At 41.0% G+C, this 134,343-nt stretch overlaps 6 protein-coding genes across 11 annotated transcripts in view; 1 reads left to right on the top strand and 5 right to left on the bottom strand.

Annotated features, from left to right (window-relative positions):
• sntb2 (syntrophin beta 2) overlaps positions 1 to 8,694 on the bottom strand; it is a 30,979-nt gene extending 22,285 nt beyond the window's left edge. Inside the window, exon 1 of the mRNA XM_022768553.1 lies at positions 7,789 to 8,694. Within this exon, the coding sequence (XP_022624274.1) occupies positions 7,789 to 8,518 (730 nt within the window). The 5' untranslated portion in view covers positions 8,519 to 8,694. The remainder of the gene's footprint in view (positions 1 to 7,788) is intronic.
• A 5,657-nt stretch (positions 8,695 to 14,351) lies between these two features.
• Positions 14,352 to 49,533, bottom strand: spire2 (spire type actin nucleation factor 2). The gene is made up of 15 exons (XM_022768555.1): positions 49,236 to 49,533; positions 36,396 to 36,448; positions 34,720 to 35,118; positions 32,251 to 32,331; positions 31,973 to 32,137; positions 30,348 to 30,434; positions 28,616 to 28,733; positions 26,028 to 26,194; positions 23,980 to 24,202; positions 20,964 to 21,091; positions 19,621 to 19,755; positions 19,418 to 19,485; positions 18,996 to 19,023; positions 17,607 to 17,704; positions 14,352 to 14,760 (listed from the first exon to the last, which is right to left on the bottom strand). Exons 1-15 carry the CDS (start codon positions 49,531 to 49,533, stop codon positions 14,352 to 14,354), a joined length of 2,457 nt encoding a protein of 818 aa, XP_022624276.1.
• Positions 49,534 to 58,142: 8,609 nt separating this feature from the next.
• Positions 58,143 to 72,617, bottom strand: LOC111238852 (carbohydrate sulfotransferase 6-like). 2 transcript variants are annotated; one of them, XM_022768559.1, is made up of 2 exons: positions 72,534 to 72,617; positions 58,143 to 60,192 (listed from the first exon to the last, which is right to left on the bottom strand). In XM_022768559.1, the coding sequence occupies exon 2, from the start codon at positions 60,110 to 60,112 to the stop codon at positions 58,916 to 58,918; it is 1,197 nt and encodes a 398-aa protein (XP_022624280.1). In that variant the 5' UTR covers positions 60,113 to 60,192; positions 72,534 to 72,617; the 3' UTR covers positions 58,143 to 58,915. The 2 variants fall into 2 exon arrangements, with proteins under 2 accessions (XP_022624280.1, XP_022624281.1); XM_022768560.1 differs by having other exon boundaries at positions 58,143 to 60,189; positions 72,534 to 72,566.
• A 17,473-nt stretch (positions 72,618 to 90,090) lies between these two features.
• Positions 90,091 to 99,162, bottom strand: tmem231 (transmembrane protein 231). Of its 3 annotated transcripts, none has more exons than XM_022768538.1 (8): positions 98,742 to 99,162; positions 98,420 to 98,586; positions 98,154 to 98,282; positions 96,819 to 96,962; positions 96,153 to 96,234; positions 95,904 to 96,009; positions 91,684 to 91,872; positions 90,091 to 90,346 (listed from the first exon to the last, which is right to left on the bottom strand). In XM_022768538.1, the coding sequence occupies exons 1-7, from the start codon at positions 98,878 to 98,880 to the stop codon at positions 91,710 to 91,712; spliced, it is 930 nt and encodes a 309-aa protein (XP_022624259.1). In that variant the 5' UTR covers positions 98,881 to 99,162; the 3' UTR covers positions 90,091 to 90,346; positions 91,684 to 91,709. The 3 variants fall into 3 exon arrangements, with proteins under 3 accessions (XP_022624259.1, XP_022624260.1, XP_022624258.1); XM_022768539.1 differs by having other exon boundaries at positions 90,091 to 90,341; XM_022768537.1 differs by having other exon boundaries at positions 90,091 to 91,872.
• Positions 99,163 to 101,432: 2,270 nt separating this feature from the next.
• On the top strand, positions 101,433 to 110,398 carry LOC111238835 (gamma-aminobutyric acid receptor-associated protein-like 2). Its single transcript, XM_022768532.1, has 4 exons — positions 101,433 to 101,616; positions 102,908 to 102,963; positions 104,702 to 104,874; positions 109,949 to 110,398. The coding sequence occupies exons 1-4, from the start codon at positions 101,583 to 101,585 to the stop codon at positions 110,064 to 110,066; spliced, it is 381 nt and encodes a 126-aa protein (XP_022624253.1). The 5' UTR covers positions 101,433 to 101,582; the 3' UTR covers positions 110,067 to 110,398.
• A 6,058-nt stretch (positions 110,399 to 116,456) lies between these two features.
• On the bottom strand, positions 116,457 to 123,838 carry adat1 (adenosine deaminase, tRNA specific 1). 3 transcript variants are annotated; one of them, XM_022768549.1, is made up of 10 exons: positions 123,543 to 123,838; positions 123,056 to 123,124; positions 122,652 to 122,706; positions 122,371 to 122,501; positions 121,248 to 121,821; positions 119,083 to 119,228; positions 118,839 to 118,934; positions 117,676 to 117,775; positions 117,476 to 117,562; positions 116,457 to 116,816 (listed from the first exon to the last, which is right to left on the bottom strand). In XM_022768549.1, exons 1-10 carry the CDS (start codon positions 123,682 to 123,684, stop codon positions 116,684 to 116,686), a joined length of 1,533 nt encoding a protein of 510 aa, XP_022624270.1. In that variant the 5' UTR covers positions 123,685 to 123,838; the 3' UTR covers positions 116,457 to 116,683. The 3 variants fall into 3 exon arrangements, with proteins under 3 accessions (XP_022624270.1, XP_022624271.1, XP_022624272.1); XM_022768550.1 differs by lacking the exon at positions 118,839 to 118,934; XM_022768551.1 differs by lacking the exons at positions 117,676 to 117,775; positions 118,839 to 118,934.
• Between the last annotated feature and the right edge of the window lie 10,505 nt (positions 123,839 to 134,343).

The raw sequence follows: 134,343 nt of genomic DNA, 5'->3' as shown, positions 1-134,343 counted from the left end.
CAACATTGATCTGGATCTTTCAAAATGAGTCACCTTGCTCAAATAGAATGCATGGCAGTGTAATCACATACTATTGTGGACAAACTCTCTCTCTCTCTCACACAGATCATAACAAGAAAAAGTATTCCCTTGATCCCTCAAACACAGAGTCACACCTGCCCCCTCCTCTTTGTTGTCCTCTAACCTGGATCAGAGGAAAAACCTTTGGGAAATCATGCAGCTGAAGTGTAAACACAGGAGTGTTCTCATCTGCAACAACATGCTGTAATATTTATGGAATTACATAAATCAGTTTTCCAAAGGTCAGTGTATGGCCTCAAAGAGTATTTGAATATGTGTGCCAACTTTTTTACAAAGGATAAAGCAGATTATAAACAAAAATAATCACATTCATCATTCCCTGCAGTAGTGCCTGTTCAAGATTACAAACGTCATCCCATCATGTTGGCAGTGAGGACACACACTGAAACAAGGAAAGGAAGAAAAAGCTTGATGCTTTCTGCTGTGGTGGAGATTCACAAACCAAACCTGAGTCTTGTGAGTCAATTAAACAAATAAAGAGACAAAGCTTCCTATGTGACAGGATGCTGGGACTAAGGTCGACAGACAGACAGACCTTACACACACAGTCAACAGGCCAGTCACAGCTTAGAGGCTGTTTGAAGGGGACTGATGCAAAGGAGACAGAGCGCAGGAGAAACGGTGGAGAGGCCAGTGCACGTTGTATCAGCTAATCTATTTCTTCTGTTATTTTACAATTTAAGGCTGTAACTAACAGTTAGTTTTATCATTGATTAATCTCACTAGCTCAAATATCGCAATATACGATATTATCACACACAATATTTAATGTTTCAGTTGTTTATTTGTTTTAAATACTACATTATATTATTGTACTTTATGTTTGAGGTGTTTTTTATTTTATATAACTATATTATTGTATTTTACGTTTCAGGTTTTTTTTTTTTTTTTTTTACATATAATTATAATGTATTTTATGTTTTAGGTGGTCCAGTGGTTAGCAATGTCACGTCACAGCGAGAAGGTTCTGGCTTCAAACCTTTTAATTTTTTATTAGCTTTTTTTTTTTTAAATTGGGTTAGCTTAACATATAAAACATATTATTTAAGATGATTTTAATATTGTAGATTTCTATAAAACTTCTGAATTTCTATAAAACAAACAAACATATTTGAATTTGACAAAACATGAAATGAAGACTTGGATTTCACTAAAAATGTCCAAGTTGTTGCTTTTCTCATCTGAACTGTGGGTGTGTGACTATTAGCAGCTACACATACATTACAAATATACAAATATTACAAAAGTGCATTTTTTTGTTTCCTTTTTCAGACAGCATTAACTGACTTTAACATCAGCTGACCTCAAGGAACAATAATAACTTCTAGAGGCCTGTATTCTTATGAACCTATTTTATTCTAATATTTAAAAAGCCAGTTGTTTTGGCATCAGCCAAACTAATACGCACAGACCTAATTCATATTTAAGTTTATGTGACATTCCAGGGTTTTACTTATAATTCTCTTGACAAGTGGACACCAGAGACATTTCTGCAGATTAATATCAAAGGTAGTGAAGTTCATACTGAGGCAGAGCTGAGAAAGTGGCGTGCCCTATTTCAGGCTGTACAGACTCATGCTGCGTGGCAGATCTCACCCCGTGAGGACACCAACCAACACACTAAACGAACGGTCGGCTAGTTTTGGGGTTCGGAACAAAAGAAAAGAACTGTTCTTCGTCAGGCCTGTCCCCGTTTCATCAATAGCCTCTGTGTCTGGTATGTGCTGTTTTTATTCCTCCAATTACTCACACAAAGGGCTCATCCTACATCTCCTCCTCCTCTCCTGCGCCACTGACCAGCAGGCTAATCCAATAAGACACAAGGGACTGCTGCAGCAAACTTCAAATAATCATTTAGAAATATGGGATATTGTGTCTGTCAGTCAGCTGGCGAGGGGAGGGGGATTAAGCAGCAATGTGTCATGTCTAGGATATGTATGCCATGTGTTGATGGGGCAGTTTAAGAGGAGCTCATTCATTCAATCCTATGGCCTTGGAGAGGGAAACCACAAGCAACAGACCTGAACTCTGACAAGGTGACAGCGCACAATAATGGAAAATTTCAAAGAACATCTATTATAACAAAGGATTTAAAAAAATAAAACGGAAGAAGGCCGGTTACTGCACTTGAATCAAGGAAATGACACCTGATTCTTGAAAACTTTTAAAACAAGTCCATATGTGCACTTGGTTTGAAGAAATAATACTTTAATTTGGTCTCAGTAATAGACTACATGATGGACTAGTAATGAATTATTTGCAGACTACAACAATAATGGGAGAGAAGATCCCACTTGTTCCCTTTGCAGCTTGACTTGTTTGTTAAAAATCAAACACATTGCACTAAATTACATACAAAATATTGTGTGCTAGAGAAATTAGCTTGGAAGTGTTGGACTGTTAAAAAAAATAGAAAAAAAACAAACAACGTATACCGAACCGAAAACCGTGACCCCAAAACTGAGATACAAACCGAACCGTGGATTTTGTGAACTGTTCCACCCCTAATAAACATTATCATTGGTAACGTTATTTAGGATAACATTCACACACAATTGCTTCCTTTCACACAAACTACATTAGCATAGATTTGGAGTCGTGTTTCTGTCCAACTGATGAATACAATATTCACTCATTCACTCATCATTCGTTTCTAAAAAGGGGATATTGTAAGTTACAACTGGAAAGTGACAAGATGGGCTGGGGCTAGCTTTTTAGCATGCTAACTTCAGTAGAAGAAAAGACATGATAGAGACAAGTGTAACTGTCCACCTCTGGAGACAGCTGTTGGTGAGTAAAGGAATGAAGTTTGATGCTGAACTTGCAACGTTTCTTCTAGACTGGTAAGTAAACATCTGTTAATGCTAACATTAGCTAAGTAGCAATAGCAAAACTTACATTTAGCTCCTTTAAAAAAAAAGACAAAAAATAAACACCATGTTTACCAGCGGGACTCTAACCTGTGTCAGAGGTTTTTTGCCTGCTTTTACTGAAAATAATCTTGTTTTGGGGCAGAAAACCAAAACAATGAGCTGACAGATGCTATTACACAGTCACTTGATCCATTGTTAAAACGAACATATTGATTAGTGCAGCTGAAACATTTAGTTTATTTTCACAGATGTATCAGATATTCTGTCCTGTAAAAACCGAGCCCACAGGTCGTCTGTGCAGCAGGTTATTATGACCCATAGTTACATTTTGTTGCTAGGTGACATCTAGTGGTCGTAGTAATGATGACAGGAGCAAAGGGAAAAGTGTGGTGACGTAGTATAAAGAGAGACAAAGTCCACGTCAGGAGGAGGTTGTGGTGGATGGATGAATATGACACAGGAGAGCGATGTTCGATTCCCATGTGAAACTAGCTGTTTATATTGTAACCATGACAACAAAGACCATGTAATGTTAAGGAAGTACTTATTTTAACCCAAATCATGATCTTTCCCTAAACCTACCCAAGCCATGACCATTATTATAGTAACCATGGCGACAAAGGTAGGAAGGCAGCTGTCGGTACAGTCCATGTGTTTATTATGATAATCATGACAACTGGAAACAAGTTTAATAATCTAGTGCAAATGTTGATTGACAAGATTATCTCTCTTGGAAAAGCAGATTGAATCATACTAAAATAAGACAAAGTGACTTTGTAGAATTTTCCTTTGTGCTGAGAAAACAACACATGATTGAGACCGATAACTTGATTTGCAGTGTAAAATAGACAAATGATCTCAGGGCTCAGGCAGAAGTTTCATTCAAGTGCTTATGCTGGATATCTACAGCCATGTATAGAATGACTGGGCCAAAATTAGATTGCAAACCCATTCAGGCAATATGCTTCTAATAATCTAATGGTTTGGTCACAAGGCTCGTTAAGAAACAGAACTGTACACCTCTATTACATCCATCACAGTCTATGATGTGCTGCTTTACTCTCTCCTCCTTTATGCAGCACCAGCAATAAAACCGTGGCGCAGCACGAATCATGGAGCCGCAGAGGTGTTGACCTTTGCCCTAAATACACACATGCAAGCGGAGGTCAGGAATGTGGGGCGCCTAGGCTAATTGTGAGAATATCTGGGGGTTTATGTATTGTGTACACGGCACAGCAGTCTGGAAAATCAAGCCTCGTTCTCACTGACTGCCGTTTCTTTCTCAGAACAGTGGGAGCCAAGCAGAGACAGAGGGGAACTGGGGAGGAAGAGCCGGTCCACAAACAACACAGCTCACTGCCCGTCAAACTGACAAACAGTGACAAGCAGCTGATACATTCTTCCACACAGAGGCCGATGTCTGGACTGCGGCTGTGGCAGCAGGAGACGGCACATCCTCCTGTCTGTGTCTGAGGGCTGCTGGAGAAGATTTTTACACTGATGTCACTTGCAGTAGGCCAAACTCAACCAGGGGTTTTAAAATGATACAAGCACTTCCACTGTGTTTCAATCTGTTTCATTTGTCAACTTAAGAGATCTTCATCAACCAGCTGAAAAACCAGTAACTGAGTGTAACAACACAATATTTTGGATCATTTATTATTAGGGAAAACTGATGTTGATAGCATTTTTACACTGAGCCTCTGGGTTTCGGTTTGATTTAATCAGCACAGTGGATGACTTAAAAGAGTCTGTCACGTTCTACCTTGGTTTATTTTGGGAGGTACAAAACAGGCCTCATTTTGACTTGAGTGGAAATGTGTCACACATTGATTAGTTCCTACAATTTGTGCTCTTCAGTATTCGTCCGGCGTTCATTCCAAACCATTAAACACTGCATTTGGCTTGAAGTTTCCAGACCCCGAGGGCTCTGTGGCCTCTCTCCCCCCAATTCACTCTTTTTCCACTTTTCTAACCATTAAACAGTTCAACATTAGCGCAGTTAATATCGGAACTCTCCATGGAGCTCTGCTCAGCCCCATAATGAGCCACTAAGTATCTCCTGACTAACACATCTCTCTACTTACAGCATGCTACCGCCATCTACAACAGGTATGTTTTACTTTGTATGAGGCAGGTTCTTCCATCTGAAGTTTAGCAAGCTTTCAAGCTTTTTCCAGGCTTTTTGGCTGCACTGCACCTGACTGAGTGATGGAAGTTACACCAGTGATGAGCTGGCCAAGTGTTGGAGTTTCCCCAGTGGCCATAACTCTTTCAAAATGATCTGGTGCATTTTTGGCAAGTTTACAGGCAGTGTTGCCAACTTGGCGCCTTTGTCGCTAGATTTACCGACTTTTCAGGCCCCTTCAGTGACTTTTTTTTTTGTTTTAAAGAGCACCTAGCAACAAATCCAGCTAATTTATGGACAAACCTTAGCTACTTTCCATAAAAGGGAGTCTCCAGTATTGGCCCACAGTCGCAAGGTTGGACGTTCCCTCCACAGGCACACCTCTCTATTCCTTCCTCTATACCTCACTTTATCTCATTTACATGTAAATATAGCCAAAAATCACAGCTCAGTCTTTATCTTTAACTTATGTGTTTGGTGATGTTGTCAGGCGACATTGTGGTTATAAAACCGGGATTTTAGCAACAGCAGAGTAGCAGAACATGTAGTATTAATGGGCTGGGTTTCAGTCAGTTTCAAACTTGTCCCGTTGTTTGACAACAGAAACAGAAAAACAGGTCAACGAGAGCAGCTTTATTGTGAAAAAGCTGTATTTAAATACTGTATATGTGAGCACAGAGAGGAGAGAAGCAAACAGATCAAGAGCTAAAACCAGCTGACACTAAACTGAATGCAAATACAACACGATGACACCATGAACATGCTAGTTAGCGTCATCTAGTGACATTTAGCGACTCTTCCAGCAGGTTTTTAATAGCTTTCCATTGAAAGCGGTTCATTGACCACACACAGTCCAGCCATATACTACGTTATGACCTAATCTTGTTGATATGTGGATAGTTCTGTGGGATGCATGTCTGCACACCTAGAAACCTTCAGCAGACCTTGCGTGTGGAGCAATAGCCTATTTCCAATATCAGATGATACCAGCTGGTGTTTTGTAATTGAATAAATGCGGTTTATTGAACTGGAATGATCAATGTTGGCTAACTGGCTAATAGATCATAGCCACTATTCCAGATTATAGTTATGGATATGGCTTATTAATTTACATTAACTAACATCTGAATTTGTGTTTGTGGAGATAGGACGAATGTAAAATATTCAATCTGCTTTTAGCTCTGCTTTCATCTCCACCAACTCCAGCACTATCTGCCTCTGTAGCGGCTGAAGTCACTAGGGCTGCACAATATGCAAAAAAATCATATTGTGATTATTTTGGCAGATATTGTGATTGCGATTTCAGTTGGAATGGTCGTTTTTGCATTTTCATTTTCACTGAAAAAAAATATAAAAATGATGTTGATGTGATTGTTGGTCTTGTACCAGACAAACGTGTTCCTTTACGTCTGGAGAATATGATTTGCAGGCCGGGGCATCTCTGTAGCACCACAACACTCACGGTTCTAACAATGCACAACTATGTGGCACATTTTACCTTTATCAAAAAAATTGCAGCTCCTCCGATTTGGGACTTGGTCATATTGTGATTTTGATTATATTTCGATAAATTGTGCAGCTCTAATAGTCACTATCTGAGACTGTCTGCCATTTAGTGCTGTGCAGGCACAGGTGAGATAGTGTGGATTAATGAAACAGCTCCAAGTCTGAACCATACAGTAAATGTTCAGTAGACAAAAAAAAATCTATCAAACCAGGATAAATCTAAAAACGCTTCAAATGCAGTGAGTAAAAATGTATGACCCTAGCCTAACTTTTATCTTTTTACATACAGTAACTGACACAGTTCATGTATCATATGGTGTTTTGTTTCATATCCTTGTTCTGTATGTTCCATTGCAGTTGTGCTTTGATACACTTCTGCTTTAAAGTTTCTGATTTGATTAGATGTAATTGGTTATATTCTTCTCTAAAATGCTCGTAACTCCACAGATCATTTACATGTTTTCCTCTTTCTCTCTCCTGGTCAGTGTCACTGCAGTCACACGGAAACAAATCTCATCTTCTCATGTTAACAGTGGCCTCTTATCTTTAGCAACCCACAGTGATTCAAATACACAGAGTATCTAACAATGTATCTGACTCTTGACTGTGACCACAACTGTGGTTACTTTCCTGTTTACACTAATCAAAGGCTCTCTGTTCTGTTGATATCATTTAAGCCCCGCTCCTCCTCCTCCTCTGGCCATAGATCAACTAGCACTCTGTTTGTTTATGCCAGTGTGTCTGCAGTTGTATCATAATTGTTGTATTATTGTTACAGAAATAATTATTTGTGTGGTGAAAGTTACAACCCACAGAACATGTGTGGAGGATCTGCAAAGTTCACCAAACTTCCGTGGTGGTAGTGTGTATCCTGCTGTCCTTGATTCAAAAATAAAAGTGCTGTCCTGGTGAATAACAAGGTCATGCAGTCACATAGAATAAACCTAAAGCTATTCTTGTGTTTAATATACTGTGCCACTTAAACTGTGTAAACATGTGACATGGTTTAAAACTAATTTATGTTTTAGTCTCTGTATGAAAATCTACTGCAAATTCATTTTATGTTATAAGAAGCGCCACACCTCCTCTAACCAAAGTGACATCCATGTAAAACGGGCTAATGCACAGAGGTGTGCACCCACACCACAGGAGTCTAATCTCGGCCTTTGCAAATCCCCGCTCTCGCGTTGGCCAACTTACCCTCAAGCGTCACTTCTTTCCCTGCCTTCTTCAGCGCCTGGACCGCGAGGTCGTGTGTTGCTTCCCGGAGGTCGTTCCCGTTCACCGACAGGATCGCGTCGCCCACCCGGAGAGCCCGGCTCTGGTCGGCGGCGAGGCCCGGGAAGATCTTGGAGATGAGGATGGGCATCCGGTTCTCGCGCCCCCCCTTTATACTGATCCCCAGCCCGCCAGACTCCTGTTTGACAACTCGGACTTTCCGCACAGCTTCCGAGGAACCGTCTAGATTAACGGGGAAGTCACCCTGTCTCGACCCGAAGCTGGACCCAGGACTGCCGTAGCTCGAGCTGGGACTTCCAAAGTCTGAGTTTGTGCCGTTATTCGGGTACTTCCCAGGGCTGTTTAGACCATAGTTGACGTCGTATTGACCCCGGTTGACAACTCCGCGCCCCGGGCTGGAACTACGCCCCCGACCCCCGTGGTTCTGGCTCTGAAGTTGGTCTTGACCAGAGGACGGACCGCGGCCAGGGTTCCCCGGACTCGTTCCCGGGTCGTTTCCGTTCGACATGCCATTTCGCAGGCCCGCCGAAGAGTTGTTGTAGTCCCAGTGATTGCCCCCCTGTCCGGTTACCTCCGCTTCGGCCGTTAAAGTCAGCGTTTCGCGGGTGAGTTCTGCGGCCACACGGATCCAGCGGTCGCGGAGCAAAAGGTCCAGTTGACCGTTTTTGTCCGCTCTGGTCCAAACTGCCATTCCTGGACGGTTAGCCTGCTCAGAGGCGGGCCGCTCTCACACTAAACTCATCATCAACTTTTTCCTCTTTTCAGAGTGCGCACAAGCAGCGACTAGGCTACACCGGCCCACATCGACACACCCACTCACACTGACTGCAGGGAGAGGGGGAGAGAAAACAGCAGTCCTGAAAGGAGGGAAAGGAAAAAGAAAAGAACAACTGGCTGTGATGGGCCAGCCTGAGAGGGCTTGTTGTTGAGTTCAGACTCTAAAGCTGCCCGACTTCCACTGTAAAGTCAGCGAGAACACCACAAGAGAACAGCCCCTCAAATCTTTCAAAATAAAAGACATAAGAACACGAAATGTTATTCCTACCTTTTAATTGTTTTAATTTACATACTGATCGGTTGTTGGTCTTAATTATTTTATTTTTCTAAAGGTTTGACTTCATTTGTATCATTTATGTGTCGAACGTTTTATCTTTACACTATCACATAGTTTTTGTGGTTGCAACTTCCTTGATAACTTTTTTGTTTGAGTTTTGTGCAGCACATTGTGCTTCCATCTGGAATGAAATGTGCTGTATAAATAAATCTTTGCTTAGTTGAATCTGTTTTGGGACTGAATGAATGAATGAATGAATAATCGAGAAACGACCCAAACAAAAACATCTGCCAACATCTGGTGAAAAAAATCCTGGATACACTGATGTTCTTTGAGGCATTTAGATTGGTGGTTTGTGAAGGAAACCAATTAATGTCATTCTATGTAGAGGTGCTATGAGTGGGATTTAACTGTAATCAATGTAATTATCTGTTCTTTGTCTGCATGCTACATGGGCTCACGTTACAAAAAGTCAGAGAGTCAAAAGGCAGGGTTGAGATGCATCAGTCTCCCAGGTTTTCACAAAATAAAAATGATAAAATAGTACAGTCTGAGAAAAGATCAGTTAAGATTTTTGGTTTTCAGGGAGGGAATTCATGTGTTTCAGCTGCACAAAACACAGGCTGAGAGGAAAGAGCACAGATAAAGAACTGCTGTTATTAATTACATGTGTATATTGTATATTGTTATTGTATATAGTACTTCAACAGTATTTCATCTTTAGATTCTGTTTCTATTCTTATTTTATTTCTCCTTACATTTTCCCCTTGAACTGCTATTCCTGTGTGCTGCTGTGTCGAATTTGAATTTTCTTTATGAGGGATCAATAAAGGTACATCTTATCTTATCTTATCTTATCTTATCTTATTTTACCTTATCTTATCTTATCTTATCTTATTTTACCTTATGTTATCTTAGTTTATCTTACCTTACCTTACCTTATCTTAATGTCTAATAAAATAAGAGATTAACGAAACAACACCAAAATGCTGTATGAGCTATACCATACAATATCTTAGGCTTCAATTATGTGGATCCAAAAGAGAGCAACACAGAGTGATCACAAGTGGACCTTAAAGTCTACATAAGAAGCGTTAAAATGGTAATGAATACACGTTAACAAACGTTTGATAGGTTTATACTTTTATTTTGGAAGCAAAATCACCCAACTTCCGTTTTCATGCTCTCTAACTCAGGGTGGCTTCGTGCAGCCTGTCTGTCTGAAGAGTGAACTCAGAGCCGGATGACAGACAGTCAACAGCCAATAGACATGTAGACCTGTAGATTATTTATTCATGATGAAACAGGCGGGGCGTCCATTACAGATCCCCCGAGTGCATGGGGACAAAGCCTTCTTAAGTTCACTCACTGTGGTGGCTCTTATTATTGGACTGTGCTGCTGCCTACTGTTAACTTTGTTTTCATATTGTGGAGGATTTCAGTGTCACCACAACTGCTCTTTTGCATCACCCGTAATCTGAAGCTAATCAGTGACATCTTTAGAAAATAGTTTACTCTTCATTTATAAGTTGTCAAAATCAATTTATCAGGGTCACAGACCAATAATTAAATCATCAGAGGAAAAGTGAGACTGTTATGCTTTGTTTTCCTGTGATTACAAAATAAAGTAATATGAAACAAGAAAACATTAATGATGTCATCTGTGAACATTATTTTCCTGAGCTCATAAAATAATTTCCTTATGATCACAATGAAATTAATATTAAAATTATTTACCCATCTCCTCTGTGACCTAATGCTGACAAATAACTTCTTCAATTTACAGGTGGCTGGACAGTGTAACATAGTTCTTAATGCTGATACATTAGTGGGAAAGTTCTTGTATTTAATACGTTTTATTCAGATTTTTTTTTTTTTTTTGATGTGGCCTCATGTAGATGGTCACGTGGTCACCAGGTGTCATTCAGCAGTGAAATCTGGGGCACAGTAAAACACCATCCATCCATCCATCCATCCATCCATCCATCCATCCATCCATCTATCCATCCATCCATCCATCCATCCATCCATCACAGACTCAATCTCCAGTGGAGTCACAACATGGGTTCTCGCCTCATGTGCCTTTGTTCTTCACCACCAGCAGAGCTGAGGCAGAATCACATCCCTCAGCATTTCAAATGGTCAATTTAACCTTCATACATTTTCCATGAAAAGAGCTCAAGTGCTGCAACCTGCATGCTGGAGCAGCTCTTTCTACACACACACAGATAAAGTGCTGCGTGAGACTGGCAGCAATGAAACATCTACAGTATCAATATAAATCTATACAATGATCATACATATGAATCAACATCTCTCTAAAAGTTTCAACAAAACCTGAACATGAGAACCTTTATGAAGGTTGGATTTACTTCAGGGCTGCTGTGTTAGACTGCATCAGTTTTAGCTTGGTGGAGCCAATAAACTGGCCACTCTGTAATTATCTGAACATGACTTATGTCCTTCTTATGGCACAAAAATAAAGAAGAGAAACCCATCCTGTGTAAACTAACGTGTTCAGCTGAGTAATAGAAAACCTCATAATCCCAGATGTAAGAAACTAAATGAAAAGGGCTTTACAGCTCATTAAGTGAAGTTCAACATTTTGGAAAACATGCTTTTTTTTTGTTTTGTGGCAAATGAGAAGATGAACACCCCTCTCATGTCTGCATGTTAAATATGGAGGCAATCACCTTATCTTAGCATTAACACTGGGAGCAGGGGAAACAGCTAGCCTGGCTCTAGCCAAAGTTCAAAAAGACTCCTACTAATGAACACCACAACATAACCTCCTCATAAAACCCCATACTGTCTTTTTCATATTTCTGTTTGTGTATGGATTAAACAAATGAGAGACAAGGTGTTAATCTTTAAACCACGCAATGTATGGATTAAGATTATTTTAACCCAGAATTAGCAGATGAGTAGCTGTCTGAGGAGCGATCAACCATCAGTGATCTGGCTGTCAGACAACTGCATGGGTTTCTTTCAGGTCAGAAATTTCAGTCAGCTGTTTGCGATTTTAACAGCTGTTCCACGGTTTGATTCCCCCACATGGCTGCTGTCCTGTTATAAACTGTAGTTAGCTTGTTTTAATATCGTCATGGCAGGCAGGCACATCTAGCTACCCTCAGGTTGACAGCAAAAGAAACAACGAGATAGGATAAACTAGCCACCATAATGTAACTAAAGTAGTTACCAAAATAAAATAAAACAAATAAAAACAATATATTGTATTTTACATGTTGTGGTTAAAGCTTGAATGAAATTTTGCTTCTTCCAGGGCAGATGTTTGAACTCTGGAGGCAGCCATGTTTGCTCCTTCCTGTCTTTGTGTTGAGCTCAGTTGTAGATGCCTCCTGGTTCTCTTGACGTACAGGCACTAGAGAGGCGCTGACCCTCTCACCTTCCTCTGAGAAAAAAAAAAAACGTATTTCTGTAACTGGTGAATCCCACAGCAACAGTGAAATGCTCCACATTTTTAGCCGGAAGCCTCCACCTGCCTGAATGAGTATGGTTGTGTAATAAAGTCCTGAACCAGAAAGCTGGAATCTGAATGATTCAGGAGGTCTGGAAAGATGGAACGTGACTTAAATTTTAGATGGTTGGGGGCAGAGGCTCCAGGCAAACGACCTGTTGTCAGGGGACCAAGATTTAACACACAAGTGCGTCATACATTTTGAAAAATTGACATTCATAAATCTTGTCAAAGCAGATGTCTGTAACCTCATTTTTAAATGATATTCTCTTACTCAGGGATTTTTGATCACGAGTCTGTTCTGTGATAAAAGAAAATTAAAAAATCAGCCTGTTTATCTGTTATTACTTTTCCATATTTGAAAAAACTAGAATCACCTCCTCGTGGTCGTCTGCCTCCTCCACTCAGACGAGTTTCAGGTTACATCTCTGTTTATCCAGAGTCACAGAAAATATGAAGCATTTGTGTGAAATTTTGTCATAATTGCTGTGTGAAGTCTAAATGGTTAAAAGTGTTTCGTGAGGTCACGCTGACCTTAACCGTTGACCTTTGACCACCAAAATCTAATCAGTTCATTCTTGAATCTGAGTGAACATTTGTGCCAAATTTGAAGAAGTTGCATCAAGGCGTAACTGAGATATCATGTCTACGAGACCGGGACATGCTCCTCAAAACAATATGCCTCTGGCTCTGACCGTCTCCGGCGCGCAGGCATGAAAAAAAATCCTTTCATTGAAATAAACAACATTATGTTCCATTTATTAATGAAGTGCAGCTCTATGACCACTGAAGCCGTTATGTGGCACAGATGCAGCTGAACACAGGTGAACGCAGGTGAGGAGTAAAACCCATAGATGCAGCACTGGTCGTGTTTGTCAGTAGATTTTATTGCAGTTGAGGTTTACTTAGTGTTTACAAAACCAGAGCAGATTGCAAGCGTCCATGGGGAGTGAGAGAGACGGGAGTTTCATCTGCTCGCTTCACATCAGCATCATCGAGCTGTATCAGTTAAAGACGCAGCAGTCTGCAGCTTCACCCCATTACATTCACAGTGTCATCACTATCATACCTCATCCAGCTGGACCTGGGACTTCAAAAGCATGTTTAAAATGCAAAAGTTAAACAGCAGCCGCTCGTTACAAATCCTTTTTTGGATGATTAAAAATAAAAGTCATTATGCTGTGTGCGAGCTTATTGTTTTACAATTCTGTTTCTGTTCTGATTCTAAGTTACATTCATGACAAAAACAAGGCAACCACAAGAGCTAAAATGGTACGGTTACATGTTGACTAAATGCTGGGCAGCTTTTATCCCCATCAAACTCACCTCCACCTTCTCTCTCACAGTGTACACCCCCCCCCCCAACACCACCACCACCACCACCACCAGTACTTTCCTCATCTGCCCTCTCCCCCAAAATGCTTGCCTCCCAGCAGCCGTGAGCTTCAGGGAGTGAAGTCATGATGCTGTAGATAAGGCAGATACAGACACAACTGCTTCTTATTGAAACCCTATGAAGTGAATAGGGGGCTCTGTGCATGTGTGTGTGAGTGAGATGGTGAGACAGGGAAGATAATGTTGTTGGGGACTGGATGATGCGTGAGGTGGTTGTGGTTTACAGTCGCTAGATTCTCACTAAAAAGGGATCTATACAGCTCCAGAAAAATCTTCTTTAGTTTTATACAGTATATCATATCATAGCATAACCATTCAATAATGCATGTAATACTCCAACCCAGCAATACTTAAAGAACTCTGAAGGATCCTCACTGGATTATGTATTCTCATTTATTATTTTTTATTCATGTGAACCAATCAGATGGCTCTTTGAGGTCATTACTGCTTTGCATGTAACTACTAGAACCCCTTGAAGACCACTACTTTTTCTGTACATGTGTGTGTGTGTGCGTGCGTGTGTGTGCAGTGTGGTGCAGCAGCACAATTCATTAAGGAGTGTGTGTGTAGGCAGAAAGGCAGAAAGTGTCAATCTACTCATTGGTTCACATTGTTGATCACCTTGGTGAGGAGCTGCGGCGAAGAAGGTGTCACCGATGCGTGGAGTTGCTGCTGTTGATGATGGAAGTGGGGAGGGAGCTGGGGGTGACACTGTGACTGTGGGTAAGGTGGAGGGTGACGCTGACGGTGAGGTTGGGGAGGGCTTGGTTGCGAGCAAATGTCGAGGTGGGACTGACGTTGCAGCTGTGGTCTCTGAGCAGCGGCGGCAGCTTTGGCTTCCCTCTTGGGAGTGTTGTTGAGGATGTCCAGACTCCGGCGGCTGGAGGAAATGACATCGGCAACGAATTTGGTGCATTCAGCACAGACGTCTCGCAGTGTGCAGCCGTGAGCGTACAGGTGGGGGAACTCCTCCTCCACTGAGCGGCGGGACAAACTGCGCAGGGACCTGCAGAGATACAGGGAGGATCAGACAGGTTTATATTTCATATATTAAGAAGGGAAACCTCAAAGCAGAGATCTCAGTCAGCAGGCTCTGTCTGAGAAAATAGCCAGCGTGATGTCAGCAGAGTTAATGGGGCTTGGCCTTACAGACTAATCATTTTTCACTTAGGTGTGTAAAGTTTGAAAGACCCGTGTTGACCAGGCAGGGAAGATTTAATGGCTGCCTTTAAAAGAGAAACATTAGATGATTTCAAACAAGTTGATAACCAATAATGTTAACCTCTGAGGGAGCGTAGAACCAGAGTCCAACGCCAGGGAAGCTAACTTTATATATATATATACACAGATCGTGTGGCTCTCAGATCATGATTAGCACCAGCAGGAGATTTAGACTTTATTTAATTTTTTTCTTTATTGTTGTTATATACAGTGGCACTGCTGAGTCACCAGAAAAAAACAATAGAAATAACATGTTAAAAACAGCCGCTCTGTAATTTCTTCCTCATGTATTATTTTGTCCTGTTCACTGATTTAACTGTGTCACTTATAGGTTCATATCTTTACTGTGGCAGGACTTTAACATGGAATTCAAATGGATGAATATCGACTGAAGAGATGTACTGTGTCTCATCTCTCACAGTAAATCAGCAAATATAAAGCCAGACTTTCTAAGCTCATTTACAGTGAATGAAATATAAACCCAACACGATAAACTGTATAACAAACAAATCAACAGACATGTGATGGGGGAGTGGGACCAGCACGGCCACCAACAGGAAGATTAAGGCTGACTTCTCTGATTAAAATAACACTAACATTTGCTGTTATAAAACCTACTATTTCTGTCCTTATAGTGGCAGCTATTAATGACAGGTGTTAGCGGATCAGCATAACACCATGCTAGCACACTCCCTCTCTCTCCCCCCAACTCAGTGTCTAGCTCTCTCGCTCCATCTTTCTTTCCATCCATTTCTCACTCTCTCTTCCACGTCTGTCTTCACACAGGCACAAGGAGTGAGGATATTAATGACAGCTGGGTAATTATTACATAATGGCTGCTTAGAGGCCATGGCGCTACACTGATTATATAACACCAGTGCGGTAGGTGGGGGTGGGGTGGGGTGAGGGGGGGTGGACACTGGTGATTGGATTGAGTAGGCAATCTGCGATTGGTTGAGGTAAACACAGAGGCTCTTTCTGCTTAGGCTGGAGAAGGTTAGCAGTCAGTGGCTTGAGGGAGGGGCAGATTTAGACAGATTTAACCTGTTCTTAACCTGGGGGGGGGGGGGGGGGTATTTGTCCTTGACCTGAACAAGGGCAGTGATTAGTTGAAAGGTCAGGTCAACTTAATCTTGAGTGAACTTTGGAAATAACACACAAAGGTAAATGAGTTCATAAATAGCTTCCTCAGTGTCAGTAAATATTCACATATAGAATAAGTGACAGAGCCCTGATACAAGGCTGAAGGCTGCAATATTAATACAATCTTACCGTATTCAAATATTGCACAGATTATTGGTTATTATTTATTATTACTCATTTATTTACTTCATTTACTCATTTATTATTGATTTTGGTCACACTAGTGGTTCTAGGAATAACAATGTTGGTCTGTAAATCTACCACTCTGGTCCACACTGAAATCCCTCAGCAGCAGATTGTTCATGGTCCTAAAAGGATGAAGCCTTTTCCTCCTCCTTTGATTGTGAAATATCTTGACAGCTGTTGGATGGTTTGCCATGACGTTTAAAACACACATTCATGTTCCCACTCAGCCTGAACTATAATAACCTCGCTGATCCTCTGACTTTTTATCCAGCACCATCATCAGGTCAAAAATTTAATTTGTCCAAACTTTTGTCTGTGACTAAATATCTGCAAAACTACTGAATTCCCATCATCCTCAGCTGTACATTGTTGAGTGCTAATTTTTGAACATTACTCTTGCTACAAAATCTGCATGTTAGCATTGTCACTGTTAGCATGCTAACATTAGTCACAGCAGTGGATTGAGCTAAATGATTGGTATAGCCTTTACCAGTTTTACCAGTTTTAGGGCTAAAAATGTAAAGTCATGACGGTGGCACTGAAAGGAAGTTCACAGGAATCAAAAGATGTTTCCCTTTGGGTGCATGAATGTACAAATTTCAAGATAATTTGTCTAATCTCAGATTATGAGACATGATGTCTAAAGAAATTGAAATTTGAACAAAGGTGGCACCATTTTGGACGAATGGAGATTCCAAATGGAAACGGTGTATCCTCGGACGAGTACCAATGTGATTAATAAACCTCACAGCAATCTGACCGTTGGGTTGTAAGTCTTAGTCTACTTGTGACCACTCTCCACAGGATGCATTTGTCACAGGGTGTTTAAACACAAACATCTCAGATCGTTTAATTGAAACATTTCTTTAGGGGCTTTGGGATGTAAAATTACCCAAGTAATTCATGAGCGAAAGCATCAATTAGAAAAAAGTTAGAAAAAAAAAAAATTATTTTGTGCAAAAAAATTCATTTTTTCCACTTTCCAATTCTGTTTACTTGCAACCCCTCAGATTCATCATGTGCCTGTATGGGGCAGGGGGAGGGTTGGATGCGCGGACTGAGTGATAAAATGATCTTTAAACCGCTCTGACCACTAGGCAGAAATCGCTCATAATCTTATTGCTCTTAATTGTAAAACATATTTCTGTCCTTGCCTTTTACCCAGTATTATAAACACTTTGTTGGCTCAAGGGCTTTTGTGTACAAATATCTAATTCTGGGTCAGGTTTCATCATTTTCTAAACTATTCATCACAGGGTCTGACTGTCTTTCTGGTGGCCTTACAGACAAACGCAGACTCACTTATAGACTTGGCTTTTGTGTCCATGGCTCTTTGGAGTGCTGTGGAAACCCACAGTGTACACAGGAATATGGGCCATCTTCTTTGAGGGAATCTTCATCTGGAGCCACAACAAGAAGAAGACAGTGAGACAGAGATGAGAGCAGAATGCGGCAGTGTGTTGTGATGGGACACAGCGCACTTGAAGGCAAAACGCTTTCATATAAGTATTTATCGAGTCTCCAAGTACAACCAATAGCTTCAAACACACAAACACTAAGGACACAGCCACAAATTAACATATATTTCAATAAAGACAAACCACAATAATGTTAAACAGCACAAACGAGTCACGGCACTCCAACAAACAACCACACGACACACATCATTTAGAATCACAAAAAACAGAAAGTCCAAACAGCCTAAATGTCAAACCTACAGAGCACAGACCCACACATCCAACATGGCCAGGGACTGAGGCGACTAATTAAAACCAACAAAAGAACAACAGAAGAACTGATGTCAACAGAAATACCAGCCACTTCACTAGACTTGACAAACTGAAAACATATGTTAAAGTGGTGAAATATCCTGTTTAAATCAACTCTGTGTACTGCTTTACAAAACAATATATACAGTGTACAACAAACCTGAGTACAGCCCTGCTGAGTGTCACTAGAATATTAAGCAATCACACATCCTGTACATATAATAGCATTTTATTTGTTTTAAGCCAAAGCTCAAGAATGAAGCCAGTTAATCTGAAAAATGAATGTTTGACAAATCATTTTTATGTCTGCCTTTATTTTTCAATCCTGTGGCTTGATGATCCCACCTGCGGGATTGAAGTCAGGGGCCATGCGTGGCCTGGTCTTCACTTCTTTCTTATTTAAAAACTCCTCTGTGATTTTTTCGCAGTGTGTCCTGCCAACCTTTTTGAAACTGGGAGTTATCTTTTCGGTCAGTATTATATCTACACTTGCATTCATAGTGTAGTTTTTAAGTACACACTCCTACCCCCCCCTGTTTCACAGTCTGCACTTTGCAGTCACTGTGGTGGTCCTGAGCAGCTCAACATCAAACCTGCTAGACCGCATCTGATCCAAACTCATTTATTTTGGTTTCATCTGACCAAAGTATTCTGTATTCTGGGGCCTGTATTTTAAATATAGTCTAATCTATTCATTTTAATAATACATAAAGTCAATTACTTAAATTAACTAATACAACTAATACTTCACTTCAACTAAAAAATAATACAATTATTGTTAGACGACACAGTTTTGAATCATTTAACATTTTAGTGATTTAACATCTGGGTGTACTCAGTTTTGATGTGTAACGAAGCCAAATAATCACAGAATCAAACTGTGAGCTGAACTGAACACATGCACAGTTTTTTTTACTTTTACCTTTGCACTGCAGGAGACACAGACGGATCTGTAAAGGAAACACAAATTACTCAATGCAACTGTATTCCTGAATGTGAAATGGGTAGGAAGGGAGATGCTCGCTAGATTATATCATAAAAATATCATGACAGATCTTTTAATTTGGCTGTTGATCAGTATTAATTATAATTAAATTGGGTATGCCATTATCAAAGTTATTGAAATATGTCCTATGTGAATTTTAGGCTACCATAGCTTAAGTGTGTGGGCTGGAGACGTGTTACTGTTGGTGCAGTTTTTACTGTACTACTTAAAGAGCCAGAGTCATTTTGTTTTATTATAACTTGGGTTTTAGCATTCATTCCTATTGGTGGCATTGCTGAGAATTGGAAACGTGGTGAAATCATTAAAAATGAAGGTGAACAGAAAGTTTTCTGTGATACCTTTTACACAGTAAGCAGGTAGATGGCCACGAGAAGAGAGGGAACTTCACTCTGCAGCAGCAGCAAACCTGAGACAGACAGACAGACAGACAGACAGACAGACAGACACACACACACACACACACACACACACACACACACAGAGTTACTGAGTTTGTAAACATGACAGTGAGAAACAGAGGTGAGGGAAGTTCCTCCGTTACCTTGCCTCTCTTCAGGTTGTTGTAGAGCTCTTTGCTCTGAAGAAACTTCTCCATCTCTGCTTTGACAAGCACCCGGCGCACATTGATGACCTCATCCACTGTTAAGGCGAGACTCTCCACAGGGTGACTGAACTCCTCCTGACACATGTCATGTCACATAGATGTTAATATTACATTGTGGGATTTCCTACAAAAAGTAGTCCATATGTTATGAACACTACTTGATTTGTTATTTTATTGATAGAAAATAAAACAATATAACAATACATTTCTTATTACATACATACACATACCACCCAAAAACAAACAAACAAACAAAACCAAACACACGCACACACACACACACGCGCGCGCGCTCGCGCACACACACACACACACACACACACACACACACACACACACACACACACACACACACACACACACACACACACACACACACACACACTAATGAACAAATATAATAACTATAATAACTTTGCGAAGGCAAAATATTTAAGTGTCAAGAGATTCCTGATTTAATGTTGAGGAAACATACAACCAGATAACCAGATCCACACTAAAATATTATGTGTTCTTCCCTGCTATATATATATATATATATATATACACAGTATGTATTTACAAACACATACATATACACTATATATGTATGGTGGATTATATATTATATTTCTCAAACACCTCCAGACAACTGAAAAAGATTTTTTAAAACTCTGCTTCAATGTTCAGTCTGGACTTTGAAAATACTAATTACCAAAAACAGTCTCAGTGAAAGGAGTGTTAAGCAGACCTCGTGGTGAGACTGAGGTCACACTACTTGACAGACCAGTGGTTTTTGGGAAATGCAGCTGAGCTCCTTTATAAGAAAGTAAATAGAGTTGATATTCAAAGTTGATTTTTGATCTCGGAAACAGCAGCTGAGAAAACAATCACATATCATCAGATCTTCATCACAGATCCACAGATTTCCCCAGTTGATGAATTCGACATGTTCAAATTTTTTTTCTTGAGCGCTTTACGGAGCTTTTATACATTCTGAGGCAAAGTGACAAAGATCATGGGATATGATTGAAAGCTATAGAACTGTTTTTTTTTTTTTTTGAACTGCTGTTTCCACGGTCAAAAATCAACCTTGACCCTCAGTTCTTGAGTCAGTGTGGACAAGAAGCCGTTGAGAAATGGAAATTCTAACATCTAACAATTCCATGAAAAATTCCAAGCAAACTCAATTTCCAATGTTATTTAATTGAAAGCTTTTTCGTGAAGCTACCTTTTCGTGACCCCTGTGACTCCACAGGAAGCAAAGCACCACCTCTCATGCTGCTGTGGTTCTAACTCACCATCCACTGGTGCTCGTCTCCAGCTCTGGAGCCTGACGCCGTGTCTGACCCCTCTATGGTCTCGTCAACTGAACTCAGGGACAGGCGGGCCGGAGAGGATGGTACCCAGCCGGTGACTGGGAAGGAGGCTGGGATGTGGAAATGGATGAGAAGTGGAAGAGAGAGAGGAAATGATGCAAGTTTTTTCAGGGGGAACTAAATCGGACTGAATCGAATGAGGACAGCATCAGTAAGTGAATGAGAGAAAGCCACAAATCCCAGTCTAACAAGTCCATGAATTACACAGCAGCCTCTTTCATTTAGGCCCATCTCAGATCTCAGCCCATCAGAGTGTTTGTCTATCGACTCCAACACTGTCATGTATTATTCATCTCATTTCAGTGGAGTGATTCAGCCCGTGCTGCTACATCTGTAACTTAGATCACACTGAGAGGTCCGCCCAGTGGCTCAGGCAGGAGAGGGTTAAACCCCAACCACACAGAGCTCAAACTGGGTGCCTCTTTGATCCTTCAAATGGAGGGTGTCAATTTGTCTCTAATGGAAAGTAAACAGGCAGAGAGGAAGGCTGCAACAGGCCGGCAAACGTCATTGGTACATATCGTTTGTATCAGCTGCCGATGACAGCTGGGGCTTACGGGACTGCATCCTCACATTCACACAGTTCAGGCTGGAGAGTCTCCTGTTGGCAGAGTCATGCACTACACAACAAATGTCCGTGCAGCTATTATTCGGGTTTGCCTGCCGGCTGTGGCATGCAGCAGTGTGGATCTAGAGACTGAGAACGGATTGAATCAGGATCCTTTTTCAAACAATTACCTCTGAAAATGGACGACGATGCGGCTAATGCATGAACCATGGCCATCGAACATATCATCCTCCCTGTGGTTTACATGCACTACACAACTCAGACCCATTAGCTTCTACTCTCCTTCCCCCTCAGTTTGACTTTATCAGCACATCTTTATATTTGATTAGAATCCATCCCAACTTTCCTAATAGCTTCATAGCAGATGTAATCCCTGTCAACCCCCCCGTCAGCCAGGGCTGGGAGAGTTTCACCGTGGTGGACTGACACACAATTCAGCTCTTATTTCAGTGAGGGAACAGTAATTTAATGAGGTTACTGCTTGAGGGATAACCGAGGATAGATTGGAGGCAGTGAGGACACAAAGTCTCCACAACCACAGGATCATTATATGGCCTTCAAGGTTGAAACAAAACCCTTAAAAAATATTTTACTTCCAATTGAATAGAAGTTCTATAATTAGAAGGGGGGTTTGGAAAGGGCCTGTGTTTCATTTTTAGCAGTAGACGTAAGCAGTTGATGGGTTTTGTCATGACCCTCTAGTTACTACACTTCTGTTTTCCTTCCAGGCCTCGAGGCAGGAGAGCTGGAAACTTTAAAACGCTGTCCAGACTTTGGTATCGATGATCTGTGCGCCCTCAGTTTGTGGGGGCTTGGGCTTGATATCAGCTCATGGCCAAAAGATCAAAGTCTTCAGTTCATCAACACATAGATGAAGAGTGTGGAAACCACAGGCTGCACTGTAGTATAACTAGCACTGTGTCTCCCTCTGTGGGAACATCATTCAAACTGCAGCCGATGTGAATCTTCTGCCACAGAGTGAGCAGCTTTTCACTGCAAACTAACACTACAGCAGCTGATGTCATCAATTATCTTTCTCTCAGCCAAATAGGAAACCATTTCATAACCAATGAATTAATTAGACAGCAGATTGTTGAATGTCAGTGAACCCTGGTTGAGAAGCAATGTAAAAACACTCATGCCTAACTCTTGTCCAGCTGTTTGGCTTCATTGATTGTGAACACACCACAACCTGCTGCTCTCCAGCATTCTGCCCCACACTGACAAATCTCTAATTATTAATTACTTATTTCCAGTGTTTCAATGACATTAGGTGGAAGTTTAGGCCATGAGCCTAATATGACAACTGATATGTTTTTAGTGTCAGTAACGCTACCATGTGTTCATTTATAATCCAATTTATGTTATAATCTATTATATCATAAATCTATTTTCAATAGTCACCTCAACAACAGAGAGGAGACTAGAAACAACAGGAGCCCGTTTCAGACTGTGACTGTGTGTTAGATATAACCAACAGTCAGACTTCAGATAGACTGAGTCTGAATTCATCTGGTGCACGAAGCAGTTTAGTGCTTAACTATCTTAAGCCGGACTGTGGTACAATGAATTCTGGGTAAATTAAAGTTTTTTCAATATAAAAAGAACGGCTGACCAAGGAACCACATGTAAGCGCTCAGCTCTGTTTACCCCAGCAGAAAATATTTGCCTGTAGGAAGAATTCAACAGTTACAGGAGTGTATAAAGTGTGTAACAATAAAAAGAAAAATCTGATTTGGAAAAAATAAATGTCTGCAGTCTCTAAAAACTCTTTCCCTTCCCTTTGCTCTCTCCATAACAACGCACATTATGAGCCATGTTTTCCTGTTTTTTGTTGTTGGGTGCTGGTTAAAGCAGGTGTCTTTGATTGTGAAGATGTCTAATATTTTTGGCTTAAAATTAGTCAACACTACAGACCAGTCTGAAATATCTCGGTGAAACCGGTCCCAGGATTTGATTCAAACAACATTAACCACAACATGAACTCTGGTTTCTGGTGAGCAAGTTAAACTTTTCTTTAACTGCCGGATGTTTAAACACAAAAGACACAAACAGGATAAGCTTCATCATTTCTAGGATTTGATAGACATGTTTGCTTGATGAAACATCAGAAACATGAAACATCTCCATATTGTGCTTTAAATGTTTCTGAGCTGACTGTTGACAGCCTCGCTAAAATCACAGCTCTGTATTGTACCTAAATGAATCATTCATAGGTCTTCAGACATTCGGATTTGACACGGCAGGAAAAGCACAGGTAAGTCTAATGACGGTGATGATCTCTTCGTTACTGAAAAGCAAGCATTTTATAATGTTATTGGTGACACTTGTGTTTCATTCCACACACCCCGCCTACATTTACACACTGACCTCTGTGATAAGGAGGCGGCCCGCTGCTGGTCAGTGTCCGGGACCGCGGCCTCTCGCCCCTCAGCCTCACCGCGCCGTCCAGCTGCACCGACTCAGAGAGCGAAGGAAGCATCTCTCCACGGAGCAAGGCCAGGTCATGCTCCGAGAAGGAGCGATCCCTTTTCAGAGGCATGGGGGAGCTCTCTGCCCTCCTCAGCTCCCCGTTGTCTGGGGACTCCTCCTCCTGTGGTGGGATGGAGGTCGAAGAGACAGAGGAAGGGTTCAGGGTGGAGAAGGAAGAGGATTAGGAGGAGTTGGAGGTGGAGGAGAAAAAGAGAGAAGGTGAAGTGATGGACAGAAGGCAGCACACAAAATGTGTACATAAAGAAATGTCATCTGGCAAATGTATAGTGTGGACTAAGCTTGAAAGGTACAGTGGGTGAAGTCTGTCTTGAACTAACCTAACAAACTGAACCAGAATGAAACGGTTTTATGGAGCCAAGTCAGAGCTGATGTGAAAAATCAATCCAAGTCAATCCTATTTTTTTCATGACTTTAAAACACCTGAAGCATTCAACACAGTTCACATCAATTCACATTACAGAAAACATACAAGACAAAACTGGGATGTTTTTTTAAACGTATAGCAGCAGTGAGCTCAGACTCTGACGTAAGTGAAGATGAACCCAGAACTGAACTCCTCGGTTCTCTCAGTCTGTCGCTTTGCTCTGCTGTAATCATGACGTTGCGGCTTCAATTCCTATTTGGGTAATGTGATTTTTTTTGGAAATCAATGTACATAACTCAATAACCTTCAAATATCAAACAGGAGCCCTGATAAGTTGTTCATTTTATAGCAACAAAATTAAAAAACTGGCATTTTACTATTCTGGAAAAGTGTTGTATAATGTTTAAAATCAAAAAAGACAAGTGACACAAAAAAAAAAAAAAAAGATTTCTAGTCAGTTGGATTAAGTTATTTGGGTTGTACACAGTGTCTCTATATTGTGGAAATACTGTCTGTATGTCTGGTAAATAATATCAATAATGTGACAGGAGGCGTCTATTTCTTTCATTTCTATCAAAGTAAAATTTAAGGAGAGGTGAAAATATTTCTCACTGTGATGCTACAGCCATGGGTCATAACAGTTCATTGGCTTTATTTAAATTGGAGTGGATTTAAAAACATGTTAACTGGAATACTGTGCAGATACACAGATACACACACTGAAGAAGACAAATGCAGTTCGTGTTAAAATGTGATGAATTTGACAAATACAGAAAAGTGACTCGTGTTCAGTGGAGCTCAGCCTGAATCTGACACAACCAGAATCAGGCTCGTCTGCAGGGATAAGTTCCCATGGTAACTTAAGTCAGACTTACAAACAGAATTTCTTGAAAATAAGCCTGATTTAAAATTTTTCCGACTTGATTCCCTTTCCTGTTCAACTGACAGAGGGAAACATCTAAGCTCCATTATTCATTATACTCCAACTTAGACTCTCATCTGCTTTGAACTGGTTCATTCTGCAGTAGCTCTGACTCTGTGCTGCTGGACACAGGTTTCATCGTGGTCCACTGGCCATGGACACTTCTACTGGATGTAAAGAGCCTGCTGGTGACGGAGGAGGCTTAAACTCCTGTGAGAGACTCAGTGTTTCAGCAGATCTCCATATAATATGTAATTCAAAGGATGAACAAAGTAGAAGAGAAGAAGAGAAGATGAACAATACCCATGCCACCCTTTCTAACCTGAATACGGCTCATAGCACATAGAAAAAGTCTATAAATGTGAAACTGAGGTGAAAAAGAAACCAGAATGAACAGCAACAAGACAAGAAGAAGATTTCCCCAGATGTTGACAGAAGAGGATTCATTCAAACCATTGTTTCACTTTCTACCCTCTGTGCTATCCTGCAACTGCACAGAGGCATTTTAACCCACTTATGCTGGGAAATCAGTGCATGTGCTCCTGTGAAGAACACCAGCCAGCCCTCAGAGACAGCAACAATGATTCCTTTTATTTTCCCCTCCAAGACTTCAGTGTTGGAGCTCCTGCCTGGCCTCACCTCAGATATGTTCATCTCCTCCATCTCTGCCAGGGTCGGGGCCTTGAGCAGGATGCGAGGGCGGGACGGCGGCCGGGGCCCGGGCTCTGACATGGACAGGTCGATGCACGAAGTAGATTTGACGTTACAGGGACAGGTCTGAGCCAGGCAGGGGAGAGAGCCAAATGCTGAGGGGAGAGAAACCAAAACACTGTCAGGGAGGAAACACGCAAGATGCACTGAGATCAGAAGGCAGTGACTCAACATGTAAGATGTACTGTGTGCAGCATTTTAACATCACTGACTCAGAACTACACCCATTTTTAGACGTGGGTGTAATTGCTGTAAACCAACAAGAGGAGCTGCAGTTCCACTGTCGCTTTGCCACTGAATTTATTGTTATTGTGAGACACTGAGTCGTGTCAGGAGCAGAATGTTCTGTGTTGATTTGCAGCACAAATCGGACAGAAGCGAGTCCAGTACAAACAGAACAATGGAGGAGGTGATTCTGTGTAATGTGAAACAGGTTGTTCATAGTAAAAACCTGACAGAGAATTGTGAGCCCACTCTGCAGTTCCACTCACTCACTTCCACACAGTTCTTTAGCATCTTTCAGCTCATTGATTTGGTTTTATGCTCCACAAATCTGCAGTTTTGCGTCAGTCTCACCTCATTCATCAAGCTCGTTTCCAACAGCTCTGATGAACCCGGTGTACACTGGTGGCCAGAAACAGCTGCAAATAAACGCTGATGCACTTGTTTACTGGCATGTTAGGAGAATGCTGGAATGTGTAAACCAGCAATCGTTTGCTAGCATGTTCACCATAACCACGTCATTGTTGTGTTTTCAGCTTGTTCTGCTGCTGCAAAGTGGCAAAAATTACAATGACATAATGTACAGGCAAAGAAAAGAAAAGAAAAGAAAAGAAAAGAAAAGAAAACATATCTCCTTCAGTAAAAGTTGCCAAGGAGAGGGGCAGAGACAGTAAGGCCAGGAACACACTAGCTGCATGGCGTGTGCGTGGTGTGTGCGTGGCGTGTGCGTGGTGTGTGCGTGGCGTGTGCGTGGCGTGTGCGTGGCGTGTGCGTTGCGGCTGCCGTAAGTCTTGGGTTTCATTTTGGCGATGTTAACGGGTTAGAGCGGACACACTACATGCATGTCTCATGCCTCGCATCTGCCTTGCGTAATCTCACGCGTGAAATAGACAGAGAAAAGACTTGTTGATGTCATAGCGATATCACACCAGCAGCATTACATAAAACTGACTCCTTCCACTACAATTGTCTGTCTAGGCTGAACCTGAGTGTGATACAAACATAAAAAAATTATAGAAATATGTATATATATATCTATATATAGACTTTAGTGATGTTCTCTGTCAAAAACAAATAAGAAATTAATTTATAATGAAAACAAATCCAACATTTCAGTAACCTGCAAACTCTATTTACTGTGTGAACACAGCTCAGCGACATCAGCTGCCACACACATGCAACTCAGGCAGTGTGTTCCAGGCATAAGAAACAGATTTCATTGGATATGTGGTTTCGGATTTTAGAAACACTCACTTTGCTGATGTCACCAGTCTGTGATTGATTCAACTGTTCGACAATGGTTTCAACTACAAATTTAATTCACTGTGTAATTTTTGATTGTTTTTAACCACCCAGACTGTGAAACAGCTGTTGAGGATCCAGTGCCTGACTCATGGGACAGATCAGACGCTTCTTAGTTGAGAGCCAGTCCCTCTGACCATTAGGTCACTCTACTACACATGTTGCAGTGATAATGTTGCTTATAATTTATTTTCAGAGATGTGCTTCCTTGTTTGCATAAATCAACCACAGCAGTTTTAAACAGCAGATTGTTAAGTTCAGATTTCATCCTCTGGAAAATATGGCTCCTTCATCAGCAGCCTCCACGCTGACTTACTCTGACCTTGATCTGTAAATAGCAGGTCAATATTTATGAAATGCAACACCACCTCCACATATGCTGTAGCTCCACATGGAAAAAATACTCTTGTTACACACTACAGCTTACAAACCTGTATGCAGTACAAACTGACCCTCGCAGGCTACTGTACAGAGTGTACAGGGCAGAGCGTCAGCCCTGAAGTCATCGTTTAACTGAGTGTGTGGTCCGGTCACACTGACACTCATGCAGTGACTTTACATAGAGACACAGACAAATCCAAACATAAAGTATGATGACAAGAGCAGCTACCAGACCTTTTCTTTTACATCTTTTAATATCTCCACAATACTTCTCACCAGACACCATCCAACTGTTTTTTATGTTGACAAATGTTGACAAATATAATATACGACCATCTCATAAGAACTTCAGTGTCTGTCTGGTGGAAACAAAACAAGGTCTGCTTTTGATTCTGAGCACAGGTCAAGTGCAAAACAAATAAAGCTTTGTCATTTATAAATGCAGATCTATGTAATACATAAGAATTTCTTGTTATGGATTTTCTTGAGGACATCATTAAAATGAGCAAATTCATGATATTTTACATAAACTTGTGATTTGACCTTTGGTGAGGGGCTTTAATTTAGGATTATTGGGGTAAACAAAACAGTGGTGAATGATAGTCCCTTACGTCTGGAGCTGGGAAGGACCACCGGCCTGAGCTTCCTCTCCTGCTTGATCTCAGCCAGGACCTGGTCATGGAGGGACTGCTGCTGCGGGGGAGGAGGGGGGAGGCTGCGCTCTGTAGCCTAATGAGGAGAAATAATGAGAGGGTCCATACTTCTGAGAAATATAAAAGATATAAAAAAGAGATGACAAAAAAAATGTTCTCCCCTTGGTGCCATTGAGGACAAAATATGTACATACATGTATGGATGAAAAAGGTTTATACACATTGTATATAATACAACCATTCAAAAACTCTCCAGTGAAACTCAGAATAACATGTAGTTCTAGTAATAATGAGAGTTAAAACTCTAGTAATTCAGTTTGAGGGTTAGGGTTAAAGCCATGATATCATTGGTGAAAACCGCTGTTTGACAGATATACAAAATAAAAGCCCTGATAAACTGGTTTAACTCTGATAAAATACCTGTGAAGTAGATGTACAGGTACATCAGATCACAGGACAAAATAAAACGCTAGAGTTATTCTAGGTAAACAAACTGTTTTTACAAAATCTCTGGGTAGGTATTATATGTAATGTATTTGAAGAATCTCAAGCTCCAGAGTGAGCTCTGTGAGGCTGGGTTAGAGCACAAGGGAGGAGATCACTGGGTGTGTTCTCTACAGACCCCTTTGTTTGAAACCATGCTGCCATACCTATAAGTTGTTTGAAATAATTAGCCATTGTTTAAGGTTCCTATCGTTTATTTCGTTTTCCTTCAAGTTATGTTTACATACAATGAATTTGTATTTAACCGTGTATTTGTATCTTAACAGATTCAGAAATAGATGAAGCTGTTTGGTACCTACCTTTGAGGAAGCATATCATGTGTTGGAGTCATTTAGTATATTTTATTTGAGATAAGTGTAAGTAAGGCAAATTGTTTTAATTTAGTAGAGGAAGCATATCACTTTGTATCTTGTATGTAATTATGTTTTCTGTAAACAGGATAAACAGAATCCAGACAAAGTGATTTAAAGATTTCTTCCTTTAGTATTTGTTATGGTATGTCCTGCAATTCATTGACTTTGACTTTCCATCCATCCATCTGTCCATCCATCTGTTCATCCATCTGTTCATCCATCTGTTCATCCATCTATCCATCCATCCATCCCTTCCTTGCCTAACTCCTCACCCAATAAATGGTTAAATGGCTCTTGGATCCATGTGTTCTGATGTGCACACCAGCTAGAAGCTCTATGGTCCAGTTATTCTTATCGTGACTCATCAGGCAATAATATCCAAATATATATCAGGTCAGGTTTAGATTATATAGTCTCTGTACAGTCTTTGTTTCAGTATTATATGTATATGGAGCTAATATTAGTATGCATTGAGGGTAGCAGTATTGTAATGTATCAATTATCAATTAGAGTCAGTTCAAGAGAATGCAATTCCAAAATTGTGCATTTTTAAGGGAGATTTAAAATGGGTTAACAGAGCTGGCCAGCTAGTGATATATACACATGTATTAGCAATTGCTAAATACTGTGTATGAGGGAGATCTAATGTTAGCAATACAAAGAGTTAACTGTCACATTAACATCATTAAGCTACATTTATAGAGAACGCCACTTATTTATGCCTTAGTTTTTAAGCCTAGTTATTATATAGAGAATTCTTTACTGCGTTGCTATGATACACACTGGGTGGTTTTCAGCTGTAGTGAACCTCTATTCAAGCTAAAGCCACTCACCGGTTTAAGTGGAGGTCTTGATCTGATGAAGTCCAAAATCAGTTCATGGGCATTTCTCTTCACTCTGGTAGGAATGTCTCCATCCACCTGGGTAAGACAACAAACACAACACGAAGTGTAGCACTTTGTTAATCATACACACAGCTGCAGTGAGGGGCTTCATGTACTGTAAAGGCTCAGTCGTGCTCAACATTACAGACGGATGTATGGATACGGACGGGGCCTTCTGTCTTAACTTCATTTCATTTTGTTCGTGTTTGTGAACATTTTCTGGAACTGTGGAGGTATGGACAAAATGGAGCAGTACAACTGGAAATCATGGGGGCAGTGTAGCCAGTAGTTCAATCGAGACACGACCGAAGGACACGATGAAGAAATTTCAAAAATGGCAAAACTATTTGAGGAGAGGTTATGTAACGTGTTCAAAGGCCTGACAGACCGTCGCCATCTACACTGTTTCCTACTGTTTTTCCCTTTTTGTTGAAAATGTATAGGAACATTATATATATATATATATATATATATATGAACAAGCATGAACAGTGTAAATAGGTAAATAGTTTCACCAGAATAAGCAGATGTATAGACAAATATATAGTATATAACCAAAGGAGAAAAAAAAGAAGAAAAAAAATTCTAGTAAATCTAGAATTGGTGGATATATATTTTTAAATTTCTATGACCAAAGCAGGAAAGAATGATTTATTATTTGAAAACAAAACTTACTCTTTCTTAACAAGTACATTATTACGACCTCCTCCACTTTTGCCATGTTTGTTACTGTGTAAAACTCTGGGCTGCCCTCTAGTGATGGTATAGCTAAACATCCATGCCAAAGTAAATGATGCCTGTGTGGAGGAGTAAATAAAAAATGCAATAAAACCATACTAATGATAGCAACTGCAAAATAGTGTACCATTCTAATACAATACATGATAATATGAAATGATGCTCTTTGCAGAATATTAGAAATGTTGTATGTGACTGTATGAAATGATTTCAATGTAGAAGCACTGCATAACAATATTAATACCCAGTCACAGTGGCTCCACCCTCTGTGGAAATGAACTGCAACAGCTGCCAGAACAACAGACGGCAGAGAAGCCTTCATTAATATTTGTGTTGTGAGTCTGAATTATGTATCTGCCCCTGGACCAGGCCTCAGAGTGACTCTGCCACGTGTGTGCCTGCTAAACAACAGCTTCTTACTGTAACAGAGCCTGTAGAGTACATGGTGCAATGACGGTGGCTTTAAGGTCTTTAAATGACAAACTGGAGTCACAGTCTCACTCCTGTCTGTCCACATGCCCCATTACAACAAAGTCAGGCGATGATGATGATATGACATTTCTATCAGGGCTGAGATTTCAGAGAAGGAAAAGATTTCATGATATTTTCTTCCTCAAGACATGTGACGGTTTGACTCATTCCTCTGCAAGTGACATTTCAACGACTTGCAGCATCAACAAGTTCACTGACACTTTATACTCTGACTCTGACTCTGCTTATTTACAGCACAAACACTTCCTCTATCTCCATCACTTCATCTACATCTATCAATTTAAATGGCTCATCTTGTCTTAATGATTAGATTGATTTTTTAAAACTAGGGGCTCGTCTCTCACCATGACTTTACGTAGCTGGAACTTGCGCGCTCGTATGTCCTGCATCAGCATCTCAAAGGGGGTGAGGCTGAACTCTGTGGGCAGTGGGTTGAACGGCTGCTCCTGCACCTTCTTCAGCTTCACGCCCTGCCTGAGCTCCTTCATCAGCTGCACCCACAGACGCGCCTGCGATGGAAACAACAATACACATCTGCATGTGACAACACTAGTTACTCCAGCCACACGCACTGTTGCATTGTTCTCCCCGTCACACTGTGCTCTCGCTCGTTTCAACTCACCCAGTCTCTGTGTTTCAGTGCGTCTAGTTCAGCTGTAGACCTGTCTTCCAGAGCTTCATCTTTTGTGATCTTCTTCAGCATCTGTGCACCAACAGGCAAGAAATACATTTGCTATTTTTTTTTTTTTTTTTTTACAATAACAAGCTTATGCACTGACAACAGTAACACTACAAACACTGGTGCAAAACCCAAAGGGTTATTTTCAATAACTTTCAATAGACTGCAGTATTCTCATGTTAAAACCCTTTGTGTACAATTTTTATGTCAGTATTTCAAATTATTCTGATGGCATAAGTTTATGTTCATGTCTTGTCTATGTGTTTCTTTTATGACGGAGTATTAGAGCCACACTGAGGAAAAGAAATCTCATATTTTGAGAGAAAAGTCAAAATATAATGAGAAAAAAGTGTAATTTTAGGTATCATGATGTTTTAGAGGGGAAATATCAGAAGCTTTAAAATGAGGAACATGAAGCATCCTGTGAAGTTCTACTTTAGGTTTCACAAATAATGAACAACTTTATCTTTTCATCATCATCATCATCATCATCATCATCATCATCATCATCATCAGCATCATCATCATCATCAGCATCAGCATCAGGACATTGTGAAGAAACTGAGTCTATTCTATAGTTAGAGAGACAAACAGCAGCTGCCAGAAGCAGCTCAGGCTGACACTGACTGTCCTTTCACCTGTTTGATTGGTTGATGTAATATTCCTAAAAATTATGGGTTTTTTCTCTCTCGAAATTTTACATTTGTAATTCTCACAATATTACGACTTTATTCTCAGATTTCTTTTTTTTCCTCAATGTGGCCCTGATACTCAGTCGTATGCCTTCACCCCGTCTCCCAGAATCTGTCGTGTACATCGTGGCCTTAACCTGAATGGCTCAACACTGAACAAGACTATTTGGAGGTGAAAGAAATAAATAAAAGTGAGGGCGTCCTAATACATGTGGAAAACCACATGCACATACAACTACAGCAAGTATGATGAGTCCAGGTTCTTCATATTAAGTTTGGCTAACCTGTGGGTGTTAAAAGGAAAACTATAGTTTATTATGACTTGGGCTTTATTTTCACAGCTATGGCCATCTGTTCTGTCAGAACTGTCCGTGAGAACACTGTAATCACCGAAGTAATTGCTGAGATCTTGGGAGGTGGTGACATCACTGAAACATGTCCCATAGGCATCAGCCACGAGCGGTCAGATGATCAGTTTCTAAACATGCCAACAGGTTTACACAGATCAGCTACAACTTCATACAGAACTACAGACCAAAACTGAGAGCAAATGTGTCACTGTTAATAACCCTTTACTGCACGGACAAACTGTGGAGACTGGAGGTCAAAGGACTGTAGGTCAAACTTGAGTCTAGAGATCGGGCTGCAAACTGTGCTGGATATTTACGTCACACAGTTGTGTCCTGATTTTGCATTTACTTTTATTTTCATTTTCAAATGAATCAAAGTAAACTGGGGGTTTGTTTGTTGATAACCTGTCTGATCTGATATGTTTCTTTCTTTCTAGAGTTCAGCAATTAAAGCTATTAAAGAGCAATGGAGCATCCTGATTTTGTTTATGTCACATGCACATAAATGCACACCTATTGTGTGAGGCAAATGCAGTACACATTCCTGCTGACAGCTTCATGTGTACAATGCAGCAATGCACCAGTGAAGGCAGAGGAGAAGAAGAAGACTGATTTAAACAACGTGGACTTTAAAGAAGTCCAATAATCAGTTTTGTGGGTGTTTCAGAAGGAGGGGAATTCAACATGTTTGTCAGACACACAGTGAGTTTTGGTGATAAACACTGAATGAAAACAGAACTGTTTGTTTACAAGAAAATTCACCTTTAACTTGGCGAATACAAAATAATCACTACTGATGAAAGCAACAGCCAAAACTGTAGAAATAAGACCCAGGTTGTAATAAATGAGAAAAATCCTTCTTAACCTAAATGATAACTATATAACTGAATAACTGTGGAGCATTCATACATTTCAGTCACAGTATGAGTCTCCAGAGGTCTTTTTGAGTCTGGTAAAAGACAGTGACTGCCATCTGCATACACTCATGTAAGAAGAGCAGCTTCCTGCACAGTGTTTCTGTTCAACAGTGGTAAACCTCTGCAGGGGCACAAGAGAGGAAGATTTGAGTTTGAGTACTGGAGGGAAACTGTGGAGGTGCTTTCTTCAGTCATTTATCAGTCTCTGCTCTGTAGCATGTAAACAGGAATATCAATGTAGATGGATTGTAAAGACTTCAAATTCAGAGAGCGAGGTGCAGGCCACTGGAGGCAGCAGCAGTCAAGTATATACGTGAAAACCAGGCCCCGTGTGTATTTTCATGTATTCTTTCCCTGAATGTTATCAGTTAATTTTGCTACAAAATTCAGCTGGCATTCTTTTTTTCTTTCTTTGAAGGGTTGCGTTAACGCTGACACGACAGTCTCACATACCTCCTTAGCATCTCTGATCTTGATGAGGAAGGTCTGCAGCTCTAGAGTCTCTACAAACAGAGCTCTGCAGACGGCCTGGTAGTGCTCTGGAGCCAGGCTTGGGTTGGCCAGACGAGACGCACACATCGCCATCACCTGGTGGAACGTACACATCGGCCTTATCACTCCCTCCTGCTCCTCCTCTAGTTCCTCCTCCTCTTCCTGCCCGCTGTACCCCTCATCTGTTGCGCCATTGCCGGCAGTGCTGTCGCCCTCTCCGCTCTGCTCCCCCCCAGCCATGCGTTCGATGAGGCGCTCCAGCTGTGGACTGAGCTCCCGCTCCTCGCTGTCGTCCAGCCCCCAGTCCAGAGCTTGGTAGATGGCCACGCCCAGCGACTGGACCAGCTGAAGGGATGGATAAGGAGGAGAAGAAGAACAGCAAGACAGTTAGGTGTCCTTCAACAACAACATTCCCCACACTGAGTTCAAATCCAGCCTAAAAACAAACAATCCCCTCAGACAAAACATTAAGATCATGGAAAACACTGTTCATGTTGTATCTGACTCATCAACTCAGCTGATCCTGTGACTGTGTTGAAGACATTTAAGTGAAGGTGGCCAAACTTCAATGGGATTTTGTGTACATACAGTACAGCAAATTTTGGAGTGCTGGCAGAGGTCATCACCTCCCACCCTCAACAGTGAGTGAGAGATAACGAAGACAACGTGAAATTTACAATATACCAAGAGGAGGAAGATGATGGCAGAGACATCTCTAGAAAAGGTCAAGCATATTGTTCCAAAACTGTCACCTAGAAAAACTAGAATCACCTCCTCATGGTTACATCCCTGTTTATCCAGAGTCATATAAAATATGATCCATTTGTGTCAGATTGTGTCATAATTTATATGTTAAGTCTTGAATTATAGTTAAAAAGTGTTTTCTGAGGGCACTGTGACCTTGACCTTTGACCACCAAAGTCTAACACGTTCATCCTCAATTTGAAGAAATTCCCTTGAGGAGTTCTGGAGATATCGCATTCACAAGGCCAAAACTGTGTTTGTGTGGTCACCACACTCATGACCTTTGACCCCCAAAATCAAATTAGTTCATCCTTGAGTCCAAGGTTGTGTCTGAAATCGCTCACTCATTCACTCCTCCCTCCTCACGCTCCAGGGAGTTCTACGTAGAGGACTATATAGTGACCTCGTCTGTAAAATGGAAAAACACTTTGGGACACTCTGTTGTTCTTTCTTTCAGCGTGAGTGCAATGCATGATGGTCTTTATTGCTTGGTTAGTGACCATCGGTTGTACACTACTTTTCACAATGCCTTCAGGGATACTATGAGTCCACTATATAGGGTATAATAATACTCACTAAACATCCAGACAGCTCTACAAAATGGCGAACTCACTATATAGTGGACTCTGTAGGGAGTAGTGAGTGATTTCAGACACAGCCACTGTGAGTGTTTGAACCAAATTGAAGAAGTTCCATCGAGGCGATGCTGAGATATCGTGTCCACGAGAACGGGACAGACGGACAACCTGAAAACAATATGCCTCACGCTCTGGCTGCCAGCATGGAGGCATGGATCCTTATGTGGTAAGTAAAGGTCTGATGACAGCTGATACCTGAAGTCAATTCTTGTTTTCTGTCACCATTCAAACAGTGAAGTGTTTGTTTCTCTGTACCTGTCTGGCCTGACGCTCTGCAGAGGGTGGAGGAGGAGTCCCGTCAGCGTCATCTGAAGAGACAAAGACACAAAACTCATTTAGGACCTTTAATTTTACTTAAAGGGTATTTTTTTAGTTTTCCATCCAAATAATTTCTATGACACTTTCTAAATGACAATTCTTCTGAAACTAAATTTGTCCACTGCTAGACAGCACAGAAATCAACTTTTTTTGGGGGACATTTTGATAAAAAAAACAAACAAACAAACAAACAAACAAAAAAACATGCAGCCAAAGCCTGAACATAAACATTATAAAAATCAAACATAAAAAGATGACAAGCAGTCATATATCCTCTTCCCAGTTATGCCACAGGGTTTTTCATGTTATTATTAATTTTGATTAAATATGGGACTGACCAAAACTGAAATTGTTTTGAATGATTCATAACTTCCCAGCTTTTAAAGTGACAGGTTTTTGTTTTTTTCCATTAAACAGTTTATTTATCTTTGTGTAGAGAAGATGTTGTTGATATCGAGCTAGTCTCATCCATCTTTTGTCAGTCAAAGTTAACTTCTCCTGAATCTGCAAAGGCAGTTATAGCCTTGTTAATATTTCTTGAAGAACTGGTTCTTTTTTTTCTGTAAATATGTTTCATATGAATGTGTTCATTTTGGCAGATCCCAACAGCAGAGAGATGAAACAGGTGCTAACTAAGGTTACTGCTCCTCCGATGGAACATAAAGCTCTCAGCACTCTCTGTGGGACTGTTAAGAAAATAGATTTAAACTTCATACAGTTTGATTTGTCTGTGACTGGAGTTCGTTACACATACTGTAGATATAATTTAGAACAGTGAGGCAGCTTTAAACAAAAATCAAAAATGCTTCCAACCAGGTGATTAATCATCAAGTTGTTTGAGGAAGCACAATATTTGTGCCACTAACAGTGATGACTGTGAACTTTACAGCAACAATAAAAACTAGAATCTCCACCTCCTGGTTGTTTCCTCCACCAACCAGCCAGGGTGCAGGAAATATGGCCTCAGTCTCTCCTTCCTGAGTTACAGTGTTGAATAATGACCAGAGGTGTTTTTGCAGAACATTATGATGAAGCTGACCTTTGATCTTGTGTGTCACCACTTCATTTTATCCTTATAGACATTTGAATTAAACTGTGTTCTGTAGCACAAGTTTCTTGTGTTTACCTTAAAATTAATGAATTTGTGAGTTATGGTCAAAAAACATGTTTTGTGAGGTCACTGTGACCATGACCTTTAACCTTTGACCACCAAAATCTAATCAGCTCATCTTTGAGTCCAAGTGAATGTTTGTGCCAAATCTTAACAAATTTCGAGAGACACCACGTTCAGGATGTCAAAATCGTGTTTTGTGAGGTCACCGTGACCTTGACCTTTGACCGCCAAAATCGAATCACCTTATACTTGAGTCCAAGTGAACATTTGTGCCAAATTTGAAGAAATCCCATCAAGGCATTGGCATAACTAAAGCCCTATTCAGACCTGGCATTAAAACGAGACAGAGACAGAGACAGAGACAGACAGAGAGAGAGAGAGAGAGACAGAGTGACATGAGGTTTTAGCCATTTGAAATATTAAATATTTTCAGTCACACTTGAGATCAGATCACCAGACAGGTGTTAATACCAGGTCTGAACACGTCAGTCTCAGTCTTTCAACGATCTTCTACTCATCACATCTAATGTGTTACTGCGTCAAGGTTAGAATCAGGTTTAGGTTAGGGTAAGGGGTTAGGGAATGCAGTATATGTTTGTCTGTGTGTGCATGTGTGTGTGTGTGTACGTGTGTGTGTGTGTGACAGAAAAAAGCTCTCTCTCTCAGCTCAGATGTCAGTAATGACACCCAAGAGGACTGAAACTCCTCGATCAGCAGCTCTCACTGCGGAGAAACAGGAGAACGGACAGACAAGAGGGGCAGGAGACGGAGACAAAGACAGACGGAGAGAGACGGTGTAAACACCAGGGAAGAGAGAGAATGGAGTAATCAGTAAAAAGAGAGATGAGAGAGATCAGCAGAAAAATAAAAGAAACAGCGAGCAGGGGTCTGGATGCGGTGATGGGGTTGGGGTTGGGGGGGGGGGGGGGACCTCTCCTGTCAACAACAAAGTGCTGAGAGCGGGACATGACCGTCAGACAAACACAGCATCACTCTGTTCCCTGTGTGAACACAGACGCTGCTTCCATCCACAACAAAGGGTGGCAACTGACACTGAGGGAGGGTGAAGAAACTCTATTATACTGCCCTTCCCACAGGAGTGAAGGGATAACATGAACCCCTCCAAACCTGTCAGACAGGTTCACATAATGCACGGCCAGGGTCACGTAGTGTAACCAACGATACTTCCTTCAGTTTCCCACAGTGACGGGTCAGTAAACACAGAAGAGGACAGGAAAAGACTTCCAACTGCCTCAAGCTTCTGTCTTGAACACAAGGAACTAGTCAGTCACATGGTTATGGAGACATTTGTTTTTATCCACTAAGCTGCAGTGATTTTCTAACAGAAAGTTTCACGATGAAAATCAAACCATTTTCATTTTCAGGGCTGTTTTTCTCCGAAATTTTTATGCTAACATGCTAATTGCTAACATTCTGGGTGGCTAGTTAGTGAGAACAGGAGGAGTTTTCAGCCGTGCTGCAGCTCCATGAGGCTGACACTGCATTGGTGAGAGGAGAGCCCTCACTTAGTGAGAAGAACGACAGAAGCATCAACAAACTTGTAAAATGGCTGCAAAGCAACAATGTGTTAACATTTAAATAAATTCACTGATTTAACTCAAATCCAGTGGATTCAGCGAATTGAAAGTTGTTAGCGTCCCTTTCTTTCTTTCCTGCTAATAGTGTTCGCTGTAACGGAGGTTTCTGTATGAATGCAGTGTTACACTTTGACTTTGGTTCCACGAATCCCAGCCTCATGTTTTTGTTTTTTTTGTCTTTGGTTGAGCATGTTTTTTTCCTCTATATAATATTTATCATGTTCACCGTTTTAGTTTAGCATCTTAGCACCTAGCTAGGCATATGATGTCGTCTGATCACATTTTGTTCATTATCTAACTCACTTAATGCTACACACGCACGCATGCGCACACACACACACACACACACACACACACACACACACACACACACACACACACACACACACACACACACACACACACACACACACACACACACACACACTCTCTCCCAAGATGGACTTTGCCATGTGTTGCCATTGTAATAAGGTCTGAGACACTTAATTCAAAGAACCCACAGAGTGATAAGAGGAGGGAAACTGGGCTGGGAAGAGGAAGAGGAGACCTGGTTATAAATGAATGACAGACAGAACATGCTTATTTACAACCATCAGCTGAAATACACACACACACACACACACACAAACTCTCCCAAGATGGACTTTGCCATGTGTTGCCATTGTAATAAGGTCTGAGACACTTAATTCAAAGAACCCACAGAGTGATAAGAGGAGGGAAACTGGGCTGGGAAGAGGAAGAGGAGACCTGGTTATAAATGAATGACAGACAGAACATGCTTATTTACAACCATCAGCTGAAATGACCTTTATCTCCAGGCACACCAAAGGAATACAGAATAACGATGTAGCACACCTTTACCTACATGTTGAGTCAAAGTTGACATTTGAACACTTTTCAAATCATTATGAGTGCATTTATTGCAAGAGAGCAATATCCAAGAGGGAATCACTGAAATAACACACAGGATATCCTGACTCTAACCTGGTGGCTGACAGTGTGTCTCACTGAGCCTGACCTACAAATAGTCTCAGTAATATCACTGCAGCTCTTTATGATATCCTGACCAGTTGGTGGGTTCGTTTTGTTTCATTTCATCAGCCTGGTGAGTTCAGGAAACACTTTCATTTGGACTTGTATTGGTTTGAAGCCTGGATTCAGGCCTCTACGTCAAACTCTGCTCTACACTCAGAGGGCTATGGACCTAAAATTACACTGTGAGACATTAATAGTCCAATGAACTGGGTGTTAATGTTACAACAATTAGCTAAAGCCTCAGCGCTATGGATGGAAACGTGGATTACTTCAGAATCAGACTCTTTGAAGCAACTTGATTTTTCCTTTCCAGATGATCTTCTGTATGTTCATGCATCCAGGAAACAGGAAGTGGCTGATACATTAGCAAGTATCTCTGAACACCTAAACATTAGAAAAAGCAGTCTGACTGTATTTTTCTAAAACACACTGACTCCTGTCAACATGTAATTAGAGAGAAACTCAAAGAATGAACTTCGACTTTGAAGAAAAAGGATAAAACATTACTGAAGTTAAGTTTTCCTTGTCTAACTTTAGACCTTACATTCCACTGCACGCGACAGAATTGTACACGAATGCAATCGATAGAGGTCGACCGATTTATTGGCGGCAATAGAACATTTCATAAAAATCAGAATCAGTGGAACTTTGGCCTATGTTTTACAAGAAGCAGGCATTGCTGTCTGCCTGGCTGTCTGCCTGGCTGCAGCCCCAGTTAGTGGCAGTCGGTCGTGTGAGACCTCAGACACAGCAGTTACCGGGCATTGTACATTAATAGAATATCAATAATTAGTTTAACTGTCTAGTATCTCTGGTGCTGGCTAGTGAGGGTAGCGATGTTTAATCGTTTAGTTGACTAATTGCACACATCCCTAATATATATTCATATATGTCACAATGAAGCCAGAAACTCAGGGGCAAGGACCCAAATGCAGACAAACTAGACAAGCTGGTGCGGTGAAGTATGTTACAGTGGGAATTTTACACAACACCCTCTGATTTAAGAAGGAATGAACAAAATCCCTGAAAGTCTCGAATTAGAGCGCTCGCTTCACATGTTGGGAGATAATCTTCAGAGCTGTTGTGAGGCCGGTTGTTGCCTCCAGTCTGTCAAGATCAACAGAGATGTAAAAGCAGGCTGTCTTCTTTGGATCCTGTAAGGCTCACTTGACTCACTTGAACATCCTGTTATGTGGACTGACTGCCGTGTATCAAAGCTTCTCTCTGTGTGGTACAAATTTGGCAAAGTCTCTCTTGAGGAGGTGAGTGCTGCTGTATCAAAATTAAATCAAATTGAGGGGAATCTCGTGTTTCGACGATGCACGGTCAACGAGCTAAAAACTGCTTTTTGTCTCTCGTCTTGAAAAAAGCAGTTGACATTCAGGTGATAGTAAAGCTTTTTACCTGATGATTATGTTTCTGGACTTTGACTTCCTGCTGGCCTTCAATACACTCAGTGACTCACCTCGCCCTTTAGCCTTCCCCTGCAATGTCTTTCAGCGACCTTCATATGGGAGCTGTAAGGAGCTTTATTTCAAACTGAGGAATCACTGCATATCTGATCACCTCCATTTATTGCTCAAAGATTGGGATGCAGCCTGGCTGATGCAGGAGGAAGATATCCACTTAATTAGATGACAAATCAGGAGTTTTTCAGCAGCTCAGACCTGCACAGTCAAACTGAGCACCACACTGAACATGGGACATTGCAGCTGCAGAGAGCACAGTCAGTTTTTATGAGGAACAATATGACTTCCATGAGACCTACTTATCCTTCAATCCATTAATGAGGCTGAGGGTGCTGTGCCATTAAAATGATCTGGACTCACATAAGAACAGGTTATGTGTGAAGCAATGTGTGCCGAATGACAGCTGGCTCCTGCAACCTCTTATATAGTGGGAAAATAACATTTTCTTCCTTACACGAGCTTCTTCCAGTAACGTGATTCAGTTTGTGTTATTGCTGTGTTCACACATGCTCACATGCTCTCATGCTTACCAACAGGGACCGTCTGTCATGTTTCATACCAGAGGAGACTAAAGAGGAGGAAATGAGAGCAGAGATGTTGGTGAGTCCAGCTTTCTCTGGACGCGCTGCTGCTCACTGCCGTTACCCGTTTGCACCCAACACACTAATTTAATGTGGTAAACAGGGTGAATCTGCAGCACTTCACTGAGGCTGATGATGATGATGATGATGATGATGATGATGATGTGTTTTTTTCTGTTGTCACTTACAGGCTGATACGCCGGGTGTATGTTGTGTAGTATAGTGGATTCACATTCACCTCCTCCTCCTACGCAGACTCTTGGACAACTTGATGAGGTTTAGATTTCCAGAAGACAGAAATTCATCTCAGGCTGTACAGGCTGTATGCTGTGCATACTAATGATACAATGTAGTGTATATTTACATTCCCAGGATGGGGGAGTATGTCAACCTGCCTGCACTCAGTAAGACTGTCATTTTAGCGCAGTTTAGAGACAAGTAGTTTTATTCATTGATCTTTATTTATAAAACTAATTGAGCTTTAAATTTCAAATAAAATATTACACCATGATAGTCATAAGTGCACAGTAAGACAACAAATCCACCTGGATGTAAAGAAGTAATATTCCTCCTATTTTGACTTCACTTCTCCAGAGATGACAGAAATCAGATATATGTACTACAGCTGCCTTTTTGCAAAGTTTTACCTGCTCCTGATTGGCTGAAAGGTCAGGCGAGTCAACTACATATGACCAAAGATCCTCTATAACAAAAGAGGACACATTACAAGCAGTTCCAATGGTGTCAAATGGTATCCACTTCCTTTCTCCTGATTGCTTGTTTATGTCAAAACATGACAACAACACAGTACAACAATAGATACAGCAAATTGCACCAGATTTTGCTGCTCCTTTTTATGTAGACTTTGTGGTCCTTGAGAATCAATGTACACGGCTATTGGGAAATTGGCTTTTAAATTTTACGCTCCACACAAGTGGAATAACATGCAAAAAAGATTCAAATGAGATGAGTTAATCCCTTCACGTTTTTAAATCTCTGTTAGCTGTGTGAATGTGTGTGTGTTCAAGTCATATTGCTTTTATGGACTATGTCCTATATCATGTTTTGTGTGTTTATGTGTTAAGTGTGATTTTCTATATGGCTTTTATTGATTTTATATTTTACACTGTAACACTTCCATCCACTCAAAATTGTTTCTCACACACACACACACACACACACACACACACACACACACACACACACACACACACACACACACACACACACACACACAAACACGGATTATTGTCTCTTGTATTATATATTTTGTTTCATGGTGTCCTTGAAAAAAGAGAGCCTTCTCTCAATGGCCTTCCCTGTATAAATAAAGGTTTGAAATCTGCTATCTTAATATCTGATTAACCCAGTACACACTCATATCAGTCTAATAACACTCTCCTTTTCCCCTCTAAAAACAGTTCAATAATAATAATAACAACAGCAATAGTATTATCAAGCAAAGAAACAAAGGTTTTATTCAAGTTTTAATTCATGGTGATGTATAGATCCCTCTAAACTTCAAATGCAGTTGGAAAGCGTCGGCAGCTCTACTGCAGCAGTGAAACCAGATCAGAACCAACAGAGTGGAGATCTGTGCTCCTGAGTTTGTTACTGAGACAGAGACATGTCTCCAATAAAAGTAATTTTCTCCTGATCTGTCTGAAAAATGACATTTTAATATCACAATGTTCTGAAGAGCTTTGGCTTGTGAGAAATTGATTCAACATTTATTTTGGTGACTATGGGCCAAAGAATCATAATGTGTGATCAAGCTCACTTCTCTCATTGGAGTGAACAGACTCAGACCTGCTGCTGGTCTCCTAAAGGTGAGGGAGGGGGAGAAACCCACATGACACAGATCCAGGAAATGAATGTAAGAGCGCGGTCTCCTTTCTCATCTGTCTGATATGACTGAGAGCGCCAGAACACTAACTAAGTGGACCTGGTGATGAGACTGAAAACCAAAGTCACATTGACAAGAGTCAAAAATAGTATGGAAACCACTACCTAATATAACCGGTCAGTTCATTGTCAGATCCTCACAGAGACAGTGCTCTTCCATTCTGAGAAGTCCTTTGAACTATGTGGACACCCAGCAGACTTGGTGGCTTGATGATGCTGCACTGCACACTCGGACACTTGTTGTGAATTTGTAAAGATTTATGGTTTCTTCACTGACGTTATGTTGATTTAAGTGCCCGACTGAGTCAACTGTTTATTTGTACTGAGCACATTCATTGGACATCACCAGATCAGGACAATTAATGGACAATTTTAGCCCCTACAGCCATTATGCGAATATCTAAGAGGAGATGAACACTGCTGATGCAACATCTTGGCATGCATGGACATTGCTTTTCCATTGTTATTCTGGCAGAAATTAATTAGTTCTTTAAAAATCTTTATAACTGTGCATGTGGTGGGTTGGGTGTTGTGTCATGTGGGTTGTTATTTTCAGGGTATTCTATGTCTGTATTTGGAGAAGACCGGCAGAGAAGTGACAGGAAATGAGGGATGAGAGTAAGAGAATAACATGCAGCAAAGAATCAATCCAGGGCTGGTGCAATCGCAGTATGGTATGCTTCTTAACCATAAGAACGTCCCCTGAGTGTTTCTGAGTTGTGTTTCTGTATGTACAGTAGGGTCCTAAAGTCTGAGACCACGTTGAAAATCTAAACCTGGAAATAATCAGAAAGTTCTGTAAAATGAAGAAATGTTTAAGATTCTATTTCTGGCTCATAATTCAGATTTAAGTAAATTTGGGACATTGACCAACTCAATGTCTTTGTAAAGGTCAGATTTCCTTGAGCTGTCTCTCTTCCATTGATGCTTGGGTTCAGGTGACACTCAGGTGGGTTTGATTTACTCATCAGAGGCTCGTTCATGTAGCTCAGCCAGTGTTCACCTGTTATATTATAAGACTGGGCCTCGGGTTCTCGGCAGATCACTGCTCACTAAGTAGCATTGTGATGGTGGGAAAAATAAGTGAAAGTGTCAGAAGTCAAATAGTTCTTCTGAGCAGAGAGGAGCTTTCTCAGTGTTAAATCATGTCAGGACCAAAGGTCTCTAAGAGGGCAGGGCATCGAACTCTAAAACACTTCACAGGAACTGGATCAGCTGCATCCAACACCATCACTGACCACACAACAACTGACCACACAACAACTGACCACACCATCACTGACCACACAGCAACTGACCACACAACAACTGACCACACCATCACTGACCACACAGCAACTGACCACACAACAACTGACCACACCATCACTGACCACACAGCAACTGACCACACAACAACTGACCACACCATCACTGACCACACAGCAACTGACCACACAACAACTGACCACACCATCACTGACCACACAACAACTGACCACACCATCACTGACCACACAGCAACTGACCACACCATCACTGACCACACAACAACTGACCACACAACAACTGACCACACCATCACTGACCACACAACAACTGACCACACAGCAACTGACCACACAACAACTGACCACACCATCACTGACCACACAACAACTGACCACACAACAACTGACCACACGGCAACTGACCACACCATCACTGACCACACAGCAACTGACCACACCATCACTGACCGCACGGTAACTGACCACACAGCAACTGACCACACCATCACTGACCACACCATCACTGACCGCACGGTAACTGACCACACAGCAACTGACCACACCATCACTGACCACACAACAACTGACTACACCATCACTGACCACACAACAACTGACCACACCATCACTGACCACACCATCGCTGACCACACAATAACTGACCACATCATCACTGACCACATCATCACTGACCGCACGGCAACTGACCACACCATCACTGACCACACGGCAACTGACCACACAGCAACTGACCACACAGCAACTGACTACACCATCACTGACCGCACGGTAACTGACCACACAGCAACTGACCACACAGCAACAGACCAAAAACCAACTGACCACACCATCACTGACCACACAGCAACTGACCAAACACCAACTGACCAAACACCAACAGACCAAACAGCAACTGACCACAGAGCAACTGACAACAACTGGAGCTTAGTCCCCTCATAGATAGAAAAGTACCTTCATCACAGATACAGAGTTTTCTAAATAAAGGAGGAGAGAAAGTCGGCACAAGTCCTGTCTGAAGAAGGTGGTCCTGTGACTCAGAGGAGGAGGAGCAGTTCCTAAACCACTTCTCAGGAGGGGAAACAAGGCCAACAAACACCAGCATTCACAGTGGAGGACTGGAAGAAGTCCTGTTTACTGATGAATCCAAGTGTGAGATGTATGGCAGTAACAGAGGGTGGATGTAAGGAGACGACAAGGACAGACTAATACCAACATGGTGGTGGAATTTTCACGCCTGGACTGACTCCACCCTGACCAAGGAGAAGAACATCTCCACTCTTCAGAGACATGCTCCACCCTCATCTTTGTGGAGAAGGATTCACACTGCAGCAGGATAATGAGCCACACACCTCAAAGCTTTGCAGGAACTACTTAAAGACAAAAGAAGACCAAGGAGTCCTGACTGTCACTAACTGTCCACACAGCTCCAGTGCCCGCTGTGAGCAAAAGATGGACAAACCAAATACTGAGATATTATGAAATTCATGTATTAGGCCTATATATTATTATTTGTAATGAAAACATTAGTATTATTTTGTCGAAACAAATGTAAAAAAAAAAAAAAAAAAAGTGCAGTGAACACTGTTGTTGTTTAAAAAGTATTTTAAAATAGAAAATTAATGAATTAATGAATTAATGACTAAACACTGATAACCAGGAAAAATATTAGCAACATTACAGCAGCTTTGGACACAGAAACAATGGGGTGACCCCAAAGGACGTTCTGGATACTGGAACAGATCAACTTTAAGGAGATTATGTCAAAAACAAACTACAACAAAAAAAATTAATATAAAATATGAATATATTGCTCTGCCATTTGAAAGTGGTTTGAAAGTAGGTCCAGGCTTAGGTCCAGTGTGGCAGTGTGAGTTGTAAGGATGTGAAAAAAAAGGAAATAAAAAATAGTCAGCATCAAAAAAGAAGATTTTGTTGAGTATCAGTATTCTTCTACAGCCCAACTGTCTAAAACTGGCCTGTTGTTTTGGGATGAATTTGGGCACTTAATAAAAGAAAATGGCCTTGTAGCTAACGAGCTGCATTAATAACGTAGACAGACTGACTGTAATAGACTCACTTCAAGCTGGTTAAGGGATTTGCACCACTGCTTTGACATGGATTGTGTTTACTTATGGATCAGAGGAACAGAAACCAATACAGACTGCAAGGATAAACAACTGTGTTAATGAGAAGTGAACATATCCTCACAGTGAGAGCTGAGAATGAATGATCACAGTTAAGTGACTGCAGCTGTTAACAGCATAGTTCACCGGATCTTAAGTTCCAGTGTCCCTCCTATGATCCGCGAGGGGGAACTGGGTCCCTCTACCTTTGCTTTAACAAAGCATGAATTTTATGATATAGCAAACTATTAACTGTTTTAAGATTGATGTCAGTCTGTTGCCAAGCAACATCGAGTGTTGCCTGGAGATAAACTGAACTTTTCCTGGTAAGATTCCTTAACAGGTGCTACACAGCTGTAACTAGGAAGAACAACAGCACAGAGGTGTTTGTTCGTGTGGTTGTGGCAACTTGTTAGTCAGTCAACAGGAGCCGGGACTACAGAGATTTGATCACTCACATTCCTGCTCCTCTCCACATTTGTTTTTAATATCATTTGTGCCTCTCTCGCCTCTTGGCAGGGACTAAGCACACGGTAATTCAAATACTCTGGCTGTATGCTGCTTTAGTGTTATTGCCCTAGACTTTTGCAATTAGAGGTGAAAAAGTGGAGGCTTCATTTAACAAGTGCTATAAGGTGTGTTTGATTTATGCTTAATTTTTTACGTATCTCTAAAGGGTCTCAAAACAGCTATATGTAATACAAGGCCTAATTAAAACCATTTCCAAGTTAAGTTGCCTCTGCTTGTCAGACTCCTGGAACAGGTTTTGTGGGCCAGGCCTTCAATACTGGCATAAACAGTACTTCACATACAGTAGGATATTATGCATTAGGCTAAATTCGGGGGGAGAAACAACTAGAAGACTGCATAAAATCCTTTGGGCTTCCAGCCACCCTTTGATGTCTCCAAAACAGTCTTTGCAAGAGGGGATGCTAGGGTGAAGCTATGCTTTATGAATAATTAACCATTTACCGGCATAATACAAGTCATCCTTGTTGGCATCGGGAGTGCAACGAAATATCGACATAGATGTCCGGATCAAAAGACAGTGTTTGTGTGAGGGCAGCTCAAGGTTGTCAAATAATATAAATGAAGGTCGATTAGGTAGGAATATAATGCCGTTTGAGACGGGACAGGATAGCATCGATGCTTCTGGTTCCCTCCTATGAACAGGATGTTCCAGTGCACCAAACTCCGTGTGAAATTCAAACAAATTAAAGTGGCAATGTTTTTCATTAAAGGCTACTGCATGGTAAACATGATTCAAGGTCTTTCACGAAACACAAGTTCACATTCTTAAATTCCGCGCTGATATGGTAAGAGAAAACTTGATGCAATTTAGTAAAATTCATAACACTAAAACTGTTTCGCAGTGTTCTGTCCCGCCTAGCATGGAGTAGTTTACTGGAGGAGGACAGTGGAAATCAGGGGGAACAGTTCAAAAAGTCGAAATTTTGCTAGAAGAAAGTTTTGAGTCGGGATTATTAGGTTATGCCGAATTAAAAATGGCTCCTAATGCTTCAAATACAATGTTATGTCAAACTGTAAGCGATAACTTACTTTTCACAGCATGGACATATTGTTAGAATTTACTTTTTTGTATGTGAGTTTTGCGTTAGAGCTGTTAAACCAAGCCAAAGGGCAGGGGGAAGTTGGGTACAACAACGGTCAGCTATCCTACCGTTGTCTTGAGGCTCCTGTTGTAATGACACAGTTCCGTCCTTGTGTAGGAGGATGGATGATGGGTCCTTCACCTGGCTGACTCTCCCGGCCGGCGGGCGGGGCACCCTCAGCCCGCTGCAGCACTGGTAGCATACCGCCCATGCCTGCTCTTCGTTAATGGGCTGCTCGTAGGACTTCAGCACCTCCTCCAGAGACAGTTCCCGGGGCTCGGCCAAGTCCCGCACCTCTCCGCGGTCAGTGGGGGCGGTTACCCGTGAGTCCCCGTCCTTGGCGCTTCTGTTGGTGGATCTAGCCATGGCTGTGATGGCGTGGAGCCCATTCTTCACTCCGTAGGCACTAGGGCCATTTATGCTATCTTGCCTCCTGTTCTGCCCGGTCCTCTGTCCGCTCCTTAACGACTACTGCTACTCAACTACCGCAGCTGCACCTCGTTATCACAACAGTGTCAAGTTAGCCACAGTAAACGCAGAACTTCCGGTCCGATTAAAAAAAAACAAAAAAAAAAACAAACCTTAATCCACATGTTGCAACTTTTTGTCATTTAATTTGAAATATCAAAGTAAATTACGTTCTTTATTATGGAAAGTGCGTTGAGTTTTCAGCTGCTCGAGCCCAACAGCAGAAGTCTGTTGGTCTAGTATATTTTTTACTTCTTTAACGTAAAGGCCAAATGCATCATCACAGTTTCAGTTGCCCTTGTGTGGTTTTATTTTGAAAATCCACTTCACTTCCGATCATGGTTTTATTAATTCGCTCATTTGACTTGACTTGCAGCTTGTTGCCATGTCAGCAAGAGAGAGACAGGATCTGCGGGAAAACGTCAACCAACGGCCAGTGGAGCAAAAACTGTTCTCCTGGTCTGACGGTCCCATTACCCGCCCGTTAGCCCGCTTTCAGCGGATAGGATATAGTTGGAAATTGTCACCTTCATGAATCAGTTATAACTACCCAATTGACATATTCTAGTTTCACAGAGTGGGAGGTGAGTATTTGACAGCAGGTGTACCACTTTGCGCCTTCTAACAGCTTGTTTTACTACTGTCTATTGAAACTTCCGGGCATCTATTTCAAAATAAAGCCTGAACCACCACCCTTTAAATACAGGTCAAACACCTGATATAATTAACAACCTGACCTCCAAAACAATACATACAACCAACTCATATTTTTGGTTTGTGTAGTTAAATACCTGTAAAGCAATTTTAGATCATTACGTTTCAGATCATGTTTCCAAATACATTTTTGACTTGATCTTTGCTCTTTAGCCTATATATAGGCTAAATATATACTGAATTATGACAACACTGGCATTGGACTGTTTTAAGCTACCAAATATAAAATAAACATAGCATTAAGGTATCGCACGTTTTAGCTTATTAACATCAAATCACATTCATTTTACATTACTGCTGACCATTTTTCAAAGTATAGCAAATGTTTTTAGATTTCCTGCAGACGATGCTTATAAATGTTATAAATGATGTTGGAGTGTCCTTGAATGCAACCACAAAAGAAAGCTTTAAAAGTCAGCTCAATAAGAAACTGCTTTGTGAGCTGACAAATTGTGGACAAACTTATTTATCTAAAAACTGTTTTAAGTCTCTGATTTGATTTGATTTTCACTGTGTTCCAAAAATGAACTGCAACCAGTTCCTGGAGGCTTATGGTATGATTTGGGAAATGGTTGGTAATAAAATAAAGTATGTGATTTATTGCAAATGTTATTGTCACAAAATGTGAATTTGACATGTCATCACAGAAAGGTCATAGACATATTAATCTTCACAGGATGGACATATTTGTCTGTTAGGGGTGTCAGTTCACTAGGGAAGTATGAATTGAATGTAATGATTTTTTGTGGCTAGTGTGAAAAATGCAACATAACACAAAATAAATGAACAGAACTGAAGACACTGCTATTGTACTAAAAAGACTAACCAAGCAGGAACCTCCACAGCCTCTGCCTCCAAAGAACTGGCCATTTGCTGATTTCACCCTAGCTTCCCCTTGGCCTCCTCCCCTTTAACCAGATTTGAATTTTCCTCAACCCTAACTTCCAAGATGGTGATGGGTTATAAACCCAAAGCCAATCTTCAAAACTTCAACGTTGGTGTCACATCAGTTTTCTACAGTCAGTCGTACAGTTAGTGGTAGTGCAACAGTGTTAATAATCCCATGGGAGGCATCATCTTGTCTGCCCATCAGCTAATTAGATAAGCCAGTAGTCCATTTCAACAGACTCCTTTTCCGTACATGCATTAAATTTGCATAATAGCCCTGTTATGGTGGCACCAGCATGAGCTCTAACAGAATAAAATGCTTACACCAAAAAAAGAAAAAGAACATCATGTAACAATCCTTCAAAGCTAGCTTTTATTTTGAAGAAAAGATGATCTAGTTCCTGTTTTACTCTGTGCTTCTTGTGTTGTCAGGTTGCACAGCATCCTTTGTCTGCAGTTCCATTCCAGCTGCAGCTCCTAGAGCTTCAGTCAGATCACTGAACCTACACTGAATTTTTACAAATGGAAACTAACTAGCACTCTGTCAAATCTCCCGCCCTCTTTTAAAGCTCCTTGTTTTTCATATCAAACCCACAGTTATGTAATGCTCAGTCTCAGTATCAGCAGGTACACCTCTTCCACCTCTACATCTTCATGAGAAGAGGAAGAAACTGTTCAGAAGTCCATGCTTCCCGAGCATGTGAATGACTTTGTTTGTTTTACATGTTTAAAAAGTTCTGATCTTTAAAGGGTTAGGGTTCTGGGTTAGGGTGATGAGACAGTGATGAGATTTGTTTTGTGCATCCAAACAGTGTTTCCTTGTTGAGGAGCAGTGGAGGGAGAATAACACAAAGAGGGAATTTCTTACTAGAAAGGCTATTTTTGGAAGATGCCTATTTAATTATGCTAACTCTGACTGCTGGAGCATCATAGCTTGGGCTGAGCCTCAGAATGCAGTGTTATGAAGAGTGATCACTTCACAGTCAAGTGTGTATGTGAAGGAGGGACAATCACAGCAACTGATGACAATGTCAAAGTAGGTATGAGCATTTGAGTATTATATTAAGATAGATTTTTTTTTAAATGTGAACCTATCCTTTAGGAGTGTGCAGATTTCATGAAATTATTTCATTAACTACTACAACAAAAACAGAAATAAGATCAAGGTGACTGAAATTTGTGTATAAAAGGATTCTGTTCGTTATCCACTAACTCATACAAGACAATGAGAGGAGAAAGTTGTTAGGGATAAAAAAAAAAGGCACACAGTGTAACTTCTTGTTGGCCCAAACGCCACAGTTTCACATGAAAATGCATTTGCAATATCTTCACTTTCAATGACAATATGTTTCCATGTGGGTTAGAATTAAAATGAAATAAGGAAGCCAGGACCAGAAACAAAAAGGGTAAGAAACATCTACAACCTGCAACACATCATCATAACCCAGAGGACCCTCTGAACCCTCACAGACGCCATCTTTTGGGGACCAATCAATTCCATGTGAAGTCCAGTTTGTCCTCTGCAGCGCAGTCACATTATTTAAATGTGGTAAATGTATTATTCAAAAATATAATACCATGGCAACCGGAATTGCGGTAACCTGATTGGCTGGAAAGTGTATAGTGTATTGTATTACATGATAACCTTTGTAGAGTTAGCAATCCTGTATTTCCCTGCACATACAAGTAACACAAATAAATTCTGAAGTCTTGAATCTCAAAAATCTTGAATCTTAAACTATTAAAAAATACAGTAGTTTATGAGTCATGGTATCATAACACTGTCTGTTCATATTATCCAATAATGATTTCAAATCTCTCCTAAAATAAGATCTGCAGGCTCAATGGTCCTCTTCTTAATACAAATAATAATACAAAGGTATATGACATATACCTACAGTATGTAGACTGGTTGTTGAGTATAAAGTAAAAAGAAAATACTACATTTGAAAGTCCTGCATTTAAAATCTTGCTTCAGTAAAATGCACTTAAAGTAGAATCACCCAGTGTGACAGATCTCATGCTTGCTCTTGTTTTCTTTTGTCTCAGATTACAGAAGTTCTGGAGTGATTATTCTATGATTTTGACAAAGGTTCTGAGGGATCAATATAAAGATGAGCCCTTTTATAGTGATGTCTGGTGTCTCTGTTGACTCTTCTCATCTTAATTCTTCAGTTAGACATATTAGGCTCCATCTATTTTTCTGTGGCGTAAGGATGTCATGTACTTTCTTAAGTAATAAAACATAGTTGCCAATTAACCTGCATGTCAAGCTGGAGAACTGGAGGAAACCTGTGCAACATGCAAACACAGAAAGTCCTCAAGGTTTGAGCCCAGAACCGTCTTGCTCTGCCAAATGAATTATTTTGTTATAGGCCTACTGATTGTTATTGGTGATGCATTACCATGTAAACATCATTTTAATATTGTCACTGGTCATGGTGGAGATTGTTCAAATTACTTTATATACTGCTGGGTAGTTTAATCTGTAACAATTCATCATATTTCATAAAATGACCATAGTTTGCTTATGTAAAAGCAGAAGCATAAAATAGAAATAGTGAAGAAAAGTACATGGAAAAACATACATTGACTAATAATAGGAAGTAAATCATAAGTCAATACTGTTGTAGTATGATGGTAAACTAAAGAATAATTTTGTGGTTAGTATATAAAATCTTTTTTTTGTACAAGATATTTTCTCAATGGATATTGGTTTGGTATATTTTGCTCTTCAGAACAAGCATACAGTAAATATTCAGTAGAGATGTTAAAATTCTATTTCATTCTCCACCAACAGATGGCGCCCAAATGTAAATTATGTGCTGAAGAAAAGCTTCTCACAAACACTGAAACCAGCAAGTTTCTCACCAGCTTTCAGTCAACAGCCACAGAATAAAAATCAGCAAAGGTTCCATGTAAATATTTATTGCATTAATTATTAGTACCATATAGTTTCTGCTTCATGAATCTTCAGATAAATACAAGAACAAACTGACAGGTCTGTCAGCTAAACCCACCACAAGGCACTGACATTGTCAAAAGGCTCTTCATGCAAACTCAAACTTAATAGAAAGGCAAGATGAGGTTAACCAGAACAGTAAAGTGTTTCATATCTTTCACATTGATTACATTATACATGTTAACTGTTCAGGCACTTTATGGAAACATTTGATCAATTCCCACAGTGAAAAACATATTGTCTTGATATTCAGTTTTCTCGACTTAGGACATTAAAATATTGTCAGTTTATCAGCACATACAAGTTTGGACTGCTGGGAGACTCTTTGTTGTTGAAGCATCATATATATACTCACTAGTGTTATTTCATCACTCAGCAGAACCAGGATCAGTACAAAAACCATATTGGTTTTAATATGTACTTGGCTTGTGACTCCTTAAAATGAGTCAGTGTCTACTTGCAACCTTGTCGTAATATCTATGAGATGTGAACAGTTCCACCACAGAGATATTTTACATTCAAAACGGATTGTTTCAGAAGAGGTATGAATTTGTTTTACAAAAAAATGGACTTGTTTTTCTTCTTTTCTGTTCCATTAATCATCTTATTAAATTCATCTTGTGATAAATGGAGCTGTCCCCAAAAACTACAGATTAAAGGGAAAACCAGCATTAACTGTCTTAGTGGTGTTGAGCCACTATGAGCCGCCAGAGTAGTTTCAGTGCTCCTTGTCATTGATTCTCCAAGTCTCTTAAGTCTACTGGGGGCTGAACACCATTCTTCCAAAAGATATTCCCTCATGTGGTGTTTTGATGATGGTGATGGACAGCGTTTATCATCGTGTTTCTACAGTCACACAGCTGTACGTTGGCAACTGTGTTAGAACACTTTAGTACAAATCATAGATTTTATATTACTGTAATTGTGCTTTAGTTTCTGAATCATAACATCTGTTTCTTTTTTTGAATGTGATTTTACACCTTCGGGGCATTGATTTCAGTTCAGCATCAAAATGACCTTGCAGACTTGACTTTTGCTTTAGCTACATAATATAGAATTATTATACATTATAAATATAAATATATTATTATGTTTGATTCGTGTTGTATTGTAATGCAGCTGAAATAGCATTAACTTTCAACGATAATATAAGTTAATATCAAAGGTCAATCAAAGTAACACACTGTTCTCTGACACTGAAAAAAGGAGGAATTAAGGAATTACTTCCTTAAAGAAGTTATTCGAAAGTTTTGCTATTGCTACATAGCCAACATTAGCAGCTGTTTACTCAACAGTCTAGAAACTTAATAACTTTACTCACCTTCAGCTATGTCAAGCAACACTTGCTTCTATTCTATCACTGCTTTTTTTTTTTTTGCTGAAGTTAGCATACTAACCAGCTAGCCCGTCTGGTCGGCCTGTGCCGTCACTTTCCGATACCGAGTCGCTGTAGGGTCCAGTCTGCCCTGAAGAAGTAGCTCTGCTCAGAGGCTGTGACCTCTTATATTGTAAACACAACAATGGCTGAAGCTTTTGCCAAGACTGGTAAGTAAATAGCTGCTAATGCTTACGCTGGCTATGGAGCAATAGCAGAACTTACAAATACCTCCTTTAAAGATAGGTAACCACATTCAAAATTCCATTCATAAAATATGAGATTTGTGGAGAATGAGAAAAAACAGTGAAGAACACCAGTATGACCCTTAAAAGGAGAGAAGAGAAATCTATTCTTACCCCTAAAAAAATACCCCAGTGTGTTTTTTATCTTGTATCATTAGTACCACAGCCAACAAAAATGGATAAGGGTTACAGAGTGCTGGTAATCTATAAATGTCAGTTGACACCCTTTAGTGTCAATACAGGTTTGGTATATTGATTAATATATTAACTTTTTATTGCTGATTATGTAAACCTTTATACCAGGGAGAGTGTTGTATCTAACAATAACCATAACACTGCTTTGAGACAGTGTTAGCAGAGTGCAGTGTTCAATTCAACTGTCTCCTTTCAACACTTCAACATTAATCAATATCTTGAAAATGCAAAAGGTGGACTACATAGCAGGCCAGCATGCAACATCACACACTGTCCACTGGAAAATCCATGAACATCTCTTAACACACACTAACCCCTTTCCCTCCACCTCACACACACACACACACACACACACTGACAGAGCGCAGTGTACTCAGCGAACACTCTGTTCCACATGCTGCATGTCTCACAGACTCTCATCTACAGCTATATTAACTCTTGCTGATCCTACCGACACAGCACATGTACTGTATAATGTTGAATGTTAATCTATTGAGTACAGTGTGTAGCAGCGACAAGCTGATCAGCTTCCCATTGAGCTAACTTTAAACTAAATGCTTTCACCACAATATGTCTGACGAGGCCAAACAGCAGCCCTGACTTCAAAATGTCAATGTTACTTGTTAAAGGAACATTTCACCCTACACTAATGCTCAGGACATGCTGGTATTTTGTGATGACCTGCTAGGTGGAAGCTGTATTAAACTGATTTAAGGTGGAATTTTTCCTTTAAATGCTCAACTCTCTTTCGTTGAGAAAACATCTGAATCACATTATGCATGTTGCCTCTGAAGTCCCTGTTCTGTGGCTCCATCTGTGCATCACATGTACCAGGGTGTAAAGCTAAACCAGCTCTGTGTCCCAGTTCCATACTACATACTAGCTCTCTTAATGATTCGAATGCACAGTAAGAAAAAATAAATATACAGACAGCTGTGACTGTGCATGGTTTAGAATGTGTTTTGATGGACAAACAGTGTTATACACTAAGGAAAGAGAGGAACTACTCTCAGCTGGAATAAATAAACACATGACAATGTGGAGACAGCTCCAGAAAAAGGAGTATTAAATCATTCTAAAAGCATTGTGCTCTGTTTTTTTTTTTTTTGTGGCAATGAATGATTTTTGGCCATTTGAGGGAAACAAGCTGTACTATCGCTGAATACAGCAATGACATGCTATCATCTTATAAAACTGATATGGCAAACAGCTGCCTGCACATACAGCAAACATGGAGCAACATTAGCGTTTTTTGGAGTCGTGTTTCCATCCACCAAGTCCAATAATCACTTCATTCAGCTCTCCACTGACTCCAGAGTGAAACATCCAGTTGTTTAACTGCTAAATGCTCTATGATGTTTTGTAGCTGGTAACTAAATTGTAGCACTGGTGTATGCAGTAGTGTGCAACTGGGACACGTCAGGTTTGCCAAAATGTATAAGGGGTACGTAGTTATTGTTTTAATTCTGCTGCACATGAAAAGTAAAACTTGATGTTTTGAGAAAACTACTGTGCCCTGGTTCTTCGACATGTGAGAATGTAAATACGAACTGTTACCAGTAGTTAGTCTTTAAGTTGTAAATCAATATAACGTGACTAAATGGTTTGATCTTTAATCACTGTCAAATGAACACTAGTCATTTGGTGGATCAGTGTCATCACTTATTAATGAATCAACAAAGAAAATAACTTCTGTAAACAAACATAAATTAAGAGACTGGGTAATCCAGGAAGCGGATTTCTCAGCCAGTTTAAGTAAACATCTTGATGCAACTCCTAAACTACCAATCATGCGTTACTACTAAGTAAGCTACTGCAGCATCAGCTATACTAGGCAACATCATACTTGAGGAGTGGCAGCAACATGTAAATGTGTGAGTTGTTCAGACTTTCAGATACTTAAGTGGAACCAGATTTCCCCTGGACTGTAATAACACTTGCGAATAAAATCACATGGGAAATTCAATATTTCACATATTTCCACAAGTGTATCTTAAAACTCACGTGGTAAAAAAAAAAAAAACGTATATGTGAATGCTAATTTTACATGTGATTCACATTCACATGTAAATCTAAGTTTCATGTTAAATCTGCGTTTCACATGTAATCCCATATATTTCAGGTGGCAATTGACTCTACATGGGCTTCACACATTACACCATGACAATGTTCCCATGTGCACATGTGATCACATGTGAAATTCCTGATGATTTTTCTGTAAGGGGAGACCTTAACTTTGATTCCAGTGATCTGAGATTAATTTAGGGAAAAGTGAAGTATCTACAGCCTGAAGCTACAGTTGTTTTGCTGATTCAAATTCAGCACATCAAGCTAAAAGCAAACTTGTGCAGTTTTCTGGCTTCCTTACCTCCCCTGATGTGACTGTCTGTCACCACCAGAATGCTTGCACTGTGCAAAACCCAGGCCCAGATTCACTATGTACAGGGGACAGTGCACTCTACCACCAAAATGAGTCCACACGTTTCACAAACTCTGCAGACAAAGTAGAAAGCTACTTATGAGTGCTGGTTTTTAAAAAACAAAGCCTCTTTTGTGTTCAGAGGATTTAATTATCTGTCAACTCCCTAATGTTTCCAACTAAATTTTTTACATGTGTGGCAAATCAAGAGTGAGGCTTGTATAAAAACATTTTGCAACCCACAACTGTTGCGCATGAGCCAGACATGACTGCTGATGTGTAGCTCGGAGCATCAGGAGATGGTTGGTTTATACAGAGAAGCCTCTGTATAGGGAACAACATAATGTCAGCAAATCTTAGTGAATCTGGTTTCTGTTTTCCAGTTTAGCTCCAAATTTATGGGATACGGTATGTTCAGGCCCTGGCATCAGCCCCTCTGTCCTGTGTGGTCTCTTGGTGATAATGTCTTTGTCATTCATGTTTTAACTATTACTTGGATGCTCTGTTTTAGCTGGTAACCAGCTGAACTGATACGGTTCCCGGGGCACCAGCAGATCTATGTCAAGTCTCTTCTGTTCTTTTTCACTGTTAACAGTCCTGTACCCAAGCAACGACATGGCCCCTTTACACACCTCCTGGATACGTTTGACCTTGCTGTGAGGCAGCATGGTACGCCAAGCCTGGGACACATCAGTGGCATTTCGTGAAGTGATTTTAAAGGCATCTTTCCTGGCACCTTTGCCTTTTCCATGGGTCACTCTGTAGATCCATTCCTCCAACTGTGAGGTCGCCTCCAGACCGGCAAATTCATACATTGCAGTTATTTCCTCGAGTGGGTCGCGTGCCACATCCTCATAGCGGACCATTTTGTAGCGGCCTTTTAGGAATGGAGGGGGCTTCAGGACGGCCCTCTCATTTATGCGCACATGGCTACGACAGATTTCCTGCATGACTTCATACTGCACCTCGCCTGCTGGTATGCTTCTCTGCTCCAAGACGGTAGGGTCGTCATATACGAAGGCATGGGCCGACTGCTCTCTAGACCGCAACACAGCCCGTGGGTCTCGGACCAGGTGGATGATGCGGAGGTCTAGTCTTGGGTCCTGCAGAAGTGGGTAGAGGGATTCCAGCTCAAAAAAACGCACTTCTTTTAACACCACGTGACTGTAAGTGCCGCAGGCCTCCTCTACCGCCTGCAGGCCGATGGCATCACACGTCCGGGAACACTGAGCCTCATCGCTGAATTGGTCGCGTGGTGTGAGAGGACAGGCCGGCGGTGAGCACATTGCTCGACTGTGACTCCACATAAACAAGGAGGAAACGTTGTAGTGCTCTGGAAGGTAGGAATCCATCACTGAGAAGTCACACTGGAACAGACTCCGAAACAGATCCCTCACGGCCATTCGCAGCACCCGCGCCCTGGGTTTGTGGAGTTTGGTCCACACATGCCAACCAGGCTCCATAAGATAGAAGACAGATGGGTGCTGGTTGAACACCTGACCGAGGAAGGATGAGCCTGATCGCCATGACGACAGCAGAAGAACATGAACCTTGTTGTTGGAGGGAGCAGAGCCGCAGGGACTGAGCTGGAGATACCAGCCGCAGAAAAGCACCACTGCTGCGCCCTGTAGGATCACCAGGAAGATCATGGTGCTGAGGCTCACTCTGCAGCGGGGCATGATGGGTGATCACTGGCAGTGTCCGCTGGTTGATGTGGATCTTTCTTTTTTGTCTCCTGTAGAGCTGTGTGTTACCGCTGCTGCAGAAAAGACAGACAGAGAGAGAGAGGGAGAGAGAGAAAGAGGGAGGACAGGAAGTGAGCAGGAAATGCATTTTTTCACAGTCCTTGCAAATGTCTGCTTAGCAGCTCTTACAGTTGGCATTACACAGCAGATGATGAAAAGTGAGTCAACTATCAATAGTATTGAAGACAACTGCAACCAATGATACAACTGGTCTTTGATGTTTGCAGCAGCTGCATTAGACAGTTTCAGCGTACAAAGGCTGCACTGTAAAAGTTAAACATCATTATTAATTAGACCACTTCCCACTTCAAGGGAGGAACTTAACAAATGTATTACCTAATATAAGGCCATGACTTCTCGATTCAACAGATGTATGATCTCTACTTGAAAGGGACATAAAAAGACGACGAGTTTAAATAAAGATGTTTATTACTAGAATTACTTATACAGGATAAATGCAATGTCTTATAATCACCATGATGAAAACTGGAGAAAAACAACAGTATTAATCAATAGCTGATACAATAAACTGTAAACAATCGTGCAATGGTGGGAAAGAATATGATAAGACTATTTACTATACGGCTAAGATGTCTACGAGTGAAATTGGATTATTAAAAGATGAATTAATTTGCCTGCAGACTTTTCTCTGAAGGATTCTCTGTGGGCGGTCATTGGCAGATCGTGTCTTCTACCTGATCTCCTGCTGGTTGATGCCAGATAAAGCTCTAATTACAGTACTTAACTTTTGCTAGATGACTTCAGATGAGTATGGTGTTCAAAAATGAAATCATGATAATTATTAAAAGGTTAGAAAAATATACAGATTCAGTTGGCATTGACTTGGTTTGTAACATAAAAGGTTGTAGACAAAGAAAAGGAGTGATTATAAATGAAACCTTTATAAGAAAAAGAAAAGAAAAGCCATCAAGTCGACCATGGAAGCCGACAAGAGAGCCTCCAGATGGCTGTGGCTCCAGAGGAGTGACATGTGGGCCAATGCTGCTGGGACACATGCCAGAGCCTGATCAACTCTGGCTGGGTCACCCAAGTGAGGGTGTATGACCCTGAAAGACCGAAACACCAAGTGACCTCAGGAACATCACTTATGATGTGTCCATGTGCATCCTTGGATATATCTTTAATCAATAATCAAAAGGTTACAAAGATATTCTGAGGCACTTCTGTCCTTCTGTGGCACTGACTTCATCGCCCCTGTGTCTGCAGCTCACTCACTCCTTCGAGTTGCAATGATTGGCTGAGTAGCATCATGTGACCAGTGCTGTAAAGGCTAATTTAATAAATTCTCAATAATTCTAGCTAGGACAGCGTCTGGGTCTGGACCGCAGCCCACCTATTACGGACCTCTGTCCTAAACTGTTCCACTGACTATTCAATAGGATAGAAATTTGGGAATTGAGTTAAATTACATAAAACATTACATGGATTACAAACTAGTTGGATAGTTAATTAATTATCTTTTGTCTCTGTTTCCTCTCCAGTTGATGGTTTGATGATGAGGAGACTAAGAAGGGTCCATAATGTCCTTACTATGAACTTCTCTAGTAGATTGATGCCAGGACGGGCACGTCCACACAACAAAGTTTTCATTTTAAAATGGTGTTTTCAAACAAAAACGAAAACACACATCACATGACTATTCACATACACTAGGCATGCACAAGCCGGTGTAAACAGGAAGCAGATTGTCTTCTCTTTAATTAGTCGAACAAAATACTGCAAATGAGGAATAGCAAAGACAGTTGTTGCGTTAAAATGCTGAATTTAACTTTTAACACTTGTAATTCATTATCACGTTGTACCAGGCTGATCAGACCCAATCAGGAGAGACCGTTGGTATCTACGTCATCTATTCCAAAAGTCTCAGTTTTAGCCCGTCCAGGCTACAACACAAACCCAGAGTTTTCAAACTAAAACAGGGTCAACAGCGTTTCCAAAAGTGTCAGTTTTCAGTTCTCGAAAACTCCAGAGTCGTGTGGACGAGAGGTGAAAAGGTAGCAAAGGAGATGCGTTTCACAACGAAAACGTAGTAGTGTGGATATAGCCACAGACTCAAAAGCTGGGACAGCAAAAGGCTGCTGTTTGTTGTGAATGGAATGGACGTTCCAGGGGAAAGTTGACTTTAACACAATGCAGACAACCAGGCTTTCAACCAGAAGCACGGCTGTTTATTACTCTGCTCCACCTGGGCAGCCCTTTTTGATGGAGCCACATGCCCTCCCCAACAGCAGGAGGAGAAAAGAAAAAAAGACCATCGACCATCACAGACTGCTATCTGATGAGCACACATCTGAACACATCTCTACCCCTACCCCTCTCCCCCTGAGAGGATGCTGAGGAGGAGATACTCACTCCAATTCTACCACCAACCTCCACCCTTCATGGGTCGAGGAAAGGACCAATGACAGAGGTGAAAGTGTTTTTTTTTTTACCCTATTTTCTGGTCATGGGGCATGTGGTATATTGTTTACTGATGTAGCATCTGAACCTCCACATTGAAAAATAGACCGTTCCACATGTTGATGTTAAAACACTTGCTGTTATGTATCCAACCAGGTGAGTGGACATCCAAAGATCTGCCAGATGGCAGCCACTCACCCAGTGATGTGTGTGAGGAATCTTCAGCATTGGTTTGTGCATTCTACACATCCTGCTGTCACGGTCCTGTGTTTTCTCCATGTTTTCCCCTTCTCCTTTTGTGGGTGTGTCTTTGTCTGTGTCCGTCTGAAGCTGTACACCCGCTGCAATCACTCACCTGCTCCTCATCTCACAATCAAGCCACCTACACTGCTGCAGGATAAAGGACCGGTTCATTCTTCCACTCCTCGCCAGATTGTCCGTTACCCACCCGTGGTAAACCTCAGACTATTTTTGAGACTACTTTGTATTTTTTTGTGATTCTGGCACTAACCTGCTATTCTCCGGTGTCTAGTTCCTGCGTCCTGCTTTCTGACTCCATTACTCACGTCAACCAGCTCTGCTTCAACTACTCACCTGCCCTTCTGGAAACTCCACAGCCTGGATCCACATTGGCCTCAGCCCCCCTTACTGGTTCTCTACAAAAATAAACTGTGATTCTCATCCTATTCGGTGTCCTGAGTCTGCATCTTGTGGTCCCACATTCAGTGTACTTAACACCTGCAAGCTTCACATTCCCACCTTGAGCAATATTGTCTTTTGGAGCTCACTTTGTCTGGATGCTTCCCTTTAGTTTGTTGTCAGACTAGGATGCTTGTAGTGTTATTCATACATTCAACATCTAGGGCACCTCCGATACTTATGGCATTGTAGAAACTCTTTACTGAAATATCAGTTCTCGTGACGTCCATATTTACAATATGTATTTTATTGCGTTCATAATAACATAAAAAATCTCTCAAGTAGTGTTCTCTCTCTCACAAACACATTGGCAACGGACCCGTCTGTCATAGTTGGACTGACTGCACTGGGAGAAATCCTGCCACATCAGTGGCCCGTGAAGACATCCGTAACGTTTTTACTGTCCCTGTCTGTCTTCACTATTTGTGTCATTCAGGGTTTGCATGAGAGTGTGCTGTGTGCATGCGGAGGAACTGGTTTCACTGGATATGTGATCAACCACCACTAACCCGATCCAAGCACAAATACAACCTCATTCTGTAAGAAACACTGAACGTGCAGTTTTATGCTGTTTTGTGAGCATTTTTTTTCCTCTTGGGTTCAGTTGTTAGAGGTTGACTTCATACTATGTCCTTCACACTAGGGATGCCCCAGGATTGATCAGCCGCAGATCATTATCAGCTGATTTTCATAAAAAATACGTGATCAGTAGATCGGAATTAATACCTCTAGTCAGCGATCACCTTAAAACCTGTGATTAATACTCTGGTGTCTGCGGCTGAGAGAAGCACTTTGTGGCATTGCGACAGGCCACCAAAATAAAACAATATGTTGGCCGTGTGGAACTTTTACAAAGTGTCTGAGACTGATATAGTACGCCATCTGCAATGCCACTAGGGATGCCAAAATGATTGGTATCAGCCATGGATCATCCGATCTCACTCATAGATGCTCGATATCAGTGGCAAAAAAACCATGATCGCGGTATCCCTACTTCACACTGTCTAATCAGTCTCTGAAACACCAGATTCCACAGGTAAGCACTGTTTTTCAATACAAGATTACATGAATAGTGAATTGTGCTTGGCGGCAGTTTTTGAGGACGACCACTGCGCCTTCTGTTATTGGTGGTATGACTCTTCCTATACGTCCTAATGACTGCTGTTTCAGCATATCTTCAGTAGCCCACTGGTACTCTTGTGCCCTCTCCAGTCTTTATCAAGTCACGCAATCTGGTGTCTTACTTGCTCATTTCCTCAGCATGTGGAGCCATGTTGCAAGAGACACAAATAGGGCTGCCGCGATTAGTTGCTATAATCATCAACATGCCACTGAAAATATGTTAAATTGACATGTTGTTTCCTATACATTGATTTATTTGTGGTGGCCAGTCACTATATAAACATTAACCACTGTATATTTAGCTTCTGTTTTATTATACATGGTCACACTGCTTCTATGTCTTGCACTCTCAGGGCGAGGAGAGGCTGTAAACACACACACAAACACAAACACAAACACAAACACACACAAACACACACACACACACACACACACACGGAGAGGCTGTGCTGGACACAGAACCAGGTGAAGTAAAGATTATTGGAAGATTACTTGAGGGGGAAAAGCTCAAACAAAAGCTGTCTGTATACAAGTCTAACTGATTATTTAAAATTAAAAATGATAATTAAAAAACTCAATTCTTTAGTAGTAATAGGAACCAGTAGTAGTCTGAGCTGGATGAATAGGTGTATGGATAAGATAATTCTAACGATACCCATCCCTACAGCTGGTTAGTGTCTGACTTTGGGAGGATGAGCACATCACAGTTTAAATCCTTTCACTCTAAGGCTTGTTTAACCAGTGTTATTTTGTGATTATTATTTTTTATGGCGCACATGGTGTGGTCACTTCTGTTGCAGTGCTCACAGATGTAATTTTGTTGCATTGAGGTTGTATTTTGGAGCCAGTATTTTGAATATGGTCTATCTAACCTGTTTGTATTCAATTATACGTGAGGTCAAATACCCTACACTTCAACAGGAAGACTTAAAGAACATAAAGTACTGAGGTGAACCAACTACATGGGACACGTGTGAGCAGGAGAGTGTGTCTGGGGGAGTATATGTGTGAAAGATGTTTTTCCATATTCAATGCGCAGTGATAAGTTACTATTACTTTATGTTATTCATGTTTTTCCTATTAATTGGAAATGAAATGTTCTGGCAAAACATTTGGAAAAAAGTCCACAGGTCATAATGTTTCTCTGTGAAGTTTCGGAGTGAAAAATGCCTGTGAGAGAGCACGTAGACCATCATGGGAGGATAAAACTCTCCAGTGACAGAGAAATTCTTCTAGGGTTAGATCAGAGGGACGGACAACAACCACACCTAACCACACCTACTACGTGGTCTGCCCCAGCCTCTAAATGAATGAATAGATCAGTGAAAAGAAAAGGTAGTATGCACGCACTTAGAATGTTGCTTGTACAGATGTTTTCTTATTTTTTCCCCTCTCTAAACATGCAAGTAGATTTGTGGATCTGTGGATTTACTTTATTCATGCAGCTACTTTTTTGAATGCTATCAGTCAGCAACGCGACAGTTATGCAGCAACTCCACAAACAAATTGTTTACACCAGGGACCAGCTGATTGTGCTGAAGCTAAAGACAACAGGGACTGATGAAGATCAAACCCGTATCTCCCTTCTATGATTATGAGCAATGTGAGATCCCAGGACAACAAGATGGCGACCTAGCGGCAACATGAAGGTACTCCGGATCCCACTGCTACTATTGATGGCTTTCAGGCGGATTGTAAAGAGGCAGTGGTGGAATGTTCCTACAGCCCAGATATTGAGCTGTTAGCTGTGGGGCTACGTCCACACTACATTCCCACACACCATCGGTTCTTGTTTACAACCCACCCTCCGCTAACCCAGCATAGGCTGTGGCAGAATGACACCAGAGAGTTCTGCAGCGGTATGAGGACCATTACTGATTACCCAGCAGCCCAGAAGGTAGATGGAAACACTGACAGGGCCAACGAGCTGTTTCTTCAGCAGACTCGACATTGACCACTGATCAAAAACCACCTGAGGAGGTTGTAGCCAAATCAGCGGTCTGTCCTCTGACCATGGTTGTTAAGACAGACCACTGGTTACTATCACCAGGGGCATTGAAGATGGTGGTCCGGACGAGTTAGTGAGTGGTCTGTGGATCAGCTATTGTGGTTCTAATCAAATCTAATATAAAATATGGAAAATAAGCTGAAACGCTTCCCAACATCTCTGAAATGCTTCACTGACAGTGACGTCTGAAGGTGTGTATACACACACCTATATTTTCAAATTTACAGTGCGTGAGAACTAGCCACACCTGAGTTACCCTGGTGTTTGTTGGGCGGTATCATAAACATTAGGAATGAGCTTCCACCTCCCTGGGGCTAGAGATCATTTCAGTCTTATTAATGTTTCAAATAAGGTGGTGGCTCAAACAAGCTGTAGCTATCAGCAAAAAAAGCTGGTGGTGGACGTCAGGAGATCCATGACTCCTGCTTTCCATCAGGGGACAGATGGTGGAGATGGTACAGGAGTATAAATACTGGACTAGACCAGGAGCTCTGCAGCTCTCTACAGGAAGAGTCAGATGTCGGCTCTTTTTTCCTGCATAAGTTCCGGTCCTTTAACATCCGTGGCACAATGCTACAGATGTTTTATGAGTCTGTGGTGGCCAGTGCCATTTTCTATGCACACCAACAGACTCAAACTGATTCAGAGGGCCAGCTCAGTCCTGGGGGTGGAGCTGGACCTTCTGCACCTAGTCGCAGCTCCACTGAACGTCACAGGACGTCCTTCCTTCCTGAGGCCATCCAGCAAGGAAGGACCCGATATACAATTCCTCCCCTTTATCCACATCTCCATCAGTTAAGCTACTGTTCATTTAATGATTGACTGTTACATTACACTTTTCATTCAGTTTACCTTTGCACATTACGATTAATTTGCATGTTTCTATTTTTTGTACTTCTGCGCATACTGTGATTACATTGAACTTTTTGCACAATTGCATTTGTACATTTTTCTATTCACTGTGTGTTTATTATTATTACGATTGTATATTAGTTTTTGTTTTGTTTTTTACTTATTCACTTGCTCTTTCTTATCAACAGTCATTTCCTGTGAGGATCATGAGTTTTTTCTAATTCTGATGGTGAAAAAAGAATGAAAAGACACAGTGTTGCAAAGGACTGTCCTTCGAAGTTTCCAGTGGAAGACCAAGATTACTGCTGACTGAGGTGATCCATGCAAGCATACCATAATCTGTTGTGCTCATTGCTCAAGCCCTGACATGTTCTCCTCACCTTCAGACCCCCAGGATACAAAGGTAAACACAAGACATCGTTGCAGATCCTTCCTCCTCTGTCTTCACTCCCCTGTCACCCTATCATTCAACCATCAGTTCTCCTCTACAGCTTCTTCTCTTCACACCAATGCATATTATCATACACTCAGACTAAAAACCCTTATCTGTTGTAATATTCTTCTTCTTATTATTATTATGTATTATTATTCTTCCTATTGGCTGTTCTCGTCTCCTTTTACATGTCCAGGAGAAGAGAACAGCCAATAGGAACACACTCTCTCTCTGTGTAAAGACCTGTGATTGGCCAAAGTCTCACTTAATCTCGCTAGATTGTCTAATGTCTGAAAACAGAGCCAAGAGAAGGTGCAGACGTCTAGTTTCTCTCTCAGACCACTTGAATTACAATATGCTGAAAGGTGATTATGGAATTTCTGCCTGATGACACCAAAATATGTGTGTCTACTCCAGCTTTAAGATAAGATATACTTTTTTGTCCCTGAGGGGAAATTTACTATATAAGATGTATGAATATTGCTCATCTTGTAATAAATAAATAGACATTAAAAAAGAAGTATGCGGTCGCAAATTTACAGTGCATGAGAACTAGCCACACCTGAGTTACCCTGGTGTTTGTTGAGCGGTGTCATAAACATTAGGAATGAGCTCTCACCTCCCTGGGGCTAGAGATCATTTTAGTGTTATTAATATTTCAAACAAGGTGGTGGCTGTCACACCCGTTCTAACTGTGATGATGTGAATATTTGGGTTGCTACATTTGTTTGTGTACAGCGTGAAGAGGATGACCTGAGGTAACCATGTACTACAGTGTTCTTGAGGAGGCATCCCATAATCTTTACCTGTTGGGACCTGTTTGTTAAAAAGAATAAAACTATTGGTACCACTAAGACGACCCTTATAAAAGACTTGGTTTATAACTAGTTTATTATTTATCTTATTAACACTTTATAAATAATTTATAAGCTGTTATAACACATTAGATAAAAAGAGTAACAGTGGCCTGTTCCTTGCCAAATAGTGAGTCCACGTGTATCTGTACAGTTCAGCCTCATATCTTTTACTGAGCTTTCTTTGTTTTCTCCATCATCAGCATTTGTAGCTGCAGCTTCATCACGTTTGTTCAGTTACTAGTAATGAAGCACCATCAGCATCTTAATGCTCAAAAGTTTCATTTGACAGATCAAATAATGGCAGATCACATGATCACATCAAATGAGCAGATTCAGCCTCTGAGGCCGTGGCTGTGTTGTTTACCATGCTGGTTGCTCTCTTCTTTAGGACTTTCTTTAGAGGGTCAAGACATGAAGCCACCTCAGTCTTAAGCATGTTTACATTGTCCCTTTCAAAACACATCATTACTACAGATGTTAAAGTTCTGATGAGGGCAGGTAAGACCGATTCATTTCTTATTGCATACTTTCTAATTGCTGAAACGAGTCGAAGGGGCTACGAGGGGCGTGAAATGGTAACACACCCTGTCTCCTCCACTCAGACCTGCTGCAGGTCTCCTAAAGGGGAGGGAGGTGGAGAAACCCACGAGACTCAGTTACAGGAAATAATGCCCAGTGCCCAGTCTCCTTTCTCATCTGTCTCTGGTCCTGTATATCAGATCTGAGGAAGAAGTCATTCGGTTTGCCAGCTCTGACCTATTTATCTAGAGAGGCAATCTGTTCCCTGTTAGAGTTTGTGTTAATTCTGTTTTTCATAGACTCCCATAACCTTTTATTGAGCTGAAGCTCTGCTCACTGGCAGATTGTTTCTCCCTGAGATGTTCTTTTTTGAATGTTGCCACACCCCCATGCTCTTTGTTCCTGAAGGCCAGCTTCTTTTTCTCAATACAGACTTTAACTTCCTGGGTAATATGTGGCTTGTTGTTGGGGAAGTGCAAAATATCCTTTTTGGCCACAACATTATTAACACAAAAGTTAATGTAAAATCAATCTGAAACTATTTTAATAATTGATTAATTTTTACTAGAATAAGGGTAACATCTTTGGATGGTTGACTGTGTTTTTCTGTCATCTTTTAGGAAACTATAACAGGCATTTTTATTATTTTCATACATATTATAGACTGAATAATTAATCAAGTAATCAGTGATTAATAGAGAAAATAATTGGCACATTAACCGATAATGAATTTAATCATTATTCACAGAAATGATTACAACAACCTCACAATCAGGTGAAGACACATCTTGAGTTACTAATTCTGACATTGGCTTTCAATTCCCTAAGGCTGAGAAAGAAAACTCTCATGTAAACACAATGAGGCACCTAACACTGGAAGTTTCAGTCCTCATGAGTGGGCACATATAACTCCTCCAAGTGGGCACGTCTGGGAGTCATTGGGACTGGATCCAGATTAAGGGCCAGTTCAAATAACTTTCTATGTCCTTGAAATCTGCATCATATTGGATTGTTCAGCAGTCTGCCCAGCAGGAAGAAGTTAACAAGAAATCAAATAAAACCCTGCTAAACTAAATTGCTGAACCAGCTCCAAGTACAATGTTCTTATCTCTTTGTCATCCATTGTTATGAAGTGTCCCAGGCATCTGCACACAAACTATGTACTAATATTAGTGTGACTAGAATGTTAACACAGGCCTGCCTGGCTTTAGAACGTATTCACACCCCTCACTTTTTGCACTTTGTAATGTGTTGTAGATTTCATTGTAAATTGATTTTAAAAAAAATTAGTCAATAGGCCATAAGACAAGTATTTAGTATTTTTTGCAAATTTCTTTAAAAGATTGTCATCTGCTAATGCTAGTGAGAGTCTACATTAGGGATGGCTTTTGATATCCAGATTCATGTTGGATCCAGTTCCAAGTTGGTAAAACACCCAGATTTGTTAAGCTCATGATTCATGATCTCTCTGAGATATATCCTCTTTTACTGTACAGGCATCTGCAAAGAAAAACAACTGGTGATCGATACAAACACCTGCTAAATTAGCGACACAGTTGCTAACACGGACTGACTGAACATGGCAGACTGATTTAACTGATTTCACAGAAGTAAACAGAACAACTTCCACGTGCAATATTTGCAGACGAGTATTCACGACAAAGAGGGAAATAAATATTTATCTGTCATCCATTTTGCTAAAGTATGAGTTCTGTGGCCTTTTTGACAAGGCCTATCTGCCTCGGCCTGCTGCCAGTGTTACTACATGCTCTGTGACACAGCAGCTTCTGTAACAACTTTGTCCTCAAGTACTGTTTGGTGACTGTGTGCAGGCAGAAAGATTTATTTAGTTGATATTTGCTAAATGAATGAGTAAAATTCATATTAAAAATACATTCTGTTACACAAATCACAAATAGTAATGAAATTGTTGCCTCAGTTACAGGGTTTTGCACCTAAAGCTTTTGTTGTTCTGCTTATTCCTTGAAAATGCAGTTACTCAGAAACATGCTGTGTAAATCTGCTTGTTGTGATAAGCTTTCTACATGAAAGGACATTAACCCAACAAGCCTCTCAAGGTTGTGTCAGGATGCTGTCCAGCTGCACAGAGCGGCCTCAACTATCAGTGGTAAGAGCACTGTGCTCAGACGATAAATAAACTCCTCAGCCGGCACTGCCTTTAACATCAACCTCAAACAGCTGCTCCTTTTCTCAACTCTTTTGGTTAGATGACTGCCTTCAATAAATTATGCTAAACACTGCACAGACATTTCACAGTGATGTGATGGTAATTACAAGTATAGGAGATCAAGCCACTAGTCATAATACAGCAAACAGCCTTTTTAAGACAATTTAAATCAAAGCTGTTTTGTATCAATGTACCACAGTGTTTGAATACAGATGTGAGCACATTGAGTTTGCATGTGTATTATAATAACCAGGCTGAACTTTACTAATTCAAGAAATTTTCAATAACGGCTGTTGACTTTCAGTGGCATGGAATCATGATAGCATTAATAAGGCCGCAACTAACAATTATTTTGTGTGTTTTTTTCGATTAATAAATTATTTTACTGTAAAAGGTCAGAAAATAGTGAAAAATGCCTGTTATATTTTTCCAGGGGCTAAGTGATATCTTCAGATGTCCAAAGATATTCAGTGAATGTTCATGACTGACAAAGAAAATCACCAAATCCTCATCACATTGTGTTGTTTTATGTTACTTCTGCTGTCAAAATCAATAATCCTGAAAAAAATAGTATCTACTGAAAAATAGAAACTTATTTTTCGTTTTTATAGAGTTTTGTCTGATATATAATAAATAGGCCTAAAAGAAAAATAATCCCATAAATGTTATATTTCATTGCCCAGCAATGTAGTCCCTAGCTCCTCACAGCGGACTCACATTACCTCTGTGACCCTGTTCTCTTCTCCAGGGACATTAGGAGTCGCTGAGCCTCAAACTGGGACACCCCGGGAGGACTTGGAAGTGATTCAGGAAAGTCTCCAACGAATGTGGGATTTAAATCTTAAGGCTGAAGTTATTTCTATACACCACAGGGACATATTCTCGCCCAGGTAAAATTACAGAACCGCCTGGTCCAGGTGTTAGCTGCACAAACTCGGACAAAATGGGATTAATGGGTAGGTTATGGAGTAGTATTCTAACCTGTGTCTATATCGGGGTGGGGGTATATAATAAACATAACTTTCTTTATGCATTTAGCCACAAAGCAAACCGCTACTTTCCGCATGTGTCTGAATTGTGAGGACGAAAAGTGACGAAGTTACTGATGCGTTGCCCGAAAAAGTGCGTCCGCTATTAGCTGCCTCACACCGGTCCCACGGAAACTAACGGCACAACTGTCCTGTCCGAAGAGGAGAGGAGAGGATGTAGACTAGTTATTTTCTTTCCCTCGCGACATTTAGCAGAAAAAACCTTACCTTGAGCTTTGTTTTCTGTCTTGCTGCTTGGCGACCGAGCCGGTGCGCAGTGCTCTCTGTCCGGACACCCCGTGGTCCTCTCCTCTTTGCCTCTGCTCTCAGCCCGCAGCTGCTCGACTACTTTCACTGTTCGGTTTTTGAGACGTGGCCTGCCGGGCGGACTGGCAGCGGGCTGGGCGGGGTGTAGTGGAGCGAGCGGGACCCGAGACAGTTACAGCGTCTCAGCAGCAGGAGGACAGAGGTACCGTGCTGCGAACTAACCTCTGAGCTCCTTTGTTGCATCTGCTGAGTCATGGCTACGCTTACAGAGCCTCCACAGGTCGGGACCACTGACCATTGATCCTTCTCTCCTCAACACACTGCCCTGTGACAAATGACTGCATCTAATAGTGATCTATACTGATTTTCCCTCTAAGCTTCACATAATTTCATTTCAATACATGTTCAAATGATCCAACATCCCAAAGATTAGAGAAAAAGTCCAAAAACTGAAAACAGGTTTGTTTCAATCAATCAATCAATCAATCAATCAATCAATCAATCAATCAATCAATCAATCAATCAATCAATCAATCAATCAATCAATCAATCAATCAATCAAACTTAATTTGTAAAGCACTTTTCAAACAGGTTAGTGCAGTTCAAAGTGACCAGTGAGCAAAAAGACAAAGACAAATCAAGTAAGAAAGTGACAATGAGCTACAATAAAATAGATTTAAAAAGTTCTAATAACATTAGCAAACAAAAACAAACGTAAGAACAGATAAAATAGAATAAAATACAATTTACAACATAGTTACAATAAAATAAGTGAATAAAATAAAGTCAATAATGACTAAAAATAAAATAAAAATAAATCAAAGCCAGGCTGAAGAGGTATGTTTTGAGTTTACATTTAAACTCATCCCAATCATCCCACGACCCCTCTCATTTATCTGGTCTCCCTGTTTATAAAATCTATATAAAGTAGTTCAGACAAGCTCCACCTGCAGCAGCTACAACAATAACATGCTGCTCACACACTGATGATGATGATGATTGATCATAATGATGTCACATATAATAATAGAACAGTCAGAGACCCAACCAGGAGCATTACTTTAATACTTTAACTACATTTTTCTCTTGATACTTACTGTATGTACTTTAACTTAAGTAGGATTTTTCATACAGGACTTTTACTTGTATTTCTTACATTGATACTTTTACTTAAATAACAGGATTTTGCCATTCAGAGTCATATCCTTGAATCTGTATCTGAGTCCATAACATCATTATCTAGCTTTTGTTTGAAGCTGTAAATCAACCCTTGCAAACCTGTAAAATAAATCTTGACAAGAATCTCAAGTTTGTGCTGTTGTAGAAGTTTGACAAAGGTTAATTTACAACTACAATCTTAGTAATTATTTGTGAGCATCACTTTACAAGCTCAAAATCATTTTGAGCCTAATTTGAGTCCATATTTACACTTTTGGTGCCTTTTAGTGTTAATAATGGTTTTATGTTTTAAATTAAATGCTTTGTCATGATACAACTTAAGGGCTGGCAGAGTCTGTGACTGTGACAAACAATCACAGACAATGTTGATTTAAGAAAACCAGCCAGAGACTGTTTTTAATTAGGAAACTAAGGGAATTTAGGGTGAGTGTATTTCAGCCTCATAGAGAGCATCCTTGATTTTAATATATTTGCCTGCTATGGGCACTTGACAGTAGTATAAAAACAAGCTGAACAGGATTGTTAAGACAACAGGGAAGATGGTAGATTGCCAACAAAAGCTCTTAGATGACCTCCACAGCACAGCTGTACACAGGAAAGCTCTGACAATGACCAATGACAAAACACACCCCCTCCACCCTGAGGTTGAGTTGCTCCCCTCAGGGTAACGCTACAGGATACCCATGGCAAAGAAAAAGATCTAAAAGGACTCGTTTATCTCAAATGCAATGAATGTAGTCAACAAACTGTTGACTACAGTAAACCTGTTCTATTCTATTCTATTGTATTCTATTCTATTCATCAGCATTGTTACCTCATTTGACAAGGGTTGAATGTCAAGAACGTTCAGTTTTATATGTAAAGTACATCTAAATGTCCTGTTGATAAAACAGTAAAGCATCTGACAACCATTCCTGCAAGTAAGATACAGCACAAGAGTTTGTTTATATCTCTCTCTCCAGATATATCTGGAGAGGGAGAAAGAGAGAGAGAGATGGAGAGAGAGAGAGAGAGTGAGAGAGGATAACATGCAGCAAAGGACCACAAGTCAGACTTGAACCTGGGCCACTGTGGCAAAGACAATGCCCAAATGTCATGCGCACCACCAGGTGAACCACCAGGGCCTGAGACAGACTATCTTTCTTTTTTAGTCTCTCACACAGAGCACAGCCTCCATCTGGATCCACAATAGTTTAGTCTTTATTTTCTTCAACTCCAGAATGTAACAGACTTTTATTAGAGGCAGGTCTTTATGTCTAACTCCCTCTGTTTGATATGTAGAGTTGATCATAGTCGTTAGTACGAAGCCTCGTTACTGATGACTTCTCTCTCTCCTTCCCTCTCTCCTGCTCTCTTTCTCTGTGCATCTTATGATTAGTTATTCCTCTGCCTCCTTTAGTAATAATGATACATGGAATTGACTCCAGAAACACAACATCCCAATCAGACTGCTTTGTGGTGTCACTTGGCTGCAGCTCAGTCTGTAGAAAAAGTGACCAGATGAAGACATGAGCTGCAAAATGACAAATCACACACATTCATGAGCATGTGTCTATATACAGTGAGAATGAACCCAAACTGTAGGACTAGTGTTACACAACTGGCTGTGTCCTGCCGTCACCTCAATATCTGTGCAGCTTGAACTTCACTGTCATTTTCTCTGCAGAGAAAAGAGACAGGACCTGAAGGCATGGAGAGAAACGTACAAAACAATATGAACAAGAGATAAATACCTTACCTCCACATCTACAATGTTCAGGTGTGGACTGATCCTATCCCCTTGATCTCTGTGGTCATCATGGTCTGAAAGTGAAAGCCGCAAGTCAAATGAGTAACTTTTAGAAAACTAGAATCCCCTCCTCGTGGTTGTCTGCCTCCTCCACTCAAACTAGTTTCAGGTTACATTCCTGTTTATCCACAGTCATAGAAAATATGATCCATTTGTGTGAAATTTTGTCATAATTGCTGTGAAGTCTTGAGTTATGCTAAAAAATGTTTTGTGAGATAACACTTACCTTGACCTTTGACCTTTGACCACTATAATCTAATCAGTTCATCCTTGAGTTCCAGTGGACAATTGTGCCAAATTTGAAGAAATTTCCTCAAGGCATTACTGAGATATCGTTTCACAAGGTCAAGCTGAGTTTTGTGATAAACAGGAAATTTAAATTAATAAAAGTTGAACTGCATACAACCCTTAAAATAGACTTCATGGTGACATTGTTAGAAATAGCTTCTAATATTTCCACTGACTGTACAAATCGAGCAATTAATTACTTTAAGTTAATGATAATAGTGTCACAGTAACTGTAATAATACAATATATCTATTTATCTCTCTCTCTCTCTCTCGATATATATATATATATATATATATATATATATATATATATATATACTGCTCAAAAAAATGAAGGGAATACTTAATCATCACAGTATAACATCAAGTCAGTTAAACGGGGGACAGGTGAGCAGGGACAGGGAAACAGGCAGACAGACACCAGAAACGTTCAGGCAGAACTCGTGGTCGGGGACGAAAGGCTGAAGTGATTACCAGGGCTGAGACAGACGAGCAGGTCAAAGGCAGGCAGAGTCAGCAATGGGAGATCAGTCAGGGAAAAAGTGCTGGAAAGACTTGCATGACGCGAAGAACAATCTGGCAAAGAGTGTCAAGAGGTGGGTGCTTATATCCAGGGTTGATTACTGATGTGGAGCAGGTGTGGAAAGTGGGAGAAAATTACTGAGTGCAGGTGAATGGGAAAAACAGGCAGGAGAACGGAATGGATTGTGACAGAACCCCCCCCCTCAAGGGACGTTCCCCGACGTCCCAAAACAAGGTCCCAAGTGCAGGGAGGGGAGGACTCCAGAGGAGCCTCCTCAATACTCCTCAGACTCGGCCATGTCCATGACTTCAACCAGGTGGGCGGAGGGGGTCTGGCGGAGGGACCCCTCGTCCTCAGACAAGGAGTCCTCAGATGACGATGGTGGGTCCTCCTCATCTGGGCCGGGGATGGGAGGAGCGGCAGAGGTGCTTGGGCGGGGGTTTCCGGTCGACGGGAGGGTCCTGGAGGTCTGGTCTGGGTGCCGCCGGTGGAAGTCAGTAATGAGCCGAGGGTCGAGGATGTAACTGGCGGGGACCCAGGATCTCTCCTCTGGACCATAACCCTCCCAGTCGACCAGGTATTGGATGCCCCTCCCACGGCGACGAGAGCGGATGAGCCGACGCACAGTGTAAGCCGGGTCTCCATCGATAAGGTGAGGAGGCAGAGGAGTTGGGGTAGCAGGAATTAAAGGGCTCTCCAGAACTAGCTTGATCTTAGAGACGTGAAATGTGGGGTGAACTCGCATAGACCGGGGAAGCTTGAGGCGGACTGCTGCAGGGTTGATGACCTTCTGAACCTCGAAGGGGCCGATGAACTTTGATGCCAGTTTCTTTGAGTCGACCCGAAGTGGTAGGTCCCGGGTCGACAACCACACCTTCTGTCCCACTTGGTACGTGGGTGCCATGGTGCGTCGGCAGTTGGCCGAAGCTGTGTAACGGCCCATCGACCGCAGAAGAGTGGATCTGGCCCGGGACCAGGTGTGACGACATCAGCGGATGAAAACCTGCACAGAAGGGCAAGAGACCTCCCTCTCCTGGGCCGGGAACAGGGGTGGCTGGTAACCATAAGCACACTGGAACAGGGAGAGGCCAGTGGAGGAGCTGATGAGTGTGTTGTGGGCGTATTCCACCCACAACAACTGCTGCGACCAGGACGTGGGGTGACTGGAGACCATGCACCGGAGAGCTACCTCCATCTCCTGGTTCTTCCGCTCCGTCTGGCTGTTGGACTGTGGATGGAAACCGGATGACAGGCTGGCAGTGGCCCCACTGAGGGAACAGAACTCTCTCGGCCCTCGGTCAGAGACCAAGTCGACTGGGAGGCCATGGAGCCGGAAAACATGCTGGAAGACCAGTTCAGCAGTCTCCTTGGCTGAAGGGAGCTTCGGCAGGGGAATGTAGTGGGCCATCTTGCTGAACCGGTCTACCACGGTAAGGATGGTGGTATGTCCTTGAGATGGTGGTAGACCGGTCACAAAGTCCAAGGATATGTGGGACCAGGGACGATGGGGAACTGGGAGCGGGTGCAGGAGTCCAGCGGGAGCCTGGTGGGAGCTCTTGTTTTGGTTACAAACGGGGCAGGCCTTGACAAACCCCTTGGTGTCCTGGTCCAGGGAGCCTCACCAGAACCGACGCTGAAGAACCTCCTTGGTCCTCTGGATCCCTGGATGGCAGGTGAGGTGCGTGCTGTGGGCCCACTGGAGCACCTCGGAACAGAGGTGGGCCGGGACGAAGAGCCGGTTGGGAGGACAGGTGCTCGGACCTGGTTGCTCCTCCAGCGCCACCCTAACTCTCTCCTCAATTCCCCATGTAATGGCGGTGGCCAGGCGAGCAGAGGGAAGGATGGTGTCTGTTGCCCTGGAAACCTCCTCCTCCCCCTTCAGGAACTGACGGGAGAGGGTGTCAGGCTTTACGTTGCGGGTCCCTGAGTGATAAGAGAGAGTGAAATTGAACCTGGTGAGGAAGAGAGACCAGCGAGCCTGCCTGGAGTTCAGTCTTTTGGCTGACCTGATGTACTCCAAGTTCTTGTGATCTGTCCACACAATGAATGGTTGTTTGGCCCCATCCAGCCAGTGACGCCATTCCTCCAGCGCCAGTTTGACCGCCAGGAGCTCCCAATTACCAATGTCATAATTCCTTTCTGCAGGATTCAGGCGCCGAGAGAAAAAAGCGCAGGGGTGGAGCTTCTGGTCATCGATAGTCCGCTGAGACAGGACAGCCCCCACCCCGACATCAGAGGTGTCCACCTCCACCACGAACTGTCTCTCGGGTTCAGGCATACGCAGGATGGGCGCGGAGGTGAAGCGGTTCTTGAGGGTCTGGAAGGCCTCTGCGACGGCGGAGGACCAGCTGAAGGGGACTTTGGAGGAGGTGAGACCTGTGAGAGGGGCTGCCACCATGCTGTATCCCCGAATGAAGCGACGGTAAAAGTTGGCAAACCCCAGGAACCTTTGTAGCTGCTTCCGGGAGGCCAGGTGGCGACGGCTGAGACCTTGGCTGGATCCATCTGGATGCTCCCCTGGCCGATGATGTATCCAAGGAAGGATACTGAGGGAACATGGAACTCGCACTTCTCTGCCTTAACAAACAGCGAGTTCTCCAGAAGCCGTTGAAGGACCGCCTGAACATGATGGATGAGATCTTCCTTTGTCCTGGAGAAAATCAGAATGTCGTCCAGGTAGGGTTAGGGTTAACCCTAACCCGCTAACCCTAACCCTGAGCACATCATTGACCAGTGCCTGGAAAATGGCGGGGGCATTGGTGAGGCCAAAAGGCATCACCAGGTACTCATAGTGTCCCATAGGTGTGTTGAACGCCGTCTTCCACTCGTCGCCCTCCCAGATCAAACCAGGTGGTAGGCATTGCAATGGTCCAGTTTGGTGAAGATGGTAGCCCCCTCCAGGGGCTCAAAGGCAGAAGAGATGAGGGGAGGGGGTAGCGATTCTTCACCGTTATGTTGTTGAGGCCTCGGTAGTCGATGCAGGGCCTCAACGATTTGTCCTTCTTCTCGACGAAGAAGAACCCTGCTCCAGCAGGGGACGACGATGGACGGATGATGCCCGCTGCCAGGGACTCATTTATGTAGTCCTCCATGGCTTTTCTCTCTGGTGCAGACAGGGAGTATAGACGACCTGAGGGAGGACTGGTGCCAGGTAGAAGGTCAATGGCGCAGTCATATGGACGATGAGGAGGCAAAGAGGTCGCCTTCGCCTTGCTGAAGACCTCCCTGAAGACGTGGTACTCCGACGGGACCCCCATCAGATCCGGAGCTGAAGTGGTGCAGGGCATGGACTGAGGAGCGAAGGCCTGCTTAAGACGGACCTGGTGGCAGGCCGAGCTCCATCCCAGAATGGCTCCCGTAGCCCAGTCTATGTGGGGGTTATGGTGCAGGAGCCAGGGATATCCCAGAATGAGCAGAATACGAGGTGAGTCCAGAATATGAAATGTGATGGTCTCGTGGTGGTTGCCGGAGAGAAGCATCTGCACTGGTATAGTCTGATGGGTGACAGTCCCCATCAGGTGACCGTCCAGGGCAGTGGTAGGAACAGGCTGAGGCAGAAGAACCCTTTTTATCTCCAGCTGCCGGGCCAGCTCTTCATTTATAATGGAGACGTCGGCGCCAGAGTCAATGGTCCACCCACCATGTGAGTTCGACGAGCTCCTCCAACGTGGCAGGAAGATCGTATGACACCAGCTCGTCCTTCACATACTCCTCAAGCCCCTCTAAATAGGCGTCGCACTGGGCCTCGACGTTCCATTTACTCTGGCAAGCCCTGGTGTGAAAATCGATAGAGTAATCGGCCACTGAGTGGTCCCCCTGACGGAGGTTCAGAAGACCACCCGTGGCATCTGGACCCTGGAAAGGTGGGCCGAAGACCTTCCGGAGTTCGGCAGCGAAGTCTTTGAAGGAGCGGCAGGCAGAAGTTTGGCGTTCCCATTCAGAGGTTCCCCACAGACGAGCTCTCCCCGTGAGGTGGTTAATGGTGAACTCCACTCTGGCTTCCTCAGAGGCAAACGTGTGTGGCTGCAGGGCAAAAAGAATTGAGCAGTTTGTAATGTAAATGGATTACAGTTCTCTGGGTCCCCCGCATAACGTTCCGGGGCCCCGACCCGGGTTCGGAAACTGGACCAGGTGGCGTTGGTGGGGGTACAGCAGCAGGAGCCGCCGCAGATTGGTCCCGGCTCGTAGTCTGCAATAACGCGGCGGTGAGCTGCTGGACCTGGGATGTTAATGTCGCTAGCATCTGCTCCTGGTTAGCGACAGCCTGTTGTTGGGCAGCAGCAGCCTGGTGTATCTCTGCTGCGGTGGAGGCGAGCAAGGCTTCGTGTTCCTGGAGAGTTGCTGTGGCGATGCGGTGTGTGCTGGGTCCATGTTGTGGCCAGATTGTACTGAAACAGGCTCGTGTAGGACCCAAATGCAGCACAACGGCAAGGGTAATTATCTTTATTGAAAACTTCACAGCAAGCAATATGGCAGACGAGCAGGAGTAAACGAGTCCAGAGTTCAGGGGGAGAGTCTGTGGCGGGGAGCACGGTTCAGAAAGGCAGAGCCGGGACCAGGGAACAGCACCGTTCACAATGAAGCGCCAGGTACTCACAGCAGTGGTAAAGCTCAGGATGGCAGGCGAGCGGATACCAGCAGGAAGCGTGGAGGAATGCCGAGTCGATCCGGGGGACAGGTGAGCAGGGACAGGGAAACAGGCAGACAGACACCAGAAACAATCCGCTCGCCTGCCATCCTGAGCTTTACCACTGCTGTGAGTACCTGGCGCTTCATTGTGAACAGTACTGTTCCCTGGTCCCGGCTCTGCCTTTCTGAACCGTGCTCCCCGCCACAGACTCTCCCCCTGAACTCTGGACTCGTTTACTCCTGCTCGTCTGCCATATTGCTTGCTGTGAAGTTTTCAATAAAGATAATTACAAATGATCCCTTGCCGTTGTGCTGCATTTGGGTCCTACACGAGCCTGTTTCAGTACAATCTGGCCACAACATGGACCCAGCACACACCGCATCGCCACAGCAACTCTCCAGGAACACGAAGCCTTGCTCGCCTCCACCGCAGCAGAGATACACCAGGCTGCTGCTGCCCACACAGAACTCGTGGTCGGGGACGAAAGGCTGAGGTGATTACCGGGGCTGAGACAGACGAGCAGGTCAAAGGCAGGCAGAGTCGGCAACGGGAGATCAGTCCGGGAAGAAGTGCTGGAAAGACTTGCGTGACAGGAAGAACAATCTGGCAAAGAGTGTCAAGAGGTGGGTGCTTATATCCAGGGTTGATTACTGATGTGGAGTAGGTGTGAAAGGTGGGAGAAAATTACTGGGTGCAGGTGAATGGGAAAAACAGGCAGGAGACCGGAATGGATTGTGACATCATCTGTCTAAACCAAAGTGTTTCTCCAGTGACTGTGGTGACTGCAGAGTGTTCCTTACATTTTGAATTTCAAGCTTCCTCATTTCCCACTGATCATTCCAAGACTGCCTACATTTCCCACCTGTCTGGTAGAGCTGAGGCTTAATAGAACAGGAGATCCTGTTCTCCTGGGGATGCCCCTCTCCATCTGAGCCCAAGGAACCTCTCTCTACATCCTCCAAGAAGCCCATGCAGATTGGGAGAACCAGGCTTTCCCCTGAGGAGCGTCAGCAATGCATGGATGAAGGCCGCTGCATCTACTTTGCTCAGCTTGGACATTTCCTTGAACACATTAAACATTGAACCATAGGTCAACCCGTTGGCTTCTCCCAAGGAGGTCCAATGCTTCCTGGGATTTGCAAACTTTTATAGAAAGTTCATTAGAAGTTTCAGTTCCATTGCTGCCCCTTTGCATGCTTTAACATCCTCCAAGTCTCGGCAGCTCACGCTGAGCTTCAAAATCACTCTGTAGAAACCTGTGGGTGAATTTCATGAAATCTGTTTTGCTCTAAATGTGAGAAATTGAAAATAATAAGTTAGTTATTGGAATTAAATTTAGTCACTGGGGGTAGATCAAATCAGCTATATTATTATATTATATTATATTATATTATTATTGTATTAGTGGTATTATATAAGTGAATTTGTGAATTTACCTATCTATGGATTGGCAACATCATGTGTAAATTATTTAGAATTTCAGCTTTGTACATTTTTATAAGTTAAATTAATTTAAAGCTGCCTTGTTACTTGTAATTGTATTGAAAATTAAATCAATTCATTCATAAAATAAACAAGTTAAGGACATTTACCATATAATATAATAACAGCTAATTAGATAAACCCTCAGTGTCTGAATTTAATTCCAACAAGTAACCAGTATCATCTTCAATTTCCCACAGTATAACAAACAAATTTCATGAAAATAAGCTAAGAATTAAGCAAGTTACACTCCACTTGATTACCAGCAGATTTTGATCTATATACAGCAGCGACACACAGCAGTGTCTCATTAGGTATCTACATTTCCATACCTGTGGTTCAGTATAGGATGCTCTTCTAGGGGAAGGCTTGACTCTCCTCGTCTTTGCAGTTTCCACTGCACTAATTGTACATTGTTCAAAATGTCATAATGTTATAAGTCTAGTTTATATACACACCTACCTAATGATTGGGTCACTAACTTTTAAGTCTTTTCACAAACGATTCCAGTAATAAGTTATTTACAACACACATACTACATAAACAAGATCGTCTTGTACTTTAAAAAAATATAAAGACAACTATAAGACACAGCATGTCCGAAGTGCACCAGATCAACCCATGTGGATCAGGAGCAGGTTTCTGAGACGTTGCTTTGGAGGCAACATGACTGAACAATCTTTATATTCTAATAACCAACAGAGATCTGAATGGGCTGAGTGTTTGACATCATGCAGCACCCAGTGTTCTGTGGGTGGCCCTGCTTGTAACTGAAGACCCACTGTGTTTGTTCACGTTACTCACCTCCTCCATCACCTCCACCCTCAGAGCAGGTGGAGGATGAGTGCCTGAGTGTCTGGCAGCAGATGGTGGTGCTGTTAAAAACTTACAACTGCTGCTGCTGATACTTTACACCTGCAAGTTCTATAGGGTGTGAGGGGGGAGGGGTGATGGTGTGTGTGTGTGGCTGGGGGCGGGGGGGAGGGGCAATCTCCTAATGAATTCTATGGAAGATTAATTTATGTCCCTAATTTGTGTCATTCAAAAACATTTTGAGAAACATTTTGTCATATGAGGGGTGTTAATATAATTATTCAGTTGTCATGGAGATCGACGTGTTGGCTCGGTTCCTGTTTTGATTTTGTTCTGCACTTTTAGGACCAGCAAAAGCAGGAGGAGTGGACTGGTTGGGAACGTTTAGTGAAAACACTGAAATGATTTTGGGACATGAGAATTCAAGAGGCTCCAGAGTGGTATTCTTTAGCAGTGTCTTAACAATTGCATGTTTAAGACATGATAATGCCACGCAGTAGTTCTAAGAACTGAGTAGAATGGACTTGAGTTCACCTCCCCTTCGCCCTGGTGATTGAACTGCAAATAAAGGATGCACCTGGTTCCTGGGCCAGACTCATATCCTGTCCTCCAGCTCTGTGCAGCCAAAACCAAAGTTCTTTGGTCACTAGTAAAAGGCTGGATGGAGAGAGAGGAGTAGAGGGGGTGGAGGAGGGGGTGAGTGACTTTGCCCTCAGGCACTAATGTGGAATCAGTTTGAAACAGCCACAGTAAGGTGTAAAAAATGAATACAGTGCTCTGCCATTCAAACAACAGACATTCACAGCCTCTGTGACAGTGGGTTCAAGTCAATGGGAAAGTGGCATCAAGTATTTGGAGAGACTGAATAAAAAATAGGTTTTCTATAGACATTGGTGTGATGGAGCACAGATGATTAATCCTACTGTCTTTGGTGATCCTCTGACTTTTCCTCTGGCGTCAAAGTTTTCACTTCTCAACATCTACTAAATGCACATTTATGGCTGTGAGAGAACAAGGGCTAATAATCTTCGGGATCTCATTCAGCATTAGCATTTAGGTTCACTTGAAAACAAATTATACATCTTCTTCACCTAACTCATAGGCATACATCGTATGTCAGCTGGTATGTGATAAACAAACCAAACAACACAGCCTCAACTAAAAAAGAAAAAAACTCTGGTATGTTTCATATTTTCTGTGACCACTTCAATGTTAATGTCAGATATTACAAAAAACCTAAAACAAAAAAGCAACATTTAGTGGTAAAAAAACTAAAAATGTTACTGTTCAAGTGACAAAGCCCTGCAGTGGCCGAAGTAATGACAGGAGCAAAGGAGGAAATCAGGAGACATTATTACAGGTCAACAAGGTCAGGTCAGGGTCAGGGTCAATGGATTGGTTGATAAAAATTGGACTTTAACACAGGAGACCACTGTTTGTTTCCTGTTTCAAACCAACAGTCAGCATTGTTTCTTTAAAGGGGACATATTATGCTCAATTCAATCTCTATATTCTTATTCTGGGACTCCACTCAAGTAACTTTGCACAGTTCACAGTTAAAAAAAAAACATATTCATCTCAAACTGCAACCTGCATGTTATGCAACATCTGAGCTGAGCCTCTGACTGAAACAATGTTAGCTCCGGCCTCTTTAAGGCCTTCCAACCCCCTAACAGCCTGAGCCTACCATCCAGAAGCCTGCTGAGGGGCTGCACAGCCAGCGCTTGTGAGCACCACCTCATCCTCTTACAGGTGTGGAGAGAAATGGCAGCTTCTCAAAAAGGTCCGTACATATTTGAGCCTGAATTGATCCAGAATATGAGAGTGAACAGCACAAACATCAGAAGCAATAAAGATAACAGCAGGATGTCTCTCTTTGTTAAATATTATGCAATCAGTATAAAAACATTTTTATAATTGTAGGTATGATGACGAACGTCCTCTAATCTTAAAGTACCTATTTTAACACAAACCATGATCATTCCCTGAACCTAACTAGACCTGTATCATAGCACACATCTGTTCAATCACAAGTCTGATACCCTGCCTCACCTGAAATCACCTGTCATCCAGGAAGTTATATAACCCCACCCTTCTCTGCAAAGCCCTTTCTCTTCAAACTACTGAGAACAGAGAGGACCACTGTGAGTTGAAGAATGGACTTTTCAAACCTGATGTTATTCTATTTGGCTAATATTATAGCAATTATGTGGTCATCATTTTATTGTTGCATGACTTTGAATGTTTACTTGTATTATGTTGCATTAGATTCCTATGTTTGATACCCTGAGAGTGAAGAAAGAGATGGTGGAAGCATAAATGAAGTAAATGGATATCAGCTTGATTTTCTTCAGATTATTATTGTTAGTGCAGATATTTAAATTTGATATGTAATTGTACTTATTTTTTCTTTATGTATTTTAATATCTCATGTACAGAAAAAAACATCCATCCTTTTGTCCATCACCCATCGACCTGAGCACTTTGAATTGTGACATATAATAGTAGTAATAATAGTTGGAACAGTCTCTGGATCCTGTTTTTGAACGTGAACTCCACATCAGATGTTCAGTGAGCCAAGCCACCACCTTGTCTGTGAATGTTCTCATTCGTCCAGGTCATAGTAATCTCTCTCTTAAATTAAATCGAAGGCAACTGGACTTGTATTTGTCTGTGGAAGACGTTTCGCCTCTTATCCAAGCGGCTTCATCAGTTCATCATGTATTGGTCTCTCTAGTCCGCACTAGTCTGACCAAGAAAATGGAGAAGGACCCAGGTATTTAACCTCTTGTGGGTGGGTCCACCAAAGTACCTGTGAAAGTACTGGTTTCGCCTGACCATTGTTGTGGTCTCATGTGGACGACCGTCGTTAGGGGTCAGGTGACCCTGTTGTTGTCCCCTGTGAACGACAGTCGTTAGGGTCAGGTGAGCCCCTGGTGGATGACGATCGTTGAGAGTCGTCTGAGGTTATGTTGTTGACCCTCCTGGGTACCGATGAAAGGGCGACATTGTAGATGGGGGATAGATGGTGTCGCAGACCACCTCCCCTGTTTAGCGATGGCCTCTCCACTTTTACATAGATGGCTTCCTTGACTCCCCTTTCAAACCATCTGTCCTCCCTGTCCAAGATTTTGACATTGCTGTCTTCAAAGGAGTGTGCCTTTTCCTTTAGGTGGGAGTAGACAGCTGAGACAGGGCCTGAAGAGTTTGCCCTCCTGTGTTGGGCCATACGTTTGTTTAAAGGTTGTTTAGTTTCCCCAATATATAGGTCATTGCAATCCTCACTGCATTTGACCGCATATATCAGGACAAATACAAGTCCAGTTGCCTTCGATTTAATTTAAGAGAGAGAAGCCACCACCTTCAGTGTAGTTTTTTTAACATCATAAAACGTTTAGTTATATATTTTCAATGGTTTATCACGACTGTTGTAAGAGCACTAATCGTATCAGAGGGTAGAGACAAGGGCCTGTTACTGCAGCTGGGCAGATTAGAGGTTTTGATACTGTAGTTGAGCATACAGGGTGTAACTCTTACTAAACTGTCTGGTAAAACCTAAACTGGCAGACTGAGTGGTTTAAATGAGCTAATACAGTGGCACTGGTCCACACAAACACACACACACACACACACAACAAACTAACAGTGGACAGACTCGTATGCTAACAAACATCTCCTGAGACAGTGAGTCAGGGAGGAGGAGAGCGGAAATGAAAACCTTGACTGTTGCCTCATACATGTGAACAGCATGGTGCTCATGTCTGACCTGCTCAGTCACTGCACGTAAAAGACTTCATAACCTCAATCCTTTATATCAGTCAAGCACAGAAAGAGCTTCTCTGTGTCTCATAAGTCAATTCCTGTGGTCAGTTGTGGTCTGCTGAAAGTGTGTTGTGTGGGGGTGTAGTGAGAACTTAATCAGTGATATATTATTATATTATTATTATTATGATTAAAAAAGGACTGAGAACAGAACAATGTCATTGACAGAAAAGTTCAAGGTCAACCCACCCCCATACACACACACACACACACACACACACACACACACACACACACACACACACACACACACACACACACACACACACACACTTTCAGGCAGTTTCTACATCTGTCCTTTAACAAGAGAGAGACTTCTGCATCATGAATGCAGAGGTTCAGAAACAAACTTGCTGCTCATAAAGTTTATTCAACCAGAGTTTTCTATAAATAATAATATACATAGTAACACAGTAACATCATAAAAGGAGGATGCAGGCGGGTTTTTTGGGTTTCCATTAAAGGTTTATAAGAAACAAGGCGATTTCTTATTCACATGAGTAAGTAAAGGCAGATTCTAATAATGCTTTGACACAAAGGACAGTGACATAGACTTTTCTGATATATTAGCAGATTTAGGGAATATTACAAAAAGTTATATACATCAGAGAACAAAGTGCCACTAAATGATATGGCTGTTTTAATAATAGATTCACTGAATCTAGAGTCCTTTCACAAACAATTTCAGGTATTATTTGTTTTGCAGCAACTTTTGAGCAAAAAAATATAAAGACAATCATAAGATGGAGGGTTGCCACAAGCTGCCGTGTAAATGTGAGTGTACCAGATTTACAACAATACAGCCCAGGTCAGGCAAGCTGGAGCTTATGTCTGAGACGTTTAATGTGGCCATGGCCATAATATGCAAGTACTGTAAATCAAGCTAACAGTCCACTCTGTTCCTCCCACCCCTCCCCCTCCCCGCTCTGTTACCCAGCCCTTCACTTGCATCCTCGTCCTGTTCATTGTCTCAAATAATGCAGGAAGCGGGAGCTCACTCGCCTGTAAGTCAGCCATAGCGACGTCTTATTGACAGCCATGAGGTCCCACCCCCTGACTATGGCTTACTCGGATTGGTTAGATGGACGAGGTTCACTCAAAACTGGCTGACAGGCTGATCACTGAGTCTGGATCACAGACAGAGGCCTTTGACTGCACATCTCCACACATATGTTAAGTGGTATATTTCAACTGAAATTATTAGAAAAAAGTTACATCATGTCCAGCAGACATGTCCATGCCCCCCTTTGACTTCCTTGACTCTCCATTTCCTGTTTTATATTGAAATTACTTTCTTTAGCTGTCTATTGTTTTTACTTCCTGCTCCAGTGTGAATTCCCACCTCTGTGATCACCTGCTTATCTATAATATGTCACACCTGTGTCTTGTTACCTCATTGTTGTGCGTATCTAGTCTCTGTGTTCCCCTCACTCCTTGTCTGTTCATGTGGTTCACTTGTTACCAGGGTAAATCACCATGGTAATGTCTAACAACTGCATGTTTAAGACATGATATTGCCATATGTGCAGTTGTAAGAATGAAGTAAAATGGACATGAGATTAGCTCCGCTGGGCCTTGGTGAATCAGCTGGAAGATATGAAGGTATGAAGATAGAAGATGAAAAATAATATGACTCTGAAACTAGAATCTCCACCTCCTGGTTGTTTCCTCCACCAACCAACCAACCAAGTTACAGGAAATATGGTCACAGTCTCTCCTTCCTGAGATACAGTGTTGAATAATGGCCAGAACTGCTTTACTGAACATTATGATGTCACAGTGAAGTTGACCTTTGACCTTTTGGATATAAAATCATTTTATCCTTATAGATATTTGAGTTTAAGCGTGTCAGAATTAGTGAATGAATTTGTGAGTTATGGCCAAAAACTTGTTTTGTTTTGTCACAGTGCAACAGAACTAATGAAATTCTCTCTGGCCATTCCTGATATATTGTATTCACAAGAACGTGAGAACATCGTAACCTTGAACTTTGACCTTTGACCACCGAAATTTAATCAGTTCATTCTTGAGTCCTAGTGGATGTTTGTGCCAAAGTTGAAGAAGTTCCGTCAATGCGTTACTGAGATATTACATCCACGAGAATGGGACGGACGGACGGACCTGGTACGTAGGTACATATGGACGGCTCTGACTGTCCTGAGTGCAGAGGCATGAAAAAGGATGCACCTGGTTCCTGTATGGGCCAGACTCATATCCTGTCCTCCAGCTCTCTGCAGCCAAAACCAAAATTCTGTGGTCAATAATAAAAGGCTGGATGATAAGAAAGGAGTGGGTGGGTGGGTGGGTGTGTGTGTGTGTGTGTGCGTGTGTGTGTGTGTGTGTGTGTGGGGGGGGCATAATTTGCCCCTGGGCATTAATGTGGAATCATTTAGAAACTGCCACAGTAAGGTGTTAGAAAAGAATGAACTGCTCTGACATTCTAACAACAGACACTCACAGCCTCTGCAACAGTGTGTGATGATACTATTATTATTCACAGTAACACACATGCCCTAACATGCACACACGGCTGTCGCATCTACCAAAACAAAGAACAGAGGAGCTCAAACACTCAGCGGGGGTGTGACATCGTTCTCTGCTCAGGATGCCATAACTGCACGATATCTTTACATAGAAAATAGTTGTTTGCTGCTGTATTAATGTTTATAATTGTGCATGTATAAACTTTAAAATAGTTTATTTACATTTTAAGAATTATCCCATCATTGCTTCACACTTGCTCCTTGTGTTTAATTTGCTCTTCTTGATAAAAATCACCAAAGTGGCAACAAGTTGATGCTGTGCTACAAACAGATGTAGTTCTCAGATGTCTTTCTTTGCATCATTATTTACATTATTAAATGAGAGTAGTCAAACACGTTTCAGTGTTGTTAATTACAAATGAATCTTTTAGGCCATAAAAAATTAAAAGATGAAAGTAAAAGATGCAAATAGATAAAAGTCTTGTGGTTTACAGAAGATGCAAAATATTAAAATGTACAAATCATTTATTATCCATCATCTAAAACTATGAACAATACAAAAACAAATGAGCACACCAACAAAGACATTTCTTTAACTAGTGTCACAAATGGCCATAAACATACAACTAGTAAAAATATAAAAAAATATTTATATTTTTTATAAGTGTCTATTTCTTCGAACAGCAGGAAAAGAAGAAATACATTTTTTCATGGTATGAACCGCTGTAGCTCCAGTAGAGCAGGGCCTTTGTACAAACCTGTCCTGGAAAAGGTGAAAATATAAATGAATTTGTGTCTCTCAGCATGTTTGTATAAAATACAAGTAAATTATTAAAGGACTACAGGAGGCTCATGGGAGGTTCATTGTTCAACTTATTGTTAAATGATAAGGATGAACTAGAAAGACAAATCTTCGTAAAGTCAGCTTGGTTTTCACAGTGAAACACCATACAGTCAATACAGTTGATGGGCAGAATTAGCACAAATCTGTCATAACTACTATGAACAGTTAAGTAAGACTCTATTTTAACTGTGTTAACAAGCTCAAAGCAGCTGGTTTTAATCTAAATCTGAGGTGTGCTGACGTTAATGACGTCACTCTTACACAGTCACATCACTGGTCCTGTCACTCGGAAACAGTATGCCAGTCACAGTGACACATGACAACAGCTCAACATATGGAAAGAAGCTGAGACAGCTTCAGATGGTGGGAGGTTTTAACTTGTACAATGATGATAGAGATAAATAATAAAAATGTTGCTGAGGCTGTTTATATAACTCCATCAATCTGACGCTATTTCAGTTTTATTTCTTCTGCTGCTATCTCATGCTGTCAATGGTCATATCATAACGTAAAATCAGACACAACAGCATCTGCACTGTAATGCATTTCAAGAAGAAAACTTAAACAAAGCTGGAAAGTTGGCAATGGCACACAGGACTGATGAGCCTTGCAAAGCAAACTCATAATATCTTAAACAGCAGAACACCAAGTCATAATGGAGCACTCTGAAGTGTGTAGTATTGTAATGGAGTTGCTGTGTCGGCCATTTACGGATTTATCAACATTCTTATTTAACAGTCTTATTTCCTTCAGATGCAGTAAGAATCATCATACTAATACTATTACCGACATGTCTGCTTTAAACACAATAAATGTTCAGCTTCTCATGCCAATTTTAAACTTAACAATTGGGGAGTTTACATTTTAAGAATTATTCCATCATGGTTGCACATGTGCCTTTAATTTAGTTTTTTTTTTTTTTTAATGAGATCACCAAAGTGGCAGCAGATTAACTATGAGACAAGAACAGATGCACTTCTATTCTCAGTGCAAAGTCTAAAGCACATTTTCCACTAAAATACCAACAACTCATGCTGCGTATTCTGGTCGTTGTGCCACCACAAAAACAGGGCCTTAGTTCAAATGTGTGAGATTATACTGTGTGTATACTGCTGGTAAGTGTGTTACAGTATCAGCAAGACCAAATAGCTAGTCCCTGAAACTGAGTCATAGAGTTGGTCTTAAATTTCAGTATCAGTGTGGGCAAGTGAATGTGCAACATGTAATATTGTCTCAACCTGGTGGATCGTGAATACCTGAAAGTGTGAGCACTACCACTGAATCATGACAGGTGAGGTTTTCCCACTGGGATGGGCACAGTGGTTAGAACCTGGTTCTGGAAAACAAATCTCTGGATACGTTCAAAGACCCAGAGGAAGATGAGGAGGACGCTGACGTACTGGATCCAGGCAAATTTGATGGTTTCCCAAAAGCCTGGACGATAGGTGGAGGAAACAGTTAAGGCAGAAACGATGAAAAAACTTCACAGTTCAGATCAAACCTTTGCTTTTTCCAACCATCCAGCTTGTCTTAAAGACAAACTGAAAGACACTGAGGATAATGAGGAACAACACAGAATGTATGAATAACTTGTGTGACTTAAAGGGTCAGTTCACCTAAATCCAACATTTTCTCAATTCCCTCTAGTGATATCTAGACATGCAGATACTTTTATTTAGTTTTAGTCTTTTTTACTTATACATCCTGCAACACCTTGACTCCCCAGGGACGAACACAGGGATCCAGTTTGTGGACTTCAGCTTCCATCATCAGAGAAATCTCTGTGCTCACCTCCACCTGTCAGTGGATCACTAACGTCCAGACAGAGAGGAAGGAGCAGGAGAGGCTGGGGGAAAATCATACACCTATCCAGGGATGTGTGGTCTCCCTGCTGCTTTTCTCACTCTACACTAATGACGGCACCTCAGGACACCCACGACACAACAGTCAGGGACAGTCAGTCTGGGATCTATGATCTCTCAGGACCTGATCTGGACATCAAGCATCGACTACATCATCAAAAAAGCCCAGCAGAGGATATACTGTACTTTCTGAGCCAGCTCAGGAGGTTCAACCTGCCCCAGGAGCTGCTGATCCAGTTCTACACTGCAATCACTGAGTCTGGTTTGTACTGACCACCAATAGGACAAAACAGACTACAATGGACAGTCAGGACTGCAGACCTGTCCTCTGTTCAGAACTCACTGCAGACCCCTCAGACCTTGGACACAACCAGCTCCAAGTCCTCTGAAAGACGCCACAGATCACTGTTCGCCAAAAACAACAACAGTTACAACAGTTTCTTTCCACATGCTGTCACTCTGGTTAACAGTTCAATAAGTCAGATGATGCCAGAAAACAATCTCTGTGTAGTACGCCTGTCTCTGCTAATTATAATTATTATAATTTATGAATACAAAAACAGGTACATATCAGCATAATCATCATTGTCAAATATAAATCTGAGCACACGTATATATTGTACATAGACATGTATAAATGAATATACTCTACATAACGACCTTCAGAAAAAATGTATATAAAGTAACCTATTACATTACCCTTATTCAATATTTAGTCTGTTCTATTCGCACTATTGTATTCTTATTTACAATTTACACAAAAGATGACCACATCAGAGGGCAGTTTTCATTGGGAATGTAGAGTAGGGATGAAGTTCCTGTGCTGTTACTGATTTACAGTGTTAACCACTTGTGTCCACAAACACAACTGCAAAAATATACATCACCTTGTGATACACCTGGACACATCATCAGTGATGTCTCCTGGGGTTGTCAGGTATTTTTGGTCTTTGAGACGTAACAAACTATGGGCTTTCACCATTTTTTTGTTACTGCATTCAGTGCGCACATACTCACTGACAATTCAACTACAGGGTTGTTCTTTTACCTCTTATACTTGAAAACACTTAAAATGCTGTTCAGACCGCAACAATTAACATTCTAAGACATTTGACTCTGTTCACTATTTGCACCTGCTATATTTAACCACATTTGTTTCAGGACTGAGGATCATAAGAAAGGCAAAAAGAACAAACTATATAGTTCCGTGGAAAACATTATCAGGTTAATCTAAATGACTTATGTATGTGAAATAAAAGCATTTTAGCATTTACAATATAAGCAGTATAAAAAAAAATAATAAATGGATTAAAACACACTATAATGTTGTTGTAAATCCTTATTACTGTGTTTGTCAAAAACTATAACTCCCCCTGTAGGCTAACAGCAGTGGAGGCTGGTGTATGAATGACATTATAATAAAACACAGGTGAAATAATATGTCTTCACAGTTACAATTGTTGACAAATACTGTACATAAAATAACACTTAAAACTAGAAAATTCCAGGGAAATTTTGAGTGCCACGGGGGCTATACTGCCGGGATGAGTACATGATTTATTTCCAGTGTTCAAAAGTCACCCTGATCATATTCTGGTTTTGAGAAATGTCTTGATATAAAAGACAATGTCACATCCCTCCATCATGTATTATGTGGGAAATATCTCATATTCTGTGTTGTTTTTTTTAATAAAACAAGAGGCAACATGTCTTCAAACCGGCATTTAAAGGGTTAAAATCCTGAAAACTAATAAACATTTGGTAGGTTTGAGCAGAACTGAAGTGGTTTAAGAGATGTATGCAAAAAAAGCAGAAAAAATATTGATATATGATGATTTTATAGCAATTTCTTTGTGTGTCCTTTTTTGGACGCGAGGAACCCCAGAGGGTACAAAATGTGTTACCAGTGTAAAATAGACCTGTAACAGTAACTGACATTAGATTTTAAAAATATGTCAAAAAAGACACTTTCTTGCAGAAATCCATACCTTCAGCTGTAACACAGCCAAAATGTTCAGCTAATCAAAAAAGAAAAGTGAAGAAAATGTCCAAAAAGGACAGAGGGACCCCTGAGGGTTAATAAATCCCATGAACCGCTATTTAAATTACCACTATTATGTTTTTTTCGGTGCTAAATTTAACATTACTGGGGAGGAGAGCAACGCGACTAGAAGTGACAGCGAGAGAGGGCTAGTAGCTTCTCCTCTCCTCTGTCTCAGCGGAGACCGTCACAACTTCATTCACTACTTTCAACAAAACAAAAAAGAAAAGCAACAAAGGAGCAGTAAATGGACTTACATATCTAAGACCTAACTAAATGTAATTTAAGACCTAACATGCGGCTAATGTAAAGCTAGCGGAGCTTGGAGAGTTGGTTATCTGGTTGCTAGGCGCACGCACGCACGCACACAGGTCAGGAAGCTGCCGTTGCCATGGCAATGTGAAAATCTGCCCAGAATTTGGCTTCTACAAGCCAATTCAAACAATTGCAAATTATGAGAAAACCGTTACTTCTTTTCAAAAAACCGAAAATATCGTGACAGACACTGAAGCCAGAAGTTTCTTACAGTCTCTATTTTATTCAGATATTCCTTAAAATGAGTGAGTAAGCTCAGTGCGAAGACAGAGTGAGATTCTTTTGAAAGAAAAAGACGATTACATTAGGTGTCAATGAGAGTGAGACAGGTATTGCTGCCGACTCGGCACCCCCGTTTAAATTTTGTGCAGACCCTGCCTGTCAAAGTTACATTTTATGAATCCCAACAACTATGTCTACATTTTCAGAAAGAATTATTGTCTCCTTTTTACGGTTTGGCTGAGCTCGAGTTAAAAATAAAAATAAAAATAAAGGTTATTTTTTACTGCTTCACGCACTCTAGCCAACTGACGCCTGCTCACTCTAACTTTGAAGAAAAAGTGATTTCCACTCCTCCTTTGAGTGCTCATAGTTTGAAAAGTTTACATGTTATGTAAAAACAGTTGCTGTGTTTTGGAGAGAGCAGAAGTTTCCCTCCGTTTTATAGTTTGAATCACATTTCTACAGGTATGAGAGAGCTGGGTGACTCAGAAAAAATGTGAAATTTTGTAGAAAAAATGTGAAATTTTGTGGGTTTTTAAAGAAAATTCCAATGCATTCCTAATGCATTATTTATTCCCAGTATTTTTGGAATAACTTTGGGAAAAATTGGAATTTTAACACCAAAAGTCATAGCACCTCTTTCGGGATCAAGACGCACGTTTTGATGTATATATTACCGGGGGTTTCTCAAAGCTGCGGGACGAGTTACGCGTCAAAATTTGGCGGAAGAATAATAATAAGCCCGAAGGTATATTAATAGATGGCTCCGCCCCGAGGCACTCCTCTACAGCTAGAATAGCTGAGAGGAGAGCTGAGCACCCGTGGCACTAATGATCCATATTTGTGCATATAATTAAATTATAGTGTGTTAAGAAACACTTACTAAATGTTTATATAGTAGTAATTAGGTTTGAGTCTGTTCTTAAAACACACACAGACACACACGAACACACACACACACACACACACACACACACACACACACACACACACACACACACACACACACACACACACAGCATTTATCAAAGGATATCTAATGACCTCCAGAGGGTAATGGATCTCAGCATTAAGCTCAAAGGGAGAATCAGAAGCTCGTCCCACAGTCCAGACTGGCATGGGACAGGACAGTATTGTGGTCACTACGGTAGGAAAAAGAAAGGGTCAGACAGAAAGAGAAAAGTGAGAGTTGTAATGCCGTAGGTAGTGATAAGCTGTGGTTCAGGTCGAGTTGATTCTGGTTCTAGACACACAGCAAACAAAATAGCAACCTTTGTCAACTTACAGTTTCTGTTCTGGTAGCTCCTGATTATGTTGTCAAGATCATACGCACTTGCAAAAGGGCTGGAGCCATCAATCACTGACACCTGGGCATTAATAAAAAAGACAGATAAACGTTAGAAAATACATTCCCTTAACGATTATCTGTTGTCCGTGCCACATCTCCCTCAGCTGAGGAGTACATGTGGTAGTATACTGCAGTGAAATATTTGTACTATGATTAGGGCAAAAATGGAGGTTAAAAGGTAGAGGAATGCTGAGTTGCGCCTAGTTGATATTCAATTGAGTACATGAAGCCAACATCAACACTGCTGAATTTTTTTGCCACTGTGCCAGAGCCAGCCAGAGCCGGGAGAAACATTTTCTTTCAGGTTCTCCATCCGTCCGCCCCATTCTCATGGACAGGATATCTAACTAACACCTCAGGTCCATCACAGAGCCCAAACGTACAGATAAAAATGTACTGTGCATCTGAACCACCTGACGTGTAAGAAAACACAACAACAAAGAGGAACACAAAGAAAACATGTAAACTTCACACAGGGTCTTCTGTTTGCGAGGCAAAGTCAGCTCTATCTAAATTTATATTGGTGCAAACAGGAACAGGAGAAAACAAGAGAGAGAGAGAGAGAGAGGTGGACAGAAAGACAGTGAGTCTGTGTCCTCTCACATTGTAAATGTCATACAGTCCCCGGTGAGGCAGGGGTGTCCGCTGCTGCAGCCTCAGGTCTCCACTGATGAACAGTTTAGCTCCAGGGACAGAAGAGGAGTGCTGCACATAGGCCAGGCTCTGCATCACCACTGTGGACATCCGCTGGAAAAACACAAAGTTAGAATATGCTTACAGCAGAAGGCAGTCTGTACTGCCATGACAACATACACACAGGAATGGAACCGTGGCTTAGTATGTAATGTATGTATGTATAAAAACTGATACACATGTTCATACATTAAATAGCAGTGGCTAGGACCCAGTGTCATATCCTTTTGGTGCAATGCATTTTTGTCCCTGAATCAGTACAGTAACTGTTTATGAGAATACATGAACGTGAATTGTAATACAACATTCTGACCAGAATCATAAAAATGGTATAAATATTGTTCCAAAGTCTATACAACAATGTCAGAAAAGACATTAATTTCAAATTTGCTGACATTAACAGTCAATGAATACTGGTACATAATATATATTATTGTGTGACGGAGTATTAGGGCCACAATGAGTGAAAACAAATCTGAAATTTCGAGATTAAAGTGAAAATATTACGAGAATAAAGTTGTAATTTTACAAGAAAAAAGTCAAATATTATGAGAATAAAGTCTAATTTTAGGTTGCGTGTTGTTTTAGAGAGGAAATATCAGAAGCTTTACAATGAGGAACGTGGAGCATCCTGTGAAGTTCTACTTTAGGTTTCACAAATAAGGAGAAACTTCTTTGGGCTCATCATCAGCATCAGCATCTGCATCAGCATCAGCATCAGGACATTGAAAAGATTGTGAAGAAATTCAGTCTATTCTATTGTTAGACAGAAAAACAGCAGCTGCCAGAAGCAGCTCAGGCTGACACTGACTGTCCTTTCACCTGTTTAACTGGTTGGTGTAATATCATAAAAATTATGTTTTTTCTCTCTCTAAATTTTTAATTCTCGTGATATTATGATTTTATTCTCAGAATGACAATTTTATTCCTGCAATATTATGACTTTGTCTGATTTCTTTTTTTTCCTCAATGTGGCCTAATACGTGTGTATTTGAAGCCAGACTTCAACAAGGCAAAGTAATTTAGTAATTATCAGACCCAACACACAGTGACTTAATGACTTAATCACTGACTGTCATTTTTAAATATTAGCCACAACAATATCTGAGTTTTGTCTTAGTTAAGACTAACTGTCATTACTTCCTGGCATCAGGTTGAGTAAAGCTTTCTTAATGGTGGCATAGACACATGATGCTTATACTGTGGGTGTATAAGCAGACATAGGCACTGCAGTGGAATACATACAAAGAGCTGGTAGCTGAAGGTGAGCAGCAGCTGGACGTTGTACACCTGTTCCTCAGGTTTTAGGGGTAGCTGCAGTTGAAAAATCAGGAGGTCCAACTTCCCATCCTGGTTTTGATCCTCTTCTCTCACCTGTAGTGTGAGTTATTCCACACAGAAAACACATACAGAATAGTAAACAGTTATGAAAGTGACAAATTATCACTACATCTGTCACTATATAATTGACAGTGTTAAAACAGCAATAACTGCAGCTAATATCTTCTCACAGAAATAGCAGGGATGCGGAGATTGGCACCGAGCATGTTGTTAAGATGGGGGAATGTGCTCCAGGCGACGTAGTCTCCCACAGAACTGGTTGCTGCCACCAGCAGAGCCTGATACTGGAACCTCACAACCGGCTGCTCCTCATAGGTGCTTCTTTTCATCCAGAAACCTAAAATAACATGGCAATAAACAGCGAGCAAACGTTGCAGCAAAACGTTGAAATATAGGCGTATACTGTATATAAACACACACACGGGATATCTATCAGGTTTCTTGTTTAACAACAGCAACAGAAGCAGTGGTCGTAATGGTTCAGTGCTGTACCTTGGCTCCTGTAAGCAACCAGCAGAGGTGCGATGTAGGTTAGGCACAAAACCACAACAAGAAAGAGAGTGGCTTTCGTGCAAACACTCGTCTTGTACCGAATCAAAGCCGGGTGAGAAAAGACTTCATAGAAAGCCATGGGTAACGATATATGCAACGTTCGATGCGTCAGTGTTGTGTAATCATCAAGTCAGCTGGCTAGCTTAATGTTCAAGATAGCATAGATGCTAATTGAATTGATGCGCCCGGACGACTAACGTGAATAAATAGTATCAGACAACAAAATGCCAAGTGAATCCAGATTAACCCTCGTTAAGTAATATCCATCAATCACCGTTGAGTAAGTGTTTTGGGGGGAAACGTAGCGTATCAACATCTATACACATTAGCTTCCTAGCTAAGCACCATGCACCGCGCCATGTTTCAGCTAAGTTAAGCGTCTCGCGGTTACCATGGCTGCCAGTTGAAGCATTCATGCTGCATTCAAATAACGTCGGTGAGATTGGAAGCACCAGAAGAAACTCCTATTATTCCGGCCCGAGAGTGTTCACTCATGGACATTTTACTTCTTTGGTCAAACATGTAAAAAACAAAACACAAAAAGTTCAGTTTTACCCATTTTTCCAGCTGTGTTAGCCCCATAGACTGTAAATAAAGATGGACGTAGCGTCTGCGACGTCACCCATAGGTGTCTGAGGAACCTGTTATTCCGGCCCGAGAGTGTTCACTCATGGACATTTTAAAGTTAAACTCATTGCTGAGGTTTTTTTCTTTGTTATTTACTGTAGTTTTGCGTATTTGTATGACGTTGCAAATGTTATCGTGTGTGACATTAGTCCATGTTATTAACTTGTCCCCACAGAAAACGGAAAACCAAGTAAGAAAAGGTGCAAATGGGGTTAATCATAGAAAAAGGTTTCATATCTTTAACATGGTTTAGGGTTATGTCTTCAGAATGTTATGAAATCAGTCACATTTGATTATTCCTCCAGTAAAAAACAACAACATTACATTATTTTTCTTTTAGAACTGGGTCAGATCATTAAAATGTTGTGACTACCTAAACACAATTTGGACCTTATTCACCTTCATCTGTTCTGTACCAGCATCAGTCTAGAATTATACATGCTTGAGCCCATTTTACTACTAAACAGTTAACATTACTGGTAACATTTGTATACTGTGTTTTAATTTCATTTTTTAATTTTATGAATGTATTTCCACCTGTATGGGCAGCCATTGTTCTCTGTTTGTTTTACTGTGTATAATCAACTTGTAGAGACTTGACACCTTCTTGAGCTACATAATCTATCTCAACATTAGGTCTACTTTTATTTTTATTACATTTACAATAAAAATCATATTGAAATATATGAATAATAAGGAACTAATTAATTAATGACATTTTGAACAGTGGAAACTTCGAGATGGAAGAACTTTGATACCTTTTTATAGCCTCCCCTCCATCATTAGTCAACTTAATTTTCAAATCCTCAGTCATTTGCTTAGAGTATTCATTAGGCGCAGCCATAAACATTAGACTATAAATATTTGAGACCACACCTCTTTCCAGGGTTGCCTTCTTAAAAAGCTGTTCCCACGCTTTCTATATTTTACAACAATAGAAGAAGTCAGTTGCTTCACTACATTAGGCTCACCCTCAGCATTGTTACCATCTAAATCATTCACCTAAATTATGAGCACACCTTCAACAAGCAACTGCAACTGGAGATGGTTGCCAAACAAAACCCATTCCTAGAATAATTTAGCAACCACTAGTATCAGTGGGGAGTAGCTGCCTCACCTACTGTCAATAAAACTTCTTGCATAGCCAAACCTATGTCTGCATGCTGCCATAGCGCTTTGAGGGCTGGAGAGTCAAATATATCATGTACAGTCTTGTGTAGTTCGACTGGTCCTGAGAAGTACTGGGACAAATCCTGGTTGGCCACCGCATTAGTAGGCCACTGGAGCATCAAAAAATCCAGGTTTTTACTGTCAGTCTCTTTACCGGCCCTCTCTGCGTGCCTGTCATTCGGAATGTACATGAGAGCAGCATGCCTAGGTTCTCCAATGAGAATGTCAAAGTTCAAAGCTTCGGGTAGATTTAGACTGGAGTCAATAGACAGCTGGAACAATTGCTTTGGGTACGCACAAAGTTAATGAATAGCGTGTAGTGTGGCTGTGTTTGCCTAATGTAGGTCAGATCATTTTTTACCCTAGACAGTTACAGCAGAGAGTATCACATTTTTGAGGCTTTCTATTGCCTAATTTTTGAGCCAAATTTTTGAGGCTTTCTATTAAACTGCTGACATGCCACTCAAAACCTCATTGTCAGTTTGCAAAGTCCATTATTATCATCCATTATGTTCATCTGATCTTTTCATGGGTGTTTAAATTGAACAGAAATGCCTCTATTTTTGCTGAAAATAAATTGATCACTTGATCAGTTTAGTGTCTACTCCAACATGAACTGGTGAGCCAAGGCTGCCGAATGGAAAACTGTTAACATTTCAGCTAACAGCGAATTGCTCACGCTAATTGACTGTGGGTCTGGTTGTCTCTGCTGAGTTGGGGATATTATTCCCCTTTTGCACTTTTATTATTTCCGAGAGCACACGAATGCAGCATCATCACCACCACCGCCACACCTCTGTAAGACAGTGACGTCACCTCTCAGCTAGACGGACAGTCGGAAGCTACGGGCAGAGAGAGATTGTTGACGTTTTGTTTTGGTCGCTTTTGTCCGGATTTTTTGGACATTACTCCGACAGTATCCGCAGATCCAGAATCCCGCTCCTCGACTCTACCATCACGCCTCAGTGCGGGGATCCAGCAAAGATGAAATGGATGTTTAAAGAGGACCATTCCCTCGGTAAAGGGGTTTGGATTGTTATTAAACCAGGGATGTTCTTGTCATGTCATGCATCCTGCTTTCTGTTCTGCTTCCTCCGCGTTGATTTTTGCCATGTCATCCCACATAGGTGCAGCGATGCATGCTGTCACAGCACCCCGCAACTGACTGTAGTAAATCCATAATGGCTAACGTTGCATGACTAGCAACAAATGCTAACATGGTCTTCCTGCAAGTAAAATTACAAGCTGTCAAAACGGGGTTCACCTTTAACATCGCTGATAGACCACAGTCAGTGAGAGACACGTCCTTCTTTTGCATGGAGACATTTCATCGTTAAAATCCATTCAAGAACCTGTCAATTTCTTGATGCCTTGCTGAGGCCTTTATTAACTCCCTGGTTGAAAATTGCTTTAGATGCACCAGATTTTAAGAAGGGAATTGGGATATAAAAAAACTCCAGCAGTCCAACACTTACAGACAGGATTTAATGCGAAACAAATGTAGAATCAGGACATGTGAATGTGGCTAATAATAGTGAGTGTGTATACTAAATGGATGCCGAATTGAAAAGTGTTTCCTTAGTATTTGTTTAAGTTCTTATAACATGTTCCACTAACATGAACACTTTAAGGTTCCAAAGGGAATATTAATTTGAATTTTGAATTGGTACAAAGTTCTCTCCATACTCTATATAGCTGATAGCTGGGGCAGGTTGTTTAACAACCCAATACTTGTCATTGCTGTTGCTGAGCTCTTCAGCTCCTTTCAGCTCATGTGTTCATATTCTCTTCAGATAACCTCAAGTCTCCTTTTTAAAGAAACACTGCTATAGCTTTTGAGGAGATGTTTCTAAAAGTAGATCTCTTATCTGGGCTAATGAAAGCATGCAATGTGTTGAACCTAAATGGATCCACACATCTCATCACCCATCAGCTCACCCTCCCCTCTCCAGCCTCTGCTCAGTGTCAGCCTGCTGCATCTGGTCCTGCCCACAGTAGATACACTATCACTTGCTCTTTGATAATGATAAGTTGGTAGTATCACTTAATAAAGACTGTTATTATGACTGATTTAATTCATTATTAAAACTTAAAAGTAATGATTTTGGTTGAATCCTGTAAAAGCTTCCACTCCTCTGTCTGCTTAAGCCGCTGCCAGCCCTTATGCTGGGCTTGATCCTGCATGCAAAGCACTGTACTGGACTGGGCTCGGCTGTATTTGGCAGTAAGGTACAAGAGGAGGCTCCCAAGAGGCCCCACTCATCCCTTTAATCTCGGACTTCCTGTTTGTTTTCTGTCTCCCCCCTCAGAGCACCGATGTGTGGAGTCAGCCAAAATACGCAACAAATATCCTGACAGAGTACCGGTGAGTGAGGGAGGTGGGGGTGGTGTTTTCAGCAGTGTGATGGAGGTTAAGGGTGCAGATAGAGTAAGTGACAGAAAGTCTAGAGATAAGGAGAGAGGGACTGGGTGAGTGAAGGGCAGTTACAGGAGGGAAAGAAGAGAATGAGAGAGTGGTATTGACTTTCTTGATGGACAGATTTAAACGGACAGATTTAAACACAGCTCGGAGAAGCTTCAGTTTTCTAAGTCTCAGTGACTCAGTGACCGTCTGCTTTGTCACGTGAAAACTATGGAACAAGATTGAAGATCCTTTAATACATACGGCAAAGTGTGACATATTAGGACATTTCCATGAAGTTCCACAAGGCAAATTGCCTGACTTTTCTTATTTTGAATTTGGCTGTCATCACCACTATCTATTCTTTTAACCCCTGTGTCAGCAAAGCAATAGAGGATTTCACCTGCAACCCCAGTGATACAATCATTGCAGTGGTGTGGGTGGTTTGTCTCTTTAGCCCTGCTCCCCCTCTATTGTTGTATAATCTTGTGGAAATATCAGGACATAAACACATTTAAGCCACATAATTTCCCATCAAGTTGCTTCAAGCTAAAACATTTTTTCCACTTTGCGACGATGCATTTAAACATCCGAGTTCAAATCAGGCATCGCAAGTTTGTATTTAAGGTAACATCAGGATGTATGTCACAGCAGCAGAAGCTCAAGTACAGGGGCAGTTTCACCAAGCTGTGTCAGACTGGTCTGTAGTGTTGCTCCAGTCTTCATGTTGCTCACAGATCAGTCTGATGTTTGTCAGACTGTTTCACTAAAATAAAGACTGACTCATTTTAAGATAAAAACATTAGACACTTTACCCCGAGGTCAACCCAGGTCTAACACCAATGTGACACCTGTGCTGACCAGTAGCACCCAACATCAACAAACAGGAAAACATGGCTCATCATTTGTGCTTTCTAACATTTTTTTGGAGAGGGAAATGAGAAGGGAAAGAGTTTTTAGAGACTGCAGAGATTTTTTTTTCCAAATGAGATTTTTATTTTACTTTTTATTGTTTCACTCTTCGCTGAGTTTCCCAAGTAAAACGTCCTTGTAACTGTTGAATTCTTCCAAAACACAAACATTTTCTGCTGAGGTAAATGGAGCTGTTCCTCGGTCGGCCATTTTCTTTGTATTGAAAAAAGTCTTAATTTACCCAGAATTCATATTACCACAGTCTGGCTTAAGATAGTCAAGAACTAAACTGTTTTGTGCAACAGACGAATTTAGACTCAGTCTATCTGAAGTCTGACTGTTTGTTATATCTAATCCACAGTCACAGTCTGTCTTTGTGAAGCCAGCCCCAGGTGTATCTAGTGTAGATATGTAGCTTTTAAACAAACCAGAATATTGTATATATCATGAGTATCTACTTTACACAACCTGAAAAAACAAAAAAGTTATTAAGTGCCATATTCACCAACTTAAATAGTGTCTGTCAACTAAAATGAAACAAAAATAGTTAAATATAAAGTGGGACAGAAGGACAGGACTCACAAGGTTTGGCTGTTCTTTGTCGGGTTCAGCTGAGCCTGAAAAACTGGTGTTGTCACATCCTATAATCATCATGAAGCTTCTGTTACAGCAGTAAACTGCAAAAAACAATAACAACAATATTTGAGCTTGCTGACATTTGTAACCAGTGTACATGTATATCTCCAGACAGTGTTAAAAGTCTGTTTATCTGTTCACTTATGTGCTCCAGGTGATAGTGGAGAAGGTCTCTGGCTCGCAGATAGTGGACATTGATAAGAGGAAGTATCTGGTGCCCTCTGACATCACAGTGGCCCAGTTCATGTGGATCATCAGGAAACGCATCCAGCTGCCGTCAGAGAAAGCCATCTTCCTTTTCGTCGACAAAACCGTCCCCCAGTCCAGGTGAGAGAAACACTACATCACTACATCCTGCAGTTGCTATTGCGGAAGTTAAGTTGCAGTAAGACAGTGAAGCCTTGACGACAAAATTGTTCCTGTTTTGTGTAATCAGTCTATTTTATTTGGGCCATGACACACTAAAGCAAACTTCTCCTCCGAGGTAGTACACAATGTAAAAAGCAGTGTAGAGGCTTTTCAAGGCTGTGCAGCTTTTTGCTGATGGTCTTACTGGTTTACTTCTCAGAATCAATGTTGAAATGATTTAGTGATGATGAAGTGCTGTTTGTAGCAGTTTTGAAACAGGGCAGCAAGAATGGTTTGAATAATTCTGTTCTCTGGATCCATCTTTATCATGGCAGGGCCGTCCGTCCCATTCTAATGAATTCAGTATCTCAGTAACACCGTGACAAATGTTCACTAGGACTCAAGGATGCACTGATTAGATTTTAGTGGTCAAAGGTCAAAGTTCAAGGTCACTGTGACCTCACAAAACACGTTTTTGGCCATAATCATGAATTAATTCACTAATTATGACAGAATTTAACTCAAATGTCTACAAGGATAAAATTAAGTGCTAAAAATTTATATCCAAAAAGTCAAAAGTCAACTTCACTGTGACATCATAATGTTCTGTAAAAACACCTCTGGCCACTATTCAATGCTGAAACTCAGGAAGGAGAGACTGTGACAATATTTCCTATAATTTGTCTGGTTGGTGGCTAATTCTGGTTCTGATTCTAGTGTTTATTTTGGATTGGATAAACATTTTTGGGTTGAAAATCCTCTTGTTGAATGCATTGATCTGTCTCTGTGAATGCATGTTAAAGTTGGACTAAAATGAAAATTAATTTTTGTTAAGAAATCAATATTTATATCATTAGAGTTTGTTTGTTTCTTTGGTCAAACATGTAAAAAACAAAACACAAAAAGTTCAGTTTTACCCATTTTTCCAGCTGTGTTAGCCCCATAGACTGTAAATAAAGATGGACGTAGCGTCTGTGACGTCACCCATAGGTGTCTGAGGAACCTGTTATTCCGGCCCGAGAGTGTTCACTCATGGACATTTTAAAGTTAAACTCATTGCTGAGGTTTTTTTCTTTGTTATTTACTGTAGTTTTGCGTATTTGTATGACGTTGCAAATGTTATTGTGTGTGACATTAGTCCATGTTATTAACTTGTCCCCACAGAAAACGGAAAACCAAGTAAGAAAAGGTGCAAATGGGGTTAATCATAGAAAAAGGTTTCATATCTTTAACATGGTTTAGGGTTATGTCTTCAGAATGTTATGAAATCAGTCACATTTGATTATTCCTCCAGTAAAAAACAACAACATTACATTATTTTTCTTTTAGAACTGGGTCAGATCATTAAAATGTTGTGACACAATTTGGACCTTATTCACCTTCATCTGTTCTGTACCAGCATCAGTCTAGAATTATACATGCTTGAGCCCATTTTACTACTAAACAGTTAACATTACTGGTAACATTTGTATACTGTGTTTTAATTTCATTTTTTAATTTTATGAATGTATTTCCACCTGTATGGGCAGCCATTGTTCTCTGTTTGTTTTACTGTGTATAATCAACTTGTAGAGACTTGACACCTTCTTGAGCTACATAATCTATCTCAACATTAGGTCTACTTTTATTTTTATTACATTTACAATAAAAATCATATTGAAATATATGAATAATAAGGAACTAATTAATTAATGACATTTTGAACAGTGGAAACTTCGAGATGGAAGAACTTTGATACCTTTTTATAGCCTCCCCTCCATCATTAGTCAACTTAATTTTCAGATCCTCAGTCATTTGCTTAGAGTATTCATTAGGGGCAGCCATAAACATTAGACTATAAATATTTGAGACCACACCTCTTTCCAGGGTTGCCTTCTTAAAAAGCTGTTCCCACGCTTTCTATATTTTACAACAATAGAAGAAGTCAGTTGCTTCACTACATTAGGCTCACCCTCAGCATTGTTACCATCTAAATCATTCACCTAAATTATGAGCACACCTTCAACAAGCAACTGCAACTGGAGATGGTTGCCAAACAAAACCCATTCCTAGAATAATTTAGCAACCACTAGTATCAGTAGGGAGGAGCTGCCTCACCTACTGTCAATAAGACGTCTTGCATAGCCAAACCTATGTCTGCATGCTGCCATAGTGCTTTGAGGGCTGGAGAGTCAAATATATCATGTACAGTCTTGTGTTGTTCGACTGGTCCTGAGAAGTACTGGGACAAATCCTGGTTGGCCACCGCATTAGTAGGCCACTGGAGCATCAAAAAATCCAGGTTTTTACTGTCAGTCTCTTTACCGGCTCTCTCTGCGTGCCTGTCATTCGGGATGCACATGAGAGCAGCACGCCTAGGTTCTCCAATGAGAATGTCAAAGTTCAAAGCTTCGGGTAGATTTAGACTGGAGTCAATAGACAGCTGGAACAATTGCTTTGGGTACGCACAAAGTTAATGAATAGCGTGTAGTGTGGCTGTGTTTGCCTAATGTAGACAATGTAGTGTCTGAGGAGCGTTTTGGAGCTCAGAGTGGGCTTCCCAATGTTGCCATCTCTGCAGTGCCTGACTCTGCCCCTAACTCCCAGCTAATCCAAAAATAGTCAAAATGGTTTGGGCGTGTGGAACTCAGAATTCGGTACATACCGGTTTGTGACAAGCATACACTCACTCACCCACCTGTCACTTGCCACACCCTCAATTATACAGAACGTTGATCCTTAATAAAATGTAATGTAAAATGTCATGAAGGAGGAAGTTAGCTCTAGAGACCACTGTTTTTGTACCAGGCTGTAAACATGTTTATTTCTGCTGTAAACTGCTGCAGCTGTGTTAGGCAGCAGGGCCATCCCATGTATTTGTCCTCCTCTGTCCTGAGCAGATAAACTGTGCTGGAAACTAGAGAGAGATCTCTGTTTGTGAAGTCTTTCTGCTTCTACCTGAATCTCAGAGTTGAGGTTCACTCTTGTGTTCCTGTGTGTGCTTATTTTACTGTTCACTGGTCAGTTGTATCAGAGCTGTGTTAAGTGGCTGCAAATACGAACTGAACCTTTCCTGCTGTGGCTTCTTCAAACTAAAAGCTGAAGAACTGGTGAGATGCTTTTATTGGGAAGTTTTGGAAAATGCACTGACACTAGCTCAGTTGACTGTACATGACATGGCTCAGTGTGTCCGTCAGGGACCGAGCTGATGGACAGGGAGATACAGGGAGTTTTTTGAAAAATAATTGAAGTCCATATTCATTCACAAAAAGCAAAAAAGAAATAACAAAATACTTCTAACCATAACTCTGGGCCCATGAAAGAACAAACCTCAAGCACTAACAGATGTGAACTTAACAGCACAAACTGACTGAAGCATAGGGAAACATATACAGTGGCTGATCAGGCCATTCAGACACACAGAGGATAGACCAAAAGACAAACTACAGTTTAATGCTGCCCCATATTAACTGAGGAAAAGTACTGAAACAAACATAAGAAAAATCAAACTAGAAGATGCTGGAGGAACATGATGCAGTCCAGTTACTCATCAACACTGTTTAAGCAGGTCTGATGGAGCTGGGACTCCTTTTGATGGCCAGCCAGGAAACTCCAGCAGCAACCTCCACAGGAGGTGGTAACAATTAAATAACTTAAGTTTATGAAACTAATATAGCAAACCTGACGGAGAAAGTTAACTAAATCTGTGCTCCTCAAATAGATAACTGTTCTGTCAAATATCGCTAACTAAGTCAATAAAACAAATGAAAAGTTACCACCAGGGCTTTGGTTCACAGTGACCTGTGTGTACAGTGTATTTTGGCTGCATTAAAAAAAAAATCTACTTTTACTATCAGCTGATATATTGTTATTGAATTTGTTAAACTATCAATATCTGTATCATCCTCAAAAGTCCAGTGGTGGTCGGGTCGATTTTCTAAAGGCTGTACGGTGAGGCCCAGGCCTACTTAAAGTCCAACTGTACCAACTGTCCCATTCATGTGTCCATTATGTGCAGTGAATTTATCTGATCATCTGTAGTGTGTGAGTAATCGATCTCCCTGTGAAAGAGGATGAAGCCACACCTGGACTCTCAGTTTACACATGTCACAAACACACACAAACACACTCTTTGTTTGTGTTTATTTGTGCCGATGTGACACACAGTGGTACAGTATATCTGAGGAGTCTGACCTGCTTCCCAGAGCTTTGTATTGAAGTTTTTTTTATTAACTCATCAAATACTACAGTTCCATAATATTAAACCAATCCTAACACAATAAACCCCTTAAACAATATCAGCCAGAAGTACTGTTAATATGCTTTAACTTGAGCTGCACTCTTTTGTTACAACACAAATAGCATTCAGTGTTAATACAGCACTGACAGAGAAATAAAAACAAATCACAGCCACAGCAAAAGCAATACAAATACTGAAGTAAACTAAACAAAAATGGTGGTCTCTTTTTTTTCCCCCTCCTTTTTTCCTGCATCCCTCCTTTATATTGACAGTAGGTACCTCTCCACAGGAGCCCATGTTACATTATATTGTGGCTCATTATTCTGTAGACTGAGAGCTATCTTTTCCAATTTAATCATTTCAATTGTTTCAGTGATCCATTCTTTCTGTGTTGGTGTGTTTGAGAGAAAGATATTTTTATTTTTTGAGGGGACTGTGTTGAAGTTATGTAAATGAATGAGGTGTGAGTGGAATGGCTGTATTAGTGTTGGTCATCTCTTGCTTTGTTATTCCAAACCAGAGCTCTTTAATTTTGATGCATCCCACAGCAAGTGGAGCAGAGTTCCTTCAGCAGCTCCACACTATGAATTTACTATCATCGTGTATTGCCATTCTGTACAGCTGTGATGGAGTGTAATATAGTCTCTACAGCAGTTTTTTTGTCTTCAATTGAAATGCATTTTCCTTTGTAGTTGACTGTGTGTTGTCTTTAGGGACTGCTGAAGATAAGCACACAAAATATCCACTATTAGAGGCCTCAGTCCTCACAACCCATATTGGAGATGTAAATATGGTCAGCTCTACCTGACCGTGTGTGATCTCTGTGTGTTGCAGTCTGACTATGGGCCAGCTCTACGACAAGGAGAAGGATGAGGACGGCTTCCTGTACGTGGCCTACAGTGGAGAAAACACCTTTGGTTACAGCAAGGCCTTTTATACAACATGTGGTTAAAGCTTACCTAAATACCAGTCTCTCTCTCTCTCTCCCACACACACACACACACACACACAGACACAGACACACAGACACACACACACACACACACTGACATAGTAGGGTCCGAAATACGCTGGTGCACAATTTTTCAGACATTGGCATTTACATGTGTTACACAAGTAATGCACCTACACACTTGGCACAGTCATTTCTGGGTCATTTTTGATACTAAAAACACACATTTATGGTGAAAATTAGTGTCAACAAATGTTTGAATTTAACAGTTAACAGTCTTTTTGTTATAATTACTGCTTAAAGGTCAGTTGTGGAGAGAAATATCTTTAACACTGCCATAGATAAGAGTAATAATTACCACACATTATTGGCGCGTCAGTTATCATTAGTTCAATATCAACATCAATATTAGACTAAAGAAACTCATTTAAGGCTCTGACACACACACACACACATATACGCACACACACACACGCACACACATACATTACCCAGTCATGCTTTAGTTTCTGTCAGTCCGGTTTTGTTGTCACAGATATTTGTTATTGAGCTGAAGTGAGAGAGCAATCCTATAATCATGTGACTCAGAGTCATTAATCACATTATGGACGTATTTGTATGGCTCTTCATATCATATATAAAAACTTCAGTATGTGATTTAACTCCACAGGTACACTCAGCACTGCAATAGGCAATGAGAAGGACTATAAGCATGTGAAAGAAGGCAGCTCAAGCTGTTGGGGCAGTGGGTGACTGTAAGCTGGTGAGGAGGCAGTCAGTGTGTAGAGTGTGTCCCGCTCAGGGCCGGGGCCCAGCACCAGTCCCTGGGTTGTTACTGAGTGCTACTCAGTCTTAGCTGTCATATATTTGCCCATTATGTTGACTGAATAGACGTCAGCACCCCCCAGGACTCAGACTCATGATGCCAACAGCAGGTCATGAACCTCAGTGAACTGCTAAAGAACTCCCAACACTTTCCTTGAAGTTTATTGTGTTGAATTGTGATATTTTTTTTACGTCGTCTTCACGGGGGCAACAATCTGAAAATTACAACCATTTAAATGGAAAAGAGTCACTCAGTTCCTCATCTTATATTAGAGATACTCGGTGATGAGGTGTTACGCGTTCTGCCTCAACCTGCAGCATCCACCTCTACGTTCCTACGTTCCCCAGAATGCCTCTCCACAGCTTCCATGAACATGTGTAGCTTATCATCCTTTTTCACTGTGTAACTCATTATATTAACAGTGGCTACATTCCATTTAGTTGTCCAGTTCTAGGTTACACAAATCAGTGGGGATTTTGACACATCTAAATGGAATGGAGTCATTGTTCATGTTATTAATTACACCTGTGATTCCCCTCTAAGAGGTTTGTTGCTTCATTCTGACTTGTCAGACTCAGTTGTATTTGTGCTGCGATATCCCTGTCAAGTACATAGGAAAATATTGCAGTGCATAATATAATGGCCTGAGATTATGAGATTGAGATGCACTGCATCGACATGACCAAAGCCCTGACGATAGTGGAGGATTAAAGGGAAAAGCTCTGCTGTACCCCTCAGCTCTGTGGAGCTTTGAAGCCTGTTTCAGCTCATTGTTTTGGTTTGCTGGTTCACAGGTCCTGGGTCCCTGGGGCGGGTTTCACAAAGACAGACTGTGACTGTGTTACAATGAATTCTGGTTAATTTAAGACTTCTTTCAGTATAAAAAAAAAAATGGCTGACCAAGGAACCACATCCAACCTCTCAGCTCTGATTACCCAGCAGAAAATGTTTGTCTTTTGGAGGAATTCCACAGTTACAAGGACGTTTTACTTGAGAAATTCAGTGAAGATAGATAAAAAGAAAAATCTGATTCGGAAAAAACAAAATCTCTGCGGTCTCTAGAAACTCTTTCCCTTCTCTTTGCTCTCTCCATAACAGTGTTAGCAAACCACTAATTATGAACCATGTTTTTCTGTCCATGATTTTCTGATTAACATCAGACTGATCTGTGAGCAACATGAAGACTGGACCAACACTACAGACCAGTCTGACACAGCTTGGTGAATCTGGCCCCAGAACAGGGCTGTAAGCAGAGTGAATATTTGACTTAAATTCATTAGGTGGGCACCAGTCCCACTTCAAATGAAGTCTAATGTTACTCCATGTCTCCTGGATGTGTAAATATGCAACTGTTAGCTAATATGTTAGCCAAACAACTTAATAAGGTCTTTTATATTTGTACAGCACCTTCCAACTTTAGTCCTATTTTGATGTTTTCATCGTTTTACTGTTTCCCATTAATTTGGCCAAAGACAAATGACATGTCAACACAGGTACTGGTATTGGCTTTAGAAGAGAGTGTGTCCAGTTATAAGTAATGCTGTGTTTGGTGTAAAACCTTGCGCCACACTGTGATTCCCATGAACTGGATGGCTAACAAGCTTTTTAGAGTTTTTTTTAAAGGCATTCTGGAAAATGTAAGAAATTGCTCCCTGCAGCCGAAGTAGAGGAAGTGGGTCATACAGTAATTCAACATGTAGCACTAGAGGAGAATCTTATAAGACTTACCACTCACCAAAACAACTGTTTACACCCCACTGAGAAAACAAACATGGAGGCAGCTGCATTGCCTCACCTCTGGTTTCACATGTATCCAGTATGTAGAACTGATCCATGTTCAAGTCTTTAGGGTAACTGCTGAAACACTGTGAGTCATCAGCACATCATAATAACAACAGAAGCATTATTATAATGTAGTTTTCTTCCTTATGTTCCTGGACTTTGTGTGTCATGAGATTGTCACAAGAGGTAGAGATACACAATATTTGACCCTGTCCCTGATGATTAAGGTGTTTTGGACCACAGAAAGAATATATGACACTGCAATTCACAAATCCAATATTTCAAGTAAAGTGTTGGGTCTCAGGTGTAAAACCAGAACCACTGTTATCTTTCTTCTCTTCACTCAGATGGCTCTGAAGCTGACGTTTCGGCTGCAGCTGTAGTTTTTGGTGCTGAATCAGAGCAACACATCTGGTGTGTTTCCACACTTTACCCAATCCATCCAAGTATTCATGTGTGTGCACCACAAAGCTGATTTAGGCATTTAAACATGGTATGTAGATGTGTAATATATTGATGGAATGCTATGATATTGAGGATTGTTTTATTTCATCAGTGTTGTATGATCGTTAAATATATATTAATGACATAATGGAATTTTAGATATTTGAAAAGGTAAGGTAGCTGGAAGACCTGACCAATAAAAGTGAATGTAAAATGAATTGAAAAGTGTATCTGTCTCATTAGAAATTAACTTCATAGTTGTTCAAAATTAAAGGTACCCTGTGCAACTTTTGACCACTAGTAGCGCTACGGAGTGGTTGTTTTACAAGTGGCTTCCTTTTTTGTTTTGTATTTTGCACATGTGCACAAGGACATGCATACAAGCACACAGTTAATGTTATTTTTTAACACAATCATTTCACACTATTCTGCTGATCAACAGTTGGCAGAGGTGGACACAGTCCACAGCTCCATTACTGGAGTCACAGTACAGATCCTCCTGGTCAAATATGACTCCAATACAAGTGAAAGTTGTTCAGTCAGATTTTTACTTGAGTTTTAGTACTGGTGGATTTAAAAAATACTGTATTTAAAAGTATTTTTTTTGCTTCAACATTGTTGAATGGTTTCATATTTACAGAACCTGATAACTCTGAAACAACCTACTGACTGACTGACTGACTGACTGACTGTAGAACCTGCTGAATAAAAAGACTGTAGGATATGATACAAAGACTAAATACATGGTCATAAAAACACAAGTGAATCAACAAGAGGACCTCGACATGCTTTCTAAAGTTGGACGGCAAATTTTTTATGTCAGTGATGGAGTTTGGTCGTGGTAAACACATCAAACATTTACAACTAAAGGAATCTTTCTTTATTTCTAAACCTTCAAACACAGACCTCAGATCAGACCACGGTCTCTGGTGAAGAATTTTCTCATCTTTATCTTTATCACTGTTAGCACACTGACAGGTTCAAACATGACTGACAGTGGAGGAGTTGACTGTGATTGGTTTTTCTCCTGTCATGAACAGAGTGTGTGGTCTATCACATTTTTTAAAACAAAAGAAAAATTCATTCACTGTCTAAAAGCTCTGCTTCACAGTACGAGTACTTCCTAGAAATGTAGTGGAATTAAAAAGTACAGTATTTGTCTTTTAAGGGTAGTGGAGTAAAAGTCAAGTTTATAAAAATATATTACTCAAGTAAAGTACAAATACTGGAAAAATGTATTTAAGTAAGTATTTAAGCTAAGTTAAATTTAAGTTTAAATGTACTTTGTTACTGTCCTCCACTGAAGAATGGGAGAAAGATAAAGAAAGTTCACTGTAATGTAAACAGTGAAAGGATTTTAAATGGGAGTAACATTGTATAAGTGAGTTTAAGTACGCAGAGAAAGACTGAGCTGAGCTGCATTGCTTTGTTAATGAAATGTACAGGAAACTTGAACTGAGTTTAAAGACAATTCATCAAAGTTGTAAAAAAAAACCCTGAATATTTACAGGTGTGATCTGTTTAAAGTTTGAATTAATTTTCACAAGAAAGTAAGAGTGTGCAGGAAGAGGCTAAATTACACAGGTTTGAATGTTTCTGTCTTAGCAACTTCCCTCACAGCTAAACTACATTGTTTCAGGAGTTAAGGTCAGAAAATGGCGTAATAATAATAATAATGATAATAATGAAAATAATAAAAATAATGAATTATTTTTGAACCTGAGAAGAACATGGGATTGCACTTTTAGCAATCCCACCTAACAACATTTTGCTCCAAGTAAATTCCACAAGCTACCTTGAAGTGATGAACAATATATTTTCATTTGCACATTTGCGATGCTTTCTTACCTTGCATGTCATCTGACCTCTAGCTCATGATTTCAGTACTGAGTAGTACTACCCTGTTATGCCAGATTCAAATTGACTGCTGAACCATGTGTTGCTCTATGTTCAGTACCTGTACCTGCTTATATCCATATTAATTAAAAAACATTTTTAAATCTAGACTATAGGCTCCTCTCCCATATTGTTACATAGTACTGTGGTAAAAAGCAGTACATAAATATAAATGCTACATTATTGTCCATCTCAGACATACCCAGGTAAATGGGAACTCCAGTATAAGACCCTCCCATTCTGCTAAATGACCACATCTTTCAAACCTGACCCCAATTTGTAACTATCTGTTATAAATGTGTCATTTCCAAGCCCAAGCTGATGACAAGTTGTTTTTAGCTATGCTAGCAGCCTGATCGTTTGTTCCTCAGCTCACCACTGTGGTTTCGACTACACCACCTCAACAAATACTAGATGTGTTGCCTTGAAATTCTGTAGAGATTCATGTGACTCCTGAAGACTTGGTGATCCACTGACTTTTCCTCTAGCACCATCATCAGGTCAAAAATGAATTTGTCCAATAGTTTGGTTTACTGTATCACCAGAGACGTGCAAAACTAATGACTGCTGTGCTTTGTGTTAGCATGCTAACATTCTAAACGAAGGTGGTGAAAATGGTTAACATTATCTCTGCTAAACATCATGACAGAGCTGCTGGCATGACTGTAGAACACTGATACCTGTCCACCTCTGAGTGTGAATATACTGATCTTGATGTATAAATATAAAATATCCTCAAAAGTCATGTATGTAAAACATAAAAAGGTTTGTTTTCATCTAATGTAACATGAAAAATATTTAAATTAATAGAAATACTTGGGGCTATTTTACTTTCAACAGTAATTTGCAGTATATGTGTGCACTTCAGCAGTTTTAAAAAAAAACAACAACAACCCTAAATCTCTGAGGAATGAGAATGGCATTAAATACACAATGCAAGGCATCCTGATCATAACTTGCAACATGCTGTTGAGTATTAGCCAAGCTGAATTGGGGCGAGTGGAAATCTGCTGAGCTTCAGCAAAAACACAACTGATCCTCAGTCCCTACATTCATTTTGTGTCCGGTCCTCGATGAAGGACTGAAGCCTGTTCTCACATGCACTGGAAACACTGCTTACGACTGTCGCAGGAAACTTATTGTCCACTTGCAGACATGCATCCTGCTGTGTTTGCAGCTGCAGTCACAACATGTTACACGCATTGTGAAAATAAAAGCATCATCTGAGGACACTGAAGAACGGTCATCAACCTCCTCAAACAGCATGACAGCGCAGGGTGTCCTGTGGTTGCAAGCGGTGACATCCTGGGCTATGGAGAGTCAAATATAGCCAAATAATATTTATCCAGACCTCAAACTTCACTGAACAGCTGACCCAACAGATGTTAGGAAATGAGACCAGTCAAGTTTGTCATTTTATTAAAAGTGTTACATGAAGATGAAGAAAAAGATGAAGATGAAGATGAAGATGAAGAGATGAAGATGAAGATGATTATGTATTTCTTATTGTCCAATATGTCTGATACTACAATTCTTTCATTTCACAAGCTTCTCCAACCTGAAAAGTGTCCTATTTTAGGACAGCAGTTATTTTTGACCTGTGACTTCCCAGTTGTTAATCGACCTTGATGGAACATTTCAGCTGCAGACGTTTCAGGAGAGAGGGATTTCAGTGGAAGAGCAGGAGATCTCTGTTGCTGCGTGGCCACAGAGGGAAGGCCTGGCTGTGTAGCTGCTGCCAGGCCTGCTGGTACGACTGGGATGCCTGCTTGTAGTCCCAGTAGGTCTGCAGCTCTGTTTCCCTGAAAACACACACACACACACACACACACACACACACACAGCATGTGAACAGGGACATCCGGATGCACAGGTGGCATCTAACAGATGAAATGTGAGCACTAAATGTCACACACAAAGGCGCACACAGAGAAAGACATAGCACACATATAACTGCACACACACAGACAACTTGTTGTGTAATCTCTGAAAGCTCTGGACACCCCAGATCCTTTGAAAAGAAATATCTGAGACATTATATGACTTGTTAACAAAGCACAAGTAGCTCATACACAGTAACAGCAGCACTGACACGCTGGCCTCAATGTACATGAAGAAATAAAAAGGCATTAATTTTGTATTCACTTGTCTTTTATCCAGATTGCAGTGTGACTTGAGAAAAGCCTTAGAGCCATTCATTAAAATCAAAGCTCAGACCATGAGTTCTGCTGGAGGGAAAATGTCAGTCTGACTGTGACACATAAAACATGTACTTATTGCTGTTGGTAATTTGGGTCACTGTTGATTCAGCAGCAAATGAGATGAGAGTTACTGAAAAGGACAAACTGATGAAAGCCAGATCATCATTGGGAGATCTTCATTAGTTTCTGGGGTTGTTCAGATTTAGTTTGAGGCTGTTTCAAACCACCGTGAGATTATGAAAGAGCCCATTGTTTGTTACCTGAGAGAACTGGGAAGTGCTGAAGGGTTGGTGGCGGATACCAGAGACAGAAAGGAGTGGAAAAGCTCCAGTTTACACAGAAGAGACCTGAAAACACAAAAACACAGAAATGTTACTTAAAATTTGGTCTAAGAGAATAGTTTATGGTGACAAAATGCATGAAACATAGACAATGTATGATGAGAGTGTGTTGGCTCCACCTGGCTTTAGCTGTGCCGAAGGCCTTCTTTGTGACTCCATGTTTGTAGCCGTTGGCAGTGACATCTAGTGGCTGCTCAGTGACATTACACCAGCTGATGGCTGAACCACACGTAAACAAGACTAGTTGAAAACCTGGTATATGTCTGGACAGACATTGTCTGACAAAACACCAAATACATACATGAAAGACAAAGACTTCTGGTGTCAGATGGATTTACTGTTACATTGTCACTCACAGAAAAAGTAAGAAGAGACACAATATCTTTCTTTTTAAAGTTATTTTTCAAGCTTTTGCCTTTATTTCAGGCATAGTGAGACAGGGGCAAAGACAAAGTGTCTTGCGCTCCATCAGGTGAACCACTGGGGCCTGAGACAGACTCTCTTTCTTATTTAGTCTCTGACACAGAGCCCAGCCTCCGTCTGGCCCCACAATAGTTTAGTCTTTATTTACTTCAACTCCAGAACGTCACAGACTTTTATTAGAGGCAGGTCTTTATGTCTAACTCCCTCTGTTTGATATGTAGAGCTGATCATAGTCGTTAGTACGAAGCCTCGTTACTGATGACTTCTCTCTCTCCCTCCCTCTGCTCTGTGTTTCTTATTTTTAGTTATTCCTCTGCCTCCTTTAGTAATTATGATACACGGAATGAAAGTAGTTCATTTGCTGTAATGGAGCTGAGCCTCAGTGTATTGGAAGCTCTCCTCCAGTTCCCTGCAGTTCCCGAGCAGTCGGGAAACCAAAGCAGCTCGATAGACTGCGGCTTGGCACTCCATTGACCAGTGACGGAAATATGATCGATCAGTCAGTCTATAAGTCATAATTGCTGAGGAACCTTTGGAAGGACTCTGATCAACTGACATACAGAAACTGAGCCATCGTTATTAGTAACACCTGTGCTTTTGCTGCTGTAACAAGTCAAACTGTCTGCTGTGAGAAAGATTTATAGTCTATGCAGTTTGGTGACTTATGCAGAAGTGTAATGGAACAGGATAACTGAAGTCACCTATCACAAGTCACTTCCCCATTATTTAGCACAAAGTCAGATATATTGATGCTTTCCACAAAATCAAATTTTCCCCAACACAATTACGACTTGGATGGTGCCAAATTAAACTATTTACAACTTGTAATTACTATAACTTTGATATGACATGAACACACAAGGGTTGTGCAATTTTAACCAAAATCCAATCGTCCTATCGTCACCCTGTGAAACTGCTGATAGCCAATATGATTGAGGGGCGGGCTCTCTCAAACCTGAGTGATGACAGCAAGAAGACAAATACATTTATACAAACACATATCTTAAAACAAAATTGTCAACATAAATACTGCATTAATTACTTATGTTTAATAACCAGAGCACTTACAATATTCATTCAAAATGTAAGTGAGACAATCCTACCTGCCCCACAGGGGGAGATGCGTCCCTGTCCTGCCTGGTGTCGCAGCACTGTCTGAGCATGGCTGAAGGGAAACTCCAGGCTGGATTGGAGCAGCACTGGTGGACACACAGAGAAACCAGCAGGGAGGTCTGATACATGGGAGCACCTGGGAAGTACATGAGGACTACGATCAATAAACCTGCTGTGACTCACACTGAATGTAAAAGTATCCTTTCAATACTCCAACACTGTTACAAATAAGAGAGATAAGTTTTGTAGATGGTGACATTGTGGACGTTCAGCATCTGTAAATTTGATAACAAATTTTGTTTGTCAGACTGGGAAAGAAATTCAGCCCTGTATGATAGTGCCAATCTAATTAAAACAGACATGTGAACATATAGTACCTTTAAGCAAGCACATGGTGTAATACATCCATTCCTGCAGGACCTTAAAATACCTTGTTCCCAATGGTGCATAATTGTTTAATATTTGCACCACACTTTCTGATGACAGGCCCAAACCAATAGAGGATAATTGACTTGTAGCACAGGTGTGACCGCAACAGTGATGATAGCTCTATTTCATAAGCTTTACCAGTGAGACCGCACGCATGCTATTCATTCCACCTGTGCTTAACAAGCCAAAATGTTTGCTGTGAAAAATGTGAGTAGAAACCCTGAACAAACCGTACTGAGCAGAAACAAGTGCTGGGAAAGTGAGGTGAACAGCCGTGATGAATTTAGGGGCTTGAAGTTTTAAAAAAAGGGCCGATGAAAATACACATCTTTTTTTATGAATAATTAGTCAAATTTATATTGTGAAAGATTATAAGTCATAGTGACATGCCCACAGAAAATTATCACCTAAACTCAGCTCTATGGAGCTTTTTTCAGGTTGTCCGTCCATCCGTTCTATTCCTGTGAATGCAATATCTCAGTAATGCCCTGAGATATTTTCCTCAAATTTGGCCATAACATTCACTAGGACTCAAGGATGAACTGATTCGATTATGGTGGTCAAAGGTCAAAGTCGTGGTGACCTCACAAAACACAGTTTTGGTCTTGTGAACGTGATATCTCAGTAATGCCTTAAGGGGATTTGTTTAGATGTGGCTCAAACTCTCACTTGGACTCAAAAATGAACTGATTAGAATTTGGTGGTCAAAGGTCAAAGCTAACTGTGACTTCACAAAACAGGTTTTTGGCCATAACTGAGACAATTTAACTCAAATGTCCATAAGGATAAAATGAAGTGATGAAATTTTATATCCAAATGGTCAATGGTCATCTTCACTGTGACATCAAAATGTTCTGCAAAAACACTCATGCTGTGACTCAGGAAGGAGATTGTGACTTTATATCCTGCAACTTGGCTGGTTAGGGGACGGATAAAACCACAACACAGTAATTCTAGTTTTTTTTAACCTTACAAAGCTCGTTTTTTTGGTTTTCTGCACAGCAAATGATGCTCTCATCAACCTTGTTTCCAGTTGCACAGGCAGCTGTTTTCAGCAAAGAACAGCATTTTGCCTGTTCAGCACCAAGCTGCAGGTAAGTTTAGGGACTAGATGATGAGGGAAGTTAAACATTTAGCAGCTAAAGAGACAGATATTTTTCTCAGGAGTTGGTGGAGACCAAAACAGATTTAAAGTTGACTGAATATTTAATTTGCATCCACAAAATTGCCAGAAACATGACTCCAAATTAATGCTAATGTTACTCTGTGTCTGCTGGATTAGCAACTGTGTGCCAACACATTCACCATAACAACTTTATAAGATATCTATATGTCAAAATATTGTGTTTACAGCTTATTCAACAGGTCAACAAAATGCAGTTTTAAAAATTGGGCCCTGAGGGAATATTCTTTTTGAAGAGGCTCATAACTTGTAGCTGCGTCCATTATTTTCCTCTGACTATTGGTTTTCATATTTTGGATGTTCTTCACAAAACTAACAAGATAAGCTAAAAATGTTCATTACAACATTTACAAGGACATTTACAAGAACCTGATCAAGAATAAAACTGTAACAGCAACTAGCAGTTTAGTCTGGTTCAGAAAATAAAGAAAAACAGCAATAGCAATTTCCTAAAGCTCAAGGCGAGGGCATCAAATTGCTAAAAGATATTGAATTTACAATAATATTCATTAATAGGCTAATTGTTTCACCATTTTTCCTCACCTTGTGACCAAAGCTCTCTGCATGACCTCTTGGCTGTATGGGCACTTCCCCACCACCATGATGCTGAAGTAGAGTGCCTCCTGTAGGTAATGGGAAAGCAGTGCACCCTGGAAGCCCAGCACTGCCCAGTGGGCCAGCTTGTCACTGCAGGAAAGGGACAGAGTTGGTTCTCCCCGCCCAGGCTTCACCCTAAGCACCCCTGTGCTGTGGTACCCCATCCCAGGATGCAGAGGGTCAGCTGGGCCACCCGGTACACACTTGGCCCCTGTTCTGTGAATGTCTGGAACCTGTGGATGCAGTCCAGCACTGTCATTGGGGCCTCTTGTTTTTATCTCCAGTTGTGCTGAGTCTTCCAAGACAGTCTCCACGGGTGTTTTTATTGACTGACCCATCTCTGCTGTCTCCTGATCCTCCAGACGTGGCAGTTTAGTGTTTTGTGCTTCACTTGGTTCCTCAGCTTTCCTTTTCAGGCCTCCTCGTACATCAGTCCCTTCATGACCCTTTACAGATCTGACAGGGGGGCAGGGCTGAGACTGGCTGTCTTGCTGCATGGGTATGATGGAGGCATCACCACCTGGTAATACACAAGAAGTTTCAGACTGATTTTGTCTTCCTGGACAAACCAATGTCATGGGGTCAGATTTTACTTTGCAAAGGCTGACATTGATATCATTGGATTAAAGGTGGCTGATATGTATACAAGGCCCTGAAACTCTTAATTGGAACAGGAATAACAGACAAAACATATGCTTTAAATAAATGCATCTAAATTGTGATGAATAAAAATATATGACAAAAATATATAGCTTGAGTTAAATCCTGTGGATCGTATCACATAAGATGCTGTTGGTCATTTATAGGGCTGGATAAAAATAACTGATTATCCGATTAATGTAAATTTTTATTAGACTGATCTAATATCGATTATTAAAATCCCAAGATCGTTCTTTGCCTTTACTCAGTACAGGTGCATCTGAACAAAACATGTGGTTCAGTTAGGGCTGCATGATGTGTAAAATGTCAATTTTGTCGGAATAGAGTTAATACAACATGATAATATCCAGCCCCAGTCATTTAACAGATAGACAGTTAGGTAGGTACACTGGGAGCATACTCGACTCACAGGGAGTGTGACTTGTAAAGAAGAGGAATGAAACTCCCGGCTGAAGCCTCCACTTCCCCTGCTGATCAGCTGGACAAAACACAGAGCCGTCGCCACCACTCACAGCTCTGTGCAGTTCCTTAATCAGGTATCTATAAATAAACACACACACACACACACACACACACACACACACACACACACACACACACACACACACACAAAACATGTAAGCAGCTTATACAAATTTCTATTTATGCTCAAGGGTCAGCATGGACCCAAAACTGAATATATATACAGACCTAATACATCCCCGTCTGGCAATGACTTCTGCATGGCTGTCATTGAGTACATCACCTGAATAGATGGCAAATCAAGGAAAGAAAAAAAATGTATCAAAGAAATGAAGAAAAACATAATTCTAGTTAATGAATTGTGCAATGGACATTTAAAGTCTCAGATCTGAAACTGAGAGCCAACTGAAAAAAAATACAAAAAATAAATAAATAAATAAATATTCAAAAAATACACATTTTGAACTGTGCACAGACTAATGAAACTCAAAAATGTAAATAAATACATTCAGGGTGTTGGCAAATGAATTTGGCTGGACTGCCAAAATAAACTCAGAGTATGGGAGAGAGACAGAGTATTCAGAGCATAAAGAGAACAAAAATCAAAGACAGCAAGGTCAATACCCACACACCATTGGGACTCATGTATGTCTGTCCTATACATTTGGTCCCAGTTCCGAGGGAAACAACCTCCTTTTTAACTGTGTAAGAGATAAAAATAATTAAAATGTTATTCATCACATTGCAACTTCATACTAATAACATACATAACACATTTTCATATGTTCATGTTCTAACTCATTTGTTTTGCTGTTTCGTGCTACTTTGAGTAGTCTACGTGTAAGCAGAAAAGCTTTAGTTTTGTATTCTCAACATTCAACGCCTGTCCTGTACAATGTAACACGGACTGGACTGTGCCCTTTACCAATACACAGTAACATAGAAACAGCTCAAAGTTAACGTTAATAGTCTTAACGCGGCGATATGGCGAACAATATCACAATGAGATATCACAATGGTTTGTTTAAAGGTTTGAAAAAGGACGGATTTTGTCTATTTACGGTCACTGTTAACATAAAGAGAACATGAAATATGTAGTGGTTCACTCCGTTGTCCAACCTGTGTCAGAGTTAGCACACCGGGTGATTTTGACCACAGCGGCCAGCAGGGTCCACTCTCTGCCCGGCTCAGGCTTCCCTCTCCGGGGCAGCTGGTTGAAACGCTCATAGCATAACTTGGCGATTTCATCCGCGTTCACCATGTTAAACCGGACAGGGACGTGACAGTGGAGACTTACGGGGTTTACAAATATGATTTAAATTAACAGTAAACGTATTTTAAACAGTTACAGTGTTACATAAACAACATACGAACATTATTTTGGTAAGGTGAACAACAAAACTGCTTGGAGGCACCTCGAGAAAACGAAGACGTTACTTCCGGGAAGGGTCAAGGATTGCTTTACTTTCACAATAAAGGTCCTCAATTTATGGATAACTGAAAATGATTGCCTTAAATTAATAGCAACTATATAACAAATTGTTGAATTATATAGTATTCTCGTAGTAGAGAGCGCAAATAACTTAGCTGGTATTATATCTGCTTCAGTTCGAAAAAGTAGGATACAATGAAATACCACCAAAATTAAAAATTAAAACTGCAAACACATATCATTTGCTGTATAGGAATACTTAACATAATAAATACAATACACACATTTAAGAATACACATTAGGAAAGAAAAGAGATTCAAATTGCATTAGGGAAAAAAATTGTCCTGCAATTAGAATTTCACTAAAATAAAGGTACAGGAGTGAAGTGTAAAATTAAAAGAGAATAGACTTATACCATGAAAATGTTATTGCTGTTTAAACACTGTTGTGAAAATTGTGACATTTCATCAAAATCACTTTAATCTACATGCCATGGACTTTTTTTTTAGTGAAAAATCGGATTGTTTAATAGAATATAGAATATAGCCTCTTTAAAAATCATCATTGCAGACTAACGTTAACTAACTAGATCCTGTTGTCCATACTCCTGTACGGTAGGTGGCGATATGCACCTAAAAGTTGGTATTGCAGCCCGCCAAAAGGAAAAATGCAAAGGAGACGAAGAGAAAGCTTTAATCTGCTTGCAGCACAGGCTGTGTTTACATTAAGTTTACACATGGCAGAGAGGAGAGGAGAGGAGAGGACGCAGAGACACGAATAGATTGAGCAATAAAATAAATAGCATGTCACGAAAACGTTTATCAACGGAGGACCCTGTCAGCAAGCTGCTGGAAGATACTTTCAGCGACGAAGACGACGACGACGGAGACTCAGCTCCTGATAGTTTCTCAAGCGGGGTAGAGGAGGATTTTGAAGAAGGCGATGATCTATTTGAAGACACGTGAGTGCATTCATCACAGTATCATGGTATTTATCTAAAATATGTGGATAGGCAATATGTATTTATTTGCCGATGCAGCATTTACACTATTGTTATCCTACCCTGCTCTTTGTCTCTTCTCCATACATCCATGTACTGTCCCTGGACTGTTGCAGATAGAAACATGTTTTCAAAGCTAATTTAAAACATGTTTATGAGATAGGTGCTACTACTCTTGGTGCAATTGTATGTAGTGGTTGATTTTTAATCATGTCTTTTGAATGGGTTTTCTATTGGGAAAGGTAAGGTGACCCTGAGAGTTCAACACACTTTATCGAAGGAAAACACATGCAAATAGACAAAACACAAACAATTTAAGAAAACATATTCATCATCATTTGACAACACATTTGCTGCAAATACTCACAACACAACGGAAGTGTTTCCAGGGGACACAAAAATTATTGGCCAACTGTCAGAATGCCATTATCAACCATGTGTGTTAGAAAATTGTCTTATTTTTATATCGCATGTCTTTTTTGTTCCATATGAGGCATCTATGGGGTGAAAGGTTATGTTTGTAAGCTAATCACCAAGCTGTCAGTGCTTGTTGATGATGTTTTGAATTTTATCAATAGAGAAGTCACATTTTAGTAGAAATTGATACCACCAACTAGGGCTGCTCGATTACAATTTCTCTGACTTTGGAAAAAAACAGAAAAAAAGATTTCAAAACAAAAAGCGTTGTGTCCATGTAGTTATTCCCGTTATACACAATATAAGTTAAAGATACCTGAGAACAGAATGCCGCACAATAATCGTTTTCTCTCGATTATCTTGTTTTTATAATTGTTGGAGGCCAAAATCGTAATCGAAAATAAAATTAGATCATTTGCACAGCTCTACCACCAACTGGATCAAATAGATAATTGGGGGAAATATTCCAAATGCTGTTCTTGTTTTTAAGTATTCAATAATCCACTTAATCTTGAATGAATTATTTAGAGAGCTCCAGTCCAGAACTTCCAGACCACCGCGGTCTTTGGTGTTACAAAGTAATTCTTTTTTTAAATAAGAGACTTGTTTCTCCAAATGAAGTTGTAAAGCACCTCGTCTAAGTCCTTAATAACATTCCGTGGAACATCAAGTGACAAAGAATGTGATAAACTGACCACAAATGAAATCTAACTGTTTTACACACTGCACTGTTATGACATTAATAAGCCAAGGTGCAAGTGCACCTGGCTTTTAAAGGATATGGGAAATGGTACTGTGACTGGATTATTGATTGTTACGCCTAAAACACTCCTATGAATAATTAAGAGATTAATTACAACCCTTTTAATCCATGTGCCTGGAGCAGAGGCTGTTTTTTCCGCTGTTAAAATAGCAAAAGTGACATGGACATGCCGTAAATGCAATTGCGGCATGTGCTTCATACCATGTGCTTTGGATTGTTAATATAGAGCCCTCCGTGTGAGACGCTTCTGTCAGTAATTGTGTGTTTTTAAAAAAGGCTGCAGCCCGCTGTCATCCCTGAGCACAGCAATGCTTCTAGTTTAACAGAACCATGCTGGGCAGATTACAGGTGCGTCATGTATATATATATAGATGGATGCTTTTTTTTTATCCCATAGGGAAAATTCCTGTGTCCATTAGCTCATTGTTGACAATAATAATAACAGTTAATAATATATATATCCTTTGGCGTGTGTGGGGCTCTCCTCAGGACCTTCTATGACTCTGTGGTGGGCTCAGCCATTTACTTCGCTGTGGTCTGCTGGAGAGGGGGCAGCACTGACAGGGATAGGCAGAGGCTCAACAAACTGATCTGGAAAGCGAGCTCTGTCCTGGGCTGCCCCCTAGACTCCATTGAGGAAGTAGGTGACAGGAGGATGTTAGCTAAGCTGACATCCATCATGAACAATAACTCTCACCCTCTGCATGACACTGTAGGGTCTCTGAGTAGCTTCTTCAGCAGCAGACTTTTACATCCTCGCTGTAAGAAGGAGAGGTTCCGCAGGTCCTTCATTCCAGCAGCTGTCAGACTCCTGCTCTTCCTGACCATGTGCAAACTTGCACTTTTTTATGTACATATTGTGTGTATTGTGTATATTGTATTTATTAGTGTATATTTGGTGTATTTTTGATGTATATTTCCATAGATGTTTATTCTATAGATGTTTATTTTTCTGCTGTGGTAAATGAATTACCCAGTTGTGGGATTAATAAAGTTAATCTAATCTAATCTAATCTAATCTAATCTAATCTAATCTAACAGACAATAATAACTAGATTAGTCCACTTCCTTTGGCTGAGGTGTTTGTATAGCCTGATGGGGGAGACAAAGGATCTCCTGAACCTCTCTGTTCTGCAGCACAGTGAGATGAGATGTTTGCTGCAGCTGTAGCTTCTTCTCTGTCCTGCCAAAATGTTATGGAGAGGATGGTTGGTACTGTCTAAGATGGCCTCCATCTCCCCACAACAGTCCTGAGTGAGTCCAGACTCCTGTCGAGCACAGACCACACGTTATTATTTAAATGTTTAAATTCAAACAGGTTGTGTTTTATTACTTTTTGAACATTTTCAGTGCTTTTTAACAATATCTTGATAATAATCATGATACTTAATTTCTCTACTGTGTTTGTCTAAAATAGTCATTTCAGTCCCAATTGAATCAATTTTGTTCTCTAATTCCTCAAATACTAACCAAAAATCTATGCGTGATTGATTAATCTTTATTGCTCCATGCATGAATTTGGGGTTTTTTGCCTCCATTTTCCCAAGGTACCTAATCTTTAACAAATGTTTTTCAACTGACATTCTACAACCTTGTCTTTCGGAGGCCATCGATCTAGTTCCTAATTTAAAGTAGTATTAAAATCATCCTCCCAAAATAATACTATTAGACGGATATTTAGATAGGAGCCCGTTAATGTCTCAAAAATGAGGTAGTTGTTTTGTTTTTGTTAGTGGCAACTATTATGAATAAATTTGACCTCCAAACTTTCCTTTTAAAATTGCTATCCCTGCTGATTGATTTGTACCGAATGAGAACCAGGCATTAATTCCCAATTTTTTCCAAAATAAAGCATCTTCTGAACAAGCACAGCTTTCCTGAACCAAACAAATGTCTGCATTTCTTTCACGGCAGTAAAGAAAGGACACCTTTCTTTAAATAAATCCCTAATACCCATGACATTAATTGAAAACACTGAGACAAACATAAAGGATACAAAACACTAAGTAAGTATTAACATGAACCAAGTACCTATACCAATATCCAATTCTCACATAAAATACATGAAAACAGCTGCTTATTGCCATTTTCAATGTAAACAAAGTCTATAAAATTTTATAGCAATTAAATTAAAAGAGCCCTTCTTCCAGTAACACAAAAACACAGGAGGTAACCATGTCATGAGGTAAGCTGACACACTGATTGTAAACCTTACCTACAGGAAGCAGTTTAATTTTATACCTTTAGTTCTTTGCCATCAACGAAGGCTCTTGCCCTGCTGAAATGCCTTCTTTCTTTACTTCCTTTCCTTCTCCATGGCTGGCCAGAGCTGGCTCTGTGCTTCCTTGTCAGATGATGTTAGATCCTCCTTGAAGTTAAAACCATTTCTTTTCAAATATTGTCTCTACATGCCTCCACATCAGATCCCTCTCTCGAGATGAATCTCATTATTTCTGGTCGCAGTTTAGCGTTATTTCCCTCTCCTGACTTGAGCCGCCCCAGACGATGTACCTTATCCAAAGCATCTGCTACAGTCTGCCTCAGGAACCACTGCTTTGACATCAAGGCAAGAGTGATGGAGATATGTCTATCACTCCTGCCTCGATGTTCTCAGTAGAGCATTCGGCAACTCTGTTCAGATGAAGGCACCATCCATGGCTGTATCGTTCTTGATCATTCACCTTATTATCCAATTCCATGATCTACTTCTTCATACCTCCACCTTCACTTCTTAGACTTTAATTTTCTTCGTTAATTTCCATAATCTCTGTGTGATTGAGTTGAGTGACTCAGTGAAGGTTCCAATTTTAATTACATTTTCTCTCACCATATCATCAATACGATTTGACCTTTCGTTGATTTTTCTGGAGATTATATAATGATATTCTCCTGCACTTCAGCCAGGGTAGGTTCTAACCCTAACCGGCATTATCATTCTCCTCAAGGCATATACTAGGTGACTGCTAGTTAGCTAACTGCTGCTAAATAAAGTGCTATTAACACAAACATCAAACTGAATTGTTTTCAAAATAAAAAAGTAGCATAAAGCATTAAGGGGTGCTACTGTACTTATTTAAGTCTAAGTCTTGTGAGAAGTTAATTCTTAGGTAGAAAAAGTCCAACCACTCATGTCACCCCCACAAGCATGGACTGTAAATAAAGGTCGATGTAGAGCGGTTTTGAAGTGGGTTGCTCTATTGTTGCCATCTGGACCAAAAAAAAAAATGGGCAAAGAGGAAGGTGTTGTGTGGAGCTGAGACTTCAGTTTGTGGCAAGCGTAAAGTGACACGCCCTCAATCATGATGAACTTTGAGCCTCTAAAATTTGAATGGGTGTTCTATGAAAATGTGGACATTTTAAGATGGGAGTGTATGGGGATTGACTCACTTCTGGAGCCAGTGTCATTGCAGCCGTTCACAGACCTGAAACAACTGTTCTTCTGTACTTCCATGTTGGCTTCATTTTTCTGCTTCGGAGGTTGCTGTTTGGTCACAAGGCATTGGTTGTGTCTGAAATCATTCACTCATTCAATACTCCCTACTCACTATCCAGGGAGCTCTCTGTAGAGTACTGTCTAATGAGCTCATTGGTAAAATGGAAAAAACACTTTTGGACACTACTGGGGTAATTTTCTCTGCCCCAGTTTTGTCTTTCAGCACAAGAGCAATGTGTGATTGTCACCACCTACCTTATATTGTGTAGGCCTCCCTTTTGCCGCCATAACAGCTCTGACTTGTCAAGGCATGGACTCCACAAGACTTCTGAAGGTGTGCTGTGGTATGTGGCACCTGGACGTTAGCAGCAAATCTTTAAGTTCTGTAAGTTTTGTAAAGAAGAAAATCCCATCCACATCCCAGCCATTATCCCTCTGAAAGAGGCTGCCATGAGGGAATACTGTTTCCATCAAAGAGTGTACTTGGTCTGCAACAATGTTAAGGTAGGTGGTAGGTGTTAAAGTAACATCAACATGAATGGCAGGACCCATGGTTTCCCAGCAGAACTTTGCCCAAAGCATCACACTGCCACTGCCAGCGTGCTTTCTTCCCATAGTACATCCTGCTGCCATCTCTTCCCCAGGTAAGCAATGCACACACATCCCGTCATCCACATGATTTAAAAGAAAACATGATTCATCAGACCAGGCCACCTCCTTCTATTGGTCCATGGTCCAGTTCTGAAGCTCACGTGCCCATTGTAGGTGTAGAATGGGCACTCCATTCTGACCATTCTCTGGCTACACAATCCCATACTTAGCAAGATGCAAAGCACTGTGTGTTGTTACACCTTTTACACCATCATTAACTTTTTCATCTGTGCTACAGTAGCTCTTCTGTGGGATCTGACGACACATGCTATCCTTTGCTTGCTATGCACATCATTGAACCTTGGGCACGGTTCACCGGTTGTCCGGTTGACCACTTTAGGTAGGTACTAACCACTGCAGACCGGGAACACCCAACAAGACATGCAATTTTGGAGATGCTCTGACACAGTCTTCTAGCCATCACAATTTGGCCCTTGTCAAAGTCACCGAGATCCTTACGCTTACCCACTATGCTGCTTCCAACACATCAACTTAGAGGAAAAAATGTTCACTTTCAGGTGCAGTGAATAACATTGATTATCTCATTACAGTGGCACTTGTCAGTGGCTATAATGTTATGGCCGATCAGTGTATAATGCTTGCATAGTGACCATCGGTTGTACACTACTTTTTATGATGCATTGTGGCATATTATGAGTCCACTATACAGGGTATAATAATTCTCACTATACATTCGGACAGCACAATGGCAAACTCAAAATATAGTGGACTATAAAGGAACTAATGTGTGACTTCGGACACAACAATTGAACAACAAGTGCGTCCCAGTCAAGTTCATCACTTTTTTTTGTGTACCCTGGAAACACTTCCCTTGTGTTGTATTTGCAGCGCATGTGTTGTAATATATGTAAATAAGTGAAGCATGATGGATATCGCAAAAAGTTGGAAACTTGGTTAACAGCTTCCCAATACTTCAAAGCGTCTCAAATCCTCAAAAATGGCAGTTATTGTGCCACCATAAACAAAATGAGCTAACAAATATTGCAAAATTGTTTCAGCTTATATCTCAGCAACCATCATTAATTCAGTCACTGTGGAATTGTTTCCTCAATATGTTAGGTAAAGACAACGGCAGAGGATAAAGCAATCACACATTTTCTTCAGGGTTCTTCAATGCATGTTCTAGTAACAGTATAGTATTTATAACGCAATGTCGCCTGGAGCAATATAGTATCCATATAATTATATAACAATATAACATTTATAAATATTAAACATTATAAGTATTGTTGTTTCTTTTAGATCTGATGGAGACTACATACCCTCCACTTCATGTAGACAGTCCTGTTCTACTCCACTATCATCCTCTTCACAACAGCAAGCAAGCAAATCAGTGTCAGAGCCTGAACAGACAAATGAAGGTGATCGCTGCCATGTAACACTATCTAAATCCTCATTCACTTGCAAACAAGGACGTGGAAGACCGACCGCAGCATCACATCAAGCACCTCGACTCTCTGCTGCTGGGTGGCAGACAGAACAACAACCAGATGCATTGCCTGAGCCCCTCCCAGGCTTTTGCCCTGCTCGGACACCTGGAGTACAAGTATTTTGGTTATCAGACGAGCCCAGCCCCTCTGAGCTGTTCAAAACATTTTTTGATGAAAAGTCTGTCAGGATCATCTGTAAAAACACAAACAAACAGGCCAAGAAGAACATTGATAAAGGAAAGAAATTCAAGTGGCGTGACATCAGTCACATTGATTTCTTCAAATTTGTGGGACTCCTCTTTTATATGGCAGTCTTAAAACTGCCACAAGTGCAACAGTACTGGAGACAGAGTTCATTTTTCAGTGTCCTGTCTCCAGCCTTAGTCATGTCCAGAAACACTTTCCAGGTGATATCATGGAACCTGCACATGAGTAATCCAGATGAAGATACAGAAAATGACAAGAAAAAAGGCACACCTGAATATGACCCCTTGCACCGACTCAGGCCATTATATGACCATTTACGGAATGCATGTAAGGCATTTTACCATCCCCGTCAAAATGTCTCAATCGATGAACGAATGGTCACTACAAAAGCTAAAATTGGAATGCGTCAGTGCATCAAAAATAAACCCAACAAGTATGGCTTAAAGCTGTTTGTGATGGTGGATTCCAGCAATGGTTACACCAGTGATTTTTCAGTCTATACAGGCAGATACCACAATTCATCTGGACATGGACTTGCATTTGACACTGTTATAGGCTTGATGAATCAAAAATACCTTGGAAGTGGTTATCACCTGTACTGTGATAACTACTACACAAGTCCAAAGCTCTTCATGGAGCTTTGTTCTTTGAAAGTCCATGCATGTGGCACATACAGAGACAACAGGAGAGAATCCCGGACTAAAAAAAAGGACAGCAGAGGAACAATAAGGTGGATGAGAAATGGACCACTGCTTTTCGTAAAGTGGATGGACACTACACAGGTGTCTATGTGCTCCACAATTCACACTGTGTACTCAGGTGAAATTGCAAAAAGACATGTGAAAGGGAAAGATGGACAATGGAAGATCCAAAACATCCCCATGCCAACCCCAGTGGCAGAATACAATAAGTACATGGGCGGTGTAGATCTATCAGACCAGCTGATCCAATATTTTTCAGTGCACCATAAGACAATGAGGTGGTACAGATTATTATTTCAACACTTCATAGACATTGCAGCCGCAAACTCCTACATCCTTCACAAAGAACTGAGTCAGATGAAACAGAAACAACCTATGACTCACTTGGAGTTCATGGAGACCCTCACTGCTGAACTTTGTGGCTTGGATATACCTGTCCCACCATCCAGACAAGCTACACCAGACACACCATCCAAATGTGCCCTACAATCCAAACCAGGTGCACCACCCAAACAACACCCGCCTCCCACACCAGGCACACCACCAAAACCACGCCCGCCACCCATACCAGCGGCACAACCCAAACCAGGTGCGCCACCCACATCAGTCAAATTTGTCCTACGGACCTGCACCCCTGTGGCTATAAAGCCAGATGCAGAGAAGTCGAAAAAGGCCACAGATGGAAGACTGTCCTGTGTACACTGCAAAAAAAAGACTGCATGGAAGTGTAGAAATTGTGGTGTGTCACTGTGTGTGATTTTAGACAGGAACTGTTTTGCCGACTGGCATGATGCTGGTCCCTCTGCATAATGAAATGGCAGTTCATGTGCAGAGTGGTGTACATGCATTCAGGAAGTCTTCAGAATACTTTTTTCATATTTTGTTATGTTGCAGCCTTAAAGTTATAATCCATAACTTTTCCACATTAAAATGTCAAAAAATGACCAGACCTGTTTTATATATATCTTTGAGTTACAGGAAACAAACGTTTCCCTTTTAATACGGTAATGCTTTGTCTCATTTCAACTGTCAATGACATTATATCCCCTATGCGCATGGGTCGGCGTTGGTAGTTGCCTGCCAGAGGCTCAACATTGACTTTTTTTTATCTAGTTTTACACCACATGCATTTTTTTACACCTTGGTGGATTTGACCTCTATATTTTAACCAGGATTTTAGTCATTGGATGTCTGGGTCTGAAGTTTTCAGAGAAGCAAGTTGAGGAAATGTTAGACAGCTCAGCTCCCAGCTGCTGGAGACGTCCTGTCCCATGTCCACTGAAGTGCGTCAGCAAATCACTGATTTAAAAAAAAAAAACTGCTTTATTTGTTTACCAGTTCTAATCCCCCATTCCGTTTGTTATGGAGAGAAGGAGATGACTGCAAGTAATTCGGCTGCCGGTAAAAACCCGGTGAATGGTTAATAAATTATTAAAGAAACAAAGGTCAGCAGTCTCAGTTTCCAGCCACTACTAGAGGTAATGTGACTGCTGCCAAGTGTCGTGTATCACAGATTTTTTTGTTATTTTTGGGGCAGTTTTGCCTTCAGATTCTGATCGCTACAGTGAGAGAGACAGGAAAGTCAGGGAGAGAGAGGGGATGACATGTAGACCACAGGTTGGACTGGAACCTGGATCACTGGTGTACCACAAATTACTGATTTTTAAAGTGAAACTGTTTAATGGATGTTTCTACTGGTTTTAATCCCCTGGTCTGTTTGTTATGGAGAGGACACCCTGAGGGTAATATGGCTACTGGTAAAAACTTCCTCAACATCTGGTTAAAAAGTTATCAGAGAATCCTAACTCTTTAATTGAGAGACCCCTAGAGGCAGAAGTTAGACTTTGAGTTAAAGCAAAAATAA

This window comes from Seriola dumerili, unplaced genomic scaffold (genome assembly GCF_002260705.1).
Source record: "Seriola dumerili isolate Sdu_G_001 unplaced genomic scaffold, Sdu_1.0 BDQW01001690.1, whole genome shotgun sequence".
In the NCBI taxonomy this organism is placed as follows: Eukaryota; Metazoa; Chordata; class Actinopteri; order Carangiformes; family Carangidae; genus Seriola; species Seriola dumerili.
Note: the sequence above shows the minus strand (reverse complement) of the source record. Positions and strands in the feature narration are given on the sequence as shown.

Bases quoted from the DNA above. Each gene is read 5' to 3' on its own strand.
- LOC111238852 (XM_022768559.1), bottom strand. From the start codon at position 60,112: ATGCCCCGCTGCAGAGTGAGCCTCAGCACCATGATCTTCCTGGTGATC.
- LOC111238835 (XM_022768532.1), top strand. From the start codon at position 101,583: ATGAAATGGATGTTTAAAGAGGACCATTCCCTCG. The intron at 101,617-102,907 runs GTAAAGGGGTTT...CTCCCCCCTCAG, and splicing joins TAAAGAGGACCATTCCCTCG to AGCACCGATGTGTGGAGTCA. The intron at 104,875-109,948 runs GTGAGAGAAACA...TGTGTGTTGCAG, and splicing joins AAAACCGTCCCCCAGTCCAG to TCTGACTATGGGCCAGCTCT.
- tmem231 (XM_022768537.1), bottom strand. From the start codon at position 98,880: ATGGCTTTCTATGAAGTCTTTTCTCACCCGGCTTTGATTCGGTACAAG. The intron at 96,235-96,818 runs GTGAGAGGACAC...ATTAATGCCCAG, and splicing joins GACTGTATGACATTTACAAT to GTGTCAGTGATTGATGGCTC. The intron at 96,010-96,152 runs GTAAGTTGACAA...TTCCTACCGTAG, and splicing joins GAGCTACCAGAACAGAAACT to TGACCACAATACTGTCCTGT.
- spire2 (XM_022768555.1), bottom strand. From the start codon at position 49,533: ATGGCTAGATCCACCAACAGAAGCGCCAAGGACGGGGACTCACGGGTA. The intron at 19,486-19,620 runs GTAACGGAGGAA...TGTCTGTCTCAG, and splicing joins ACAACCTGAAGAGAGGCAAG to GTTTGCTGCTGCTGCAGAGT. The intron at 14,761-17,606 runs GTGAGTCTGCGT...GTATCTCTGCAG, and splicing joins CACAAAAGCCAAGTCTATAA to GTCCCTGCGCAGTTTGTCCC.
- adat1 (XM_022768549.1), bottom strand. From the start codon at position 123,684: ATGGTGAACGCGGATGAAATCGCCAAGTTATGCTATGAGCGTTTCAAC. The intron at 117,563-117,675 runs GTGGAGCCAACA...TTGTGTTTTCAG, and splicing joins TTCGGCACAGCTAAAGCCAG to GTCTCTTCTGTGTAAACTGG. The intron at 116,817-117,475 runs GTAACAAACAAT...GTGTGTTTTCAG, and splicing joins GCACTTCCCAGTTCTCTCAG to GGAAACAGAGCTGCAGACCT.